General features: G+C 42.4%; 2 protein-coding genes across 3 annotated transcripts; one reads left to right on the forward strand and one right to left on the reverse strand.

The window, feature by feature from the left end:
• Positions 1 to 9,395: 9,395 nt before the first annotated feature.
• LOC110529435 (protein FAM177A1) lies at positions 9,396 to 15,491 on the reverse strand. 2 transcript variants are annotated; one of them, XM_021611606.2, is made up of 5 exons: positions 14,934 to 15,491; positions 14,411 to 14,614; positions 14,222 to 14,288; positions 14,023 to 14,120; positions 9,396 to 11,602 (listed from the first exon to the last, which is right to left on the reverse strand). In XM_021611606.2, the coding sequence occupies exons 1-5, from the start codon at positions 15,000 to 15,002 to the stop codon at positions 11,390 to 11,392; spliced, it is 651 nt and encodes a 216-aa protein (XP_021467281.2). In that variant the 5' UTR covers positions 15,003 to 15,491; the 3' UTR covers positions 9,396 to 11,389. The 2 variants fall into 2 exon arrangements, with proteins under 2 accessions (XP_021467281.2, XP_021467282.2); XM_021611607.2 differs by having other exon boundaries at positions 14,417 to 14,614; positions 14,934 to 15,490.
• A 13,869-nt stretch (positions 15,492 to 29,360) lies between these two features.
• Positions 29,361 to 72,945, forward strand: LOC110529187 (doublecortin domain-containing protein 2). The gene is made up of 10 exons (XM_021611319.1): positions 29,361 to 29,656; positions 29,845 to 29,893; positions 49,240 to 49,316; positions 49,870 to 50,001; positions 50,456 to 50,605; positions 50,780 to 50,814; positions 61,811 to 61,911; positions 62,208 to 62,327; positions 64,634 to 64,804; positions 72,889 to 72,945. Exons 1-10 carry the CDS (start codon positions 29,361 to 29,363, stop codon positions 72,943 to 72,945), a joined length of 1,188 nt encoding a protein of 395 aa, XP_021466994.1.
• The last annotated feature ends 71,234 nt before the right edge of the window (positions 72,946 to 144,179 follow it).

Genomic DNA, 144,179 nt, shown 5'->3' on the forward strand with positions numbered 1-144,179 from the left:
CAAGGCGAGACCCAGATGCATACACGGGAGGCAGATGGTTTGAGTCTTGATATTTATTAAACAATCCAAAATGGGAAGGCAAGTGAATGGTTGTGGACAGGCAAAAGGTCAAAAACCAGTTCAGAGTCTAGGAGGTACAGAGCTGCAGGCAGGCTCGAGGTCAGGGCAGGCAGAATGGTCAAGCAGGCGGGTACAGAGTCCAGAAAACAGGCAAGGGTCAAAAACCAGGAGGACTAGCCAAAGAATAGAAGCAGGCGTACTGGAAAACCGCTGGTTGACTTGAAAAGCATACAAGAAAAACTGGCATAGAGAGACAGGAAACACAGGGATATATACACCGGGGATAATAAGTGACACCTGGAGGGGGTGGAGACAATCACAAGACAGGTGAAACAGATCAGGGTGTGACACACACACACACACACACACACACACACACACACACACACACACACACACACACACTGTATACACACACTGTATAACACATACATTGCATTCAGAAATTATTCAGACCCCTTGTTTTTTTCCACATTTTCTTATGTTACAGCCTAATTCTAAAATTTATTAAATTGTTTTTCCCCCCTCATCAATCAACACACAATACCTCATAATGAAAAAGCAACAACTGTTTTTATAATTTTTGCAAATGTATAAAAAAAACTGCAATATCACATTTACATACAGTACCAGTCAAAAGTTTTGACACACATACTGAAGACATCAAAACTATGAAATAACACATATGGTTCATGTAGTAACCAGGAAAGTGTTAAACAAATCAAAATATATTGGATTTTTTCAAGTAGCCACCCTATGGCTTGATAACAGCTTTGCACAGGGCAGGGGTCTGAATACTTTCCAAATGCACTGTAGACTGTATATAAATCTAACATTGGGCATATGATTCTGACCCCTGTTAATTTCTACTGTGTTAAATTACCTAAGTTTCCACTTGGGACAAATCAAGGATCTCAATAATTACGTTGGCTTTTACTCAAAAGACAAAATTGCCCATGTGTATTCTTTTGTTTTAAAGGGAGGGAGTTTGTTCCTTTGTGAGAACAACTTATGTAATTGCTACAGTAAAACGGTAGTAAAACATCCTCTTGATCGTTCATGGGTGTGGTTGCGATAGTAGAGTAGAGGCCTAGGCCATAGTATGTGTGTGTGTGTGTGTGTGTGTGTGTGTGTGTGTGTGTGTGTGTGTGTGTGCATGTGTGTGAGTGCTGTGTTTTCTAAATACCCCAAAATAACCCAGTGTTGTTTCCTCCCATAAGGCCATGTAGTGTGGGACATACAGTGCCTTCAGAAAGTATTCGTATCCCTCGACTTATTCTACATTTTGTTGTGTTACAACATGAATTCAAAATGGAATCAAATGTTTTCTCTCTCTCACCCATCTACACACAATACCCCATAATGAGAAAGTGAAAACATGTTTTTAGAAATGTTTGCAAATTTAGTGAAAATTAAATACGGAAATATCTCATTTACATACAGTACCAGTCAAAAGTTTGGATACACCTACTCATTCAAGGGTTTTTCTTTATTTTTAAAAATTATTTTCTACATTGTAAAATAATAGTGAATACATCAAAACTATGAAATAACACATATGGAATCATGTAGTAACCAAAAAAGTGTTAAACTTAAAATATATTTTATATTTGAGATTCTTCAAAGTATCCACCCTTTGCCTTGACGACTGCATTGCACACTCTTGGCATTCTGTGAATCAGCTTCACCTGTAATGCTTTTCCATCAGTCTTAAAATAGTTCCCACATATGCTGAGCCCTTGTTGGCTGCTTTTTCTTCACTCTGCGGTCCAACTCATTCCAAACCATCTGAATTAGGCTGAGGTCGGGTGATTGTGGAGGCCAGGTCATCTGAAGCAGCACTCCATCACTCTCCCTCTTGGTAAAATAGCCCTTACACAGCCTGAAGGTGTGTTAGGTCATTGTCGTGTTGAAAATCAAATGATAGTCCCACTAAGGGCAAACCAGATGGGATGGCGTATCACTGCAGAATGCTGTGGTAGCCATGCTGGTTAAGTGTGCCTTGAATTCTAAATAAATAACCGACAGTGTCACCAGCAAAGCACCCCCACACCATCACACCTCCTCCATGCTTCATGGTGGGAACCACACATGCAGAGATCACCTACTTGGCGTCTCAACAAAGACACGGCGGTTGGAACCAAAAATCGCAAATTTTACTCATCAGACCAAAGAACAGATTTCTACCGGTCTAATGTCCATTGCTCATGTTTCTTTGCCCAAGCAAGTCTCTTATTCTTATTGGTGTCTTTCAGTAGTGGTTTCTTTGCAGCAATTTGACCATGAAGGCCGGATTCACGCAGTCTCCTCTGAACAGTTGATGTTGAGATGTGTCTGTTACTTGAACTCTGTGAAGCATTTATTTGGGCTGAAATTTCTGAGGCTGTTAACTCTAATGAACTTATCCTCTTCAGCAGAGGTAACTCTGTGTCTTCCTTTCTTGTGGCGGTCCTCATGAGAGCCAATTTCATCATAGTGCTTGATTATTTTTGTGACTGCACTTGAAGAAACTTTCAAAGTACTTGAAAGATTCCAGATTGACTGACCTTCATGTCTTAAAGTAATGATGGACTGTTGTTTCTCTTTGCTTTCAATAATATGGACTTGCTCTTTTACTAAATAGGGCTATCTTCTGTATACCACCCCTATCTTGTCACAAAATAATCGAATGGCTCAAAAGCATTAAGAAGGAAAGAAATTCCACAAATTAACAAGGCACACCTGTTAATTGAAATGCATTCCACCTCATGAAGGTGGTTGAGAGAATGCCAAGAGTATGCAAAGCTGTCATCAAGGCAAAGGGTGGCTATTTGAAGAATCTCAAATATAAAATATATTTTGATTTGTTTAACACTTTTCTGGTTACTACATGATTCCATATGTGTTATTTCATAGTGTTGATGTCTTCACTATTATTCTATGATGTAGAAAATAGTAAAAAAATAAAGAAAAACCCTTGAATTAGTAGGTGTGTCCAAACCTTTGACTGGTACTGTAAGTATTCACATGTCGAGTCGATACATGTTAGAATCACCTTTGGCAGCGATTACAGCTGTGAGTCTTTCTGGATAGGTTTCTAACATTGGGGCGGCAGGTAGCCTAGTGGTTAGAGTGTTGGACTAGTAACTGAAAGGTTGCAAGATTAAATCCCTGAGCTGACAAGGTAAAAATCTGTCATTCTGCCCCTGAACAAGGCAATTAACCCACTGTTCCTAGGCAGTCATTAAAAATAAGAATTTGTTCTTAACTGACTTGCCTAGTTAAATAAAGGTCAAATGAGAATGTTGTAGATTTGGCCTTTTGTTTTAGGTTATTTTACTGCTGAAAGGTGAATTCATCTCCCAGTGTCTGGTTGAAAGCAGACTGAACTAGGTTTTCCTTTAGAATTTTTCCTGTGCTAAGCTCCATTCTGTTTATTATTTGTATCCTGAAAAACTCCCCAGTCCTTAACAATTACAAGCATACACATAACATGATGTTATTGACTCACTATACATATACTTGGAAAGTGGTACTCAGTAATGTGTTGTATTGGATTTGCCTCAAACACAAGACAGGACAAAAAGTTAATTGCTTAGATTTTCAATTTTTTTTATTACTTTACTGCCTCATTGCAAACAGGATGCATGTTTTGGAATACTTTTATTCTGCACAGGCTTTCTTCTTTTCACTATGTCAGTTAGGTTAGTATTGTGGGGTTACTGCAATGTTGTTAATCCATCCTCAGTTTTCTCCTATCACAGCCATCATTCATCCCCCTCCTCTCCCCTGTAACTATTCCTCAGGTCGTTGCTGCAAATGAGAACGTGTTCTCAGTCAACTTACCTTGTAAAATAATGGATAAATAAAAAATAAATAAAAAATAAACCTATGTAACTGTTTAAAATTCACCATTGGTCTCATGGTGAAATCTCTGAGTGATTTCCTTCCTTTCTGGCAACTGAGTTAGGAAGAACGCCTGTGTGTTTGTAGTCTCCATGCTCAAAGGCATATTCAATGTCTGCTTTTTTATTTTTTTTACCTGTCTACCAATAGGTGACCTTCTTTGCGAGGCATTTGAAAAGCTCCCTGGTCTTTGTGTTTTAATCTGTGTTTGAAATTCACTGCTCAACTGAGGAACCTTACAGATGTGTGGGGAACAGATGAGGTAGTCATTAAAAAACAATGTTAAACACTATTATAGCATACAGAGGGAGTCCATGCAACTTATTATGTGACTTGTTAAGCAAAATCTTTACTCCTTAACTCATGTAGGTTGCCATAACAAAGGGATTTAATACTTATTGACTCATGATATTTCAGCTTTTAATTTTTTATAAAATTTTTGATAAACAGAATTCCACTTTGACATTATGGGGTATTGTGTGTAGGCCAGTGACCCCAACACATATACATTTAATACATTTTTATTCAGAATGTAACTCAACAAAATGTGGAAAAAGTCAAGGGGTGTGAGTACTTTCTGAAGGCACTGTAGCTCTCCCTCCCACCCACAACTCCCTGACCTCACCCATATGACCATGGGGTGGCAGGTAGCCTAGTAGTTAGAGCATTGGGCCGGTAACCGAAAGGTTGCTAGAGCAAATCCCCAAGCTGACAAAATCTGTCATTTTGCCCCTGAACAAGGCAGGAACAACCCACTGTTCCTAGGCCGGCATTGTAAATAATCATTTGTTCTTAACTGACTTTCCTAGTTAAATAAATAAATAATAAAAATATAGTGAGGGACATACTGTAGCTCTCCCTCCCACCCACAACCAAGGCTTGGAGTACTTCCTGGTCCAACATTTTCACAACACCCAAATCTCACCATTCCCTAACCGCAATCCAAACCACGTGTCTTCACCATGACGGTAGACCTACACTACTATGGTATCACCATGAGCCTGGCAAGGAAGGCTTCATTCACCCTAACTATTTACCTTCAATTTCTTAATTATCTTAGTTTCTTAAGTCTGGTGGCCAGGGTTTTTTCCTCAGTTGATTAGAATTATTGCAGAGATCAACAGAACACAAGACCAACAGATATAGATATATATATATAGAAGAATGTGAGGAGAGGAACACTTTTCTTTGTAGAGCCAGACCGTGTCATTGAAGTGCATTTGAGAGTTGGACAATCGGAACATCTTGTCCAGGGCAAAAGGATGGTGAAAAGGACTACAAACCTCCTGAGTGGGACAGGAGGAAATTCCCTGCTTTTGTTGTGCTTTACAACAACCCACGAAACATGGGGCGGTAAAACCATACATATTTTTAGCGCAGGTGGGTATAATTATCTGCTAGCCACACTCATTAAAGTCTAAACTGTTATTCACATTTTTTGTACTGGATTTTCATGGCGAGTTAAGGCTTTGAGTGGCTGTGTTTGTAGCTGCATGCAGCGAGGCTCTGCGGTGAGATTATTTTCATTCTTCCCTAACCAGAGTGAGGAGAGGACACGTGGTGAGGCGTAAGACCTTAGGGTATTGCACTTTATACTTCTGAGCTGAAGACAGAGCTTGTTTCTCCCTCAGATGCAGTATATTTACCTTGACTGGTGCTTTTATATCTGGCTCTTTCAACCTCCCAACACAAAGGCATTGGTCCCGCGCCTCCGTCTGTCCATCTGTTTGTCTGTCTCACTGTCTGTCTGTGAGGAAGTGAGGATAGATGCATAGAATTGGGGGAAGGATGGGGAGATGAATGATTAACGGAGGAAAGCGAGCACCTCCCTTTGTTCTGACTTCTTCAGGGAATCATTATACTAAACAACGTGTGGCGGCACAGAGAGGAATTCCCCCTGTTCAACTTCAAACTATCACAGATGTGCATCTGGTCTATTTGTACTACATACAGCTGGCCCAGAACTACCCAGAACCCCCATCCTTCTCCACGGTATAGTAGTGCTATTGGCCTCCGCTCTGCCCTGCTCTGAATCTGGAAAATCACTTTAGCTGGACATAAACAGAGCCAGTACCAGCCCTAGGCCAATCCTACTACACACAGACAGAGGCAGAGCTAGCACCAGCTCAAGCCCTACTTCTAGCCAGGCCACCAATTGCAGACTCAGAGCAATTGGCAGATGCATGGGAGTCAGTCTCAGTCTCAGTCTGTGAAGCACATTATCTGCTGCAAGCTGGTATAAAGGATGAAAGGTGGTGGAGGGAAAGTCTGGGGGATTTCAGAGAGATCTACGGTGGCCAAATCAGGAAGTAAAAGTCCTACTAGAGGTCAATGGTCATTTGGCACCTCGCTCTGTGAATTAGTGAAGTAGTGTTTCTCATTACACACTGCAGAGTGTGCATCCCAAATGGTACCCTATTCATGACACCCATAGGGCTCTGGTCAAAATTAGTGCACTATATAGGGAATAGGGCACACACTTAGAATTTCTCTGCCATGTCTGATGAGAAACAGTGTTAGCCAGGGCTTTATAATTGGTTTCTGGTTTAATGGACATTTGGCCCATGAATATGTCAGCAGCTGCAGGTCAGTATAGTTTGTGAATGCATGGTTGCATATTATGTGTCAGCTATGGTGGCACCTACTGTATGTTAGCAGCCTTGCTGCTGTGTGTAGGCTGTGCAGAAAGGAGGCCGTGCAGATCAGTGGTGTCTGGGACTTTCCAGACCAGGGTTGTGTGTGTGAAGTGCACTAGTACAGATTGTGCCATTAACGCTACTGAAGAACGCACTTAGCAAGTCTGACCAGACAAGCAACATTGACCTATTACAAAACAGCCTGATCACATTACAACAAAAAAACAGCCTATATGGTACTCATTAAGGATCTAAAATGATCCCCATTTCATTTAGCCTTTGATGCCATTAAAAATCGTTAGAAGTTATAAGAACTATTAAAGAAATACCACCATGCTGTTTAGGTTGCTACTTCATGCTGTTTTATGGAATGTGCCTCATGTTACTAAAATACCAGTATTCACCTAGCAGTATGCAAAGTATACAATTCAAAGCAATAAACTTCAGATTATGACTAGAATGTAACATGCAAAGTTGAGAAGTTAGACACAATAACACTTTGCATGAAACTGCGCAATACCAACTAACATGCATGTTGTCCCTTTCCTCCATTTGGTCTGTAGGAATGTGTTAAAATGTTCTTGAAGGGTGTTCCTCAGCTCCAAGACTTCCATGCCATGCATTCCAGGTTTGTAGTATTCTTATTCTATGTTGTTTTGCCCCAGGAGAGACAGGGAAGAAGAGGAGACCACGATTTTAGTCAGGCTGTTAGTAACCTTATAAGGAAGCATTCACACACATACACACACACAGACAGACAGACAGACATGCACACACACACACACACACACGACTGAGTGGTGTGGAAATCCCCTTCTCCTCTGACTGACAGTAGGGCCTAAATAAGAGGCTTGGCTGACCGCAGCAGAGCCCCACTGTGGAGGAGGCAGAGAGGGGGATGGCTGCTGCTATTCTCATCTCTCAACTCAGTGGGCGTCTGGCTGGGCTGGTTGGCTAAGCAGGTAGCTGTTCAACTCTGCTATGCCCTCCTATTAAAGAGTCTGCTCTAGTGATTACTGTGCCATCTGGAACTAGAGGATGTAGTTATATCAGCTATGAGAGCTAGAACCTAGACGACTGTGTGTTTCCGCTTTAGCAAAGTCGTCAGGCCTTGTCTGACAGACTTAACCAGCCAGGTACCATTCGTCTGGTCCTATACTACTCTATGTGCTGCAGCCAACTCCTTTATACTGGAGATGTCATGCCATACAGTGGGACCAGGCTAAGGTACAATGGCTGGATGAGGGAAATGTCAGCAGCATTTCGCTACACTCGCACTAACATCTGCTAACCATGTGTATGTGACAAATAAAATTTGATTTGATTTGAAATGAGGAAGATGCACGTGTTGTTCCCAGACTGAGATATATGTAAATATTTGAGATATAAAGTATAAGCAAATATTTGACGCATGCATGCAAACACACACGTACACACACAAGAAATGGCATTGTGGCGTTAATCTGGATTTTCCCTCCTTAATCACACACATTATCACACACACTGTCCCAGATGACTGCGGTGTTTATCAATGTCTGCCAAGCTCAGGCCAGGGAATAAGAGGATCTTCTCTTCTCTTCTCACACAGACTTCCAACTGCCAAAAGACTTCCAACAGGCTTAGAATATTTTATACGTATTGTTCTATGAGATAATCTTCCTCAGCTATCACTTTTTGTGAATTGTGAAGTATTTGTGTAATCAAAACAAGCACATAAAGGCTTCATAATTCATAGAGGTCATGTTAACTGACTGATATTATCCTAAACCCGTGTCAACCTCAGACCTTATTATTGGCATTTATCCCAAAACCCCATTCATTACCCCCATAGCAATGGCTGAACGAACCAGAGGTAACTCATTTCTGTTTTTTAGAACTACAAGATGGCGAGCTCTATTCTTTGTCTCACAGTAACCCCTCAGCCTCCTTTATAATTATACAATACCACCCTCTAGTGGAATATTTGTGTATTGCTAGTCTTTGGTCACTGTAGATTAGAATTTCTAGAATCTATTGGAATGACAGTGTAGCGTCTCGAGTTGGTCACCCAATAGTTACAGAGCTGTTACTCTAACATATCATCTAAACCAAAAAAATACATCATGATCCACTGCCAGTCTCAGTCTGGTGTATGAGTGCCACTCTGTCTGTCTATAGCTTATTTTGTTGCCGTAGTGAACTGTCGGTGAGTGTCACTGTGTCCGGCCGTGCTGACTGGACAGTGGGATGACTGAGGGTTTGTTTGCAGTATAAGGCTGTCCTTGTGTAGTTTGGCTGGATGCTTTCATGGCACAGACCCCCATACGCTACGCAACGCTGAACTGTCTGTCTCACCATGGTACAACCACCCAGAACTACAGTGCCATAAAGTATGAATAAGCTTAGCCTAAAACGGGTGAATTGCCAATATGGTGTATAAATTAAATATACAGTTACTTTTGGCTATTATGATCCATAGAGAAATCACTCCTATATTCTCCTATGAGACACTATATGTGAATGGAGATCAGCAGGTCACGGTGTATGGGTTTCTAGCTATCTCTTAATGTTGACAGAGAGGTCATAGCTGTAGGTCATTCTGGACTGGAGAGAGAAGCCCACACACTGACCTGACCTGGGATTGGCTGCATTGGGAGGTTAGCCAACAGAATGTCACCACAAGCAGTTCCAGAAAAGGATACAGAAGTCTTTGTTAACCAATAAAGACAATCACGTGTCACTCACTGACACAGTACCACCACATGAGCCAGAGAGAATCCACCACAGATCCTAGCTGACTGGCCAACATGACAGACAGATGAGCAAATACTGTAGTTAAAGCATAGTTAAGTATATTTATTAACAGTTTATCAAGGTGTTGTTACATAAAGTACGTTGTAAAAAAGTGCTCAGAAAATACAAAAATAATAATAAATATGTGAATATCAAAATAAAAGTTTAACATAAAGTTCCTTTACAACAAGGGCAACTGTGCATTAGGCCAATGGACTAGTAAAAACAAATATGACAGATTATACTGCCTTTACAAAATCTCAGCTACACCAACAGCCTGAAAAGACGTTCCAAATTACAAGTCACCAAGTGACCACAAGCCAGTAATGCTACACAGGGGAACAACACACCATGTTTAGGTCAGTGCTCAACAAAGTATTTCAACAAATGTTGTCTAAATTAAAACAAAGTGAGTGGCATGCTAGTAGTAGTGTATAAAGGAGGAAGGCTTCCTGTGTTCGAGTGCATTAAGGTTTAGGCTACTACTTGGCTCTGTGGTTTAGGTAAAAAAAACACAGCCCTTCAGAGGCACCAGATAGATAGACACGAGGTTGGAATGTTAGGACCAGCCTCCAGTTGGGGGTAAGGCCACTGGAGACACATAGTTAAACGACACAGTACTACTACCGTACCACACTGTGCCTGTACTATAGGACTACAGAAAGGACAGTGGCACTGCCCACTGAAGGCTAGCCCTGGTAGTCGGATCACTGAAGGCTAGCCCTGGTAGTCGGATCACTGAATGCTAGCCCTGGTAGTCGGATCACTGAAGGCTAGGCCTGGTAGTCGGATCACTGAAGGCTAGGCCTGGTAGTCGGATCACTGAAGGCTAGGCCTGGTAGTCGGATCACTGAAGGCTAGGCCTGGTAGTCGGATCACTGAAGGCTAGCCCTGGTAGTCGGATCACTGAAGGATAGCCCTGGTAGTCGGATCACTGAAGGCTAGGCCTGGTAGTCGGATCACTGAAGGCTAGGCCTGGTAGTCGGATCACTGAAGGCTAGCCCTGGTAGTCGGATCACTGAAGGCTAGCCCTGGTAGTCGGATCAGCTTCTGCTTCAACCGACTAACTTCTTTGTCACTACTCTGTCATCGTCCTTCACGGTTTGTTGTCATAATTCTTTGTAGTCTGGTATTAATGACATGACAGAGGCGTGGGCTAAAGCAGTAGCAGGTCTGACTCCCAGGTTTATAGATGGCTCCTTCATATCCACAACCAAATGGGAGCTCAGAGAGTAGTGCTGAGCGATTAGTGTTTTTTGAGGTCGGTTCTGTTTCGGTTCGATCGTTAAAAAATAATTATGGTTTTCAATTTCAGTTTCAATAATTTTTGCAAACATTAAATGCAATATGCATTATGTGGGTTGAATGCTGTACCACAGAATACAACTATTAATAAAAGTCCCATGATGGTAGTGACGGCCCATCACTTATTAACCATCATTTAATTCACGTGACTTTAATCAAATATTTCAGTTGTGTATATTACATTTGTTTTATTTGATTAATTTATATTCAATTCCAAGTCATATCTATAGAGCTGCTGCTTGACAAAATCCCTATTTAATAATGTAGTTCTTAAAATGTAAATAAGGCATACTTTTGACGGCTGAATACCAAGTGATTCCTACCAATATCAATCACTTAGATCATGTATTTTCAAGTAGATACCCCGCAAAGCAACAGCTGCTCTCTAGATCACCTCACAATCTCGCATTCTTCTCTCTTCCGTAGAAGCAGTAAAAGAAACAGACTGGACAAGTACATGCGCAATGGATTATGGGTATTATAGTTAATTACCACATTTTACACGCTAAACTATGTAGAATATTGGCCTGTTGGAAACTACAACGCCGTACTACATCGCACAGTTCAGTCTGGATCTGATTTATCTCTAGAGAAACTGTGCAATGTGCACACAAAATTTCAGTTAATCGTTCAGCACTATCAGAGAGACAGACCCCAGAGCGCCTCCGCCTCCTTGACAAATTAAAACAAAACAAACATGGAAAAAACATAATCATCTCTCCAGAAGTTAGTTAGGTTGTTGTCGTGACAATGGCTGGGACCCTGATGGCAGTAGGCGTGGCCTTGGCCTCTTTCTCAACCTGATAGGTGTCTGTGGAATGGGGGGTGGTAGCGGTTCCCTCTGGCTGATCCGTCATTGGTCCATGGATCTCCTCATCCTGATTCTCAACAAAGTATTGCTCCGCCTCCTCTGATAACCGGTTGTCCTCATCTTCCTCCTCCTTCTGCGAAGAAAAGACAAGAAGTTGTTAATGGAACGCACATAAACACAAACATGTGAACCATCAATGCCCTTTAGGCATCCATTTCAAGTGAATGTGGCTCCGTCTTAGTGATCTCATAACCGAAACCCCAGCCAGATGTGGTGTGATCAACGTGAGACTAGTAATTTCATACTGATTTAAACAACTGTATAGAGGCCTACCTCTTACCTCATCCTGTAATACTCGCAGAGCAGTGGTATTCAAACTTTTTCAGCGGGGACCCTCATTTATTTTCAAAGGAATTGTCTGTAGAGCGCCGAGACAATTGTGTCGAGGAACAGATCTGGGGAAGGTTACCAAAACATGTCTGCAGCATTGAAAGTCCCCAACAACACAGTGGCCTCCTGCATTCTTAAATGGAAGAAGTTTATAACCACCAAGACTCTTCCTATAGCTGGCCACACGGCCAAACTGAGCAATCGGGGGAGAAGGGCCTTGGTCAGGGAGGTGACCAAGAACCCGATGGTCACTCTGACAGAGCTCCAGAGTTTCTCTGTCGAGATGGGAGAACCTTCCAGAAGGACAACCATATCTGTAGCACTCCACCAATCAGGCCTTTATGGTAGAGTGGCCAGACGGAAGCCAATCCTCAGTAACAGGCACATGACAGCCCGCTTGGAGGTTGCCAAAAGGCACGTAAAGGACTCTCAGACCATGATTATCTTGTCTGATGAAACCAAGATTGAACTCTTTGGCCTCAATGCCAAGAGGAAATCTGGCACCATCCCTACGGTGAAGCATGGTGGTGGCAGCATCATCATGCAGTGGGGATGTTTTGCAGCAGCAGGTACTGGGAGACTAGTCAGGATCGAGGGAAAGATGAACAGAGCAAATTACAGAAATCCTCGATGAAAACCTGCTCCAGAGCACTCAGGACCTCAGACTGGAGTGAAGGTTCACGACCCTAAGCACCGAGCCAAGACAACGCAGGATTGGCTTTGGGACAAGTCGTTGAATGTCCTTGAGTGGCCCAGCCAGAGCCCGGACTTGAACCCGAGAGAACATCTCCGGTGAAATAGCTGTCAGCGATGCACCACATTCAACGTGATAGAGCTTGAGAGGATCTGCAGAGAAGAATGGGAGAAACTCTCCAAATACAGGTGTGCCAAGCTTGTAGCGTCATACTCAAGAAGACTTGATGTTGTAATCACTGCCAAAGGTGCTTCAACAAAGTACTGAGAAAAGGGGCTGAATACTTACGAAAATGGTATATTTCTGTTTTTTTTTGTCAATATGGGGTATTGTGTGTAGTTTGATAAGGTAAAAAAAAACAATTAAATACATTATAGAATAAGGCTATGACCAAATACTTATTTCCCACCATAATTTGCAAATAAATTCATTAAAAATCCTACAATGTGATTTTCTGGATTTTTTCCCCTAATTTTGTCTGTCATAGTTGAAGTGTACCTATGATGAAAATTACAGGCCTCTCATCTTTTTAAGTGGGAGAACTTGCACAATTGGTGGCTGACTAAATACTTTTTTGCCTCACTGTATATATATTTTTTTAACCCATTGCAATTCCCCCGGGTGGCAACACCAATTTTGAACACCACTGTCGTAGTATACTGGAGTGTTTTTGACCTGACCAAGATCTGTTTCAGTTTGAAACGTAGTCAATAAAGCAGTGAATTGGGAGCTTTAACAGTGTGAGGGCCTTCTTGTTCTATACTAGTGTTCTTTATTAGCCCAGCACCTATGTTTTTAAGGATGTGCGTATGACCACAAACTTTTCAATAGAAGTTACTGTAGTGCTCATAGAAATAATGAGACTACTGTAATTGCGCCCACCATCTGGCCCTCTCTGTCGAAATGTCTGATTTCCAAGTGCCTTGGAATGGGACTTGACTGGAAGTCTATGGCAGGATTGGAAGACACAACCGCTGGTTTTAATTGACCGAGCTCGCAGTCTATCACCATCCAGCATTACCCTTAAAAACACCCCTCTGGATTTCCAAGTGCGAGCAGTGCAAGTGATTTATGCTAAACAAGGAAGGGAGTTTGGGAAATAGTATGCATTTTAGAAATAATTTACACAAACTTTATATGCCTGAACTCAATCAATTTGGCTTCCCAAAAATAATGTGGTCGCTGTGATATAACATTTATTTTCATTGACATTTTTTTCTGCATTTTTCAAAGTCCCATCTAATACACCTGCAGCAGGCTCTCTCTCCCACCCTTTCAATTCCCACTTGTTGCACAGTGTTTCCAGGCTCTATATGCAGTAGCAATTGAGCCTGGGGATTAGGTTACTGTTACTACAACACTCTTATGCAAAGCATCTATGCCCTTCTATAATTATACACACTTTAGGCATCCCTTCCAAGACGTAAGCCCTCTTAGTGATGGCCCTCATCTGCTTGTTGTGTACATACCTCTTTCCTCATCCTGTAATACTCGTCGATGGCGTACTGGTATTTGGCCGATGTGATTCCAAAGAGCGAGGCCATCCTCTCCCCGAGGTAGTCACAAGCTGAAATACACAGCTTAGTATTCAAGGCAGTATCAAGGTAGTGTACAGCAGGAGAAGGCCATCAACCCTAGAGGTTTATAATACTCATTTCAGGCACCCACCTGAAACAGTGGAGGTAGCTGCTCTCCACATATGGAACCAGAAGTACGGGCCCCAGGTCAGCTTGTTCTGACACACAAACGTGGGTTATTACCAGGTTTTGGAACACATATTATAGGAAGTACAGACGTTAATCGCACATTTCAGTAAAATACACAAACTAAAAACACGCACACTTCTATTTAACACACCCTCACCGCATCGAAAGGGGGGGACAGTAGGTCCTTCTTCTCTGGTTCCTTGTCCTCCCCCTCCTCCTCGTCTGTACTGTATTCTTCCATGGTTTCTCCGCTAGAGAAATGGATGATCCTTCGTGGGGCTTTCTCTTCTTTCTGATCCCCCTTCTCCAGGTCTCCCAGCTCGACACTCTCAAAGTCCTTCCCTGTGCTGGGGATCTGGGACACACACACACACACACACACACACACACACACACACACACACACACACAGCTTGTTGATGACAGGCTGCTGCTTACACACAATTAGATAATCAACCATTTCTATGTTTATCAATGTCCGAATTTTACATAGGCCTACCCGTAGTATGGCCTACGTTTTAAGCGTCAGCATGAGACGATGACAGGCACGAAAACATAGATGCACTGAATTGTAGTAACGTTAACTAGCTAACGCTAGCCAGCTGGTCTGAAAACACCGAAATATAAAGGACCGATAATAAACACTTTTCATAATCTTGACCTGCCGAGCCTACCTTCTCTACGTCCATCGTTTGGCCCAAAGACACATTCACGTTGGTGAGATACAGAGATATTTCGGCCATGATGCCTCTTTCTTTGTATTCTCGGATGTTTAGTCTGCCCTACACACCCATGCTTGTGGACATTTAAGCCCTGAACGATGCCCGACAGGCAGCCCTTTCTCCTACGCTGCGTGCCGCACCCAAGAACACAGCAAATCGCATGCAAGTAACACTGTAGCTAACTCAGCTAGTCTTGTAAGCAAACGAGCTAACTAGTTAGCTATGTAGTCTTGTTAGCATACTAGCTTGTTATCTGTACTGGTTGTTAGCTTGCATAACTGATTTGTGTATAATTATAAGAGACAGTTCATATGTTGTGGATTACATTTACAGAGTAAGTGAGCTCCATTCCTGATCAGATTCAATTTCAGTCTTAGAAATTGATCAGATTCAATAGCAGCTTCAGAGGCTGATAAGTCAGGATTCTGCCTAGATACCATAGACAGCAAGACCACCTAGTTAACTAGCTAGCTCACAAGATTAGCCAAGTTAGCTGCTATGTTCCTTGAATGCGATTGGCTGTGGTCTTGGGGGCGACGCGCAGCCTGGGATACAGAGCTGCCTGTCAGGCATTGTTCAGGGCTTAAATGCGCCATCACCTTCTTCTTCAACAATATATTGCCGTTCGCACAATTGAGTGTGCATGTCGCCACCTACTGGCTAGGAACATAACAATGGCAGTGCATTTCTTGCCATCTGTAATCTTGACTTCAATTTGTTAGGTAGCTGTGTGGTCTTAGAGACCACCAGTAAGGTCCTTCTAGTGTTTTGATACTGTGTTAATTTGCAGGTTAAATGTAAGGGTTTGCTAAATGTATATTCATGCTTTGTAGTATTGTGTACACTTTGCTTGTGACTCTTTTTATACTAGTTAATTGTGCTTTCACCTGTGTGCTGTGCCATTGAGATACATTGAGAATTAAAACTGCTTGTGAAGACTGATTGTACTAGCCTCTTAGTGAAGAGCCACTGACAAGACCTGTGGATCTTTGTGGAATCCTGCCAGCCCCGTAACCCAGCCCCGTAAGAGCATGGACATCTCCAAATGGGATATTTTTGTTGAAACAGAAGTATCCTGGTCAGGGACAGAGGTTGTTTCTCTGTTGAAGCAGAGAAGTGACCATGGGAGGATATGACAGGGCTACGAGTTATGTGATCCCAGGGCACAATCCTGAGATAGAAAAAAATAGATATTCCTGCAGGTAAAAAAAAAGTTTTTTTAAAGAAAATGTATTAATCAGTGTACTGGTAAGATTTGGAAACCAGCTATAAATGTAAACCTACATGGGAAATTTGCATAACTTCCATGTGGGTATAAAATGTAAAATGACATAGAATAATAAAAAATAAAAAAATAATCTCATTTATAGCGTCAAATCACGTTATATCTACAGTAGCTTTGATTGGACTGTAAAATCATTTTTAATCCTTGTCATATGAAGAGAATTAATGATGAGAAATGATAGATAAAATGTATCGGTGCTCATCAGCCATTGGACAATAACATTACACAACAAGTTGGAAATCGCTAATTCAACAATGAGTGGTTTGGAAAGAATCAGTGACAGTGGCTAACTGCAAGCATTACAAAGCAATCACTAGCCTGCTATTCAGTGGAGTGGCTGTATGGTCCCAAATCTGGGATTGTGTCTCTTTTCCAAGTTTAAAATAATAAACGTTCAACATTGCTGTCAATGAAGCATGATATGTGCTTGACTTCAGTGAGTTCAAGACAACTGGGAATTCCGGAAAAAATGATTCGGAATTGTAAGTTGGGAACTTGGGCCTCTTTCTAGAACTATGACTTGAAGATCAATGACGTCATCATGATTCAACCATGTTTTTTTTTTTTTGAGTTTCCAGTTCTCTTGGAAACACCATAAATCCAGAGATTGCCAGACTTTTATGACAAAATTTTCCCATGAAGGACCGCCTTTCCACTTTCCTGTTCAAGTGAGCACAGCACCACAAGGTGAGTCCAAAAATGTCTTGTATGCTGCTGAAATTATGTAATATGCCAGGGAGATATATATACTGTAGCTAAGAAAGTAATACCGTGTATGTTGTGTAGTAAGCTGTTAGTAGCCCATTTGCCTCACCCTAATAATTTGGTCTATTTACCCCTCTTAATTTCACTTACTGTTGACTTGGTGGTGCACATGTAGCCAATAACCTGTTTTAGAGAAATGTAATCATCAAATTTTGTAAAGCTTTCATTGTCTGCTTATATGCCTCATTTATTTATCCTACGGTTCTGACTTGGTGTACAGGAAGAACACTGTAAGAACAGCCCATGTTCTGAATTCTGTCACTGTACATTTCAAAGGTGCTTAACAAATAGTTACATAGACTACTTCTGTCCTAGCTCGCTCATTGATGTCTTACTTGAAATTACGGATTGCCTCTTATCCTCTTGTTGTCTCATTATGCCATCATTTGTACATCGCAATTGGAAACCACATTTGTTTAAGCAAGTCAGCCATATCAGCTATGTTTTTTGAAAAGGCAGTAAATGAGGCTGAATTAACTGTTTCGCTGCCAGACAAGGCTCCACCAGATATAGCAGTGGTAAGATGTTGGGACTGCTGTTAGGACAGCTTTATGTAGGCCCTAACAGTTTGTGGGCACCTGTTAAAGTGCAATTAATGTATTGTTTAGTGTTGTGTTGTGCAGTTCTGCTGGCATGCATCACAATTATTATTATTTATTTTCCTTGCCCCACCAAGATTTACATGCTAAAATCTCCACTGGTACCACTCTGGCACAAGGTAGCAGATTCTCAATTTAAAGGCATTGAGTGAAATGTTATTAGCAGAATCTAGAAATAAGTTAGAGAAGGCCAGACATGTCAAATAGAATGGGGTAAGTGTAGAAAGTGGGAAAGGGAAGCCGAAAGACAGTCAGACAGGAAAGTTAAAGGAATATTGGTGAAAGAAAGTAAGAAAAAGAAACAGACGGAGGAAGATAAGAAAAGGAGAAACAGGGGTGATGATGATAATGACTTTCCACCCCCCGATTATACCGTTGTATCCACTGCACTAGCACCAGAGTTGGTTGTCCGACAGCAACTTGCTCAGCCTTCTCCCCAGCCGCAGCTCTACCCCCAACAAGACCTGATACAACTGGGGTACCAGCAGACCCCTAGGAGGCGGCCCATGAGCAGTGGAAATCTGTTCCGTACACCGCCCACATTGACTCTGTTTTTTTAAAATCATTGATGGGGCCAGCAGTGGCAGGCTCAGGGAGCTACTCCAAATGATGGACAGAGGGGAAGAGGAAGGGGTAGAGAAGGGGAGGGGGAGCCAGTGCGGACGGATGGGCTGGACGACAACCACTACAGGGTAGGAACTTTGCTTCTTACAATGGCGGAAAGGAGGGATGTTTCGCATGAACATGTCGAAATGAATCTACCAAACAGAGGGCAGCAGGGTGAGGTAGGAAAACCAGACCTCCACTGAAAACAACTCTCTACAACCCACATATGGACTGACGTGAGGAAGAGACAGTTGACACTCTTGGACAGCAATTAAAGATTTTTTAAACCCCCATGAGGAGCTGATGGTTCGTCTCTTTGTCAATGGGGAGTCAATCGATTTTCTAGTAGAAACTGGCGCTGCAATGTCTGTCATAAATTCTAAATCTATGTCCAAACCTTCCATGTCAAATGAATCAGTCACCGCTGTGGGAGCCTCGGGAGTGACTAAGAAAGAGTTGCTCACGATGCCCCTACCTGTTAAAGTTGATAACACATGCATAAAACGTCAAATTATTTCTTCTGCATGTTGTCCTGTAAATTGGTCAGGAAGAGATCTTCTCTGTAAATTGGGGATTACATGTGATTGGTACTATGCATAGGACATACAGGATATTGATGGGTCACATTATGACCCTATAGACACCTTTTCTCAACTGCTCGCAGTTACAGACTGGCTTACATTGCACCGCAAATGTCTCACCATTGACAAGAGATGTATAATATGAACAGAATTGGCTGACAGGGACCATATCCCAAGAGAGCTTACTGTGCAGTGACACCCCAAAGAGCTTACTGTGCAGCCCCCATGTATAGTGGGCCTCAATTTTGTGCTCTGAGTGTGAAATTGACTAAAGAACAGGCTTTGTTGTATTTATTTAGTTGAGGGTGCCACATGTTTCGGTAGCTAAGACAGATATAGAAAGAGAAGCTATTGTGCCTTGTCCAGACTCTCGTTTTGTTAAAGATCTCAGACCTGTTAACGATGCAGTTTATGCAAGGACTGCTGTTGTGCCGAACCCCATTACGATTCTATGTGCTGTGCCGACATCAGCTAAATGATTTTCAGTTGTTGATTTGGCTAATGTTCTTTAGCATTCCGCTGGCATTTATCATTCTATGTTCTGTGCCGACATCAGCTAAATGATTTTCAGTTGTTGATTTGGCTAATGTTCTTTAGCATTCCGCTGGCATTTATGGTCTGCCAAAATCCATCTCGTTCCATCTTCTCCCACTACCCGCCAGTGGGCTTCCACTCACTACATTCTGCAAATGTTCTCATCAATTTAAGATTTGATTTGAGTTTTCTGTTCCCAAAACTAGAATCAGTGATAAATAGAGTGGATAAAGTTTTGTAGACTTTCCCCTTTGGAAAAGTTTAAAAAAATAGTCACTTTTCAAATAAATTACAGTACGTTATACATTACAATTTGTACTGACAATTTGTTAGTTAAGCTATCCCTATGAACCATTTAGTATATCATTACAGCAGTATGTACTGGTAATATATGTTAGCTAGCTATCTAACGTTAGTTGGCTACTAATACATTGAACTTGCCAGTATATTAACTATATGCTATCTAACTACCCAACGGTTATTGACTTGATTATTCACATCATTCTTAGCTTAGCTAAATGGTATAGTCGTTGTGCATTCTCAATGGACATTGTTAAATCGACTGCTTTGTAAATTCGCAGAATAACTGATGAATTTACAACACCCGTTGAATATGGCCGGTATGTATGGGTATTCCAACACAGCGTGGGTATGTGAGTATGTTGATAAAATGTGTAGGTATGCTTTGATGGCAGGTTTGAAACCTGTTATCAAAATGGGTATTGTCCCTGACCTTAGAGATCCTTTTTATGTCTCTATTTTGGTTTGGTCAGGGTGTGAGTTGGGGTGGGCATTCTATGTTTTGTGTTCTATTTTTTTCTATTTCTGTGTGTTTGGCCCGGGTGTGGTTCTCAATCGTTGTCTCTGATTGAGAACCATACTTAGGTAGCCTTTTCCCACGTGTCTTTTGTGGGTAGTTGTTTTCTGTTTTTGTGTCTGCACCAGACAGAACTGTTTCGGTTTCGTTCGTTCTCTTTGTTATTTTTGTTATTTCAGTGTTCAGTTTAAATAAAATCATGAACAGGTACCACGCTGCATCTTGGTCCTCTCCTTCGAACAGCCGTTACAGAACCACCCACCACCAAAGGACCAAGCAGCGTGGAAGAGAAGACTGGACATGGGAGGACATCCTGGACGGCAAGGGATCCTACACATGGGAGGAGATCCTGGCTGGAAGGAATCTCCTCCCATGGGAACAGGTGAAGGCAGCCAGGAGAGAGGAGGCAGCAGGAAAAGGGAACCAGCGTTTTGAGGGAACACGGCTGGCAAGGAAGCCGGAGAGGCAGCCCACGGGGAGTGTGTCAGAGTCAGGTTGGAGACCTGAGCCAACTCCCCGTGCTTACCGTGGTGGGCGTTGTACTGGTCAGGCACCGTGTTATGTGGTGGAGCGCACGGTGTCTCCAGTACGCATTCTTAGCCCGGTGTGCTACATCTACCGGGCTAGGGTGAGGATCCAGCCAGGATGGATTGTGCCAGCCCTGCTCTCCAGACCTCCAGTGTGTCTCCTCGGGCCAGGATATCCTGCGGCGGCTCTAAGCACGGTTTCCCCAGTTCGCCAGGAGAACCCAGTGCGGCCTGTTCCAGCTCCCCGCACGTGCCGGGCTACACTGGGCATTCAGCCTGGACGAGTGGTGCCAAGGCTACGCACCAGATCTCCAGTACTCCCCCACAGCCCGGTCTATCCCGTTTCTCCTCCACGGACCAGGCCTCCAGCAGGTCTCCCCAGCCTGGTGAGTCCTGTGCCTGCTCCCAGAGCCAGGTCTCCTGTGTGTCTCCCCAGCCTGGTGAGTCCTGTGCCTCCGGCCTGTCCGGAGCTGCCAGAGTCGCCCTCCTGTCCGGAGCTGCCAGAGTCGCCCTCCTGTCCGGGGCCCGCTGCGAGGGTCCCCAGTCCGGGGTCGGCGGCGAGGGTCCCCGCTTCAGAGGAGCCACCTAAGTGGGCCAAGCCTAAGGTGGAGCGGGGTCCACGTCTCGCACCAGAGAGATGCCCACCCAAACCCTCCCCTATAGGTTTAGGTTTTGCGGCCGGAGTCCGCACCTTTGGGGGGGGCGTACTGTCACGCCCTGACCTTAGATATCCTTTTTATGTCTCTATTTTGGTTTGGTCAGGGCGTGAGTTGGGGTGGGCATTCTATGTTTTGTATTCTATGTTTTCTATTTCTGTGTGTTTGGCCGGGTGTGGTTCTCAATCAGAGGCAGCTGTCTATCGTTGTCTCTGATTGAGAACCATACTTAGGTAGCCTTTTCCCACCTGTGTTTTGTGGGTAGTTGTTTTCTGTTTTTGTGTCTGCACCAGACAGAATTGTTTCGTTTGTTCTCTTTGTTGTTTCAGTTGAAATAAAATCATCAACATGTACCACGCTGCATCTTTGTCCTCTCCTTCCAACAGCCGTTACAGTTATTGCGGGGGTAGTGGACCAACATTTTTCAATGTGATGAAATTGTAAAGGAGGTTTTGAGAGTGGAATCCAATTCCGCTGCCTTTGCAGCCGTGCGTGTGATTAATACGGTCACAGTGAAAGCCACCCTGTTTTAGGTGTGGGGCCGTTGGTCATTGGTCATTGGAAAAGTGGGTGTAGGGGTAATAGAGCTCGAAATTGGCTAAATGTATTACTCAGTTCCATAGTTTGGGTAGCACCAGGGATTTAAGTAAGAAGGTAATGTCATCAAAAACAATAATCTGTTTCCATTACGTGGAACTGTGTAAAGAATTGAAGTAGATCCAAGTAAATTTTTTTCAGTACCGAATATTGAACTGATAAGCCAGCACCAATCTTTTTGATGGTCCTAGCATATTTGTTCAACAATCGGTTTAATATTTTGACTAGTTTACGTCCCAGGAACAGTTTGATTACAAGAGGGGCTCTAGGATTGTTTACTTTAGCAGGTGCCTATTCAGCTTGATGAGACTGTTTCATCTTATGTGTCTGAAGTATATTTCTATATAGGACTGATGGAATGTCCTCTAACACGTTTTTTTTAAAACATGTTTAACAATGATTCTGGATCTCACTCTTTGAAATGTTTCCTGAGACTGTTGTCTTAGTGAAATTCTGCAGTTTTATAAAGTATAAAAGTATCCGGATTCTGCCGTAAAGGGAGCTCCCAAATAAGTAAGGCCTGGCCATTGGTTTCTTTGTTTTTGCCCTACATTTTAACACACACACCAGCACAACTCAACTGTTATGAATACCGTGTTCAATTTATTGTGTAGAGTCTTTTTTAATTTGGTTGTAAACTGGGTACGCAGAATGATGGAAATGTTTGCAATGTTTTAAAACGGTTTCTGAGGTACAGGGAAAGAAAAGAGAAAGAAAACACTTAATGGATTTGAATGACCTTTGTTCTGACTTCCTAGTGAAGCCTGCTCACCCTCACTAGAAATACTGGAGACATTGGGTGAGATTTAAATGGACTATGTAAACACTAATAATTAGGAAGAAGTTTATAATTTAGCAATATCCTGTGTGGGATTTGGAACACAAGAAGGCGAGAGAGCACTGTCCCTGAATGAGGGAGACCTGTCTCTAGTCTATTTTACCATTACCATATGGGATATATTTATTTCCTTTTGGAGTTATTAAGAGTTGTAATTCTAATTTGATTTGTTATTCTAATTAGTTTATTTTTGATTTAACAGGCAGTGTTGTTTTTTAATAGGGCTAGGCCCCTTTTTTTCTCAATTTCCGCCTGACTGACGTGCCCAAAGTGAACTGCCTGTTGCTCAGGCCCTGAAGCCAGGATATGCATATAATTGGTACCATTGGAAAGAAAACACTTTGAAGTTTGTAGAAATGAAAATAATGTAGGAGAATATAACACAATAGATATGGTAGGAGAAAATCCAAAGACAAACCAACCAGAATACATTTGTTTTGAGGGACCATCCTCTTACAATGGCAAGTATACGGTCATACGGAAAATGATCTCCCTGGATGCAATTCCTATGTCTTCCACGGGGTGTCAGCAGTCTATGTTCAATGTTTTAGGCTTGTAACTTCAAAAAACGAATAAGAAATAACAGTTTTAGAAGAAGGACACAGTCTTGGAAATTCTGGTTTGCGCGCGCCGTTAAGACAGGACGCACCTGCTAAAATCGGTTTGCTATTGAACACACTTCTTTCCGTAAGAAATATTATAGTTTGATTACATTTTGGGGTATCCGAGGAGTGATTAGAAACGTATTTTGACTTGTTGAAACAAATTTTAGGGGTATATTTTCGGATTCCTTTCTTTTTTTGCATGTTGAACGAGTGGATTACTCAAATCGATGGTGCCAACTAAACTGACTTTTTGGGATATAAAGAAGGATGTTATCTAACAAAACGACACTACATGTTATAGCTGGGACACGTTGGATGACAAATCAGAGGAAGATTTTCAAAAAGTAAGTGAATATTTAATTGTTATTTGTGAACATATGAAACCTGTGCTGGTGGAAAAATATTTTGATGTGGGGTGCTGGCATGTTTTCACTTTAATAGCTACTGTAAATCGGAGAGTGCAGTTAGATTAACAAGAATTTAGGCTTTCAACCAATATAAGACACTTATATGTACCTAAATGTTTAATGTCCATAATTTGTATGATTATTTAGCGGGACGCCAAGCCCTAAAAGGTTTTATATCCGGTTGCCTGGGGCCCTTTGGTAAAAATGCAAATTTGTTTTCTTCACGTCTGCCGATAAAAGGAAAAAATATATGTTGGTAATGGTTGACAGTTACTCCAAATGGGTTGAAGTTTTTCCCACCTAGAGTGATGTGTATTGTTTTTCCCACCTCTAGTTTTATATAAAGAAGTGCATTGCTGTTGTTGTGTTTTTTTGTTTGTTGTTGTCTTGCTTCCTTAACAAATCTCATCAGATTGGGTCTGCTGTATCTCCCTAAGGGTTGGCCCTCTAACTCCCTGACCCTGTAACTGCAGTGAGATTGCCAAGATGGTAGGAGAATATAAGCCAATTTCGTAAAAAATGGTTTCAACTGTGTATTCTTATTCTCTTTGACATTTGTTTTAAAAATGTGCATTAAGAATATAGCTAGATGTAATAATTTGTCATACAGTAAATAATTTGTCCAGATTCAGAAATGCCCTAAACTAAACTGTTGTTCTGGTCTGTCCTCTCTCGAGGTTATGGTGACCACAGATGGTATAGATGCATGGAAGGGCTAATTTTACCAAGAACAGTGAACCTCAACCCTCCCTAACCGGCTGAAGCAATGGCGACAATGGCGTTCAGTATGGTCCTGCACCACTTCTACCTGAGTCCGAGCCAACAACCTGTACACAGCATCCAGTCAAAGCTATCAACTGCCTTTTCTCACATGCCTTTTCTCTCAGGAGTGCGACATTAGTCCACTTGGAGTGAGTATAGAGAGAGATCCCGTCAAAGCTTCTTTGAACATGTGCCAAACAAACTGAAACACTGTCTGAAGAAGAACACGAAGAAGCGCCAGAAGGATGAATGGTGGGAGGGAGGAGGGCTGGTCAATTGTTAAAGTGTTCTTGTGCTTTTTATGGAGTTTTCTTAATGTTCTCTGAACAATTTGAGAACATTAATTTAAATGTAACCATGAAGTAACCTGCAGGAAGCGTTATGCTGAAGTATTGAAATTCCCACTGAAGAATGTTGTTTTTAACGGTCTCTGAACTATTATATTTGAGAACATTCCCAATGTAACCATGTTTGAACTTTTAGAAAACGTTCTGTTAAAGTAATGAAATACCAAGAAAATAACTTGTTTGTCAAGTTCCTTAAATGTGCTGAGAAAGTTCCAAACCCAAGAAACTATCCCACACCATTCCCAGAAAGTTGTGGGAAGGTTGTATGCAAAATAACCATAGGATAGGCACGCTCTCTGTGCTAGCTGTGTAACGCTCGTCTGTGGTGGAAGAAGAGGAGGACCAATGCGCAGCGTGGTAAGTGTTCATATAATTGAACACTGAACAAAACAAATAAAACAACAAACGAACAGTCCTGTATGGTGCTGAAAAAACGCTGGACAGAAAATAATCACCCACACCACACAGGTGGGAAAAGGCTACCTAAGTATGATTCTCAATCAGAGACAACTAACGACACCTGCCTCTGAGAACCAGGCCACCACAAAAACACCACATAGAAAAAGGAACATAGACAACCCACCCCAACTCACGCCCTGACCAACCTAAAACAAAGACATAACAAAAGAACTAAGGTCAGAACGTGACAGTACCCCCCCAAAGGTGCGGACTCCGGCCGCAAAACCTGAACCTATAGGGGAGGGTCTGGGTGGGTGTCTGTCCGCGGTGACGGCTCTGGCGCGGGATGTGGACCCCACTCCACCATAGTCTTAACCCGCCTTTGTGGCGCCTTTCGAGCAGCGACCCTCGCCGCCAACCTCGGACTGGAGACCCTAGCAGCGGGCCCCGAATGGACGGGAGATTCCGGCAGCACCGGACAGGCCATGCGTAGGGCTGGTGCAATGTAACCCGGCCCGAGGAGACGCACTGGTGACCAGATGCGCTGAGCCGGCTTCATGGCACCTGGCTCGATGCCCACTCTAGCCCGGCTGATACGAGGCGCTGCGATGTAACACACCGGGCTATGCCTGCGCACCGGGGACACCATGTGCCTCATGGCATAACACGGTGCCTGCCCGGTCCACCTCTCTCCGTGGTAAGCACTGGGAGTTGGCGCAGGTCTCCTACCTGACTTAGCCACACTCCCCGTGTTTCCCCCCCCCCCCCCCCAAATTTAGACAAAATTAGATTTTTTTTCCAGAAAATCACATTGTAGGATTTTTAATGAATTTTTTTGCAAATTATGGTGGAAAATAAGTATTTGGTCAATAACAAAAGTTTATCTCAATACTGTTATATACCCTTTGTTGGTAATGAGAGAGGTCAAACGTTTTCTGTAAGGCTTCACAAGGTTTTCACACACTGTTGCTGGTATTTTGGCCCATTCCTCCATGCAGATCTCCTCTAGAGCAGTGATGTTTTGGGGCTGTTGCTGGGCAACACGGACTTTCAACTCCCTCCAAAGATTTTCTATGGGGTTGAGATCTGGAGACTGGCTAGGCCACTCCAGAACCTTGAAATGCTTCTTACGAAGCCACTCCTTCGTTGCCCGGGTGGTGTGTTTGGGATCATTATCAAGTTGCTGAAAGACCCAGCCACATTTCATCTTCAATGCCCTTGCTGATGGAAGGAGGTTTTCACTCAAAATCTCACGATACATGGCCCCATTCATTCTTTCCTTTACACGGATCAGTCGTCCTGGTCCCTTTGCAGAAAAACAGCCCCAAAGCATGATGTTTCCACCCCCATGCTTCACAGTAGGTATGGTGTTCTTTGGATGCAACTCAGCATTCTTTGTCCTCCAAACACGACGAGTTGAGTTTTTACCAAAAAGTTATATTTTGGTTTCATCTGACCATATGACATTCTCCCAATCTTCTTCTGGATCATCCAAATGCTCTCTAGCAAACTTCAGACGGGCCTGGACATGTACTGGCTTAAGCAGGGGGACACGTCTGGCACTGCAGGATTTGAGTCCCTGACGGCGTAGTGTGTTACTGATGGTAGGCTTTGTTACTTTGGTCCCAGCTCTCTGCAGGTCATTCACTAGGTCCCCCCGTGTGGTTCTGGGATTTTTGTTCACCGTTCTTGTGATCATTTTGACCCCACGGGGTGAGATCTTGCGTGGAGCCCCAGATCGAGGGAGATTATCAGTGGTCTTGTATGTCTTCCATTTCCTAATAATTGCTCCCACAGTTAATTTCTTCAAACCAAGTTGCTTACCAATTGCAGATTCAGTCTTCCCAGCCTGGTGCAGGTCTACAATTTTGTTTCTGGTGTCCTTTGACAGCTCTTTGGTCTTGGCCATAGTGGGGTTTGGAGTGTGACTGTTTGAGGTTGTGGACAGGTGTCTTTTCTACTGATAACAAGTTCAAACAGGTGCCATTAATACAGGTAACGAGTGGAGGACAGGGGAGCCTCTTAAAGAAGAAGTTACAGGTCTGTGAGAGCCAGAAATCTTGCTTGTTTATAGGTGACCAAATATTTATTTTCCACCATAATTTGCAAATAAATTCATAAAAAATCCTACAATGTGATTTTCTGATTTTTTTTCTCAGTTTGTCTGTCATAGTTGAAGTGTACCTATGATGAAAATGACAGGCATCTTCAAATAGAGTAGTTAGGACACACACATCCCTGGTGCCCTCTTTTCACTCACACTGAACCACTGTAGTCAAATACTAGATTTTGAGTAGTCTGCCAAGTTACAATGTTACAGGCATTGGTTACATGTTATTATAATGTAACAGGTTAGGTTACACAAGCTATCACAATGGAAACATCCACAGGTCGTGGTAAACACATTGGCCCACTGTACATACGGTCTACTGAGATGTAAGTCATCCCACCAGACAGAGCTTGTGTTACTCTAACTGTATCATGATGTCAACATGATGAAGGAAACTTCCCAGACTCCTGTAAGATCGAAGCATGCTATTTGACCCGTGAGGGTGGCATCATGTGCCTGCGTCCGAAATGGCACCCTATTCCCAATATAGTGCACTACTTTTGACCATAGCCCTATAGTCAGTAAGCCCTATGGGCTATGCTCAAAAGTAGTGCATCATTTAGGGAATAGGGTGCCATTTGGAACACAGACATGTGAGTTGCAGGTGGAGCAGCAACCATGGACACAAGTGGCAGGGGCCCCTGCCCCCACAGAAAGTATGTCAACCATTTCCTTAACATTCACTCCATTTGATTCAATGCATGGACATTTTCCTCTGGAAAGTATATTATTATAAAGTCAACATCTTAATGAATTGTGTATTTAAATATCCATATTCCAGACAGATGGAGAGAAATGCAATTGTGTGTTTAAAAGCTTATTAGTTAATTAAACAATATTCAATGTGTATGTACTGTATAATGAATAAATCAGGTCTTGGCAAATGTAAGGAAGATAGATAGATATCTGTCTTATTCGAGAGGTGTTGTGCTTGACAATTATTCTCTCTCTAATGAATTGCAGCCAAGTTTCTATGAAGTGAAATGTCTGCCAAGTTTGTCCGACAAGTCGGACATTTTACCCTCCATGCACCAGTATATTCTGCCTCAGGACTAAAACGACTATTAAAACCAATGATGATATACAGTAAAGGTATATCAGCCAATCTTAGTCTTTCGATCTGTCTTCTCTCTCTGTCTCTTTCACTCTCCCTCTTTCATATTGTCTCTCTATAACAAACTATAACACATCAATTGTATGTATTTCCTTTCAGTTCTAGTTTTAGGCCCATCACATGCACTTCTAGGGGTTCGGGTGATTCGCTGGTGCTCTCCGGACCTGTAAGTCACACGAGTCTGGTCATTACCCCAGATGAAGTTATTAGATGAATGAGACTCTGAGGTCATCCAACCTCCACCTTCTCTACTAAGCAGCCAAGACACAGAACGTGATGCTTGGAAAAGAAAGATTAATCTACTAGGCCTAGTTGATGAAAAAGAGTGGAATTTGATATGTCATGTGTTATATTGAATTGAGAGGATCAAGTAATAGGCCCTAGGCTTAATTTGAAGACCATAGATTATAATTGTCGCTGGTAGGATTTAATGTATATGTATGCACTAGTAACATTCAGATAACAGATGAGCAAATTCCAAATAAAAAAATTCCATGCCCCTTGGTTGATTATGACATCATAAACACTTAGCCTCCGTTACCTGATTAGTTTCCATGACAATACACTGTATCAATCACCTTCTGTGTGTCACAAACAAAAGAGCTTTCTGCAAACCTATCTGTCCCAAGATAAACTCCATGAATACCTGATAAGATGCTGCTGCACAGTCGGTTGAACACTGTAGCCTTGATTCTAGATACCCCAGGGTATTACCTAACCACTGGCTAATTCAACTTCTTCTGACACTTGACCTCTGTGACAGGCTGAAAGGAGTTCCGCCATCTGTGCTGCCTGTCTGCTAGTTTGTAACCTGCTGAGAATATAGAACTATGTCTGCAATCCCAGGTAGAGCGACATCTCGCTCTCACCCCTCACCTATCAAAACCGTGGTGGTCTACAGGAACGGTGATGCGTTTTTCCCCGGAAGGAGGTTTGTGATCAATCCACGCCAAGTGTCATCTTTCGATAGCTTTCTGAACACCGTTACTGGAGGAGTGGAGGCACCATTCGGAGCTGTGCGGAATGTTTACACACCTAGGGAGGGACACCGGATTCAGAGTTTGGAGACTTTGCAGCATGGAGAGATATATGTTGCTGGTGGGACAGAGCGCTTCAAAAAAATAAAGTAAGCATTTTTAATGCCATATATTCCACACGGTTAAACATATTTTCCTTTCTCTATGCAATAGCCTAATGTTAATAAATTATCACTTTTGTTATGGTCAAATGAAGAAAAAAAAGCCTATAGATTTAGACCAATATTGTGTGAAAGTAAAGATGTCACTTGACTCACATCGTTTTGGTGCCCTTTAGTTACTTTCACATCACTTTGAAGAAGCCCCAAAGAAAGAAGAGTGATGTGGTAAGTAAAGTGTCATTCAGGTGCTACATATTCTCTAACTCTCAAAAACTATAGAGCCCCACATTGGAGTTGTCATAATACCCAGAAAACCTTGCGGTCATGCAGGAAAATGGTTTCAGTAGTTTTTCCACCATTCATTTTCCCCATAAGGAATTTTAGAAACCCTTAACATAAGGGCTGTGTTTAATTTAGTCTTACCCTGGCGTGACATTTTGATAACCATGTAAATCTCTCTCGGACAAGGTGAGCTTTATCAATACATTCAGCTCTATTTACTGTCCGATTCCAAAATGCTAAGTAGCATCAAAATCATTGAAATGCTAATTAGCATTAAAACATTTTTTTTTAAATCGACATCATGCCAAACTACAAATCCCTGCAAGTTCCTGCATATCATCTCTAGCTGACACCTTTGCTAACAGGTATTGTGTCATTTTAAAACTTACACAATTTATTCATTACTACATTTAGCTAACATTAGATAGTTATCCAGAAATTCTTACCTTTGCCTCGATTCGGCAGTTTTGTCCAGATCATCATTTGTAGTTCTTTATGATAGCCACATTAGCAGCTAATTAGCATTTCATTTACAGGTGAATATATTGATAAAAGTCACCTTGTCTTAGAGAGATTTACACAGTTATCAAAATGCCAGGGTAAGCCTACACAGTCCTAAAAATCCCCTATGGGAAAAATGAATGGTGGAAAAATTATTGGAACCATTTCTCTGTTTGACCACTAGGTTTTATCAGTATTACGACTCAAACTATGGTACTCTATTGGTGGCATTGCAACCTGGTCTCAGATTATTTTGTATTATTCTGTACATAAATGCGGGACACCCCATTTAGTATCATATGTTACGGTTAGTATGGTATGTATTAATTTGTGGATGTCATCATTCCTTTTGTATGATATGTTACAAATTATAATTAGTATAACATGTTATGAATTTACCAAAAGTACAACAGAAGGCTTGCAGTTGATGTACGATGCCTAGTGGCGGCCATGTTGGAAGACCACCGCATTAATTCTGCAGGACAACAACAGCCAAGTGGCTACTCCAAACTGCATGATAACAGTGCCTAAAACTAGTTGATTTTCCCCACAGTGATTATCTGTGGAGTATTTGGCTATCCTAATAAGGCAGGAAACATGGGAAAAAATGTGACCCGTTTCAGGAATCTAGGCATATGTCGCAAGTCACGACTTCACAGGAGAGCCATTTTAACCTTTTAAATAAAAATCTAAAAATCTAAATGCGTTTTTTTGGCAGAAATGCCTTCTGGAAAATGTGAACTTTCATATGCCTTAATAACAAATTTGTATGTCATCTGTAAATGCGAATCAAATTGTTAAACGACGAGCCTTGTTGTTTAAGCCACAGATAAAGGAAGCAACCTTCCCACTAGCCATGATTGGCTGAGATAATGAGTGGGCTGGACATGCCGAGAGAGGAGTTCGCATTGGTCTGCCATATAGAGGGCTTCTGTCTATTTGAGCTGGTCAGTCTGTGTTGGTAATCCTGTCTAACACGGCTTTAAAAAAAAAAATGTGTAGTGGAGCTGCATAAGTGTTGCTCTCCACATTCTGGAGGATCGAGTTTGGAAATCAGTGGAATTAGAGTATGATAGCTAAAGAGATGAAGTAAACACCTGTCTCCGGATTACATCTTCAAACCAAGGGCAACTGTAGCATGACATCCATGACAGGGAGACGCATCCATCATGCATGATGATGAGGGAGTCTAGCGTTAGCTAGCTACGTTTTCAGATATTACACATTTTATAATTTTGACAGAAAGTGGTTTAATTTCAAACTGAAATATACTGTTAGCTAGCTAGCTAACGTTAGCTGGCTGGCTTCCTAGCCAACGTTAAGAGTATGACGTTATTATTCGTATCCCAGAACCGTTTGCTTTGCTAGTTAACATTTAACCTGGTTGGTTAGCTCCCAGCAGATTCATGAAGGGTAGTCATGACATGATTTGGCACTATGTTCATTGTTGTTTAACTAGCTAACATTAGCTGGCTGGCTCGTTAGCTAACATTACGTGACGTGTGTGATCTTACACGTTGTTTACCTAGCTAGGTTCATTGTTTACCTAGCTAGCTAGCTAGCTACATGTCTTAAGCTAAAGTGTACAACACCCGTTGAATATGGCCGGTGTCAGTAAACATCGGCAAAATAAAAGTCAGCAAAAAAGTGCAATGAAATTGTTGCCAGCAGAGCTGGTTAGGCTGTTTCCACGTTATCTAGAGGTAAACAAATCATTGGCCAAAGTATTAAGTGTGCGAGATGGATGGGGCTAAAGCTTAAAAGGGTGTGAATGATGCTGAATGGGTGTTGACAAAGAAGAGCTCTTTACTAGATAGCATAACATTCAAAGGCCATTTTCTCAAAAGTTTATCAACTTTCAAAGCAGAATTACTTTCTCAGTGTTCCTCAAAAGTGTAGTGTACCATTTTGTAGCTCTGAGTCTACTTTTATCCGATGCAACAAAAAAAAAAGGCATTTTGCTACATAAGAGCGAATCCAGGTGGTGAGTCACAAATATGATTACAGATTCCCCGCAATTATGAAACACCATTGGTGATACCAATGAGATAAGACTCAAGAACTCTCAGAAAAGCGAAGAAACCTTTATGCCTGTCAAGACCTGAACCCAGACAGCTGTCATCACAGGTAAGGCAAGTCTGATCGATTTTGAGTTTAGTTTAGCTGTTATGCTAATCAGCTGTTTACAACACTACAGTACGTTTGCCAAAATTTGCCAGCTAGATTGCTTAAAGTCTAGCTATTAGCATGTGTTGCGTGAGTTACATGTTTTGAAGAAATTATTTTCACCATAAAAACTTTGCTTTATAACAAAGGATTGCATGCCTCTATCATCGCATTTACAGACTAATGTAAGCCTACTATTCCTAATGTGATGAGTAGATTGGATAGTAATAATTTAGGCTATTAATAAGAGTGTAGTGGCATAGGCTTATAGGCTATATCAGAGATGTTTCTTTCCTTTGCACGGGAAAAATATGACCTTTGATAAACATTTTATGCTACTACTACACTTTATATGACTGGAGACATTAGCATATATATATATTTTTTTATACGATCGGAGCCTAGGCCTACTCTACTGACACTGACAACAGGTCAATAAAAACGACCTTGTCTTGAATGCAGCCATGTAATATAGGCCGAAAAGGGGTCCTGGCTAAAAGGGATCCAGCTTTTGTCAAATGAACGTCAAAAGTAATTTTGGGGGATTTTAGCTAACCCTTTTCTTAACCTTATCCTAATTATCCTAACCTGCTACGCTAATCCTCCTAACCTGCAGCATACATTTTCCTAATCTGCTATGAAATGTCAAATATTACGTTAATTTGACAAAAGATGGATCCATTTCAGCCATGACCATGAAAAGGGGAGACACAAATTCTACAATATGATGCCCATATAGCCTGGAGGACATTATTGTCCAAAAAACTTCAGTGGTTACCATATATTCATATAATAACCCAATGATAATTTATTCATAAGAGGAGGGAAAATGTATGGTCATAGGACAAAGGCCTCAATGGGATAGGACAACCTGCAGTGTTGACTATAGATAGATGTAATCTTTATATGACTAAAACACCTGAATGAATTTAACACAACCAAACACTTAAGTGGCCTGATGGTATAGGTGACCTGAAGAAGTGACATTGTAACAGCAGGGGTGCGTTTCATTTGTTGATGTACTATTGTAGGTTCACCAGCGGATTTTTATCAAGACACCCATGTTGACTGGATTCCCACCTTTATCAAGACACCCATGTTGACTGGATTCCCACCTTTATCAAGACACCCATGTTGACTGGATTCCCACCTTTATCAAGACACCCATGTTGACTGGATTCCCACCTTTATCAAGACACCCATGTTGACTGGATTCCCACCTTTATCAAGACACCCATGTTGACTGGATTCCCACCTTTATCAAGACACCCATGTTGACTGGATTCCCACCTTTATCAAGACACCCATGTTGACTGGATTCCCACCTTTATCAAGACACCCATGTTGACTGGATTCCCACCTTTATCAAGACACCCATGTTGACTGGATTCCCACCTTTATCAAGACACCCATGTTGACTGGATTCCCACCTTTATCAAGACACCCATGTTGACTGGATTCCCACCTTTATCAAGACACCCATGTTGACTGGATTCCCACCTTTATCAAGACACCCATGTTGACTGGATTCCCACCTTTATCAAGACACCCATGTTGACTGGCTTCCCACCTTTATCAAGACACCCATGTTGACTGGATTCCCACCTTTATCAAGACACCCATGTTGACTGGATTCCCACCTTTATCAAGACACCCATGTTGACTGGATTCCCACCTTTATCAAGACACCCATGTTGACTGGATTCCCACCTTTATCAAGACACCCATGGTGACTCGATTCCCACCTTTATCAAGACACCCATGTTGACTGGATTCCCACCTTTATCAAGACACCCATGTTGACTGGATTCCCACCTTTATCAAGACACCCATGTTGACTGGATTCCCACCTTTATCAAGACACCCATGTTGACTGGATTCCCACCTTTATAAAGACAACCATGTTGACTGGATTCCCACCTTTATCAAGACACCCATGTTGACTGGATTCCCACCTTTATCAAGACACCCATGTTGACTGGCTTCCCACCTTTATCAAGACACCCATGTTGACTGGATTCCTACCTTTATCAAGACACCCATGTTGACTGGATTCCTACCTTTATCAAGACACCCATGTTGACTGGATTCCCACCTTTATCAAGACACCCATGTTGACTGGATTCCCACCTTTATCAAGACACCCATGTTGACTGGATTCCCACCTTTATCAAGACACCCATGTTGACTGGATTCCCACCTTTATCAAGACACCCATGTTGACTGGATTCCCACCTTTATCAAGACACCCATGTTGACTGGATTCCCACCTTTATGAAGACACCCATGTTGACTGGATTCCTACCTTTATCAAGACACCCATGTTGACTGGATTCCCACCTTTATCAAGACACCCATGTTGACTGGATTCCCACCTTTATCAAGACACCCATGTTGACTGGATTCCCACCTTTATCAAGACACCCATGTTGACTGGCTTCCCACCTTTATCAAGACACCCATGTTGACTGGATTCCCACCTTTATCAAGAAACCCATGTTGACTGGATTCCCACCTTTATCAAGACACCCATGTTGACTGGATTCCCACCTTTATCAAGACACCCATGTTGACTGGATTCCCACCTTTATCAAGACACCCATGTTGACTGGATTCCCACCTTTATCAAGACACCCATGTTGACTGGATTCCCACCTTTATCAAGACACCCATGTTGACTGGATTCCCACCTTTATCAAGACACCCATGTTGACTGGATTCCCACCTTTATCAAGACACCCATGTTGACTGGATTCCCACCTTTATCAAGACACCCATGTTGACTGGATTCCCACCTTTATCAAGACACCCATGTTGACTGGATTCCCACCTTTATCAAGACACCCATGTTGACTGGATTCCCACCTTTATCAAGACACCCATGTTGACTGGATTCCCACCTTTATGAAGACACCCATGTTGACTGGATTCCCACCTTTATCAAGACACCCATGTTGACTGGATTCCCACCTTTATCAAGACACCCATGTTGACTGGATTCCCACCTTTATCAAGACACCCATGTTGACTGGATTCCTACCTTTATCAAGACACCCATGTTGACTGGATTCCCACCTTTATCAAGACACCCATGTTGACTGGATTCCCACCTTTATCAAGGCACCCATGTTCACTGGATTCCCACCTTTATCAAGACACCCATGTTGACTTGATTCCCACCTTTATCAAGACACCCATGTTGACTGGATTCCCACCTTTATCAAGACACCCATGTTGACTGGATTCCCACCTTTATCAAGACACCCATGTTGACTGGATTCCCACCTTTATCAAGACACCCATGTTGACTGGATTCCCACCTTTATCAAGACACCCATGTTGACTGGATTCCCACCTTTATCAAGACACCCATGTTGACTGGATTCCCACCTTTATCAAGACACCCATGTTGACTGGATTCCCACCTTTATCAAGACACCCATGTTGACTGGATTCCCACCTTTATCAAGACACCCATGTTGACTGGATTCCCACCTTTATCAAGACACCCATGTCGACTGGATTCCCACCTTTATCAAGACACCCATGTTGACTGGATTCCCACCTTTATCAAGACACCCATGTTGACTGGATTCCCACCTTTATCAAGACACCCATGTTGACTGGATTCCCACCTTTATCAAGACACCCATGGTGACTGGATTCCCACCTTTATCAAGACACCCATGTTGACTGGATTCCCACCTTTATCAAGACACCCATGGTGACTGGATTCCCACCTTTATCAAGACACCCATGTTGACTGGATTCCCACCTTTATCAAGACACCCATGTTGACTGGATTCCCACCTTTATCAAGACACCCATGTTGACTGGATTCCCACCTTTATCAAGACACCCATGTTGACTGGATTCCCACCTTTATCAAGACACCCATGTTGACTGGATTCCCACCTTTATCAAGACACCCATGTCGACTGGATTCCCACCTATATCAAGACACCCATGTTGACTGGATTCCCACCTTTATCAAGACACCCATGTTGACTGGATTCCCACCTTTATCAAGACACCCATGTTGACTGGATTCCCACCTTTATCAAGACACCCATGGTGACTGGATTCCCACCTTTATCAAGACACCCATGTTGACTGGATTCCCACCTTTATCAAGACACCCATGTTGACTGGATTCCCACCTTTATCAAGACACCCATGTTGACTGGATTCCTACCTTTATCAAGACACCCATGTTGACTGGATTCCCACCTTTATCAAGACACCCATGTTGACTGGATTCCCACCTTTATCAAGACACCCATGTTGACTGGATTCCTACCTTTATCAAGACACCCATGTTGACTGGATTCCCACCTTTATCAAGACACCCATGTTGACTGGATTCCCACCTTTATCAAGACACCCATGTTGACTGGATTCCCACCTTTATCAAGACACCCATGTTGACTGGATTCCCACCTTTATCAAGACACCCATGTTGACTGGCTTCCCACCTTTATCAAGACACCCATGTTGACTGGATTCCCACCTTTATCAAGACACCCATGTTGACTGGATTCCCACCTTTATCAAGACACCCATGTTGACTGGATTCCCACTGTGAAGATCAACAATGCTGCAGCAGCATCAGTTTCTACTTTGTCCTTTTCCAGATATGAAAGGAGACATCACTCAGTTATGCAAGATGGTTGTCATATGAATGATTCTGTTGTGCCATTTGAGTAGAGAGCACCTTCGCCTTGTCTTCATGACTAAAGTGCTCCCTTAAACCGTATGAAAATATAAAATGTAATTTGGAACATGTAAAATACTATTGTTCATGATATTGTAAACATACTGTACTTTAATAATAGGCTATATTGTTGTATGTGTGAAATTAACATTATTTTGTCATCTCTGCTTTGCCCCATTGAATAAAAAAGTATTTCTTATAGCCCAACTATTTTCTTTATTTTACAATTTAAACACATTTAGAATAGACAATGTACCTGTTGTGTTAGTCTTAGGCAAACCATCTTCATTATCACAGTAGCACCTCCAAGTGCCACTCAAACCTTCTGGGAGAAAAGCATCTGGCATTGCACTTGGTGGTTGTAGTGTGTACAGTGCCTTGCGAAAGTATTCGGCCCCCTTGAACTTTGCGACCTTTTGACACATTTCAGGCTTCAAACATAAAGATATAAAACTGTATTTTTTTGTGAAGAATCAACAACAAGTGGGACACAATCATGAAGTGGAACAACATTTATTGGATATTTCAAACTTTTTTAACAAAAACTGAAAAATTGGGCGTGCAAAATTATTCAGCCCCCTTAAGTTAATACTTTGTAGCGCCACCTTTTGCTGCGATTACAGCTATAAGTCGCTTGGGGTATGTCTCTATCAGTTTTGCACATCGAGAGACTGAACATTTTTCCCATTCCTCCTTGCAAAACAACTCGAGCTCAGTGAGGTTGGATGGAGAGCATTTGTGAACAGCAGTTTTCAGTTCTTTCCACAGATTCTCGATTGGATTCAGGTCTGGACTTTGACTTGGCCATTCTAACACCTGGATATGTTTATTTTTGAACCATTCCATTGTAGATTTTGCTTTATGTTTTGGATCATTGTCTTGTTGGAAGACAAATCTCCGTCCCAGTCTCAGGTCTTTTGCAGACTCCATCAGGTTTTCTTCCAGAATGGTCCTGTATTTGGCTCCATCCATCTTCCCATCAATTTTAACCATCTTCCCTGTCCCTGCTGAAGAAAAGCAGGCCCAAACCATGATGCTGCCACCACCATGTTTGACAGTGGGGATGGTGTGTTCAGGGTGATGGGCTGTGTTGCTTTTACGCCAAACATAACGTTTTGCATTGTTGCCAAAAAGTTCAATTTTGGTTTCATCTGACCAGAGCACCTTCTTCCACATGTTTGGTGTGTCTCCCAGGTGGCTTGTGGCAAACTTTAAACGACACTTTTTATGGATATCTTTATGAAATGGCTTTCTTCTTGCCACTCTTCCATAAAGGCCACATTTGTGCAATATATGACTGATTGTTGTCCTATGGACAGAGTCTCCCACCTCAGCTGTAGATCTCTGCAGTTCATCCAGAGTGATCATGGGCCTCTTGGCTGCATCTCTGATCAGTCTTCTCCTTGTATGAGCTGAAAGTTTAGAGGGACGGCCAGGTCTTGGTAGATTTGCAGTGGTCTGATACTCCTTCCATTTCAATATTATCGCTTGCACAGTGCTCCTTGGGATGTTTAAAGCTTGGGAAATATTTTTGTATCCAAATCAGGCTTTAAACTTCTTCACAACAGTATCTCGGACCTGCCTGGTGTGTTCCTTGTTCTTCATGATGTTCTCTGCGCTTTTAACGGACCTCTGAGACTATCACAGTGCAGGTGCATTTATACGGAGACTTGATTACACACAGGTGGATTGTATTTATCATCATTAGTCATTTAGGTCAACATTGGATCATTCAGAGATCCTCACTGAACTTCTGGATAGAGTTTGCTGCACTGAAAGTAAAGGGGCTGAATAATTTTGCACGCCCAATTTTTCAGTTTTTGATTTGTTAAAAAAGTTTGAAATATCCAATAAATGTCGTTCCACTTCATGATTGTGTCCCACTTGTTGTTGATTCTTCACAAAAAAATACAGTTTTATATATTTATGTTTGAAGCCTGAAATGTGGCAAAAGGTCGCAAAGTTCAAGGGGGCCGAATACTTTTGCAAGGCACTGTATGTTTTAAGATAAGGACCCCATCATCTCCTACTTCCAGACATTTTACCACTTAGATTACAAGGGTTGGATTTGACAAAACAATTTCATGTAAGCACAAGGCATATACAAAATACAGTATAATGGTGAGCCTCATATACTGTACATTGTCCACCGGTATCATTTTTAAATTGAGAACATATAGCTGAAAAATATGTAGACAATGTGTGAGTTAAGCTATTCTCTGCTTCAGATGCACAATGTCAAGGGGTGCATTGCAAATGTTCCGTAAGGCTAATGCCATCATACTGCAGGGCAGTGGTTTCCAACTCCGGTCCTCGAGTACCCCCAACAGTACAGTTTATTGTAGCCCCGGACATACACACCCGATTCAACTTGTCAACTAATCATCAGGCCCTTCGTGTTGAAACAGATATGTTTGTACAGGGCTACAACAAAAATGTGTGCTGTTGGAAGTACTCAAGGACTGGAGTTGGGAACCACTGCTGTAGGCCTATGGCTGCATTGGCAGCCATAGGCCAGAAATTGTGACAATCAAATAAAACTAACTGGAGAGCTTATGACTGAACAGAAAAGTCATGTTCATTTGAAAATACAACGCAGAGACAGATTCCCTTCTATATTGCAGGATTGTGATCTGTGATTAATCGACATTAGTTAGTCTCGAATAATAGTTAAGTTATAATTAAAACAAGTTTAAACATTTAACTTCAAAGAATCAACACTATTTCATATAATTTCAAAGTGTACCTGTAGGCTAACTAATATGTAAAGGTCAGACATTTTATTAACAAGTAGGCTACTATTATTATAATATATTTTAAAAATAAATTTAGGGGGTGGAACATCTTTAATATTGCAAATCGATTGTGACTTCTATCAATGTGACTGTCTGTATCATTTCCAATCCCACACAGTGCCTACGGAAAGTATTCAGACCCCGACTTTTTCCACATTTTATTACGTTACAGCCTTATTCTAAAGTTGATGAAATATATTTTTTCTCGTCATCAATCTACAGACAATACCCCATAATGACAAAGCAAAAACATAAATAAAAAAAATGTTTGCTAATTTATTGAAAATAAAAAACGTAAATATACATTTAAATAAGTATTCAGACCCTTTACTCAGTAATTTGTTGAAGCACCTTAGGCAGTGATTTACAGCATCGAGTCTTCTTGGCTATGATGCTACTAGCTTGACACACCTGTATTTGGGGAGTTTCTCCCATTCTTCTCTGCAGATCCTCTCAAGCTCTGTCAGGTTGGATGGGGAGCGTTGCTGCACAGCTATTTTTAGGTCTCTCCAGGGATGTTCGATCGGGTTTAAGTGGTTGGTTGGGTCACTCAAGGTCCTTCAAAGACTTGTCCCGAAGCCACTCCTGCATTGTCTCAGCTGTGTGCTTAGGGTCATTGTCCTGTCCTGAACCTTTGGCCCAGTCTGAGTTCCTGAGCACTTTGGAGCTGGTTTTCATCAAGAATCTCTCTGTACTTTGCTCCATTCATCGTTTCCTCGATCCTGACTAGTCTCCCAGTCCTCACTGCTGAAAAACATCCCCACTGCATGATGCTACCACCACCATGCTTCACCGTAAGGATGGTGCCAGGTTTCCTCCAGACATGACGCATGGCATTCAGGCTAAAGAGTTCAATCTTGGTTTCATCAGACCAGAGAATCTTGTTTCTCATGGTCTGAGAATTTTAGGTGCCTTTTGCCTTTTACTGAGGAGTGGCTTCCGTCTGGCCACTCTACCCTAAAGGCCTGATTGGTGGAGTGGAACTCTAGAGCTCTGTCAGAGTGACCATTGGGTTCTTGGTCACCACCCTGACCAATGCCCTCCCCCGATTGTTCAGTTTAGCCGGGCGTTCAGCTCTAGGAAGTCTTGGTGTTTCCAAACTTCTTCCTGTTAAGAATGATGGAGGCCAATGTGTCCTTGGGGACCTTCAATGCAGCAGACATTTTTTGGTACTTTTCCCCAGATCTGTGCCTCAATACGGAGCTCCACGACAATTCCTTTGACCCTCATGGCTTGTTTTTTGCTCTGACATGTCCTGTCAACTGTGAAACCTTATATAGACAGGTGTGTGCCTTTCCAAATCATGTCCAATCAATTTAATTTACCACAGGTGGACTACAATCAAGTTGTAGAAACATCTCAAGGATTATCAATGGAAACAGCATGCACCTGAGCTCAATTTTGCACCTCATAGCCAACGGTCTGGAATACTTATGTAATTAAGGTATTTGGTGTTGTATTTTAAATAAATTAGCTAACATTTCTAAAAACCTGTTCTTGCTTTGTCATTATGGGTTATTGTGTGTAGAATAATGAGGGGAAAAAAGCAATTTAATCAGTTTTAGAATAAGGCTGTAACATAATTTTAAAAAAGTCAATGGGTCTGAATACTTTCCGAAGGCACTGTATATATCTTCCTTTATTATTTTCTTCTTCCCCTAATTGGAGTAAATCTAATTGACAACAACATTAGTTTAAAATGGTGCCAGAGAAGAAGGCTGATGTTTTATATGTCCCTAAACGATTGTGTTTGTTTGTTTCTTTGCGTTGTTTGTAACTCATTTTTTTACTTATTTTCTACATAATGTTGCTGCTACCGTCTCTTATGACCAAAAAGATTTCTGGACATCAGAACTGCGATTACTCACCACTAACTGGCAGAATCCTTTTTTTCCTTTAATGAGTCCATCGAGCCCGACGTGAATGACATACTACTTTCCAGGGAACAGACCCAGATCCCCATAATTTGCAGGAAGAGAAGGCAGAGAAAAAGGGGTCGGAGGACGGGCTGCCTTCTGAGAATTTGTAGGCGATCGAATAAAACCCCCACTGCCTTCCATTCTGCTAGCAAATGTGCAATCTTTGGAAAATAAAATCGATGAACTACACAGAAGATTAAACAACCATGGGACATTCAAAACTATATCTTATGCTTCACGGAGTCATGGCTGAATGACAACATTATCAACATACAGCTGGCTGATTATACGCTGTACTGGCAGGATATAACAGCGGCATCTGGTAAGACAAGGGGCGGCGGACTATGCATTTTTGTAAATAACAGCTGGTGCACGATAACTAAGGAAGTCATGCGGTTTTGCTTCCCTGAGGTAGAGTATCTTATGATAAGCTGTAGACCACACTATCTACCAAGAGAGTTTCTTCATACCACCACAGACTGAAGCTGGCACTAAGACCACACTCAATGAGCTGTATTCTGCCATAAGAAAACAGGAAAATGCTCGTCTAGAGGTGGCCAGGTTCTTTATTGCAGGGAAACTTAAATCTGTCTTCCCCTTTTTCTCTGCCTTCCCTTCATGCAAATGATGGGGATCTGGGTCTGTTCCCTGGAAAGTAGTATGTCATTCACGTAAATGTGCAACCAGGGGGAAAAACACTCTGGACCACCTTCACTCCACAAACAGAGACGCAGGCAAAGATCTCCCCCGCCCTCCATTTGGCAAATCTGACCATAATTCGATCCTCCTGATTCCCGCTTACAAGCAAAAATAAAAGCAGGAAGCACCAGTGACAAGAAAAAAAGTGGTCAGATGAAGCAGATGCTAAGCTACAGGACTGTTTTGCTAGCACAGACTGGAATATGTTCCGGGATTCCTCCGATGGCATTGAGGAGTACACCACATCAGTCATTGGCTTCATCAATAAGTGCATCGATGACGTCATCCCTACGGTGACCGTACATACCCCAACTAGAAGCCATGGATTACAGGCAACATTCGCATTCGAGTTAAAGGCTAGAGCTGCCGCTTTCAAGGAGTGGGACTCTAACCCGGAAGCTTATAAGAAATCCCTCTTGCAAGTAATTGTAATTGCAAAGTAGTTAAAAAGCAGTTGAAAAAAAGCTGATTTGAACACGCAACCTTTGGGTTGTTAGACACCTATCCATCCACCCTGACCAACCACCCTCCTTTTCTTTTTGTCTTAAGTAATCTGTCTTATGTAACCATGCCAAACATAACGTATCATACAAATTTTAGTGTCCCACGACTGCATCTGTTACGGTGCGTGAATGAGGACCCAAAAGCGAATTAACTTAAACAGAGCTTCTTTAATTACCAAACATAGGTAGGCTCAGACGGACCGGCAGATTCCGACAGGACAAGACAAGGTTACAGCAAACATGACGACAGTCTGGTTCAGGCATGAAACACAACAAACAAGAATCCGACAAGGACAGGAACAAAAACAGAGAGAGATATAGGGGACTAATCAGAGGGAAAAAGGGAACAGGTGGGAAAAGGGGTGACGAGGTGGTTAGGAGGAGACAAGGCACAGCTGGGGGAAAGAGGGGGTGGAAAGGTAACCTAACAACGACCAGCAGAGGGAGACAGGGTGAAGGGAAAGGACAGAGACAAGACACAACATGACAGTACATGACAGTACCCCCCCACTCACCGAGCGCCTCCTGGCGCACTCGAGGAGGAAACCTGGCGGCAACGGAGGAAATCCTCGATCAGTGCACGGTCCAGCACGTCCCGAGAGGGAACCCAACTCCTCTCCTCAGGACCGTACCCCTCCCAATCTACGAGGTACTGGTGACCACGGCCCCGAGGACGCATGTCCAAAATTCTACGGACCCTGTAGATGGGTGCGCCCTCGACAAGGATGGGGGGGGGGGGGGGGGGGGGAAGACGAGCGGGGGCGCGAAGGACGGGCTTGATGCAGGAGACATGGAAGACCGGGTGGACGCGACGAAGGTATCGCGGAAGAAGAAGTCGAACTGCGACAGGATTAATGACCCGAGAAATACGGAACGGACCAATGAACCGCGGGGTCAACTTGCGAGAAGCCGTCTTAAGGGGAAGGTTCTGAGTGGAGAGCCAAACTCTCTGACCGCGACAATATCTAGGACTCTTAGTTCTACGCTTATTAGCAGCCCTCACAGTCTGCGACCTATAACGGCAAAGTGCAGACCTGACCCTCTTCCAGGTGCGCTCGCAACGTTGGACAAAAGCCTGAGCGGAGGGGACGCTGGACTCGGCGAACTGAGATGAGAACAGCGGAGGCTGGTACCCGAGGCTACTCTGAAAAGGAGATAGCCCGGTCGCAGACGAAGGAAGCGAGTTGTGGGCGTATTCTGCCCAGGGGAGCTGTTCTGACCAAGACGCAGGGTTACGAAAAGAAAGACTGCGTAAGATGCGACCAATAGTCTGATTGGCCCGTTCTGCTTGACCGTTAGACTGGGGGTGAAAGCCGGAAGAGAGACTGACGGAAGCCCCAATCAAACGGCAAAACTCCCTCCAAAATTGAGACGTGAATTGCGGACCTCTGTCCGAAACGACGTCTGACGGAAGGCCATGAATTCTGAAAACATTCTCGATGATGATTTGTGCCGTCTCTTTAGCAGAAGGAAGCTTAGCAAGGGGAATGAAATGAGCCGCCTTAGAGAACCTATCGACAACCGTAAGAATAACAGTCTTCCCCGCTGACGAAGGCAGTCCGGTGACAAAATCTAAGGCGATGTGAGACCACGGTCGAGAAGGAATAGGAAGCGGCCTGAGACGGCCGGCAGGAGGAGAGTTACCGGACTTAGTCTGCGCGCAGACCGAACAAGCAGCCACGAAACGACGCGTGTCATGCTCCCGGGTGGGCCACCAAAAACGCTGGCGAATGGAAGCAAGCGTACCCCGAACGCCAGGGTGGCCGGCTAACTTGGCAGAGTGAGCCCACTGAAGAACGGCCAGACGAGTAGGAACGGGAACGAAAAGAAGGTTCCTAGGACAAGCGCGCGGCGACGGAGTGTGAGTGAGCGCTTGTTTTACCTGCCTCTCAATTCCCCAGACAGTCAACCCGACAACACGCCCCTCAGGGAGAATCCCCTCGGGGTCAGTGGAGGCTACTGAAGAACTGAAGAGACGAGACAAAGCATCAGGCTTGGTGTTCTTAGAGCCCGGACGATAAGAAATCACGAACTCGAAACGAGCGAAAAACAGCGCCCAACGCGCCTGACGCGCATTAAGTCGTTTGGCAGAACGGATGTACTCAAGGTTCCTATGGTCAGTCCAAACGACAAAAGGAACGGTCGCCCCCTCCAACCACTGTCGCCATTCGCCTAGGGCTAACCGGATGGCGAGCAATTCGCGGTTACCCACATCATAGTTACGTTCCGACGGCGACAGGCGATGAGAAAAATACGCGCATGGGTGGACCTTGTCGTCAGAGAGGGAGCGCTGAGAAAGAATGGCTCCCACGCCCACCTCTGACGCGTCAACCTCGACAACGAACTGTCTAGAGACGTCAGGTGTAACAAGGATAGGAGCGGATGTAAAACGATTCTTGAGGAGATCAAAAGCTCCCTGGGCGGAAACGGACCACTTAAAGCACGTCTTGACAGAAGTAAGGGCTGTGAGAGGAGCTGCCACCTGACCGAAATTACGGATGAAACGACGATAGAAGTTCGCGAAGCCGAGAAAGCGCTGCAGCTCGACGCGTGACTTAGGGACGGGCCAATCAATGACAGCTTGGACCTTAGCGGGATCCATCTTAATGCCTTCAGCGGAAATAACAGAACCGAGAAATGTGACGGAGGAGGCATGAAAAGTGCACTTCTCAGCCTTCACAAAAAGACAATTCTCTAAAAGGCGCTGGAGGACACGTCGAACGTGCTGAACATGAATCTGGAGTGACGGTGAAAAAATCAGGATATCGTCAAGGTAAACGAAAACAAAGATGTTCAGCATGTCTCTCAGGACATCATTGCCTGAAAGACAGCTGGAGCGTTAGCGAGGCCGAAAGGAAGAACCCGGTATTCAAAGTGCCCTAACGGAGTGTTAAACGCCGTCTTCCACTCGTCCCCCTCCCTGATGCGCACGAGATGGTAAGCGTTACGAAGGTCCAACTTAGTGAAAAACCTGGCTCCCTGCAGGATCTCGAAGGCTGAAGACATAAGAGGAAGCGGATAACGATTCTTCACTGTTATGTCATTCAGCCCTCGATAATCTATGCAGGGGCGCAGAGACCCGTCCTTCTTCTTGACAAAAAAAACCCCCGCTCCGGCGGGAGAGGAGGAGGGGACTATGGTACCGGCGTCAAGAGCTACAGACAAATAATCTTTGAGAGCCTTACGTTCGGGAGCCGACAGAGAGTATAGTCTACCCCGGGGGGGGGGGGGTTCCCGGAAGGAGATCAATACTACAATCATACGACCGGTGTGGAGGAAGAGAGGTGGCCCTGGACCGACTGAACACCGTGCGCAGATCGTGATATTCCTCCGGCACCCCTGTCAAATCACCAGGCTCCTCCTGTGAAGAAGAGACAGAGGAAACAGGAGGGATAGCAGACATTAAACATTTCACATGACAAGAGACGTTCCAGGAGAGGATAGAATTACTAGACCAATTAATGGAAGGATTATGACAAACTAGCCAGGGATGGCCCAAAACAACAGGTGTAAAAGGTGAACGAAAAATTAAAAAAGAAATGGTTTCACTATGATTACCAGAAACAGTGAGGGTTAAAGGTAGCGTCTCACGCTGAATCCTGGGGAGAGGACTACCATCCAGGGCGAACAAGGCCGTGGGCTCCTTTAACTGTCTGAGAGGAATGTCATGTTCCCGAGCCCAGGTCTCGTCCATAAAACAGCCCTCCGCCCCAGAGTCTATTAAGGCACTGCAGGAAGCTGACGAACCGGTCCAGCGTAGATGGACCGACAAGGTAGTGCAGGATCTTGAAGGAGAGACAGGAGTAGTAGCGCTCACCAGTAGCCCTCCGCTTACTGACGAGCTCTGGCCTTTTACTGGACATGAAGTGACAAAATGACCAGCGGAACCGCAATAGAGACAGAGGCGGTTGGTGATTCTCCGTTCCCTCTCCTTAGTCGAGATGCGGATACCTCCCAGCTGCATGGGCTCAGCACCCGAGCCGGCAGAGGAAGATGGTAGTGATGCGGAGAGGGGGGCGACGGAGAGCGCGAGCTCCTTTCCACGAGCTCGGTGACGAAGATCAACCCGTCGCTCAATGCGAATAGCGAGTTCAATCAAGGAATCCACGCTGGAAGGAACCTCCCGGGAGAGAATCTCATCCTTTACCTCTGCGCGGAGACCCTCCAGAAGACGAGCGAGCAAGGCCGGCTCGTTCCAGCCACTGGAGACAGCAAGAGTGCGAAACTCAATAGAGTAGTCTGTTATGGATCGATTGCCTTGACATAGGGAAGACAGGGCCCTGGAAGCCTCCTCCCCAAAAACAGATCGATCAAAAACCCGTATCATCTCCTCCTTAAAGTCCTGATACTGGTTAGTACACTCAGCCCTTGCCTCCGAGATTGCCGTGCCCCACTCACGAGCCCGTCCAATAAGGAGAGATATGACGTAGGCGACACGAGCAGTGCTCCTGGAGTAAGTGTTGGGCTGGAGAGAAAACACAATATCACACTGGGTGAGGAACGAGCGGCATTCAGTGGGCTCCCCAGAGTAACACGGCGGGTTATTGATTCTGGGCTCCGGAGATTCGAAAGCCCTGGAAGTGGCCGGTGGATCGAGGCGGAGATGGTGAACCTGTTCTGTGAGGTTGGAGACTTGGGTGGCCAGGGTCTCAACGGCATGTCGAGCAGCAGACACTTCCTGCTCGTGTCTGCCTAGCATCGCTCCCTGGATCCCGACGGCTGAGTGGAGAGGATCCGAAGTCGCTGGGTCCATTCTTGGTCGGATTCTTCTGTTACGGTGCGTGAATGAGGACCCAAAAGCGAATTAACTTAAACAGAGCTTCTTTAATTACCAAACATAGGTAGGCTCAGACGGACCGGCAGATTCCGACAGGACAAGACAAGGTTACAGCAAACATGACGACAGTCTGGTTCAGGCATGAAACACAACAAACAAGAATCCGACAAGGACAGGAACAAAAACAGAGAGAGATATAGGGGACTAATCAGAGGGAAAAAGGGAACAGGTGGGAAAAGGGGTGACGAGGTGGTTAGGAGGAGACAAGGCACAGCTGGGGGAAAGAGGGGGTGGAAAGGTAACCTAACAACGACCAGCAGAGGGAGACAGGGTGAAGGGAAAGGACAGAGACAAGACACAACATGACAGTACATGACAGCATCATTTGAATTACAAACCCGACGCTGTGTTTTAACATTTAGAAATGTCAATAATCATCGCTAGCGATACGGTTTTTGAAAACATATGGCCCCTCATCTTTCATCAGAGAGAAAGAATGCTTCAAATAAAAAATACACTGTTTCCGTATCAGTTTTGCACAGATCCGTTACAATAGGTGCCCCCAGCCGATTAAACTACACTGCCTTTACTCTTACCGAGTTACGATTACACACAGGTGTCCAGAGCATGCTAGATAGCTAATTGACATAGGTGGTCACCTCTTGTCTTCCGTCTGTTTCCATAAACAAGTGCTGTAAAATGGAGATATGGCCATGTGGGAACGCTAATCCTAACCCTATCAAGGTGTATATCAATTGAACCTGTTTTTCTGATATGAAAGATATGGTCCTTATGCTTCCAAATCCACACCGCAAGCGATGCATGTTAATGTTCCGACCGAGCATCGGGGATCTTAACCAAACTCCTCCCTACAGAAGATTACTTTGTCCAATGTGTAATGGAACTGAGAATTGTGATCATGGGCTATGTATTCTTTGGATATGTCCATTGCTGCCACTACCAGGCATACTGGAAAAGAGCATAGTATACATTCCAGCAATGAAATTATGCTGTGCAACATTGCTACAAGAAGCTAAAATATACAGCTGGTTTCCAGTGACAGTGTGTAGCTAACCTTGCACTTATGAATTTCACATTTGTACATCAGATAATTGAAATAATTTTGAATACTATGAAATACTGTGAGATGGAGCGAGGGACAGAAGTCAGAATGAATGGGGTTGTGGTTATCTCTTTTTTTATCCCTCCTTTCAGATAAAACCAGTGGTCCATAGCAGAATAATCGTGCCTGCACGGTGGAGGAAGTTTCTCCATGAGTCATGCACTATCAAGTCAGTACCGATTTCCCCTGTCGTCCCTTTACTAATGGGACTCTCCATGGTTAGCGTCCCAAACGTCACCCTATTCCCTATATAGCTAGTTCACTACCTTTGACCAGGGCCCATGGGTCTCTGGTCAAAGACACTGCACTATATAGGGAATAGGGCGTTGTTTGGGACGTGGAACACACACAGCACTCCATTACTAACAGATTCCACCCCTGAGTCAAGCTAATAGAAGACTGCACACATGCCTCATTGAACTGATTCAATTGAGATTGGATTGGAATTGCAAAGCCATTTGTATTTAACTCATGGTGTTCATCTAGTCGTGGTACAATCAGCAACGCTTGCACATCATTTAACTTTGAGAAGAAAAGCGAATGTCCTTGTAGGATGATATTGTTCTTCATGTTAATAATGGCATGGTAATGGAGACCAAAATGGACAGATAGCCCTCAACAGTTGGGTAGCTATGGTGGAAATGAAGATTACTGTAAATGTAGACAACCTTGTTGATGGATGGAGCCACTGAATGTTGTGTTGTTGTATTGTTTTGTTGTAGTGTTTTTACCAATGGAGATGTCTTGGTTCCTCCAGCTCGGATACTTATACCAAAGTATACTCTAAGGAGCTGGGAGAGAGTACTGGCCATGGTGACGGAGAAAGTGCACCTTCGCACTGGTGCTGTGCATAGGTAGGTCTACCCAGTAGACTGTATCTCTCAATGATTATCCACTGGTGCTGTGCATAGGTAGGTCTACCCAGTAGACTGTATCTCCCAATGATTATCCACTGGTGCTGTGCATAGGTAGGTCTACCCAGTAGACTGTATCTCTCAATGATTATCCACTGGTGCTGTGCATAGGTAGGTCTACCCAGTAGACTGTATCTCTCAATGATTATCCACAGGCGTTTTGTTTGGCTTTTTTTTTTTTTACAACATTTGTATGTCCCAAATGGCAACCTATTCCCCATAGAGTGCACTACTTTTGACCAGAGGTCCTGGTCAAAAGTATGACACTATATAGGGAATAGGGTGCCATTTGAATGCATGACACTAACTGTAGTAACACCGCCGCCGCCGATGGTTAAACTATATACTGTAGTCTACTTACCAACCATGTATTTTCTGTGTGTTCTCTCGTCAGATTGTACACATTAGATGGGACACCATTATCCGGCTCAGTGGAGCTAGAGAACAACCACTACTACGTAGCGACAGGAGTGGAGAGGTTCAGGCTCCTACCATACTCACACTGGGTACCCAGGAAAGGACTCATCCAAGACATCGGCCTAGGGTAAGTAATACATATCCTATGGTGCTTGGTCAAAAGAAGAGGACTAAATATAGGTTGCCATTTTGTTTACAGACAATGTTTTGCTGTGTGTCACAACACAAAAAGGGTAGATATTGAATCCATCTGAAATATATATATTTTCCCCCAGTGTCCACAGTGACTTTCTACCACCAGTGATGAGGAAGGGAAAGCAACACACAAGAGAACTGGTAAGTCCTCTGTAAGTGATAACGTTAAGAATGTTTTATTTGTAATTTTAAAAAACTAAGCATTGCTTAGGCAATAACAGTAGTTTGTGTTGAATTATTGATAAAGTAATTTATAAAACTAGAGAGGTAGCTTGAAATGTTCATCTACAGCTTCAGAATGTTATAGTAATAGTCTGAGTGAAAAGATGCTCATCAGAATTGGATAGGATACTATATGATTATAAGTTGGTTGATATAATCCTGTCTATAATAAAGTGATCTCATCAGCATATGCATGTTCCCCTTTTCACCAACCACTAGTAGTTTGACTATGTCCTCTCTGAATATGGCCTATTTTTTAAACATTTTATTTAACAAGGCAAGTCAGTTAAGAACAAATTCTTATTTACAATGACAGGGAACAGATAGAGTACTGTCAATAGAGTACTGTCAATAGAGTACTGTCAATAGAGTACTGTTATTACAGACCGTCAATAGAGTACTGTCAATAGAGTACTGTCAATAGAGTACCGTCAATAGAGTACTGTTATTACAGACCGTCAATAGAGTACTGTTATTACAGACCGCCAATAGAGTACTGTTATTACAGACCATCAATAGAGTACTGTCAATAGAGTACTGTTATTAGAGACCGCCAATAGAGTACCGCCAATAGAGTACTGTTATTACAGACCGCCAATAGAGTACTGTTATTACAGACCGTCAATAGAGTACTGTCAATAGAGTACTGTTATTACAGACCGCCAATAGAGTACTGTCAATAGAGTACTGTCAATAGAGTACTGTTATTACAGACCGTCAATAGAGTACTGTCAATAGAGTACTGTCAATAGAGTACCGAAAATAGAGTACCGCCAATAGAGTACTGTTATTACAGACTGTTAATAGAGTACCGCCAATAGAGTACCGTCAATAGAGTACCGTCAATAGAATACTGTCAATAGAGTGCCGTCAATAGAGTACTGTCAATAGACTACTGTTATTACAGACCATCAATAGAGTACCGCCAATAGAGTACCGCCAATAGACTACCACCAGTAGAGTACCGCCAATAGAGTACCGCTAATAGAGTACCGCCAATAGACTACCGCCAATAGAGTACCGCCAATAGAGTACCGCCAATAGAGTACCGCTAATAGAGTACTGTCAATAGAGTACCTCCAATAGAGTACCACCAATAGAGTACCGTCAATAGAGTACCGCGAATAGAGTACCACCAATAGAGTACCACCAATAGAGTACCGCCAATAGAGTACCACCAATAGAGTACCACCAATAGAGTACCGCCAATAGAGTACCGTCAATAGAGTACCGCCAATAGAGTACCGCCAATAGACTACCGCCAATAGAGTACCGCCAATAGAGTACCGCCAATAGAGTACCGCCAATAGAGTACCGTCAATAGAGTACCTCCAATAGAGTACCACCAATAGAGTACCATCAATAGAGTACCGCGAATAGAGTACCACCAATAGAGTACCACCAATAGAGTACCGCCAATAGAGTACCACCAATAGAGTACCGCCAATAGAGTACCGTCAATAGAGTTCCGCCAATAGAGTACCGCCAATAGAGTACCGTCAATAGAGTACCGCCAATAGAGTACCGCCAATAGAGTACCGCCAATAGAGTACCGCAAATAGAGTACCGCCAATAGAGTACCGTCAATAGAGTAGCGCCAATAGAGTAGCGCCAATAGAGTACCGCCAATAGAGTACCGCCAATAGAGTACCGCCAATAGAGTACCGCCAATAGAGTACCGTCAATAGAGTACCGCGAATAGAGTACCGCCAATAGAGTACCACCAATAGAGTACCCTGCCAATAGAGTACCACCAATAGAGTACCACCAATAGAGTACCGCCAATAGAGTACCGTCAATAGAGTACCGCGAATAGAGTACCGCCAATAGAGTACCGTCAATAGAGTACCGCGAATAGAGTACCGCCAATAGAGTACCGCGAATAGAGTACCGCCAATAGAGTACCGCCAATAGAGTACCGCTAATAGAGTACCGCCAATAGAGTACCGCCAATAGAGTACCGCCAATAGAGTACCGCCAATAGAGTACCGTCAATAGAGTACCGCCAATAGAGTACCGCCAATAGAGTACCGTCAATAGAGTACCGTGAATAGAGTCCTGCCAATAGAGTACCGTCAATAGAGTACCGCCAATAGAGTACCGCCAATAGAGTACCGCGAATAGAGTACCACCAATAGAGTACCGCCAATAGAGTACCGCCAATAGAGTACCGTCAATAGAGTACCGTCAATAGAGTAGCGCCAATAGAGTACCGCCAATAGAGTACCGCCAATAGAGTACCGCCAATAGAGTACCGCCAATAGAGTACCGCCAATAGAGTACCGTCAATAGAGTACCGTCAATAGAGTACCGCCAATAGAGTACCGTCAATAGAGTACCGCGAATAGAGTACCACCAATAGAGTACCACCAATAGAGTACCGCCAATAGAGTACCACCAATAGAGTACCGCCAATAGATTACCGCCAATAGAGTACCGTCAATAGAGTACCACGAATAGAGTACCGCCAATAGAGTACCGCCAATAGAGTACCGCCAATAGAGTACCGCCAATAGAGTACCGCCAATAGAGTACCGTCAATAGAGTACCTCCAATAGAGTACCACCAATAGAGTACCGTCAATAGAGTACCGCGAATAGAGTACCACCAATAGAGTACCACCAATAGAGTACCGCCAATAGAGTACCACCAATAGAGTACCACCAATAGAGTACCGCCAATAGAGTACCGTCAATAGAGTACCGCCAATAGAGTACCGCCAATAGAGTACCGTCAATAGAGTACCGCCAATAGAGTACCGCCAATAGAGTACCGCGAATAGAGTACCACCAATAGAGTACCGCAAATAGAGTACCGCCAATAGAGTACCGTCAATAGAGTAGCGCCAATAGAGTAGCGCCAATAGAGTACCGCCAATAGAGTACCGCCAATAGAGTACCGCCAATAGAGTACCGCCAATAGAGTACCGTCAATAGAGTACCGCGAATAGAGTACCGCCAATAGAGTACCGTCAATAGAGTACCGCCAATAGAGTACCGCCAATAGAGTACCGCGAATAGAGTACTGCCAATAGAGTACCGCCAATAGAGTACCGCCAATAGAGTACCGCCAATAGAGTACCGCCAATAGAGTACCGCCAATAGAGTACCGCCAATAGAGTACCGCCAATAGAGTACCGCCAATAGAGTACCGTCAATAGAGTACCGGGAATAGAGTCCCGCCAATAGAGTACTGTCAATAGAGTACCGCCAATAGAGTACCGCCAATAGAGTACCGCCAATAGAGTACCACCAATAGAGTACCGCCAATAGAGTACCGCCAATAGAGTACCGTCAATAGAGTAGCGCCAATAGAGTAGCGCCAATAGAGTACCGCCAATAGAGTACCGCCAATAGAGTACCGTCAATAGAGTACCGTCAATAGAGTACCGCCAATAGAGTACCGTCAATAGAGTACCGCGAATAGAGTACCACCAATAGAGTACCACCAATAGAGTACCGCCAATAGAGTACCGCCAATAGAGTACCGCCAATAGAGTACCGCCAATAGAGTACCGTCAATAGAGTACCACGAATAGAGTACCGCCAATAGAGTACCGTCAATAGAGTACCGCGAATAGAGTACCGCCAATAGAGTACCGCGAATAGAGTACCGCCAATAGAGTACCGCCAATAGAGTACCGTCAATAGAGTACCGCCAATAGAGTACCGCCAATAGAGTACTGTCAATAGAGTACCGTCAATTGAGTACTGTCAACAGAGTACTGTTATTACAGACCGTCAATAGAGTATTGTCAATAGAGTACTGTCAATAGAGTACTGTCAATAGAGTACTGTCAATAGAGTACTGTCAATAGAGTACCGTCAATTGAGTGCTGTCAATAGAGTACCGTCAATAGAGTACTGTTATTACAGACCGTCAATAGAGTACCGTCAATAGAGTACTGTTATTACAGACCGTCAATAGAGTATTGTCAATAGAGTACTGTCAATAGAGTACTGTCAATAGAGTACTGTCAATAGATTACCGTCAATTGAGTATTGTCAATAGAGTACCGTCAATAGAGTACCGTCAATAGAGTACTGTTATTACAGACCGTCAATAGAGTACCGTCAATAGAGTTCTGTTATTACAGACCGCCAATAGAGTACTGTTATTACAGACCGCCAATAGAGTACTGTTATTACAGACCGTCAATAGAGTACCGTCAATAGAGTACCGTCAATAGAGTACTGTTATTACAGACCGTCAACACAGACTGCCTATACAGACCGTTAATACAGACCATCAATACACTAAGTTCTGTTAATAGGGTGTCCTTTTAGAAAACAGCACTATTAAATGTGTGTATAATTGGGATTGAATCAGGTAATTACAGCATATATGACTCCTCCTGATACGTCCTTCTAAAACAATTCTCTGAAATGATTTGCGGCTTAAATGACTTCACATTGCAAATGAGTTAATGAAGCATGATCAAGTCATTGGAAGAGGAGAGCAACATCACTAAGGAGGAAAAGCATCTCTCTCTCTCTCTCTCTCTCTCTGTCCTTCAGATCAGATGAGTTATTGTTGGGCGCTAAGCTGTCAGTTTCCATGGTAATAAAGAGATATTTCATGTTGACCTTTTCTAAAACCAAAGAGCTGAGTCGGCACACTAGCTCACTCCCCTCAGTCATTTAAACCCTTATATCTGAGACACTTATCTTTATTCACACCGGGGTGTCCAGGAGTAGTGACTACACACAGTACACTGTGTGTGTGTGTGTGTGTGTGTGTGTGTGTGTGTGTGTGTGTGTCGTGTCCTTGCATGAGTGAGTATCATATGTTGTAATTAATCACAATAGAGATTGTTTGGCTCAAGAGGAATTAAGGATGTCGGTTGGTTGTGTTTTCACGCTAGGTCAATCTGTTGAAGGGCATCTAAAGCTGCCTGAACCATTCTGAATGAAAACCTCATCAATATTTGTTGTGGTTTGACATTAAAGCCACTTAACGTTTTTGATTGGACACATCATGCAAGGAGACACTTTTATACCACTAATTGGTTATTTCTACTACGTTACACAGATTAGGCTGGTTCCAAATGGCATCCTATTCCGTTTATAGTGCTCTACTGTTGTCCAGAGTTCACACACTGACTGAAACTATTTCAATATCTGGTTAACCAGGACTTGAGATGGCAATACTCTTCTTTTCAATAAATTGAATATAATCCAGATGGGCTCATTAGCGTTTCATCACATTACTTTTGGAGTTTTGCCAAGTCCTGAACAAAATTAATCAATCTTTGGTTTGAAAATTCTGCATTGCTTCAACTGATGTTGTCTTCTTAGTACATACCACACAGGGGCGACAGAGGATTGGCTATTGGCTCATCAGCCCTTCAGGGAGTCAACAACTCATATTCATTCTTTCATTCTTTCATTCTTTCATTCTTTCTTTCACGACTGTTTCTCTCACTGGCACTTTTTTTAACTACATCTACATCTTGTCTAAGCTTCTCGGCCGCTAGTGTCTGTTCTGTACAGTACATGATGATTGAAGTGCTGTCTGGCCCCATAGCTTTAGATCAGAGGTAGGCAACAGTTGGCCCGCTGGTCAAAACCGGCCTGCAAGTATATTTTTTTTGCTCCCCCCAAGGTTTAAAAAAGAAAAAAAAAATAGTATTTGGTAAAAAAAAAAAAAGTACAATCACCAGGAATTCAGCTTAAAATTAGTTCAATGTAGGAAATATGTTCCCAAGTATTCCCACAAATAAAAAAAAGAGATATGTGATTGTGTCTCAATGTAATCAAGGTATAAATAATTATTTTCACATGCAATGTATTTTTGGCCTTAGTTGTGGTACATTTGCAGTGTACAATTCTAATTGTGTTCCGGCCCCCTGACTATTTGCTCCAACAAAAATTGTTCCGCGGCTGAATCTAGTTGCCTACTCTTGCTTTATATGTGATGTCCATGCTGCCCCTGCTGTGTGGCGGCCCTTCATATAAAGCTGTTTGAGAAGGGAGCCTATGGCGAGGTCATTAGCCCAGTCCATCACTCTAATGCTGAGTGTTTGATCGTGCAACGCTGGCTGGGGCAGATAAATGCAAGAATTCTTCTTACTGTAGCTTATCATTCATCAGACGTTTGTATTTCTTGACTGTTGTCAAGATATGTATCAGATGTGTTCTATTTAATAGGCACCAAACATAACCCAAACAGGGATGCACTTACATGAATTTGATCATTAAAATATGCTTGTTTTCCTTTTTCGTTGCAAGTAAAGCCCCCCTGCCAAACCCTCCCCTAATTCGGACGACGCTGGGCCAATTGTTCTCAGCCCTTTTGGACTCCTGAACACGGCCAGTTGGGATACAGCCCGGGATCGAACCCGGGTCTGTAGTGACACCTCTAGCACTGCGATGCAGTGCCTTAGACCGATATGCCACTCAGGAGGCCCCAGACAGAAATATTCTGTTCGCTAGAGTTTTTCTGCAAGACATGACTACTGAACTCTTCTACTTACAGCATCTTACCAGTGATCGAGATATGTGCTTGTTTAACCTACTTTGATTGAATGCACTGATTGTCAGTCGTTACCGTAGCTATAGCAGTTGGCTGGTATTTTTACTCGATGTTCATTTCTCATTTCTGATGTATCTTGTGTGATGTCCACTTTGACTTGCTGTGTGTAGTATAGTATTGTATATACAGTGTAGCCTATATTTCTGCCCTGTTTCCATCCAATGTTAAATCCACAATGTCATGGGGATCTGGATGAATTCATAAACCCTTCAGAGTGCAAAAAAGGATTTATGAAGGTCCAAAATGGCATGTTATTGCCACAGGGAGGCTTGTTGGAAACAAAAACATGTATATATTGAACAGAATCGCAACCCCTCAAACCTAAAGCAAACAGGTGTAATAAACTGAGATGAATATAAATATCTTCGGAGGGTCAGTCATTGGCATTGAGAAATAGAGAACTGTTTGAACTTTGCTCCTAGTGTAGCCCGAGCCTCGTCAATATCTGCCTGCAGTCTGAATAACCGATGCCTGCTCTTGCTACTCACTGAGGGGCGTAGAAACAGACAGAATTCAAAGGAGTTGATCAGTGAACTTAGCCTAGCTCCCTGGGCTGCCTGTGTTTCTATAAGGTCTCCGTCCCAAATGGCACCTTATTCCCTATATAGTGCACTACATTTGACCAGAGCCTTATGGGCCCTAGCTGGTCAAAAGTAGTCCACTATGTAGGGAGTAGGGTGCCATTTGGGACACATACATGGAGTCTAGCTAATAAACATCCTCCGGTTCCCCAGACACCACATTAGCGCACTAACAAACACCAATGCCTGCAGTGCAAGGCTTCAGAAAGACACACAAAGAAGATCAGTTCTCTTCACCCCTAGATCCCCCTGCGAGGAGTCAACTAAAAGCACCATGATGGAAGAAAATAAATAAAACATACACTTTCTATTCTTCTTTTCCTCTTCCCGTTCCCCAAAGAACAGGGAATATTTCACCCACAGACGCCTTGTGTTGATAACGCATGTGACATGCAGATTGGTTACCCTCCCACCCAACAACATCCCCCTCCTCTCCCTTTACCCTTCCTCCCCCCTCTCCCTTTACCCTTCCTCCCCCCTCTCCCTTTACCCTTCCTCCCACTCCTCCCCCTCCTCTCCCTTTACCCTTCCTCCCCCTCCTCTCCCTTTACCCTTCCTCCCCCTCCTCTCCCTTTACGCTTCCTCCCCCTCCTCTCCCTTTACCCATCCTCCCCCTCCTCTCCCTTTACCCATCCCCCCTCCTCTCATTTCTTCCATTAATAACTGGCCGTGGGGCTGCCATAAAAAGACAGATATTCCCAGGAACTATTTTTTTCCCCTCTGAGCACATTTGCATTTTTCCTGTTTGATCAGGACTGCTAAATGAGACGAACGCTATTAGACATTAATGGCTGCTCCAAATCTATCAATAAATTATTAGTTTGCAGTGCACTGATTGGCTGTGCATGAGATGTATTGGAACCAGACTCATTCAATGGGCCAGTCACTGGGGAGCAGCTAAGCTAATCAGCACCACCACCTCAACAACAGAGCACTGGTAGAAACAAAGAGCCAGACATTAAAAAACACACGTTGGCTTGGCAGTCTGAATGATTTCATAACAACAGTGGGTGTAATTCATTCAATTCATCATGTTTATTTAACTCGGTGCATGGCATACAGTGTAGTTGAATATTAGTCATGGTTCTCCATGATCAGTTACTGTACCCAGTCAGTCAGTCAGTCAGTCTTTAGTCAGTCTTTAGTATGTGTGCAAGATTCTCTTATTGCCACTATCATGGGCAAGTCAATGTATCCCACGAGCCATGAAAACCAGGTCACATTCTATGTAGATTAAATTCCCCAAGTAATCAAAATGGTAACCTTTGCAATTACACTGCAATAATTACACTGCGCCTGCTTGCTTAATCTGTCATTCTGCCCCTGAGCAAGGCTGTTAACCCACTGGTCCTCGGGCACCGAAGACGTGGATGTCGATTAAGGCAGCCCTCCTCACCTCTCTGATTCACAGGGGTTGGGTTAAATGTGGAAGACACATTTCAGTTGAATACATTCAGTTGTACAACTGACTAGGTATCCCCTTTCCTTAAGTAACTTCAATACATAGATATATGTTAAGGACACTTATTTCAAAGTGGGACCAAACCATAAATAAGTGGATTCAAACGACATGCTATACAATGTTTTTATCATGTATAAGGTAACAGGTTTGAATTCCAATGAGGGACATGTAGTGAGACAGTCTGAGACAAGTCGTGCATCCCAAATGGCACCCCATTCCCTATGCAGTGAACTACTTTTGGCCAGTGCCCAGAGGGACATAGGGCTCTGGTCAAAAGTAGTGCACTATATAGGTAAGAGGAAGCACACAGGTTACTGCATTAGAACAATTAGAACATAAAGATGCATCAGAATCAGTAGATATATCTCTGTATAGGAATGTTTACTACAGAGCCCCCCAGCAGTGGTGGTAAAAGTACCCAACTGTCATACTTGAGTAAAAAGAAAGATACCTTTTAATAGAAAATGACTCAAGTAAATTTGAAAGACACCCAGTAAAATACTACTTGACTAAAAGTCTAAAAGTATCTGGTTTTAAGTATACTTAAGTATAAAGTAAAAGTCAATGCTATAAATCCTTTGAAATTCCTTATATTAAGCAAACCAGACAGCACAATTTTCTTGTTTTTTATTTATTTAAGGATAGCCATCGGTACAGTCCAACACTCAGACATCATTCACAAACAAAACATTTATGTTTAGTGAGTCCACCAGATTAGAGACAGTAGGGATGACCTGGGATGTTTTCTTGATAAGTCTGTCAGTTAAACCATTTTCCTGTCCTGTTAAACATTCAAAATGGAACGAGTACTTTTGGGTGTCAGGTAAAATGTATGGAGTAAAAAGTACATGATTTTCTTTAGGAATGTAGTGGAGTAAAAGTAAAAGTAAAAAATATGAATAGTAAAGTAAAGGACAGATACCCCCCCCAAAAATACTTAAGTAGTACTTCAGTGTTTTTACGTATTTACTTTACACCACTACCCCCCAGTAGCTTTGTTCCATGTGTAGTTTGCAGATCACAGACAACAGGCAGACTCTGTGTTCTACCCCAAGTCTGAGAGAGAGAGAGCTGCCATGAAGCAGCAGCCAGTCTCCACCACCTCAACCCCTCTCCTCCTCCTCTCATCAGGGGGTATGTGACACACGCATGCCATCACTCACCAGACACATGTCTCTCTCCCGCTTAATGCACCTCCATCTCTTTTTAGTGTGTGTTTTCATGCGTACAAATGTGTATATAGGTGTGGGGGCCCCGGTGTGAATACACTCGAGAGCCCCTCTGTTAAATCATAGCAAAGGTGTCCCGGGCGCCAGAGAGAAAGGTGGCGACGCTGCAAGGTGAATATTTTACCTCATCTCAGCCTCAAATAGGATCATAAATGAATTCACTGCTAGTCTTGTCAACCTTGCCTGATATGGCTCTCTTCTGTTCTCCTTCTCTTTTCTGTGTGTTCCATAGACTGGAGGCAGGATGCCAATCAATCATTATTTTCATCACAACTCCATCAGACAAGAGATTGTTGTGGATGGCTTTCTGCATTTTAATAATGGCTATACTGTTGTCTATTCGTTGTCTGCATTGTCGACTGAAAGACTATTCTTATTCGTGATGGGCGGAGAACCAAATTGCCCCCTATTCCCTATGGGGACTACGCCTACTGTACTTGGGAAATAGATTTCCATTTGGGACACAAATGTTCCTTCTGGTATTTATTTTATCACATAGGCTACATGTGTATTAACAGGAACATGAACATGACAATATGAACATGATTAAGCTATCATTGCACCTATCTAAGAATGGTGCTACCGTAGCTGGTGGCCGAAGTACTGCTTTCTGGTTAGCACAAAAGACATTGTCATAGACATGTATGGCATTCAAGAGCGATAGCCTAACAATTTAGCTAGCTAAAAGTTTTTGGGATTGTACAAGCATCTTAAAGAAAACAAAGACCTTACATATTTGCCTATGGCTTTCGTCAGAGCTTCTGTGGGGTAGAGACAGGAAGGAGTGCTCAAGACAACCGTTTAGGTTTGAGAACAGAGCCTGACAGTGTAAGGAAGTGGACAGGATGTTAACCCTGACTGACAGGCTCATTGATTAGGTCACAGTTAAAGGAGAAATAAGAGAGAGCAACAGAGGATGGTACCACAGACAGACGGACTTGGCTGTGACCCAAATGGTACCCTACTCCCTATAAAGTTCCCACAGGGTTCTGGTCAAAAGAAGTGCACTAATTAGGGACTAGGGTGCTCTTTGGGCCCTAGGTGGCTGACTGACTGAGTGTCATTAGAAGGACTAATGGTGATTAATGGTCTGGTTGGTCTCTCCTCAGAGGACAGTGTGTTCAAAGCCAAATCAAGGAGGAGGGAGACGGTCGGGGTGGCAGAGATACAAGAGGATGGACAACTAACAGTGGACCTGCCAATCGACCAGGTAACATGGTGTGCATCCCAAACGGCACCCTATTACCTATTTATTGCACTACTTCTGACCAGGGCACATAGAGATACGGGTGCCATTTGGAACGTGTCCATGGATGGACCCCCAGAGATATGAACATTTAAACACAGTCAATATAGGAAAGAGAAATAAACAGCTGGGTGAAATTATAGGGGCTACTTTTAAATTCCAAGCAAATAGACTAGACTTTAGAGAGACATTTGCCTACTGTAAAGTGAGTGTTCTTCTGAACATGTGAGATAGTAACATCAGAGTTTGGACCCTGGCAGGTGGTGGCCAAGGTGGTGGAGGAGCAGTGTGATGTCATCATGGCGTTGTCTCCTCAGCAAGACAGTGGTGGAGGTGAAACGTTCTGCTCTATAGTACCGAAGTCAGCCAGCTCCAAGAAGGTCAGTCTAATTGTGTGCACACACACGCACACAAACACACCACACCACACAGCCTGGTCTCATAGATTAGACGTAACATAGTAAATATAAATTCAAGACACTCAAATTAGTATGATATGTTAGGTTTGGTATGGTTACTTAAGGCAAAAAAGTGAAACGCGGGTGGTTGGTCGGGGCTAGTGTAGGTAAACTTTTGTCTTGAAGCCCAAAGGTTGCATATTCGAATCTCATCATAAACAGCTTTTGCATTTGAGCTAATTAGCAACTTTTCAACTACTTACTACTTTTAAGATACTTTGCTACTAGTTAGCATATTAGCTAACATTAAGCCTAACCTTAAAACCCTTTAACCTGTTGAGTGTAGGAGGCAGTATTTTGATGTTTGGATGAAAAAACGTACCCAAATGAAACTGCCTATTTCTCAGGCCCAGAAGCTAGAATATGCAAAGAAGTAGAATCAGATTAGGATAGAAAACACTCTAAAGTTTCCAAAACTGTCAAAATATTGTCTGTGAGTATAACAGAACTGATATTGCAGGCGAAAACCTGAGGAAAATCCAACCCGGAAGTGCCTCTTATTTTGAAAACTCCCTGTTCCATTGCATGCCTTCCCTCCATTTAAAGGGATATCAACCAGATTCCTTTCCCTATGGCTTCCACATGGTGTGAACAGTCTTTAGACATAGTTTCAGCCTTTTATTCTGAAAAATTAGCGAGAACGATCACATCGTGTCAGTGGATGGCTTGGTGTCACCAGAGTTTTGCATGCGCAACAGCTTGGAGCAGACATTTTCTCTCTCTCTCCTATTGAAAAAGCTACGGTCCGGTTGAAATATTATCGATTGTTTATTGTAAAAACAACCTGAGGATTGATTATAAAAAACGTTTGACATGTTTCTACGAACTTTACGGATACTATTTGGAATTTTTGTCTGCCCGTCATGACCTGCACGAGCCGGTGGATTACTAAACAAAACACGCCAACCAAATGGAGGTTTTTGGATGTAAAATTATCTTTATCAAACTAAAGGAACATTTATTGTGTAACTGGGAGTCTTGTGAGTGCAAACATCCGAAGATCATCAAAGGTAAGCAATTAATTGTATTGCTTTTCTGACTTTCGTGACCAATCTACTTTGCTGCTAGCTGTTTGTAATGTTTTGTCTGTTGAGAGAGATGTCCTCACATAAACGCTTTGTTTGCTTTCGCTGTAAAGATTTTTTAAAATCTGACACGCCAGGTGGATTAACAACAAGCTAAACTGTGTTTTGCTATATTGCACTTCTGATTTCATGAAAATTAAATATTTTTTGTAATTTAATTTGAATTTGGCGCTCTGCAATTCAGCGGATGTTGACGAAAATGATCCCGCTAACGGAATGGGTGCGCCAAGAAGTTAAGCTAACCCTTCCCCTAGCCCTTTAACCCAATTCCTGAACATAACCTTAACCCTAAATCCTAACGCTAACACCTAGCCTGGGTAACATTAGCAAGCTAGCTAACGTTAGCACCTAGCTACCTAGATAATGTTAGCCACAACATATTTGAATTTGTAACATATCATACATTTTGCAAACTCGTAACAACTATTGGCCACTTCGTAACAAATTGTACATTTTGGAAATTCGTAACATATCATACAAATTGTAATTTGTAACACATGATACTAAATGAAGTGTCTCGGATTTACGTACAGAATAATATGAAATGCTCTCAGACCAGGTTGCACCACACACACTCACTCCCATTGTCCCCATCGTCCCTGTCCCCTCCCCAAGGGACAGCCATGTGGTGCAGTCAGTGGCTACATCCCAAAAAGCACCCTATTCCCTATATAGTGCACTACTTTTGACCATGGCCCATACGGCTCTGGTCAATGTTGGGAATAGGATGCCATTTGGGACACGTGTTTGCTTCACAGACCCTGGCCGTTGCAATGAACTAGATGGATTTGTTAGTTCCACATAGAGGCCATCGACAGAATGCCAACCGTAGCTATTTTATCAGTGGGAAGAAACAAGAACATTTCTTTTTTTACTCAGCATCTTTATGTAGGGAGTGACTCCCTGGGCTCTGTGTCCTCCGCTGTTGAAGCTTTATGTGGAGGCATTTGTGTCCGGTTCCATTGGTATCCTATTTGTTTAAACTATTTCTATACTTTTATACTTTTAAGATTTAATTTGACTTTTTTATTTTCAAACATCACAGGACAGAAACTAAGACAATACAATATCCCAAACAACAACGTCATCTATCTTTATTAGAGCGATGTATCTTGACTGGTGATGTACTTTCTTGTACTGTAGGCCTCGGCCAGACTGACCAGTGCCTTCCCTGAGCAGCCAGCACCCCAGGCCGGGCCCCCAGAAACGGGTCGAGACACCCGAACCCTCACCCACTCCCCCGTAGGGACCAGCCCCACCACACCTACCAGAGACACAGAGCCCCTACAGACACATGGCAAGACTGAGCCACAGGTACGTGAATACTTCATTGAGTAATGGCAAGGTTAGTGATAGGGACTCAAAACACAGTGGTGTCCGCAACTCAAATGGCACAACAATATTCCCTATATAGTGCACCAGGGGTACGATTTACACTGGGGGCGGGGGACGGGGGACGGACGGACGGACTTTCAGAAATTGCATTTTTGTCCACACCAGTTTCACTTTGGCTTTTTTCCTATTTTGTTGCCTTACAACCTAGAATTAAAATAGATTTTTAGGGTGTTTGTATCATATGATTTACACAACATGCCTACCACTTTGAAGATGCAAAATATTTTTTATTTTGAAGCAATCAAGAAATAATACAAAAAAACAGAATACTTGAGCGTGCATAACTATTTACCCCAGAAAGTCAATACTTTGTAGAGCCAACTTTTGCAGCAATTACAGCTGCAAGTCTCTTAGGGTATGTCTCAATAAGCTTGGCACATGTTATTTATTTATTTTACCTTTATTTAACTAGGCAAGTCAGTTAAGAAAAAAATATTATTTTCAATGATGGCCTAGGAACAGTGGGTTAACTGCCTGTTCAGGGGCAGAACGACAGATTTGTACCTTGTCAGCTCAGGGGTTTGAACTTGCAACCTTCTGGTTACTAGTCCAAAGCTCTAACCACTAGGCTACCCTACTACCCCATCTAGCCACTGGGATTTTTGCTCCAGCTCCTTCAAGTTGGATGGGTTCCGCTGGTGTACAGCAATCTTTAAGTCATACCACAGATTCTTAATTGGATTGAGGTCTGGGCTTTGACTAGGCCATTCCAAGACAATTGAATGTTTCCCTTTAAACCACTCGAATGTTGCTTTATCAGTATGCTTAGGGTCATTGTCCTTCTGGAAGGTAAACCCCGTCCCAGTCTCAAATCTCTGGAAGACTGAAACAGGTTTCCCTCAATAATTTCCCTGTATTTAGCGCCATCCACCATTCCTTCAATTCTGACCAGTTTCCCAGTCCCTGCCGATGAAAAACATACCCACAGCATGATGCAGCCACCACCATGCTTCACTGTGGGGATGGTGTTCTCCGGGTGATGAGAGGTGTTGGGTTTGCGCCAGACATAGCGTTTTCCTTTATGGCCAAAAAGCAAAATTTTAGTCTCATCTGACCAGAGTACCTTCTTCAATATGTTTGGGGAGTCTCCCAAATGCCTTTTGGCAAACTTTTTAATAAGCAATGTCTTTTTTTCTGGCCACTCTTCTGTAATGCCCAGCTCCATGGAGTGTATGACTTAAAGTGGTCCTATGGACAGATACTCCAATCTCCGCTGTGGAGCTATGCAGCTCCTTCAGGGTTATTTTTTTCATTTCACTTCACCAATTTGGACTATTTTGTGTATGTCCATTACATAAAATCCAAATAAAAATCTATTTAAATTACAGGTCGTAATGCAACAAAAAAGGAAAAACGCCAAGGGGGATGACTATTTTTGCAAGGCACTGTATCATTGGAATGTGATACGAGGCAATGGTGTGGATATATACAAAATAAAAATGATAATATATGCCCCCCCACTTCTAAAACCAAAGTTGCGCACCTGTAGTGCACTTCAAAGTAGTGCTCTATAAAGGGAATAGGGTGCCATTTGGGATGGATAATTTGTTCAGAGCAAGAAACACATCTGTGTCAGAGAAAAACTTTTAATTCAGTAACAATGTCTTTGTGAAATAGATTTTCAGGGGAAGTGCATTGTAAGCTGAGAGGAAGTATCTTCAGCATTGTCAATAGTGATGGAAATGGCTTACTGTTATATATCCCGCTCAAATGGACATTCAACTGTAAGCTGTTTACCTACTCTACCCTCACACAGCCTTACAATCCATGAAGAGAATTTACAACAGGGAGAGCAAGGTTAACATAAAGCCCCATTTTCTCCTCATCACAATCATTTATTTAGATTTAATGGTATCGGCTGCTTTATCCATCAGTCAACAGTGCATTTCTTCTTAAGTAATAACGTGAGATATGCCAATACAGAGAGGGGATGCCGGATCAATTGTCGCTCTCTTCAGAAATTAGCAATACAAAATCAAATAGCCATCGATCCGTTCCTCATTGATTTCCATTAGTCTTTTCCACCGCAATTATCTCTCGTCCATCTCGCTGTGTTTTCTGGTTCCTATCCCGTCGGCTCAGTTTAGCCGCTCTCCAGGCTCTCTCTGAAGCTCAAGGTTAACTTTAATCAACCTCAGGCACTGTCACCGGCAGGCTGCAAGCTACAGCCCTGGAGCCTTCTGGTGTGTGTGTGTGTGTGTGTGTGTGTGTGTGTGTGTGTGTGTGTGTGTGTGTTTGTGTGTGTGTGTGTGTGTCCATCCAGCCTGCAGGCTCAGGCTCTATTCCTCTGGGTCCCTCCAACTGGATCAGAGAATTAACTCTAGTGTTCATGAAGCACTTACTCACTGAAGTCTACTACAGCACTCATTACTCACCCCCAGCTCAGGGGGTCTCTACCACAGGCCCGTACTTCATGAGCTCCCTCGCACATCATTCTCCAGCTCAGAGGGCTTCTATTGAGGATGTGGGTTCTCTGTCCCCCATCTCCCGTTGGTCCTTTTTTTTATTGTATTTTTTATTTCACCTTTATTTAACTAGGCAAGTCAGTTAAATGACTTAGTCACAATGACGACCAATCCCGGCCAAACCCGGACGACACTGGGCCAGTTGTGCGCCGCCCTATGGGACTCCCAATCACAGCCTGATGTGATATAGCCTGGATCAGGCTGTCCTCAAGGAGGCTCAGAAAAGGCCGGACGTCCACGGCCACTCACCTTCCTCCAGCCATCATCATTGGTTGTTCCATGGTGAGGCACACCTTGGTTCCTGGAGCAAAGACTCTGTGCTGCTGCTACTGTTGTGCATGTGGTATCAAATGACATCAAAAAGTGTAAATCAGGATTGTATTGTTCTGATCAACACCCTAAAAGGCTCTTGTGGCTGCAAAAGGTTCAGCAGGCTCTTAGCACTTTATATCTTGCTCAAAGACTACTGCCACTCTGTTGGCATAACTTTTATAGATAGCTTTGAAACCTGCTAAGCTTACAAAAAAGTGTGTGCCCTCAGGCCTGGAGGGAAGAAAAAGTCATACCCCTCCCCAAGAAAAGTAAAGCACCCTTTACTGGCTCAAAAAGCCGACCAATCAGTCTGTTACCAACCCTTAGTAAACATTTGGAAAAAATTGACCAGATACAATGCTATTTTACAGTAAATAAATTAACAACAGACTTTCAGCACCCTTATAGGAAAGGGCATTCAACATGAACAGCACTTACACAAACTATTGATGATTGGCTGAGAGAAATTTATAATAAAAAGATTGTGGAAGCTGTTTTGTTAGACTTCAGTGCATCTTTTGACATTATCGATCATAGTATGCTGCTGGAAAAACGTATATGTTATGGCTTTACACTTTACACTATACTGTGGTTTGAGAGTTACCTGTCTAACAGAACACAGAGGGTGTTATTTAATGGTAGCCTCTCTAACATAATCCGGCATTCCCCAGGGCAGCTGTCTAGGCCCCTTACTTTTTTCAATCTTAACTCATGACCTGACACTTGGCTCTGAGTTAAGCCTGTGAGTCTATGTATGCGAATGATTCAATACTATACTTGCCAGCTACTACAGTGAGTGAAATCACTGCAACACTTAAGAAAGAGCTGCAGTTAGTTTCAGAATGGTTGTCAAGAAATAAGTTAGTTCTAAATATAAACAATAAATAAAAGCATTGTATTTGGGACAAATCATTCACTAAACCCTAAACCTCAACTAAATATTGTAATGAATAATATGGAAATTGAGCAAGTTGAGGAGACTAAACTGCATGGAGTAACCCTGGATTGTAAACTGTTATGGTCAAAACATATTGATGCAACAGTAGCTAAGATGGGTAGAGGTCTGCCTTCTTAACAACAATATCAACAAGGTAGGTCCTACAGGTCCTAGTTTTGTTGCACCTGGACTACTGCCCAGTCATGTGGTCAGGTGCCACAAAGAACTTGGGAAAATTAGAACAGCACGGCTGGCCCTTAAATGTACATGTAGAGCTAACTGTCTGTCTGTCTGTCTGTCTGTCTGTCTAAAGCCTTTGCTTCTACTGACTGGCTGATGTTGCTGATGTTGCAATGAGAAATAACAATGTAGGGCTTCTTACTCTCATAGCCTGCGTCGTGCACTACTTTTTACCTCAGCCCATAGGGTGAGAACAGGGTGCCTTTTTACCAGGGCCCATAGGGTGAGAACAAGGTGCCTTTTTTTGTTTTACCTCGGCCCATAGGGTGAGAACAGGGTGCCTTTTTAACCAGGGCCCATAGGGTGAGAACAAGGTGCCTTTTTTTACCAGGGCCCATAGGGTGAGAATAGGGTGCCTTTTTTACCAGGGCCCATTGGGTGAGAACAAGGTGCCTTTTTTACCAGGGCCCATAGGGTGAGTACAGGGTGCCTTTTTTACCAGGGCCCATAGGGTGAGAACAGGGTGCCTTTTTTACCAGGGCCCATAGGGTGAGTACAGGGTGCCTTTTTTACCAGGGCCCATAGGGTGAGAACAGGGTGCCTTTTTTACCAGGGCCCATAGGGTGAGTACAGGGTGCCTTTTTTACCAGGGCCCATAGGGTGAGAACAGGGTGCCTTTTTTACCAGGGCCCATAGGGTGAGTACAGGGTGCCTTTTTTACCAGGGCTCATAGGGTGAGTACAGGGTGCCTTTTTTACCAGGGCCCATAGGGTGAGAACAGGGTGCCTTTTTTACCAGGGCCCATAGGGTGAGTACAGGGTGCCTTTTTTACCAGGGCCCATAGGGTGAGAACAGGGTGCCTTTTTTCCAGGGCCCATAGGGTGAGAACAGGGTGCCTTTTTTACCAGGGCCCATAGGGTGAGTACAGGGTGCCTTTTTTACCAGGGCCCATAGGGTGAGAACAGGGTGCCTTTTTTTACCAGGGCCCATAGGGTGAGTACAGGGTGCCTTTTTTTACCAGGGCCCATAGGGTGAGAACAGGGTGCCTTTTTTACCAGGGCCCACAGGGTGAGTACAGGGTGCCTTTTTTACCAGGGCCAAAAGGGTGAGTACAGGGTGCCTTTTTTACCAGGGCCCATAGGGTGAGAACAGGGTGCCTTTTTTTACCAGGGCCCATAGGGTGAGTACAGGGTGCCTTTTTTACCAGGGCCCATAGGGTGAGAACAGGGTGCCTTTTTTACCAGGGCCCATAGGGTGAGTACAGGGTGCCTTTTTTACCAGGGCCCATAGGGTGAGTACAGGGTGCCTTTTTTACCAGGGCCCATAGGGTGAGAACAGGGTGCCTTTTTTTTACCAGGGCCCATAGGGTGAGTACAGGGTGCCTTTTTTACCAGGGCCCATAGGGTGAGAACAGGGTGCCTTTTTTACCAGGGCCCATAGGGTGAGTACAGGGTGCCTTTTTTACCAGGGCCCATAGGGTGAGAACAGGGTGCCTTTTTTTACCAGGACCCATAGGGTGAGTACAGGGTGCCTTTTTTTACCAGGGCCCATAGGGTGAGTACAGGGTGCCTTTTTTACCAGGGCCCATAGGGTGAGAACAGGGTGCCTTTTTTACCAGGGCCCATAGGGTGAGTACAGGGTGCCTTTTTTACCAGGGCCCATAGGGTGAGAACAGGGTGCCTTTTTTTTACCAGGGCCCATAGGGTGAGTACAGGGTGCCTTTTTTACCAGGGCCCATAGGGTGAGAACAGGGTGCCTTTTGGGATGTAACCGTGGAGTATTCCGATGTGTGATCCTACAGAGTAATGTTGTGATGCTCTACTTGTCTGGGGAGATTTCTCAATAAGAGCATTGAGCAAGATGATAATGGCCCTGTCACTGTATGTCTTGTAATGCAATTAATAGCCACTTTAGTGAAGTGATCAGTGATCAAGGACCTATGTCTATAACAACACAGGACGAGACCCAAATGCAGACACAGGAGGCAGATGGTTAGAGTCTTTGATATTTATTAATAGAAACGGGGCAGGCAAGAGGCAGGTCGAGGACAGGCAGAAGTTTGTAAACCAGGTCAGAGTCAGATGGGTACAGGACGGCAGTTAGGCTCGAGGTCAGGGCAGGCCAGAATGGTATGGCAGGTGGGCTCGGGGTCAGGGCAGGCAGAAAAGGTCGGAATCGAGAGGACTGGAAAACAGGGACTAGAAAAATAGGAGTACGGAAAAATACGCTGGTAGGCTTGACAAGACGAACTGGCGAAAGACAAACATTTATACCACCGGTATAAATACACGGGGATAATGGGAACAAATGGGAGACACCTGGTGGGGGGTGGAGACAAGCACAAGACAGGTGGAACATCAGGGTGTGACACTTGTCACACACACAAACCACACACAGGCAACTTGATGAAAAATATGTCCTACTCTACCTTTACTGTAATATTCTGATCACAACAACAGTGGCCAGACACACACCACCCTCTCATTCACAACATTCTCAATGTACGGGTAGCTAGTCTCTTTCTCAGTGGACACAAAAACACAGCAGATCATATCATCTTTTATACCGTACACCCAATGACACTTTAACTCCGCTGGTTCCTCTCTGCTGGTCCGCGGTACTGTATTTAGCTAGCTAGTTTTAAAGGCCCCCTCTCCTTCAAAAGAGTGGCAGGAGTTAACGGGGATCCCTAATAAATATGAATACAACAAGTTAGTGGCTGCATTGTGAGCAATGAGCCAGTGATGTACAGTGACCCAGGAAGCCTGCTGCTACCAGTCATAAAGCAGAGTGGTGATTCAAGGCAAAAATGTGTGTTCAGTCATCATGGCATGTCATAATCTGCACACATGCTCTCTCTCTCTATCTCTCTCTCTCACACACACACACAGATACACACACACACACACACAGAGACTTTATGCTTACAGGTGTTAGCATTTCTGTGGTGTTAGCATTGCTGTGGTTTTAGCATTGCTGTGGTGTTAGCATTGCTCTATGTTGTCACTTGGTTCTGTGGCTCTGCGCTTGCTCTCTGATGTACAGTATATCACATGCATATGCAAGATGATGATGACGATGATGCCTTTCACACTCATTGTAATTTCCCTGTGTGTGTAAATCAAGTGTGATTTCTCTCTCTCTCTCTCCCTCTCTCTCTCTCTCTCTCTCTCTCTCTCTCTCTCTCTCTCTCTACTGAGGGTTGGTTGTGGCATCAGTTGAACTACTAAGACATATCCTGTATTGTTTTTATCTCCATCTAATAATGTTGAGTTACCAACAACCCCTGCTTGATCTGCATCTTCTTGAGAATCATTCCAAAGCATGAAATGTCACTGGGGAAAGATTTAATCAGTTACACCAAAACAACATTTTGTCACATTGGTGTTTGACCACCTAAAAAAGGCAAAGGTTTGAAGGAAAATCTGCTTATTTGGGTAGTTGTCGTTGGTTCTGAGAGAAGGGATTAGGTCCCTGTTGTGTGTGTTGAAACAGCATCTCAAATGGCACAATATTTCTATGTAGTGCACTATGCAGAGCCCTATGCAGAGCCCTATGGACCCTGGTCAAAGTAGTGCACTATACAGGGGATAGGGTCCCGTTTGGGGATGGACTGTGGAGTGTGCTAACCAGCTCCTGCTGTCGACCCTCCCTTCCTCTCCTTATAATCACATCCCACTGATAGTTTGATGCAACTCACAAACCAGATTTGAGTTACATAAATTATGACAGAAATATTAACTAAATGCACAACTTGTCAGGCTTGTCTACGAACCGGAGCTAGCTGATGTATTTTCCTCCTGGTGAAACGTCAAGATGGCCACGAGACATGCTGAGATTAAGTTCATCTATAATTTATCACAGAGTGCATCTCAGACCGCCCCTCCGCACTCAAATGTAATCTGACATTATATACCTCAAAAGCATCCACACACACACGCATATACCCCCCCACACACACACCACCCTCATCTTCAAACCACACTCCAGTATATGAACCCAGCCCCTCTATTTAGCATGCAGGTGGAGTGTCGTGTTTTAAACATGATGTTCTTAAGCCAACTGTCTCTTAATGCATCCCTTGTGTTTCTCTTTTTTTCGTCCTCTAGAATGTAAAGAAAGCCCCCAAGGTGGCGACGAGAGCAGAAGACACAAGACGTCAGTAGTCTAGCTTTACTTCAGTATAATACCCAATAAACATGTCCATCTCAGCAGCCCACTTCATTAAGATACTACTGTACATATCAATTACTGTTGTTGTGCTTGTGGTGGTTGGGGTTGTTGATGTTGTGGATGTTGTTGTTGTGGTTGTCTGAGTCAAGAGACATAAATTAACCTGAGTGCCTGTGATTACAGCATACAGGTGATTACTTTGCCCAGAGGCACGCTTTTCTCTCTCTCTCTGACTCTCTCTCTCTGACTCTCTCTCTCTCTCTGTGTGTGTTGCATTTTCTCTGCAGTATTCAGATAAATGGTTTTGTTATTTCTCCTAATGCCTAAATCAACAGCCAGAGAAAGTGTGCATGTCTGTAAACGTGTATGTGCGGGTGTGTATGTGCAAATGCGTGTGTGTGTATGTAAACCTGTTTGTGTGTAGAGACATAGCAAGGCCTTTCTTTATACAGTACCTTGTCCTGTGATGGGTGGCAGGTAGCCTATCAGTTGGAGCATTGTGCCAGTAAATGAAAGGTCACTAGTTTGTATACCTGAGCCGTGAAGGTGACACATCTGCCGATGTGCCCTTGAGCAAGGCACTTGACCCCAATTTGCTCCAGGGGCTGACCCTGTAAAACAACACATCACTGCACCTATCACAGGCTGTTGATGTGACCATACAATAGAAAAAGATGCATCAGCCGGCTGATTAAAACTGACATCATCTAATAAGCTGATGATATTTAACTGATGGGGGAAAAAACACTCTGCACACATCTATAGATATTAAAAACCATGAGGACTAATGATGCAGAAAATAAAGGTGTTGATGTTTCAACCCCCAGGCTGTATATGTAGCCAGTGATACAAATGAAAAATACAATCCTGTGTGTGTGTGTGTGTTTGTGGACCTAGTGTGAAAATGTCACCTGCTGAAGATGTGAGGTTTAGTCAGTAGTACTGTAGCTCTATTTTAACACCAGACAAACAAGTGTGTAATGTTATTCATCTTGCTATTGTTTCACTGCCGGATCCATCCCTATAAACTCTTGTACATTGTGTGTGTGTTTGTGCCTGTAAATGTGTGTGTGTGTAAATGTGCATGGCTGTGTGCGTTTCTGAAGAGGGGACACAGAAATTAGTGGTAGAGAACACTCTAGTTTAATTTCAGCTCATCACAAAATATAATTTTGGCTCTTATAGCATGTCTGTATAATATAATGCCATATGACCTCATGAACATTTTATGACCTTCTAACAGAGCTAATCAGAGTAACAGCTTGTGTTCTGGTACATTGTATAGACCCATTCTTTACTAGGGCTTCAGAGAGAGCGTGTGTGTGTGTGTGTGTGTGTGTGTGTGTGTGTGTGTGTGTGTGTGTGTGTGTGTGTGTGTGTGTGTGTGTGTGTGTGTGTGTGTGTGTGTGTGTGTGTGTTTGTGTGTGTGTGTGTGTGTGTGTGTGTGTGTGTGTGTGTGTGTGTGTGTGTGTGTGTGTGTGTTTGTGTGTGTGTGTGTGTGTGTGTGTGTGTGTGTGTGTGTGTGTGTGTGTGTGTGTGTGTGTGTGTGTGTGTGTGTGTGTGTGTGTGTGTGTGTGTGTGTGTGTGTGTGTGTGTGTGTGTGTGTGTGTGTGTGTGTGTGTGTGTGTGTGTGTGTGTGTGTGTGTGTGTGTGTGTGTGTGTGTGTGTGTGTGTGTGTGTGTGGTTTCTGTAGGATAATTAATCTATTCCCCAGGTTGTTTTCCTGGCTTCCAATATGTCTAGAATAGAACACTGTAATGTTCAGTGTTTAATTCCTCTGTTTTATCAGGGACCATGCGATCTAATGTGTGGCAAATTGCAGCCATTTCACGAGGATGACACGTAATCAAATGTGTATTCATTTGAACACTTTGCCTGATCGAACTGACTAAGGGTTAATTGTTCAAGCGCACGGGCTGCATGTGGATGAACTCAAACTCCCACTTCCCAAATGGCACCCTATTCCCTACATAGTGCACTACATTTGAGTTCTATGGGCCCTGGTCAAAAGTAGTGCACTATATAGAGAATAAGGTGCCATTTGGGATGCAGGCCCTAGTCTAGTTAGTATCAACCAGGAAAGGATGCTACTTTATATTTAACAACTTCAAACCAGATACTGTATGTAGTGGAGTACAATTCAAGCTATTGTATCTGGTTACTGCACTACATCACACAGGTCCATACCATAGAAATAGAATGAGTTCTGTTAGTTCTCATTTTAGTTCTGTGATCCACACAGAACTAGGTAAATTCGCTTTTAGTTTAAACCAGTGGCTGGAACTGGTTCAGGGAGCAGAACCGAGAACCTGGAAAATAACAAAATTTTTCGAGGAACTAAGATGGAACCTGATCCATACTGTTCCGGAATAGAACCGTTATTTTTAAAAGCATGGGAACCGGTTAATAACATTATTTTACATTCCAGACATTATTTCTAGCTCCACAAAAAAAACGCAACAAAGCGCCTATGCAAAGCCCTCACTCAGTCACTCAGAAACCTATTCCAGTGTCTGCCTGCAAACTACTTTGCCAGTGTGTGTGACTGTGTAGGCTACCTGCCCTCCCACATCCAAAGCATAGGCTACTGTACTGACGTTAAGTGTGATTCAGTGTGATTCAGAAGTGTGATTCAGAAGATGGGGATATATTTTTCTTTAGCTAGAAAGGAATGGGTTAACTTTTTCAATGCTAGTTAAGGATACTGTAGGCTAGTTATCACGTTTTCACGTTGGATTTATTAACTACAAATAGGTACAGTAAGACGTGCTTTAGATTCTCGTGCCGCTATGCACACACAAGCCTGTTAGCTAGCTAGTTCAAAAGTACATTAAAAGTTCCTCCATAGACTCCTAGGTACAATTCTGTGGACCTAATTCAGATAACTATGTCATAACGAGATGCCCAGCGGTTCAAGCCTCCTCCACAACCCTCTCTCACTCTTTCCCCACCTGCAAAATGTCTGTCGCATCTTGCGACATAGGCTACACTTGTCTATCCATCACGCATGTAAACAACTTGCTTGCCTGCACTATCCGCACTGATTGGTGAAGTAATTTAATGGGCTAACGTAAACTCACCCAATTCCGTACAAATGTGCGCAACCTCAACATTCAAACGAGGCTACAAAGAAAACTAATGGGACTGTAGCGACTGTGTTGACGTCAAAATCTGGGGTGTGAACTCGGTTTCTATTCAAGCGTTGATCTACATGGTAATGGCGGAACTTTTGGAGAAAAGTAGAAAAAACTGACTCTCCGTTACATCGTGACGTATCATGTCGTAATGTACAGCACGCATAAAGCAACTATTTCTGTCTTACAATCTCTCTCCACCAGGTGTAGCACTTCTCTCATCCTTTAAAAATAAGAACTGGACAGTGACGGGGTAAGGGGGGGATACCTAGTCATTTTTTTCGTCATCATTACATGCGATCATCATTCTCAAAGCCTCTGTTTACTTCTAAGATCACTTTAGCACCGCCCTAAAAACACGATTCAAATTCGACACAAACCTTCAAATAGGTATGTAATGACACATTATATAAACTCTTTATAGTGTTTTATTTACATTTTAGAGAAGATAAGGTGATAAGTTGGACAGATCGAGTGAAAAAAAGCAATTTTCCCACACAACATCTCTCCTTCTCACTGTCACGCATTAGTTTCGCTTCCCCACCCACCATTTTTAAAAAGACCCGACGGGGCTCATTGCCTGCTTGAATTATGCAGAAACGGGCAGCGTTAAGGTCATGTAATTGATTTTGTTGGGAAGGGGAGAAATTGTGCTTTACAATGGTATTGATATTACAGTTGATCTGGAAGTATTACGTTTTTGGGGCGCTAAAATAAGGGCAATTGTACGGACCAAGGCGATGTACGAGTTTACGTGAGTATACTTAACATTTTAAAAACTTAATTTCACAGGTTAAAAAGGAACAGAAAGGAACAATTATAAAACAGTACTTTTTGGGGGTTCGAACTGGTTCAGAACTTTATTTAGCTGGTCAGAACAGCTGAACAAAACAGAATAAATAGAGTTTCTGTTCAGAATGAAACGCTCCACATTTTTGGAATCACTTACAAAATTCATTACATTTGGATTCCCTGGTGCCACTAGGGCAGATTAAAACCCTGATGATAAATGAGTTCACCGAGGTGTGCAATTGTTTTGATTGACTTTAATTATGATGCTTGTGATGTTTGTGAAGTTCTAATGTAATGTAGTTGTTATTGTATCTTTTATTTTATTTGATGTCCTCAGGGCGCCATTGAAATTGAGACCCTGGTCTCAATTGGTCTCCCCTGATTAAATAAAAGTAAATAAAAACTACTTTGCTACATCAGTACTAACCCTAATCTCTCGTGGAAAGATTCTGCGCGCAAACCGAGAGAATCTGTCAATGACTGAATAGTATGTGAATGACAACAGCAGCAGTAGTTCTGGTGGTTGGATTTTTCGTCACCAGCAGTGATTTTCGCATGTAAATGTTGGTGGGGCAAACTTAACCAATTTTTTTTAGATACATGCTAGCGAAGCCAATACACAACACAACACTAAACAATACATTTATTGCACTATACCGGTGACAATCGGTGACCACAAACTGTTAGGACCTATATAAAGCTGTCCCAACAGCAGAGCTTTCTTTTCAGCACCATGGAGTGAATCCTTACCACTGCTACACCTGGATATCAGCAGAGCCTTGTCTGGCAGCGAAACAGTTCATTCAGCCTCATTTAATGCTTAAAAAAAAAAGCTGATATGGCTGAGTTGCTTACATATTTATGTTTTCAAATGACTCCTTGTGGATTTGTCTAACTCGATAAGAACCACATTCTCCTTCAATAATAATGAATGCCGACGTGAGATTTGTCTTTTGAACAATACACAAACATTTTTACATTTATGTTCAGTAAATTCATAGTGATTGTTCTTATCATTAACACTTAGCTCTAAATATAACAAGAGCAAGCAAATGAGCTGTGAACAGCTAGGCCTATACATTCAGCTCTTCTGAAATGGCCACCGACAGAAATTCAGATAGATGTTAGTTCAGATAAATTCAGCAAGATGGGAGAGAGGTGTTAGCTTACCATTTGAAGTATTTTATTATGGGGTCTAAAAAGGAAGGATCCCCTTTTTTCACGAGGATCCCCTTTTATAGACAATATACTGAGGCACAGACAGCGCATTGCACAAACAAAACAATCCTCCTCACGGTTACAGACCCAACAACATTATATAGTATCTCCTCACGGTTACAGACCCAACAACATTATATTGTATCTCCTCACGGTTACAGAGACAACAACATTATATAGTATCTCCTCCTCATGGTTACAGAGACGACAACATTATCAAGTATCTCCTCACAGTTACAGAGACAACAACATTATATGGTATCTCCTCATGGTTACAGACCCAACAACATTATAAAGTATATCCACACAGTTACAGAGACAACAACATTATATAGTATCTCCTCACGGTTACAGACCCAACATCATTATATAGTATCTCCTCATGGTTACAGACCCAACATCATTATATAGTATCTCCTCATGGTTACAGACCCAACAACATTATATAGTATCTCCTCACGGTTACAGACCCAACATCATTATATAGTATCTCCTCACGGTTACAGACCCAACATCATTATATAGTATCTCCTCATGGTTACAGACCCAACAACATTATATAGTATCTCCTCACGGTTACAGACCCAACATCATTATATAGTATCTCCTCACGGTTACAGACCCAACATCATTATATAGTATCTCCTCATGGTTACAGACCCAACAACATTATATAGTATCTCCTCACGGTTACAGACCCAACATCATTATATAGTATCTCCTCATGGTTACAGACCCAACAACATTATATAGTATCTCCTCCTCATGGTTGCAGACCCAACAACATTATATAGTATCCCCTCCTCATGGTTGCAGACCCAACAACATCATAAAGTATCTCCTCACGGTTACAGACCCAACAACATTATAAAGTATCTCCTCACGGTTAATGACCCAACAGCATTATATAGTATCTCCTCCTCACGGTTAATGACCCAACAACATTATATAGTATCTCCTCCTCACGGTTACAGACCCAACAACATTATATAGTATCTCCTCTTCACGGTTACAGACCCAACAGCATTATATAGTATCTCCTCCTCATGGTTACAGACCCAACATCATTATATAGTATCTCCTTCTCATGGTTACAGACCCAACATCATTATATAGTATCTCCTTCTCATGGTTACAGACCCAACATCATTATATAGTATCTCCTCACGGTTACAGACCCAACATCATTATATAGTATCTCCTCCTCATGGTTACAGACCCAACATCATTATATAGTATCTCCTTCTCATGGTTACAGACCCAACAACATTATATAGTATCTCCTCTTCACGGTTACAGACCCAACAACATTATGTAGTATCTCCTCACGGTTACAGACCCAACAACATTATATAGTATCCCCTCCTCACAGTTACAGAGACAACAACATTATATAGTATCTCCTCACAGTTACAGACCCAACAACATTATATAGTATCTCCTCACGGTTACAGACCCAACAACATTATATAGTATCTCCTCCTCACGGTTACAGACCCAACAACATTATATAGTATCTCCTCCTCACGGTTCCAGACCCAACAACATTATATAGTATCTCCTCACGGTTACAGACCCAACAACATTATATAGTATCTCCTCCTCACGGTTAATGACCCAACAACATTATATAGTATCTCCTCACGGTTACAGACCCAACAACATTATATAGTATCTCCTCACGGTTAATGACCAAACAACATTATATAGTATCTCCTCACGGTTACAGACCCAACAACATTATATAGTATCTCCTCACGGTTACAGAGACAACAACATTATATAGTATCTCCTCACGGTTACAGACCCAACAACATTATATAGTATCTCCTCACGGTTACAGACCCAACAACATTATATAGTATCTCCTCCTCACGGTTACAGAGACAACAACATTATATAGTATCTTCTCATGGTTACAGACCCAACAACATTATATAGTATCTCCTCACGGTTACAGAGACAACAACATTATATAGTATCTCCTCACGGTTACAGACCCAACAACATTATATAGTATCTCCTCCTCATGGTTACAGAGACAACAACATTATATAGTATCCCCTCCTCATGGTTGCAGACCCAACAACATTATATAGTATCTCCTCCTCACGGTTACAGACCCAACAACATTATATAGTATCTCCTCCTCACGGTTACAGACCCAACAACATTATATAGTATCTCCTCCTCACGGTTACAGACCCAACAACATTATATAGTATCTCCTCCTCATGGTTACAGACCCAACAACATTATATAGTATCTCCTCCTCACGGTTACAGAGACAACAACATTATATAGTATCTCCTCACGGTTACAGACCCAACAACATTATATAGTATCTCCTCACGGTTACAGACCCAACAACATTATATAGTATCTCCTCCTCATGGTTACAGACCCAACAACATTATATAGTATCTCCTCCTCATGGTTACAGACCCAACAACATTATATAGTATCTCCTCATGGTTACAGAGACAACAACATTATATAGTATCTCCTCACGGTTACAGACCCAACAACATTATATAGTATCTCCTCACGGTTACAGACCCAACAACATTATATAGTATCTCCTCACGGTTACAGACCCAACAACATTATATAGTATCTCCTCACGGTTACAGACCCAACAACATTATATAGTATCTCCTCACGGTTACAGACCCAACAACATTATATAGTATCTCCTCACGGTTACAGACCCAACAACATTATATAGCATCTCCTCACGGTTACAGACCCAACAACATTATATAGTATCTCCTCACGGTTACAGACCCAACAACATTATATAGTATCTCCTCACGGTTACAGACCCAACAACATTATATAGTATCTCCTCACGGTTACAGACCCAACAACATTATATAGCATCTCCTCACGGTTAAAGACCCAACAACATTATATAGTATCTCCTCACGGTTACAGACCCAACAACATTATATAGTATCTCCTCCTCATGGTTACAGACCCAACAACATTATATAGTATCTCCTCCTCACGGTTACAGACCCAACAACATTATATAGTATCTCCTCCTCATGGTTACAGACCCAACATCATTATATAGTATCTCCTCCTCATGGTTCCAGACCCAACAACATTATATAGTATCTCCTCACGGTTACAGACCCAACAACATTATATAGTATCTCCTCACGGTTACAGACCCAACAACATTATATAGTATCTCCTCCTCACGGTTACAGACCCAACAACATTATATAGTATCTCCTCCTCACGGTTAAAGACCCAACAACATTATATAGTATCTCCTCCTCACGGTTACAGAGACAACAACATTATATAGTATCTCCTCACGGTTACAGAGACAACAACATTATATAGTGTCTCCTCACGGTTACAGACCCAACAACATTATATAGTATCTCCTCACGGTTACAGACCCAACAACATTATATAGTATCTCCTCACGGTTACAGACCCAACAACATTATATAGTATCTCCTCACGGTTACAGACCCAACAACATTATATAGTGTCTCCTCACGGTTACAGACCCAACAACATTATATAGTATCTCCTCACGGTTACAGAGACAACAACATTATATAGTGTCTCCTCACGGTTACAGACCCAACAACATTATATAGTATCTCCTCACGGTTACAGACCCAACAACATTATATAGTATCTCCTCATGGTTACAGACCCAACAACATTATATAGTATCTCCTCCTCATGGTTACAGACCCAACAACATTATATAGTATCTCCTCCTCACGGTTACAGACCCAACAACATTATATAGTATCTCCTCCTCATGGTTACAGACCCAACAACATTATATAGTATCTCCTCCTCACGGTTAATGACCCAACAACATTATATAGTATCTCCTCACGGTTACAGACCCAACAACATTATATAGTATCTCCTCACGGTTACAGACCCAACAACATTATATAGTATCTCCTCACGGTTACAGACCCAACAACATTATATAGTATCTCCTCCTCACGGTTACAGAGACAACAACATTATATAGTATCTTCTCATGGTTACAGACCCAACAACATTATATAGTATCTCCTCACGGTTACAGAGACAACAACATTATATAGTATCTCCTCACGGTTACAGACCCAACAACATTATATAGTATCTCCTCCTCATGGTTACAGAGACAACAACATTATATAGTATCCCCTCCTCATGGTTGCAGACCCAACAACATTATATAGTATCTCCTCCTCACGGTTACAGACCCAACAACATTATATAGTATCTCCTCCTCACGGTTACAGACCCAACAACATTATATAGTATCTCCTCCTCACGGTTACAGACCCAACAACATTATATAGTATCTCCTCCTCATGGTTACAGACCCAACAACATTATATAGTATCTCCTCCTCACGGTTAAAGAGACAACAACATTATATAGTATCTCCTCACGGTTACAGACCCAACAACATTATATAGTATCTCCTCACGGTTACAGACCCAACAACATTATATAGTATCTCCTCCTCATGGTTACAGACCCAACAACATTATATAGTATCTCCTCCTCATGGTTACAGACCCAACAACATTATATAGTATCTCCTCATGGTTACAGAGACAACAACATTATATAGTATCTCCTCACGGTTACAGACCCAACAACATTATATAGTATCTCCTCACGGTTACAGACCCAACAACATTATATAGTATCTCCTCACGGTTACAGACCCAACAACATTATATAGTATCTCCTCACGGTTACAGACCCAACAACATTATATAGTATCTCCTCACGGTTACAGACCCAACAACATTATATAGTATCTCCTCACGGTTACAGACCCAACAACATTATATAGCATCTCCTCACGGTTACAGACCCAACAACATTATATAGTATCTCCTCACGGTTACAGACCCAACAACATTATATAGTATCTCCTCACGGTTACAGACCCAACAACATTATATAGTATCTCCTCACGGTTACAGACCCAACAACATTATATAGCATCTCCTCACGGTTAAAGACCCAACAACATTATATAGTATCTCCTCACGGTTACAGACCCAACAACATTATATAGTATCTCCTCCTCATGGTTACAGACCCAACAACATTATATAGTATCTCCTCCTCACGGTTACAGACCCAACAACATTATATAGTATCTCCTCCTCATGGTTACAGACCCAACATCATTATATAGTATCTCCTCCTCATGGTTCCAGACCCAACAACATTATATAGTATCTCCTCACGGTTACAGACCCAACAACATTATATAGTATCTCCTCACGGTTACAGACCCAACAACATTATATAGTATCTCCTCCTCACGGTTACAGACCCAACAACATTATATAGTATCTCCTCCTCACGGTTAAAGACCCAACAACATTATATAGTATCTCCTCCTCACGGTTACAGAGACAACAACATTATATAGTATCTCCTCACGGTTACAGAGACAACAACATTATATAGTGTCTCCTCACGGTTACAGACCCAACAACATTATATAGTATCTCCTCACGGTTACAGACCCAACAACATTATATAGTATCTCCTCACGGTTACAGACCCAACAACATTATATAGTATCTCCTCACGGTTACAGACCCAACAACATTATATAGTGTCTCCTCACGGTTACAGACCCAACAACATTATATAGTATCTCCTCACGGTTACAGAGACAACAACATTATATAGTGTCTCCTCACGGTTACAGACCCAACAACATTATATAGTATCTCCTCACGGTTACAGACCCAACAACATTATATAGTATCTCCTCATGGTTACAGACCCAACAACATTATATAGTATCTCCTCCTCACGGTTACAGACCCAACAACATTATATAGTATCTCCTCCTCATGGTTACAGACCCAACAACATTATATAGTATCTCCTCCTCACGGTTAATGACCCAACAACATTATATAGTATCTCCTCACGGTTACAGACCCAACAACATTATATAGTATCTCCTCACGGTTACAGACCCAACAACATTATATAGTATCTCCTCACGGTTAATGACCAAACAACATTATATAGTATCTCCTCACGGTTACAGACCCAACAACATTATATAGTATCTCCTCACGGTTACAGAGACAACAACATTATATAGTATCTCCTCACGGTTACAGACCCAACAACATTATATAGTATCTCCTCACGGTTACAGACCCAACAACATTATATAGTATCTCCTCCTCACGGTTACAGAGACAACAACATTATATAGTATCTTCTCATGGTTACAGACCAAACAACATTATATAGTATCTCCTCACGGTTACAGAGACAACAACATTATATAGTATCTCCTCACGGTTACAGACCCAACAACATTATATAGTATCTCCTCCTCATGGTTACAGAGACAACAACATTATATAGTATCCCCTCCTCATGGTTGCAGACCCAACAACATTATATAGTATCTCCTCCTCACGGTTACAGACCCAACAACATTATATAGTATCTCCTCCTCACGGTTACAGACCCAACAACATTATATAGTATCTCCTCCTCATGGTTACAGACCCAACAACATTATCTAGTATCTCCTCCTCACGGTTACAGAGACAACAACATTATATAGTATCTCCTCACGGTTACAGACCAAACAACATTATATAGTATCTCCTCACGGTTACAGACCCAACAACATTATATAGTATCTCCTCCTCATGGTTACAGACCCAACAACATTATATAGTATCTCCTCCTCATGGTTACAGACCCAACAACATTATATAGTATCTCCTCATGGTTACAGAGACAACAACATTATATAGTATCTCCTCACGGTTACAGACCCAACAACATTATATAGTATCTCCTCACGGTTACAGACCCAACAACATTATATAGTATCTCCTCACGGTTACAGACCCAACAACATTATATAGTATCTCCTCACGGTTACAGACCCAACAACATTATATAGTATCTCCTCACGGTTACAGACCCAACAACATTATATAGTATCTCCTCACGGTTACAGACCCAACAACATTATATAGCATCTCCTCACGGTTACAGACCCAACAACATTATATAGTATCTCCTCACGGTTACAGACCCAACAACATTATATAGTATCTCCTCACGGTTACAGACCCAACAACATTATATAGTATCTCCTCACGGTTACAGACCCAACAACATTATATAGCATCTCCTCACGGTTAAAGACCCAACAACATTATATAGTATCTCCTCACGGTTACAGACCCAACAACATTATATAGTATCTCCTCCTCATGGTTACAGACCCAACAACATTATATAGTATCTCCTCCTCACGGTTACAGACCCAACAACATTATATAGTATCTCCTCCTCATGGTTACAGACCCAACATCATTATATAGTATCTCCTCCTCATGGTTCCAGACCCAACAACATTATATAGTATCTCCTCACGGTTACAGACCCAACAACATTATATAGTATCTCCTCACGGTTACAGACCCAACAACATTATATAGTATCTCCTCCTCACGGTTACAGACCCAACAACATTATATAGTATCTCCTCCTCACGGTTAAAGACCCAACAACATTATATAGTATCTCCTCCTCACGGTTACAGAGACAACAACATTATATAGTATCTCCTCACGGTTACAGAGACAACAACATTATATAGTGTCTCCTCACGGTTACAGACCCAACAACATTATATAGTATCTCCTCACGGTTACAGACCCAACAACATTATATAGTATCTCCTCACGGTTACAGACAAAACAACATTATATAGTATCTCCTCACGGTTACAGACCCAACAACATTATATAGTGTCTCCTCACGGTTACAGACCCAACAACATTATATAGTATCTCCTCACGGTTACAGAGACAACAACATTATATAGTGTCTCCTCACGGTTACAGACCCAACAACATTATATAGTATCTCCTCACGGTTACAGACCCAACAACATTATATAGTATCTCCTCATGGTTACAGACCCAACAACATTATATAGTATCTCCTCCTCATGGTTACAGACCCAACAACATTATATAGTATCTCCTCCTCACGGTTACAGACCCAACAACATTATATAGTATCTCCTCCTCATGGTTACAGACCCAACATCATTATATAGTATCTCCTCCTCATGGTTCCAGACCCAACAACATTATATAGTATCTCCTCACGGTTACAGACCCAACAGCATTATATAGTATCTCCTCCTCACGGTTACAGACCCAACAACATTATATAGTATCTCCTCATGGTTACAGACCCAACAACATTATATAGTATCTCCTCCTCATGGTTACAGACCCAACAACATTATATAGTATCTCCTCATGGTTACAGACCCAACAACATTATATAGTATCTCCTCATGGTTACAGACCCAACAACATTATATAGTATCTCCTCACGGTTACAGACCCAACAACATTATATAGTATCTCCTCCTCATGGTTACAGACCCAACAACATTATATAGTATCTCCTCATGGTTACAGACCCAACAACATTATATAGTATCTCCTCACGGTTACAGACCCAACAACATTATATAGTATCTCCTCCTCACGGTTCCAGACCCAACAACATTATATAGTATCTCCTCCTCACGGTTCCAGACCCAACAACATTATATAGTATCTCCTCCTCACGGTTACAGACCCAACAACATTATATAGTATCTCCTCCTCACGGTTCCAGACCCAACAACATTATATAGTATCTCCTCCTCACGGTTACAGACCCAACAACATTATATAGTATCCCCTCCTCATGGTTACAGACCCAACAACATTATATAGTATCTCCTCACGGTTACAGACACAACAACATTATATAGTATCTCCTCCTCATGGTTACAGAGACAACAACATTATATAGTATCTCCTCCTCACGGTTACAGACCCAACAACATTATGTAGTATCTCCTCATGGTTACAGACCCAACAACATTATGTAGTATCTCCTCATGGTTACAGACCCAACAACATTATGTAGTATCTCCTCATGGTTACAGACCCAACAACATTATGTAGTATCTCCTCATGGTTACAGACCCAACAACATTATGTAGTATCTCCTCATGGTTACAGACCCAACAACATTATGTAGTATCTCCTCATGGTTACAGACCCAACAACATTATGTAGTATCTCCTCATGGTTACAGACCCAACAACATTATGTAGTATCTCCTCATGGTTACAGACCCAACAACATTATGTAGTATCTCCTCATGGTTACAGACCCAACAACATTATGTAGTATCTCCTCATGGTTACAGACCCAACAACATTATGTAGTATCTCCTCATGGTTACAGACCCAACAACATTATATAGTATCTCCTCCTCACGGTTACAGACCCAACAACATTATATAGTATCTCCTCCTCACGGTTACAGACCCAACAACATTATATAGTATCTCCTCCTCACGGTTAATGACCCAACAACATTATATAGTATCTCCTCCTCACGGTTACAGACCCAACAACATTATGTAGTATCTCCTCATGGTTACAGACCCAACAACATTATATAGTATCTCCTCTTCACGGTTACAGACCCAACAACATTATATAGTATCTCCTCCTCACGGTTACAGACACAACAACATTATATAGTATCTCCTCCTCATGGTTACAGACCCAACAACATTATATAGTATCTCCTCGCGGTTACAGACCCAACAACATTATATAGTATCTCCTCACGGTTACAGACCCAACAACATTATATAGTATCTCCTCCTCACGGTTACAGACCCAACAACATTATATAGTATCTCCTCCTCACGGTTCCAGACCCAACAACATTATATAGTATCTCCTCACGGTTACAGACACAACAACATTATATAGTATCTCCTCCTCATGGTTACAGACCCAACAACATTATATAGTATCTCCTCCTCATGGTTACAGACCCAACAACATTATATAGTATCTCCTCACGGTTACAGATCCAACAACATTATATAGTATCTCCTCGCGGTTACAGAGACAACAACATTATATAGCATCTCCTCCTCATGGTTACAGACCCAACAACATTATATAGTATCTCCTCACGGTTAATGACCAAACAACATTATATAGTATCCCCTCCTCACGGTTCCAGACCCAACAACATTATATAGTATCCCCTCCTCACGGTTCCAGACCCAACAACATTATATAGTATCCCCTCCTCATGGTTGCTGACCCAACAACATTATATAGTATCTCCTCTTCACGGTTACAGACCCAACAACATTATAAAGCATCTCCTCACGGTTACAGAGACAACAACATTATATAGTATCTCCTCACGGTTACAGAGACAACAACATTATATAGTGTCTCCTCCTCACGGTTACAGACCCAACAACATTATATAGTATCTCCTCCTCATGGTTACAGACCCAACAACATTATATAGTATCTCCTCACGGTTACAGACCCAACAACATTATATTGTATCTCCTCATGGTTACAGAGACAACAACATTATATAGTATCTCCTCCTCATGGTTACAGACCCAACAACATTATATAGTATCCCCTCATGGTTACAGACCCAATAACATTATATAGTATCTCCTCACGGTTACAGACCCAACAGCATTATATAGTATCTCCTCCTCATGGTTACAGACCCAACAGCATTATATAGTATCTCCTCACGGTTACAGACCCAACAACATTATATAGTATCTCCTCGCGGTTACAGACCCAACAACATTATATAGTATCTCCTCCTCACGGTTACAGAGACAACAACATTATATAGTATCTCCTCACGGTTACAGACCCAACAACATTATATAGTATCTCCTCACTGTTACAGACCCAACAACATTATATAGTATCTCCTCGCGGTTACAGACCCAACAACATTATATAGTATCTCCTCGCGGTTACAGACCCAACAACATTATATAGTATCTCCTCGCGGTTACAGACCCAACAACATTCTATAGTATCTCCTCGCGGTTACAGACCCAACAACATTATATAGTATCTCCTCCTCACGGTTACAGACCCAACAACATTATATAGTATCTCCTCCTCATGGTTACAGACCCAACAACATTATATAGTATCTCCTCCTCACGGTTCCAGACCCAACAACATTATATAGTATCCCCTCCTCACGGTTACAGACCCAACAACATTATATAGTATCTCCTCCTCACGGTTCCAGACCCAACAACATTATATAGTATCTCCTCCTCACGGTTACAGACCCAATAACATTATATAGTATCTCCTCCTCACTGTTCCAGACCCAACAGCATTATATAGTATCTCCTCCTCATGGTTACAGACCCAACAGCATTATATAGTATCTCCTCACGGTTACAGACCCAACAACATTATATAGTATCTCCTCACAGTTACAGACCCAACAACATTATATAGTATCTCCTCCTCACGGTTACAGACCCAACATCATTATATAGTATCTCCTCGCGGTTACAGACCCAACAACATTATATAGTATCTCCTCCTCATGGTTACAGACCCAACAACATTATATAGTATCTCCTCCTCACGGTTACAGACCCAACAACATTATATAGAATCTCCTCCTCACGGTTACAGACCCAACAACATTATATAGTATCTCCTCCTCACGGTTCCAGACCCAACAACATTATATAGTATCTCCTCCTCACGGTTACAGACCCAACAACATTATATAGTATCTCCTCGCGGTTACAGACCCAACAACATTCTATAGTATCTCCTCGCGGTTACAGACCCAACAACATTATATAGTATCTCCTCCTCACGGTTACAGACCCAACAACATTATATAGTATCTCCTCCTCATGGTTACAGACCCAACAACATTATATAGTATCTCCTCCTCACGGTTCCAGACCCAACAACATTATATAGTATCCCCTCCTCACGGTTACAGACCCAACAACATTATATAGTATCTCCTCCTCACGGTTCCAGACCCAACAACATTATATAGTATCTCCTCCTCACGGTTACAGACCCAATAACATTATATAGTATCTCCTCCTCACGGTTCCAGACCCAACAGCATTATATAGTATCTCCTCCTCATGGTTACAGACCCAACAGCATTATATAGTATCTCCTCACGGTTACAGACCCAACAACATTATATAGTATCTCCTCACAGTTACAGACCCAACAACATTATATAGTATCTCCTCCTCACGGTTACAGACCCAACATCATTATATAGTATCTCCTCGCGGTTACAGACCCAACAACATTATATAGTATCTCCTCCTCATGGTTACAGACCCAACAACATTATATAGTATCTCCTCCTCACGGTTACAGACCCAACAACATTATATAGAATCTCCTCCTCACGGTTACAGACCCAACAACATTATATAGTATCTCCTCCTCACGGTTCCAGACCCAACAACATTATATAGTATCTCCTCCTCACGGTTACAGACCCAACAACATTATATAGTATCTCCTCGCGGTTACAGAGACAACAACATTATATAGCATCTCCTCCTCACGGTTACAGACCCAACAACATTATATAGTATCTCCTCACGGTTACAGACCCAACAACATTATATAGTATCCCCTCCTCACGGTTCCAGACCCAACAACATTATATAGTATCCCCTCCTCATGGTTGCAGACCCAACAACATTATATAGTATCCCCTCCTCACGGTTACAGACCCAACAACATTATATAGTATCTCCTCTTCACGGTTACAGACCCAACAACATTATATAGTATCTCCTCCTCATGGTTACAGAGACAACAACATTATAAAGTATCTCCTCACGGTTACAGACCCAACAACATTATATAGTATCTCCTCACGGTTAATGACCAAACAACATTATATAGTATCCCCTCCTCATGGTTGCAGACCCAATAACATTATATAGTATCTCCTCCTCACGGTTACAGACCCAACAAGATTATATAGTATCTCCTCCTCACGGTTACAGACCCAACAACATTATATAGTATCTCCTCCTCACGGTTACAGACCCAACAACATTATATAGTATCTCCTCCTCACGGTTACAGACCCAATAACATTATATAGTATCTCCTCCTCACGGTTACAGACCCAACAACATTATATAGTATCTCCTCCTCACGGTTACAGACCCAACAACATTATATAGTATCTCCTCCTCATGGTTACAGACCCAACATCATTATATAGTATCTCCTCACGGTTACAGACCTAACAACATTATATAGTATCTCCTCACGGTTACAGACCCAACAACATTATATAGTATCTCCTCCTCACGGTTACAGACCCAACAACATTATGTAGTATCTCCTCCTCACGGTTACAGACCCAACAACATTATATAGTATCCCCTCCTCACGGTTACAGACCCAACAACATTATATAGTATCTCCTCCTCATGGTTACAGACCCAACATCATTATATAGTATCTCCTCACGGTTACAGACCTAACAACATTATATAGTATCTCCTCACGGTTACAGACCCAACAACATTATATAGTATCTCCTCCTCACGGTTACAGACCCAACAACATTATATAGTATCCCCTCCTCACGGTTACAGACCCAACATCATTATATAGTATCTCCTCACGGTTACAGACCCAAAAACATTATATAGTATCTCCTCACGGTTACAGACCCAACAACATTATATAGTATCCCCTCCTCACGGTTACAGACCCAACAACATTATATAGTATCTCCTCCTCACGGTTACAGACCCAACATCATTATATAGTATCTCCTCACGGTTACAGACCTAACAACATTATATAGTATCTCCTCACGGTTACAGACCCAACAACATTATATAGTATCTCCTCCTCACGGTTACAGACCCAACAACATTATATAGTATCTCCTCACGGTTACAGACCCAACAACATTATAAAGTATCTCCTCACGGTTACAGACCCAACAACATTATATAGTATCTCCTCCTCACGGTTACAGACCCAACAACATTATATAGTATCCCCTCCTCACGGTTACAGACCCAACAACATTATATAGTATCTCCTCCTCACGGTTACAGACCCAACAACATTATATAGTATCCCCTCCTCACGGTTACAGACCCAACATCATTATATAGTATCTCCTCACGGTTACAGACCCAACAACATCATATAGTATCTCCTCCTCATGGTTACAGAGACAACAACATTATAAAGTATCTCCTCACGGTTACAGACCCAACAACATTATATAGTATCTCCTCACGGTTAATGACCAAACAACATTATATAGTATCCCCTCCTCATGGTTGCAGACCCAATAACATTATATAGTATCTCCTCCTCACGGTTACAGACCCAACAACATTATATAGTATCTCCTCCTCACGGTTACAGACCCAACAACATTATATAGTATCTCCTCACGGTTACAGACCCAACAACATTATATAGTATCTCCTCCTCATGGTTACAGACCCAACATCATTATATAGTATCTCCTCACGGTTACAGACCCAAAAACATTATATAGTATCTCCTCACGGTTACAGACCCAACAACATTATATAGTATCTCCTCATGGTTACAGACCCAACAACATTATATAGTATCTCCTCCTCACGGTTACAGACCCAACAACATTATATAGTATCTCCTCACGGTTAATGACCAAACAACATTATATAGTATCCCCTCCTCATGGTTGCAGACCCAATAACATTATATAGTATCTCCTCCTCACGGTTACAGACCCAACAACATTATATAGTATCTCCTCCTCACGGTTACAGACCCAACAACATTATATAGTATCTCCTCACGGTTACAGACCCAACAACATTATATAGTATCTCCTCCTCATGGTTACAGACCCAACATCATTATATAGTATCTCCTCACGGTTACAGACCCAACAACATTATATAGTATCTCCTCACGGTTACAGACCCAACAAAATTATATAGTATCTCCTCATGGTTACAGACCCAACAACATTATATAGTATCTCCTCCTCACGGTTACAGACCCAACAGCATTATATAGTATCTCCTCACGGTTACAGACCCAACAACATTATATAGTATCTCCTCCTCATGGTTACAGAGACAACAACATTATAAAGTATCTCCTCACGGTTACAGACCCAACAACATTATATAGTATCTCCTCACGGTTAATGACCAAACAACATTATATAGTATCCCCCCCTCATGGTTGCAGACCCAATAACATTATATAGTATCTCCTCCTCACGGTTACAGACCCAACAACATTATATAGTATCTCCTCCTCACGGTTACAGACCCAACAACATTATATAGTATCTCCTCACGGTTACAGACCCAACAACATTATATAGTATCTCCTCCTCATGGTTACAGACCCAACAACATTATATAGTATCTCCTCATGGTTACAGACCCAACAACATTATATAGTATCTCCTCCTCACGGTTACAGACCCAACAACATTATATAGTATCTCCTCACGGTTAATGACCAAACAACATTATATAGTATCCCCTCCTCATGGTTGCAGACCCAATAACATTATATAGTATCTCCTCCTCACGGTTACAGACCCAACAACATTATATAGTATCTCCTCCTCACGGTTACAGACCCAACAACATTATATAGTATCTCCTCACGGTTACAGACCCAACAACATTATATAGTATCTCCTCCTCATGGTTACAGACCCAACATCATTATATAGTATCTCCTCACGGTTACAGACCCAACAACATTATATAGTATCTCCTCACGGTTACAGACCCAACAAAATTATATAGTATCTCCTCATGGTTACAGACCCAACAACATTATATAGTATCTCCTCCTCACGGTTACAGACCCAACAGCATTATATAGTATCTCCTCACGGTTACAGACCCAACAACATTATATAGTATCTCCTCACGGTTACAGACCCAACAACATTATATAGTATCTCCTCCTCATGGTTACAGACCCAACATCATTATATAGTATCTCCTCACGGTTACAGACCTAACAACATTATAAAGTATCTCCTCACGGTTACAGACCCAACAACATTATATAGTATCTCCTCCTCACGGTTACAGACCCAACAACATTATGTAGTATCTCCTCACGGTTACAGAGACAACAACATTATATAGTATCTCCTCACGGTTACAGACCCAACAACATTATATAGTATCTCCTCCTCACGGTTACAGACCCAACAACATTATATAGTATCTCCTCCTCACAGTTACAGACCCAACAACATTATATAGTATCCCCTCCTCACGGTTACAGACCCAACAACATTATATAGTATCTCCTCCTCATGGTTACAGACCCAACATCATTATATAGTATCTCCTCACGGTTACAGACCCAACAACATTATATAGTATCTCCTCACGGTTACAGACCCAACAACATCATATAGTATCTCCTCACGGTTACAGAGCCAACAACATTATATAGTATCTCCTCCTCATGGTTACAGACCCAACATCATTATATAGTATCTCCTCACGGTTACAGACCCAAAAACATTATATAGTATCTCCTCACGGTTACAGACCCAACAACATTATATAGTATCTCCTCATGGTTACAGACCCAACAACATTATATAGTATCTCCTCCTCACGGTTACAGACCCAACAACATTATATAGTATCTCCTCACGGTTAATGACCAAACAACATTATATAGTATCCCCTCCTCATGGTTGCAGACCCAATAACATTATATAGTATCTCCTCCTCACGGTTAAAGACCCAACAACATTATATAGTATCTCCTCCTCACGGTTACAGACCCAACAACATTATATAGTATCTCCTCACGGTTACAGACCCAACATCATTATATAGTATCTCCTCCTCACGGTTAAAGACCCAACAACATTATATAGTATCTCCTCCTCACGGTTACAGACCCAACAACATTATATAGTATCTCCTCACGGTTACAGACCCAACAACATTATATAGTATCTCCTCCTCACGGTTACAGACCCAACAACATTATATAGTATCTCCTCCTCACGGTTACAGACCCAACAGCATTATATAGTATCTCCTCCTCACGGTTACACACCCAACAACATTATATAGTATCTCCTCCTCACGGTTACAGACCCAACAACATTATATAGTATCTCCTCTTCACGGTTACAGACCCAACAACATTATATAGTATCTCCTCCTCACGGTTACAGACCCAACAACATTATATAGTATCTCCTCCTCATGGTTACAGACCCAACAACATTATATAGTATCCCCTCATGGTTACAGACCCAACAACATTATATAGTATCTCCTCCTCATGGTTACAGACCCAACAGCATTATATAGTATCTCCTCCTCATGGTTACAGACCCAACATCATTATATAGTATCTCCTCACGGTTACAGACCCAACAACATTATATAGTATCTCCTCACGGTTACAGACCCAACAACATTATATAGTATCTCCTCCTCACGGTTACAGACCCAACAACATTATATAGTATCTCCTCCTCATGGTTACAGACCCAACAACATTATATAGTATCTCCTCCTCATGGTTACAGACCCAACATCATTATATAGTATCTCCTCACGGTTACAGACCCAACAACATCATATAGTATCTCCTCCTCATGGTTACAGACCCAACAACATTATATAGTATCTCCTCCTCATGGTTCCAGACCCAACAACATTATATAGTATCTCCTCTTCACGGTTACAGACCCAACAACATTATATAGTATCTCCTCCTCACGGTTACAGACACAACAACATTATATAGTATCTCCTCCTCATGGTTACAGACCCAACAACATTATATAGTATCTCCTCACGGTTACAGACCCAACAACATTATATAGTATCTCCTCACGGTTACAGACCCAACAAAATTATATAGTATCTCCTCATGGTTACAGACCCAACAACATTATATAGTATCTCCTCACGGTTACAGACCCAACAACATTATATAGTATCTCCTCATGGTTACAGACCCAACAACATTATATAGTATCTCCTCACGGTTACAGACCCAACAACATTATATAGTATCTCCTCATGGTTACAGACCCAACAACATTATATAGTATCTCCTCACGGTTACAGACCCAACAACATTTTATAGTATCTCCTCCTCACGGTTACAGACCCAACAACATTATATAGTATCTCCTCCTCATGGTTACAGACCCAACATCATTATATAGTATCTCCTCACGGTTACAGACCCAACAACATTATATAGTATCTCCTCACGGTTACAGACCCAACAAAATTATATAGTATCTCCTCATGGTTACAGACCCAACAACATTATATAGTATCTCCTCCTCACGGTTACAGACCCAACAGCATTATATAGTATCTCCTCACGGTTACAGACCCAACAACATTATATAGTATCTCCTCACGGTTACAGACCCAACAACATTATATAGTATCTCCTCCTCATGGTTACAGACCCAACATCATTATATAGTATCTCCTCACGGTTACAGACCTAACAACATTATATAGTATCTCCTCACGGTTACAGACCCAACAACATTATATAGTATCTCCTCCTCATGGTTACAGACCCAACATCATTATATAGTATCTCCTCACGGTTACAGACCTAACAACATTATATAGTATCTCCTCCTCACGGTTACAGACCCAACAACATTATATAGTATCTCCTCCTCACGGTTACAGACCCAACAACATTATATAGTATCTCCTCACGGTTACAGAGACAACAACATTATATAGTATCTCCTCCTCACGGTTACAGACCCAACAACATTATATAGTATCCCCTCCTCACGGTTACAGACCCAACAACATTATATAGTATCTCCTCCTCATGGTTACAGACCCAACAACATTATATAGTATCTCCTCCTCATGGTTACAGACCCAACATCATTATATAGTATCTCCTCATGGTTACAGACCCAACAACATCATATAGTATCTCCTCCTCATGGTTACAGAGACAACAACATTATAAAGTATCTCCTCACGGTTACAGACCCAACAACATTATATAGTATCTCCTCACGGTTAATGACCAAACAACATTATATAGTATCCCCTCCTCATGGTTGCAGACCCAATAACATTATATAGTATCTCCTCCTCACGGTTACAGACCCAACAACATTATATAGTATCTCCTCCTCACGGTTACAGACCCAACAACATTATATAGTATCTCCTCACGGTTACAGACCCAACAACATTATATAGTATCTCCTCCTCATGGTTACAGACCCAACATCATTATATAGTATCTCCTCACGGTTACAGACCCAAAAACATTATATAGTATCTCCTCACGGTTACAGACCCAACAACATTATATAGTATCTCCTCATGGTTACAGACCCAACAACATTATATAGTATCTCCTCCTCATGGTTACAGACCCAACATCATTATATAGTATCTCCTCACGGTTACAGACCTAACAACATTATATAGTATCTCCTCATGGTTACAGACCCAACAACATTATATAGTATCTCCTCCTCACGGTTACAGACCCAACAGCATTATATAGTATCTCCTCACGGTTACAGACCCAACAACATTATATAGTATCTCCTCATGGTTACAGACCCAACAACATTATATAGTATCTCCTCCTCATGGTTACAGACCCAACATCATTATATAGTATCTCCTCACGGTTACAGACCTAACAACATTATATAGTATCTCCTCCTCACGGTTACAGACCCAACAACATTATGTAATATCTCCTCACGGTTACAGAGACAACAACATTATATAGTATCTCCTCACGGTTACAGACCCAACAACATTATATAGTATCTCCTCCTCACGGTTACAGACCCAACATCATTATATAGTATCTCCTCACGGTTACAGACCCAACAACATTATATAGTATCTCCTCACGGTTACAGACCCAACAACATTATATAGTATCTCCTCCTCACGGTTACAGACCCAACAACATTATATAGTATCTCCTCCTCACGGTTACAGACCCAACATCATTATATAGTATCTCCTCACGGTTACAGACCCAACAACATTATATAGTATCCCCTCCTCATGGTTACAGACCAAACAACATTATATAGTATCTCCTCCTCACGGTTACAGACCCAACAACATTATAAAGTATCTCCTCCTCACGGTTACAGACCCAACAACATTATATAGTATCCCCTCCTCACGGTTACAGACCCAACAACATTATATAGTATCCCCTCCTCACGGTTACAGACCCAACAACATTATATAGTATCCCCTCCTCACGGTTACAGACCCAACATCATTATATAGTATCTCCTCATGGTTACAGACCCAACAACATTATATAGTATCTCCTCCTCACGGTTACAGACCCAACAACATTATATAGTATCTCCTCCTCACGGTTACAGATACAACAACATTATATAGTATCTCCTCCTCACGGTTACAGACACAACAACATTATATAGTATCTCCTCATGGTTACAGACCCAACAACATTATATAGTATCTCCTCCTCACGGTTCCAGACCCAACAACATTATATAGTATCTCCTCCTCACGGTTACCGACACAACAACATTATATAGTATCTCCTCATGGTTACAGACCCAACAACATTATATAGTATCTCCTCCTCACGGTTACAGACCCAACAACATTATATAGTATCCCCTCCTCACGGTTCCAGACCCAACAACATTATATAGTATCCCCTCCTCACGGTTCCAGACCCAACAACATTATATAGTATCCCCTCCTCACGGTTCCAGACCCAACAACATTATATAGTATCTCCTCATGGTTACAGACACAACAACATTATATAGTATCTCCTCATGGTTACAGACACAACAACATTATATAGTATCTCCTCACGGTTACAGAGACAACAACATTATATAGTATCTCCTCACGGTTACAGACCCAACAACATTATATAGTATCCCCTCCTCACGGTTACAGAGACAACAACATTATATAGTATCTCCTCCTCACGGTTACAGACACAACAACATTATATAGTATCTCCTCATGGTTACAGACCCAACAACATTATATAGTATCTCCTCCTCACGGTTACAGACCCAACAACATTATATAGTATCTCCTCCTCATGGTTCCAGACCCAACAACATTATATAGTATCCCCTCCTCACGGTTACAGAGACAACAACATTATATAGTATCCCCTCCTCACGGTTCCAGACCCAACAACATTATATAGTATCCCCTCCTCACGGTTACAGACCCAACAACATTATATAGTATCTCCTCATGGTTACAGACACAACAACATTATATAGTATCTCCTCATGGTTACAGACCCAACAACATTATATAGTATCCCCTCCTCACGGTTACAGAGACAACAACATTATATAGTATCTCCTCATGGTTACAGACCCAACAACATTATATAGTATCTCCTCCTCACGGTTCCAGACCCAACAACATTATATAGTATCCCCTCCTCATGGTTGCAGACCCAACAACATTATATAGTATCCCCTCCTCACGGTTACAGACCCAACAACATTATATAGTATCTCCTCTTCACGGTTACAGACCCAACAACATTATATAGTATCTCCTCCTCACGGTTATAGACCCAACAACATTATATAGTATCTCCTCACGGTTACAGAGACAACAACATTATAAAGTATCTCCTCACGGTTAATGACCAAACAACATTATATAGTATCTCCTCACGGTTACAGACCCAACAACATTATATAGTATCTCCTCCTCACGGTTACAGACCCAACAACATTATATAGTATCTCCTCCTCACGGTTACAGACCCAACAACATTATATAGTATCTCCTCCTCATGGTTACAGACCCAACATCATTATATAGTATCTCCTTCTCATGGTTACAGACCCAACATCATTATATAGTATCTCCTCCTCACGGTTACAGACCCAACAACATTATATAGTATCTCCTCCTCACGGTTACAGACACAACAACATTATATAGTATCTCCTCCTCATGGTTACAGACCCAACATCATTATATAGTATCTCCTCCTCACGGTTACAGACACAACATCATTATATAGTATCTCCTCCTCATGGTTACAGACCCAACATCATTATATAGTATCTCCTCCTCATGGTTACAGACCCAACATCATTATGTAGTATCTCCTCCTCACGGTTACAGACCCAACAACATTATATAGTATCTCCTTCTCATGGTTACAGACCCAACATCATTATATAGTATCTCCTCCTCACGGTTACAGACACAACAACATTATATAGTATCTCCTCCTCATGGTTACAGACCCAACATCATTATATAGTATCTCCTCACGGTTACAGACCCAACAACATTATATAGTATCTCCTCACGGTTACAGACCCAACAACATTATATAGTATCTCCTCCTCACGGTTACAGACCCAACAACATTATATAGTATCTCCTCCTCACGGTTACAGACCCAACAACATTATATAGTATCTCCTCACGGTTACAGACCCAACAACATTATATAGTATCTCCTCATGGTTACAGACCCAACAACATTATATAGTATCTCCTCATGGTTACAGACCCAACAACATTATATAGTATCTCCTCCTCACGGTTACAGACCCAACAACATTATATTGTATCCCCTCCTCATGGTTGCAGACCCAACAACATTATATAGTATCTCCTCACGGTTAATGACCAAACAACATTATATAGTATCCCCTCCTCATGGTTGCAGACCCAATAACATTATATAGTATCTCCTCACGGTTAATGACCAAACAACATTATATAGTATCTCCTCCTCACGGTTACAGACCCAACAACATTATATAGTATCTCCTCACGGTTACAGACCCAACAACATTATATAGTATCTCCTCATGGTTACAGACCCAACAACATTATATAGTATCTCCTCCTCACGGTTACAGACCCAACAGCATTATATAGTATCTCCTCACGGTTACAGAGACAACAACATTATATAGTATCTCCTCCTCATGGTTACAGACCCAACAACATTATATAGTATCTCCTCACGGTTACAGACCCAACATCATTATATAGTATCTCCTCACGGTTACAGACCCAACAACATTATATAGTATCTCCTCACGGTTACAGACCCAACAACATTATATAGTATCTCCTCCTCATGGTTACAGACCCAACATCATTATATAGTATCTCCTCCTCATGGTTACAGACCCAACAACATTATATAGTATCTCCTCACGGTTACAGACCCAACAACATTATATAGTATCTCCTCACGGTTACAGACCCAACAACATTATATAGTATCTCCTCTTTACGGTTACAGAGACAACAACATTATATAGTATCTCCTCACGGTTACAGACCCAACAACATTATATAGTATCTCCTCACGGTTACAGACCCAACAACATTATATAGTATCTCCTCACGGTTACAGACCCAACAACATTATATAGTATCTCCTCCTCACGGTTACAGAGACAACAACATTATATAGTATCTCCTCACGGTTACAGACCCAACAACATTATATAGTATCTCCTCATGGTTACAGACCCAACAACATTATATAGTATCTCCTCCTCACGGTTACAGACCCAACAGCATTATATAGTATCTCCTCACGGTTACAGACCCAACATCATTATATAGTATCTCCTCACGGTTACAGACCCAACAGCATTATATAGTATCTCCTCACGGTTACAGACCCAACAACATTATATAGTATCTCCTCCTCACGGTTACAGACCCAACAACATTATGTAATATCTCCTCATGGTTACAGAGACAACAACATTATATAGTACCTCCTCCTCACGGTTACAGACCCAACAACATTATATAGTATCCCCTCCTCACGGTTACAGACCCAACAACATTATATAGTATCTCCTCCTCATGGTTACAGACCCAACAACATTATATAGCATCTCCTCCTCACGGTTACAGACCCAACAACATTATATAGTATCTCCTCCTCATGGTTACAGACCCAACAACATTATATAGTATCTCCTCATGGTTACAGACCCAACAACATTATATAGTATCTCCTCATGGTTACAGACCCAACAACATTATATAGTATCTCCTCATGGTTACAGAGACAACAACATTATATAGTATCTCCTCATGGTTACAGACCCAACAACATTATATAGTATCTCCTCACGGTTACAGACCCAACAACATTATATAGTATCTCCTCACGGTTACAGACCCAACAACATTATATAGTATCTCCTCCTCACGGTTCCAGACCCAACAACATTATATAGTATCTCCTCCTCACGGTTACAGACCCAACAGCATTATATAGTATCTCCTCACGGTTACAGACCCAACAACATTATATAGTATCTCCTCCTCACGGTTACAGACCCAACAACATTATATAGTATCTCCTCACGGTTACAGACCCAACAACATTATATAGTATCTCCTCACAGTTACAGACCTAACAACATGATATACATTATTTATCCTCGTGGAGAAAGGCCCATGGGCTAATTGTAATACACAAAGTCAGCAAAACAATGAAATGCATAATTGTAACATTGCCTAAAATGATGACTATGATAATGAGATAGACCTATATAAGCATAATAACAATTGAGATGGATAAACTAACCATGGTGTAAGGGAACGAGGAGCGGATAAGAGAGAAGCCGTAATGTAGATTAAGACATGAGCGAACTGAGATGGGCGTAGCCTATATGCCTCTATGTTCTGCACTTTTGAAATGGACAGCGACAGAATTCAGAACATGGGCTGTTCTTACAGTATTCTCCTGTACACCAAATCAGAACCGTAGGCTAATTAACGGCGGCGCATAAGTAGACCATGAAAGCATTTACAATATTCAATGATGACATTTCTCTATAACAGGCTATAGGCTACATGTGCAGTACCAAGTCAATCTCTGAATTTCTAAATCGGAATCTCTGAAGTCAGAATGGTAGGCTAAGTTCTGTGGGAGAGAGGGACCAAATTTTTAGGGTGAAACACATAGGCTACTAACAGTTTACTACACAACAGCTACAGTATACAGTGGGGCAAAAAAGTATTTAGTCAGCCACCAATTGCGCAAGTTCTCCCACTTAAAAAGATGAGAGAGGCCTGTAATTTTCATCATAGGTACACTTCAACTATGACAGACAAAGTGATTAAAAAAAATCCTGAAAATCACATTGTAGGATTTTTTATGAATTTATTTGCAAATTATGGTGGAAAATAAGTACTGTTGTGCTGTTCTCACTTGAACAGGGCGCCCACGCTCTGTGCTTTTGCTGCCCCCCCCCCCCATCGCCACAGAAACGGCTGTATTCTGGAGCTGCCTTACTCAAAGAAGGACACAATGTTTGTATGCTGCTCTATTGACTCAAGGATATATTTTTGACATTGTTTGCTAAACTGACATGTGACACGAATTAATGCCAGAATTACATGCATAACAGGCCAATTAATATATGCTTACTGGTGGGGCTATGGCCTGAATGAAGGGTCGCCACTGTTCGTCACTGGTTATTTGGACAAATCACGATCCCCCCCCCCAAAAAAAATGTAACCAGGCAAGTCAGTTAAGAACATATTTTTATTGACAATGACGGCCTACCACAGCGACGCTGGGCCAATTGTGTACCGGCCTATGGGACTCTCAAATCATAGCCGGATTTGATACAGCCTGGATTTGAACCAGGGATTATATTGACCCCTCTTACACTGAGATGCAGTGCCTTAGACCCCTGTGCCACTCAAGAGCCTTATGTTGCTCATTCTAGCATTTCTACATCTCATAATTATTTTGAGCAGCTGACCAATTACGTGAGACTTTAGTTCTGGGTTAACCGAGATTATGCTAAACCTAACACACTGAATGGCATCCACATGACAGAACCCATTTTGTCAGATTCATGGAGAGACTGCTGCCCTACTATCTCAGCTCAACACTTGCATATCGCTTATTTTCAGGCTCGTCTTCCCCCTGATACAACAGATTCACAGGCTGGATCTACCTGCTAGCTGTCAGTAAATCAGAGTATGATCTGGACATGAGGACAATGCAGGCATACCTTCCTGAAGATTATGCTGCTGTCTTCAGAACACCTCCTCAGATACCAGGAAAGGGATTTGTTAGAGGAAGGCTGTGAAGAGGAAGAAGCTAGCAGACAGCAGCTGATTCTCTGGTGGATCTACAGAATTGCCAAATCTAAACAGACATGGTGAAAAGCCTGCAACCGGTCTAACGCTGTAGTCACTACAGTATAGTGTTAGGTAACGCTGATGTTGGCATACATTAGGCTACATTTGTACCTTAGAAACCTTAGACATACATACCTTAGACATTTGTACCTTACCTGCCTTTGTCTGTGATGGGGAAAGGTTTGTGTTTTTGTGGTTACTCTTGATAGCCCTAACCCACATGGTTTAATTGATAGCCCTAACCCACATGGTTTAATTGATAGCCCTAACCCACATGGTTTAATTGATAGCCTTAACCCACATGGTTTAATTGATAGCCCTAACCAACATGGTTTAATTGATAGAACTAACCCACATGGCTTAATTGATATCCCTAACCCACATGGTTTAATTGATAGCCCTAACCCACATGGTTTAATTGATAGCCCTAACCCACATGGTTTAATTGATAGCCCTAACCAACATGGTTTAATTGATAGAACTAACCCACATGGCTTAATTGATATCCCTAACCCACATGGCTTAATTGATAGCCCTAACCCACATGGTTTAATTGATAGCCCTAACCCACATGGTTTAATTGATAGCCCTAACCCACATGGCTTAATTGATATCCCTAACCCACATGGTTTAATTGATAGCCCTAACCCACATGGTTTAATTGATAGCCCTAACCCACATGGTTTAATTGATGGCCCTAACCCACATGGCTTAATTGATATCCCTAACCCACATGGTTTAATTGTTATCCCTAACCTACATGGTTTAATTGATAGCCCTAACCCACATGGCTTAATTGATAGCCCTAACCCACATGGTTTAATTGATAGCCCTAACCCACATGGTTTAATTGTTATCCCTAACCTACATGGTTTAATTGTTATCCCTAACCTACATGGTTTAATTGATAGCCCTAACCCACATGGCTTAATTGATAGCCCTAACCCACATGGTTTAATTGTTATCCCTAACCTACATGGTTTAATTGATAGCCCTAACCCACATGGCTTAATTGATAGCCCTAACCCACATGGTTTAATTGATAGCCCTAACCCACATGATTTAATTGTTATCCCTAACCCACATGGTTTAATTGATAGCCCTAACCCACATGGTTTAATTGATAGCACTATCCCACATCAAAAAATACTACAGTGTACTATAGAATTTTACAGTACTTACTATAGAATTCTATAGTAAACTATAGTATACTGTAGAATAATATACTGCACACTGTAGGATCCCTCGATCATGTTTAGTACTTCCTATAGAATTTTGTAGAATTATCCACAAAAAAACACTGAGGTAAATACTACAGTAATGTCTGCAAAAACACTACAATCTGCAAAAACACTACACTTTTTTAACTATAGTAAAACCGACAGTATTTCATTTGCATATATTCTGCCCATTCTCATCCCCCATGTTGCAAATTGTGCACCCCTATGTGAGAAACCTACATACCAAGTATAGCCCATACAGTGCCTTAAGAAAATATTCACACCCCTTGATTTATTCCACATTTTTTCTTACAGCCTGATTTCAAATGTATTAAATATATTTTTCTTCTCACCCATCTACACACAATACCCCATAATGACAAAGTGAAAACATGTTTTTAGACAATTTTGCAACATCATAGAAAATTAAATTCAGAAATATCTCATTTACACCCCTGCATCAATATATGTTAGAATCACCTTTGGCAGCAATTACAGCTGTGAGTCTTTCTGGGTAAGTCTCTAAGATCTTTCCACAGCTCGATTGTACAGTATTTGCACATTACTATTTATAAGCTCTGTCAAGTTGGTTGTTGAATATTTCAATGTCGTCTAGGTAAGCAACTCCAGTGTATATTTGTCCTTGTGTTTTAGGTTATTGTCCTACTGAAAGATGAATTTGTCTCCCAGTGTCTGTTGGAAAGCAGACTGAACCAGGTTTTCCTATAGGATTTTGCATTAGCTCTATTTCAAATCAAATCAAATGTTATTAGTTATTAGCCCGAATACAACAGGTGTAAACCTTTCAGTGAAATGCTTACTTACAAGCCACTAACCAACAATGCAGTTTAAAAAATATGAATAAGAATAAGAAGTAACACGTAGTTAAAGAGCAGCAGTAAATTAACAATAGCAAGACTACAAACAGTTTGGCACTGGTACAGAGTCAATGAACGGGGGCACCGGTTAGTCGAGGTATTTGAGGTAATGTGTACATGTAGGTAGAGTTATTAAAGTGACTATGCATAGATAATAACAGAGAGTAACAGCGGCGTAAAAGAGGGGGGGCAATGCAAATAGTCTGGGTGACCATTTGATTAGATGTTCAGGAGTCTTATGGCTTGGGGATAGAAGCTGTTTAGAAGCGTCTTGGACCTGGACTTGGCATTCCAGTACCGCTTGCAGTGCGGTAGCAGAGAGAACAGTCTATGACTAGGGTGGCTGGAGTCTTTGACAATTTTCAGGGCCTTTCTCCGACATCGCCTGGTATAGAGGTCCTGGATGGCAGGAAGCTTGGCCCCAGTGATGTACTGGGCCGTATGCACTACCCTCTGTAGTGCCTTGCGGTAGGAGGCTGAGCAGTTTCCATACCAGGCAGTGACGCTCTCGATGGTGCAGCTGTAGAACCTTTTGAGGATCTGAGGATCCATGCCAAATCTTTTCAGTCTCCTGAGGGGGAATAGGTAGACTGTCTTGGTGTGCTTGGACCATGTTAGTTTGTTGGTGATGTGGACACCAAGGAACTTGAAGCTCTCACCCTGCTCCACTACAGCCCTGTCAATGAGAATGGGGGTGTGGTCAGTCCTCCTTTTCCTGTAGTCCACAATCATCGCCTTTGTCTTGATCACGTTGAGGGAGAGGTTGTTGTCCTGGCACCACACAGCCAGGACTCTGACCTCCTCCCTATAGGCTGTCTCGTTGTTGTCGTGATCACTGTTTTGTCATCGGCAAACTTAATGATGGTGTTGGAGTCGTGCCTGGCCGTGTAGTCATGAGTGAACAGGGAGTACAGGAGGGGACTGAGCACGCATCCCTGAGGGGCCCCTGTGTTGAGGATCAGTGTGGCGGATGTGTTGTTACCTACTCTTACCACCTGGGGGCAGCCCGCCATGAAGTCCAGGATCCAGTTGCAGAGGGAGGTGTTTAGTCCCAAGGTCCTTAGCTTATTGATGAGCTTTGAGGTCACTATGGTGTTGAACGCTGAGCTGTAGTTGAGGAATAGCATTCTCACATAGGTGTTCCTTTTGTCCAGGTGTGAAAGGGCATCATCATTGCATCATCTGTGGATCTGTTAGAGCATTATATAATTTGGAGTGGGTCTAAGGTTTCTGGGAAGATGGTGTTGATGTGAGCCATTACCAGCCTTTCAAAGCACTTCATGGCTAGAGATGTGAGTGCTACAGGTTGGTAGTCATCTAGGCAAGTTACCTTAGTGTTCTTGGGCACAGGGACTATGGTGGTCTGCTTAAAATAGGTTGGTATTACAGTCTCAGACAGGGAGAGGTTGAAAATGTCAGGGAAGACATTTGCCAGTTAGTCAGCGCATGCTCACAGTACACGTCCTGGTAATACGTCTGTCCCTACTGCCTTGTGAATGTTGACTTGTTTAAAGGTGTTTAAAGGTGTAGTGCGATTCGATCTTAGTCTTGTATTGACACTTTACCTGTTTGATGGTTTGTCATAGTGCATAGAGGGATTTCTTATACTGTAAGCTTCTGGGTTAGAGTCCTGCTCCTTGGAAGTGGCAGCTTTAGATCAGTGCGATATTGCCTGAAAACCATTGCTTCTGTTTGATTGATGTACATTCTGTCACTGTGGGGACGACATCATCGATGAACTTATTGTTGAAGCCAATGACTGATGTGGTGTACTCCTCAGTGCCATAGGAAGAATTCCGGGAACACATTCCAGTCTGTGCTAGCAAAACAGTCCTGTAGTTTAGCATCTGCTTCATCTGCCCACTGCTGCCCTCTGCACTGAAGACAGGAAACACTGTCACCACAAATAAATCTACATTAATCAATAATTTCAATAAGCATTTTTCTACGGCTGGCCATGCTTTCCACCTGGCTACCCCTACGCTGACCAACATCTCAGCACCCCCTGCAGCAACTTGCCCAAACCCCCCTCCGTTTCACCCAAATCCAGACAGCTGATGTTCTGAAAGAGCTGCAAAATCTGGATCCCTCAAATCAGCTGGGCTAGACAGTCTAGACCCCCTCTTTCTGAAATTATCAGCCGAAATTGTTGCAACCCCTATTACTAGCCTATTCAACCTCTCTTTCTCATCGTCTGAGATCCCGAAAGATTGGAAAGCCGCCGCGGTCACCCCCCTCTTCAAATGGGGAGACACTCTAGAGCCAAACTGTTATAGACCTATATCCATGCAGCCCTGCCTTTAAAATCTTTGAAAGTCAAGTTAATAAACAGATCACCGACCATTTCGAATCTCACCGTACCTTCTCCACTATGCAATCTGGTTTCAGAGCTGGTCATGGGTGCACCTCAGCCACACACTAAACAATTTCATAACCGCCATTGATAAAAGACAGTACTGTGCAGCCGTCTTCATCGGCCTGGCCAAGGCTTTTGACTCCATCAATCACGGCATTCTTATCGACAGACTCCATACCCTTGTCTTCTCAAATGACTGCGTCGCCTGGTTCACCAACTACTTCTCAGATAGAGTTCAGTGTGTCAAATCGGAGGGCCTGTTGTCCGGACCTCTGGCAGTCTCTATGGGGGTGCCACAGGGTTCAATTCTCGGGCCGACTCTTTGTATATATCAATGATATCGCTCTTGCTGCTTGTGATTCTCTGATCCACCTCTACGCAGACAACATCATTCTGTGTACATCTGGCCCTTCTTTGGACACTGTTCTAACAAACCTCCAAACGAGCATCAGCACCATACAACACTCCTTCCGTGGCCTCCAACTGCTTTTAAATGCTAGTTTAACGAAGTGCATGCACTCCAACCGATTGCTGCCTGCACCCACTTGCCCGACTAGCATCACTACTCTGGATGTTTCTGACCTAGAATATGTGGAGAGCTACAAATACCTAGGTGTCTGGTTAGACTGTAAACTCTCTTTCCAGACTCACATTAAGCATCTCCAATCCAAAATTAAATCTAGAATCGGCTTCCTATTTCGCAACAAAGCTTCCTTCACTCATGCTGCCAAACACACCCTTGTAAATCTGACTATCCTACCGATCTTTGACTTCGGCGATGTCATTTACAAAATAGCCCCCACCACTCTACTCAGAAAACTGGATGTAGTCTATCACAGTGCCATTTGTTTAGTCACCAAAGCCCCATATACCACCCACCACTGCGACCTGTATACTCTTGTTGGCTGGCCCTCATATCCATCGCAAACCCACTGGCTCCATGTCATCTTTAAGTCTTTGCTAGGTAAAGCCCCGCCTTATCTCAGCTCACTGGTCCCCTTAGTAACACCCACCCGTAGCACACTCTCCAGCATATACAGTATATTGCACTGGTCATAATCAAAGCCAACACTTCCTTTGGCCGCCTTTCCTTCCAGTTCTCTGCTGCCAATGACTGGAACGATTTGCAAAAATCTCTGAAGCTGGAGTCTTAATATCTCCCTCTCTAACTTTTAAAGTAAATTGCACACCCAACTACCTCATCCCCGTATTATTACTTACCCTCTTGCCCTTTTGCACCCCAGTATCTGTCCTTGCACATCATCATCTGCACATCTATCACTTCAGTATTAATGCTAAGTTGTAATTATTTAGCCTCTAAGGTCTATTTTTTGCCTACCTCCCTAGTCTTCTACATTTGCTCACGTTGAAAATATATTTTTCAATTTTTCAATTTTTCTTTTGTGTTATTAACTGTACATTTGTTTATGTGTAACTCTGTGTTGTTGTTTTTGTTGCACTGCTTGGCTTTATCTTGGCCAGGTCGCAGTTGTAAATGAGAATTTGTTCTCAACTGGCTTACCTGGTTAAATAAAGGTGAAACAAAATAAATAACTAAAATCTGACCACTTTTTCACTGCTTTAATTTTTGCTTGTAAGCAGGAATTAGGAAGATACTTCTATTCCGTTTCTTTTTATTCAAAAAAACTCCATAATCCTTGCCGATGACAAACATATTCATAACATGATGCAGCCAACACCATGCTTGAAAATATGAAGAGTGGTACTCAATGATGTGTTGTGTTGGATTTGCCCCAAACATAACACTTTGTATTCAGGACATGAAGTTCATTTCTTTGCGAATTTATTTTGCGGTTTATTTTATTGCCTTATTGCAAACCGGATGCATGTTTTGGAATATTTATTATGTACAGGCTTCCTTCTTTTCACTCTGTCATTTAGGTTAGTATTGTGGAATAACTACAATGTTGTTGATACATCCTCAGTTTTCTCCTATCACAGGCATTAAACTCTGTGACTATTTTCAAGTCACCTTTGACCTCATGGTGAAATCCCTGAGTGATTTCCTTCCTCTCCGGCAAGCGGGTTAGGATGGACGCCTCTATGTTTCGGGGCTCCCGGGTGGTGCTGCAGTCTAAGGCACTGCATCTCTGTGCTAGATGTGTCACTACATACCCTGGTGCAATTCCAGGCTGTATCACAGCTGGCCGTGATTGGGAGTCCCATGGGGTGGCGCACAATTGGCCCAGCGCAATCTGGCTAAGGGTTTGGCCGGGGTAGGCCGTCATTGTAAATAAGAATTTGTTCTCAACTGTCTTGCCTGGTAAAATAAAAAAATATTTGTGGTGACTGAGTGTATTAATAAACCATCCAAAGTGCAATTAATAGCTTCACCATACTCAAAGGGATATTCAATGTACTATATGCATTCTTTTCTATTTTTATCTACCAATAGATTACCTTCTTTGCGAGGACTTGGAAAACCTCCCTGGTCTTTGTGGTTGAATATGTGTTTGAAGTTCCCTGCTCGACTGAGGAACCCTACAGATAATTGTATGTGTGGAGTACAGAGATGAGGAAGTCATTCAAATATCATGTTAAATAGTATTTTTGCACATAGAGTGAGTCCATTCATCGTATGTGACTTGTTAAGCACATTTTTACTCTTGAACTTATTTAGGCTTGCAATAACAAAGGGGTTGAATACTTATTGACTCATGATATTTTCAGCTTTTAATTTTTTATTAACTTGTACATTTTTTTTTTTTTAATCCACTATGACTTTATGGGGTATTGTGCCAGTGACACAACATCTTTAATCCACATCAAAATGTGGAAAAAGTCAAAGGGTGTGAATACTTTATGAAGACACTGTACCCTACAGGTTACGGAAAAGAGCAGAGGCTCTGAACAATCCATTCAGACCCCAGTCTTACCTTCATGTTACGGAAAAGAGCAGATTCTCTGAACAATCCATTCAGACCCCAGTCTTACCTACAGGTTACAGAAAAGAGCAGAGGCTCTGAACAATCCATTCAGACCCCAGTCTTACCTACAGGTTACGGAAAAGAGCAGAGGCTCTGAACAATCCATTCAGACCCCAGTCTTACCTACAGGTTACGGAAAAGAGCAGAGGCTCTGAACAATCCATTGAGACCCCAGTCTTACCTACAGGTTACGGAAAAGAGCAGAGGCTCTGAACAATCCATTCAGACCCCAGTCTTACCTACAGGTTACAGAAAAGAGCAGAGGCTCTGAACAATCCATTCAGACCCCAGTCTTACCTACAGGTTACGGAAAAGAGCAGAGGCTCTGAACAATCCATTCAGACCCCAGTCTTACCTACAGGTTACAGAAAAGAGCAGAGGCTCTGAACAATCCATTCAGACCCCAGTCTTACCTACAGGTTACAGAAAAGAGCAGAGGCTCTGAACAATCCATTCAGACCCCAGTCTTACCTACAGGTTATGAAAAATGTGCGCTTTTATTATTTCTGTAGTAGGTTTCCTCAATGAGAAAGCCTCCACTTCTACGTCAAAGATAATACAACTAAAACACTATAGTAAATACTACGGGAATGTCTGCAAAAACACTACAATAAATACTACAGTATACTACAGTGGGCAACTTACTGAAACATTATCTAATCACAGTTGTTAGCCCAGAGATGGAGAGCAGGTGACTTGAGGGTCTAAAATAGCATTTACTGTAAGAGCAGACTGTACAATCAGAGGGGACCATTGGTGGGAGGGTAGACTGGTAGGTAGTGCTGCCTGCTGACATCTTGGACTTGAAGGAAGTGTCTATGGATGAGTTCCAAATGGCACCCTATTCCCTAAACAGTGCACTACTTTGGACCTTTTGGGGGCATGTAGGGCAACAACAGGAGACACTGCATGTATTCTCTGTCCTGGCTCTTTATCACAGGACTTCATTTTTATACACTTTCCCCCCTCATTTCGTACCTCGGTGTTACTATTTTTGAAGTAGTACTATCAAATAAATTAACAGACTTTACTTCAGTTGCATCCCCATTCTTCACCCTTTTCCCAAAGTGTACACTTGCACACTTTCTCACATTGTTGGAAACTCCCTCTAGCCAATGCTTACACCACTCCTATGCTTTAAAATCCATGACAGGATTTAGTGGAGAATTGGGATCTATGATTTGTTTTTGGTCCCTATCTCTCTCTCTCTCTCTCTCTCTCTCCCACAATCCCTGCTTCCTCTTAACCCCTCACAGTATCACTACTTTAGAAATGTCACTCTTCTTTTGCTGACGTGATGCTCTTTAGAGTAGATTGGTTTTGCTCTCCACTCCAGAGCAGATGGCCTATATAGATATACATCTCTTAATGCAACTCCAGCCCAGTCACTCAGCCAGTGAGTCGGTCTCACACTTGAGCCAGCTGTGTGGGTGGTCAGTCACAATAGCACTTTCTCTCTCTCACTGCTGCTAGTCTCCAAATGCAAACAGGTGTCAAAACACAGAAGGGGAATTGAGACCCCACCTCAGGCACTCCAACTACTTTCACAGGACAGAGGGGAGGCTACTATGGAGGCCATTCAGACCAGGGCCAGCTATTGTTGCTATGTCAATGGCTCCCTTTAAGACCCTCTTATATGTTCAAAGTGAACCTTGTTTAGCATTCGTTATTGGCATTTCATTAGAATATAGCCTAGCTATGACCACTACAGAGGTTGGATCTTAATTTGACCCCTTTTGATGCAGGAGGGAAATAATCCTACAACAGGAGGATTTGAGCAGTGGGCCGCTAGAAGCGGTGTTTGTAGGCTATACAATAACTTAGACTGCAGGTCCGCTGGGCGTCAGTTCAAGTAGCTTACAGTATGTAGGCTACGTGTGGGCTACAGTGGGTCTTGTGTGAATTTTATGTGATCTCTTATAAATAACTTTCGGCTCTGACTTTGGTACTTTAGCTTTCCTTGTTCTGGCCACAGTGTTATGGCCACTACATCTAATGGTAACTGATATTGTTTTGGAGCAGAGCTCTACAGCAGTGGTGAAGATATGATCAATACAAGTGGATCCAACACTATTGGTCGACACTCTAGTTGGTTGAGTGACCTGGGTCATGTTACAGGCATTAGTCAAAGTAAGAAGCTTCCCCTTAAGAGGACAACTAGATGATAATCCGTCAATGTTCAGGTCACCAAGAAAATGCATCAGAGACCTTGTCTAACACCACACACATATTATCCAGGTACTGACAGTTTGCATGTTTAATTCCATGCTGAAATGTGTAATTTGCATACTAGTAACATGATTGATAGGGAAATGTCGATATTGATTGTTTGAGTATTGCAACACTTACCTGATCCTCCTTGATATTTCATTCTGAGTTCAAAATTAAACATCACACTTGGTGTAAATATTTTTAGCACGCATTCACCATCACCAGAAATTATATTGTGAAATAAATGTTCATGAATGCTATTGAAATTGTTAAATTATTCCAGTGTCTTGAGTACCATTTAACTTTTTTTATGAAATTGAACCACATTGATAGATATTAAGTCAACTTTGAATAAGACCGTAATTGAAACCATACAGTCTATGGACTTCGTTTGATGTCAGTCTCATTTGCGTTTTCCGTTTGGAGTAAACGTTTTCTGTTGCAAAACGTTTCGCAACAGAATCTGCGTAATGATTACACCCCTGTGCTGGACTGGAGGACATCTGCAAGATTTTGCTGGCAAGATTAAATAATAGATTAATATCAAATCAATTGCAAGTTGTTTAACCTTTTGTTTTTTGTCACAGTTTACCATAAGGTGTAAAAAATTACCTAAAAATATACTACATTTGTAGCTAGTTTTCTGACTGGATACATTTTTTACTGTTACTTGAGTAGTTTCTTAAGACGGCTGCTTTTACTTTTACTTGAGAAAATGACAATCTAAGTAACAGTACTTTTACTTACAGTATGCACAGATTTTCAGTATTCTACCCACCTCTGCAAATTATACATAGCCTAACTACTGTATACAACTAGAGGGAAGTGTAGTGCTCAACAGTAGGCCTTCATTTGTCAGTCAAGTGATGGCCCAAATCAGCTCATCAACTCAGCCAGGGAAACACAAACAGTAGGCTAGCCTACTGTCGGTTTCAACACCTTTCATTATGTGACAATGGATAGGCTAACGGTTAGCCTACAGAATGTAGCCTATTGGAATATAATCAAATAACAACCATCGATGAAACTAAGATTATCGCCAGCTGATGTCTTAAACGATCAATATGTGCTATTATTCACCCACACAGCTGACCTCAACCATTATTGGTCATAATCATTACCGCTCCATAAAAGATGTGGTTGGTGTAACCTTAGTCAGAGATCTGATGCTCATGTCTCCGCCCTAACAATGGGAATCGTTGTCCCCAAGGCAGGAAGGCAGGCGACAAGCTTAGGTCTGCATATTAAGCCCATAGAAACGCATGGGCTTATTCTGGACAGACTTTGTGGAGTGAGGCCTCTCGCTTCGCCTATTCCTCTGCCTTAGACCTGCTTGCAACCAAAGTCTTTCAAGATATGTTTGCCCTTTGTTTGGTGTTGTCATTGGAAAAACGTAGTCCTTTTTTTTATTTTGTCCTTACTGAGGGCGTTCCGTACAATAGAAATAAAGTATTTAATAGTTTTATGAATGAAAACTTGGTATGAATGGAAACTAATGTTGGTGTAGCCTACTGTTATTATTTTACTATTTATGTTATCCACCAGTGTCTGGTATGGTCATATCTTATCAAGATCTGGGGTCAAATATCCCTGGACTGTCCATATTTGAAGTGTGTAACTAAATCAAGTCAATCGGGGGGATTGAGTTATTTGTGCCAAAAGTACATGGGCTGGAATCAGACCCAGGCTGACGCTGTAGGTTTACATTACCTGTTGAAGGTAGTAGCCATAACCACAAAAACAGTTCAGACCACGACTGAACTACATTTTGACAGTTCATTCATAACCTTTGGATACACTTCACACATGTATGTCGCAGCCTAGTGGAGACTAATATCTACAGTGCATTTGGAAAGTATTCAGACCCCTTGACTTTTTTCACATTTTGTTATGTTACAGCCTTATTCTAAAATGAATTAAATTGTTTGTTTTTTGTTGCCCTCATCCAACTACACACAATATCCCATAATGACAAAGCAAAAACGTTTTTGAGAAAATTTTGCTAATTTATACAAAATTTAAAAAACGGAAATATTACATTTACATAAGCATTCAGACCCTTTACTCGGTACTTTGTTGAAACACCTTTGGCAGCGATTACATCCTCGAGTCTTGGGTGTGACTCTACAAGCTTGGCACACCTGTATTTGGGGAGTTTCTCCCATTCTTCTCTGGAGATCCTCTCAAGCTCTGTCAGGTTGGATGGGGAGCATCGCTGCACAGCTATTTTCAGGTCTCTTTACCAGCAGCATACCACCCTGCATACCACTGCTGGCTTGCTTCTGAAGCTAAGCTGGGTTGGTCCTGGTCAGTTCCTGGATGGGAGACCAGATGGTGCTGGAAGTGGTGTTGGAGGGCCAGTAGGAGGCACTCTTTCCTCTGGTCTAAAAAAATATCCCAATGCCCCAGGGCAGTGATTGGGGACACTGCCCTGTGTAGGGTGCCGTCTTTCGGATGGGACGTTAAACGGGTGTCCTGACTCTCTGAGGTCATTAAAGATCCCATGGCACTTATTGTAAGAGTAGGGGTGATAACCCCGGTGTCCTGGCTAAATTCCCAATCTGGCCCTCAAACCATCACGGTCACCTAATAATCCCCAGTTTACAATTGGCTCACTCATTCCCCTGTAACTATTCCCCAGGTTGTTGCTGCAAATGAGAATGTGTTCTCAGTCAACTTACCTGGTAAAATAACAGATAAATAAAGAAAAGATGTCAGATTGGGTTCAAGTCTGTGCTCTGGCTGGGCCGCTCAAGGACATTCAGAGACTTGTCCCAAAGCCACTCCTGCGTTGTCTTGGCTGTGTGTTTAGGGTCATTGTCCTGTTGAAAGGTGAACCTTGGCCCCAGTCAGAGGTCCTGAATGCTCTAGAGCAGGTTTTCAGCAAGGATCTTTTATCCGTTTATCTTTCCCTCGATCCTGACTAGTCTCCCAGTCCCTGCCGCTGAAAAACATACCCACAGTATGATGCTGCCACCACCATGCTTCACCGTAGGGATGGGGCCAGGTTTCCTCCAGATTTGATGCTTGGTATTCAGGCCAAAGAGTTCAATCTTGGTTTCATCAGACCAGAGAATCTTGTTTCTCATTGTCTGAGAACCCTTTAGGTGCTTTTGGAAAACTCCAAGCGGGCTCTCATGTGCCTTTTACTGAGGAGTGGCTTCCGTCTGGCCACTTTACCATAAAGGCCTGATTGGTGGAGTGCTGCAGAGACGTTGGTCATTCTGGAAGGTTTTCTCATCTCCCTGACCAAGGCCCTTTTCCCCCAATTGCTCAGTCTTGGTGGTTCCAAACTTCTTCCATTTAAGTGCACCTGAGCTCAATTTCGAGTCTCATAGCAAATACACTTATATAATAAGGTATTTCGTTTTTAAATTTTTTTTTTTTTAATACATTTGCAAAATATTCCAAAAATCAGTTTTCACTTTGTCATTATGGGGTATTGTGTGTAGATTACTGAGGAATTTTTTTATTTATTTAATTCAATTTAGAATAAGGTGGTATGAGGTCTGAATACTTTCCCGAATGCATTGTATATTGTGTTATTAAGCTGTATTTCAGATATATTTTTGTATATTTGAATGTTGCATGTTGAATGTTGGACCTAGGCCTAGCGTAGGTCCTATTACTGCAACTTGAGAGCGAGAGATAATATTATTTTGATATCAAGCCTGATCCTAATGACTAGACTGCCCCTGTATGTAGAGAAAGAGAACTGCACATTTTCAAGGAATCACAAGTATCATTTGAATTTCCTGATGCAGCAGGAACACTTTCCACAACAAAAGAGTGATCAAGTTAAGATTCAACATCTGTACACTGGTTCCTTCTTTCAATGAATGCAAACTGTGTCTGTTTCCCAGACATAAATTAAGCCTGGACTAAAATCTGCTTTCAATGGCTATTCTCTATGGAGCATGGTGTAGTCCCTATAGAAGCTACTGTCTGTGTTATATTGTAAACTCCTTTACTCATAATCTCTCTGAGCACTGCAGTTTTTCTTCTTCCTAAAGAATCCACAACCTTGAGCAACTAATTAAAAGAAAAGCACAGAGTAACCTTTGTCACAGGACCGGTGAAGTGAGTACTAGATAGAACACTAGAAAGATAGACGACTGAGAGAACACTGATACAATGAGGTCAAAGAAACCCTCCGAGCGGCTTCCCAAGGCAAGGACGTATCTCTCTGTGGTACTTCATCATTATTTCTCTCTATAGGAGAGAGAGAGAGACAGACTCTACAGCCTACCCGGTCTCTACCCCAATCCATTAATACAAGTACAGAGGAAATCTCAACTAAACCTGGGCTGTTTCTTACAAGTGAGGCAGTTTGGAAAAGCCCTGGTGAACTAGTTGTTACCTCAGAATAGGAAAACGATCTAACTTTTCAAGCCAGTCAAGTAACAGAGAAAGTGAAAAACCGAACTTGTCACACAGAGTGCAACTGCCTCTCTTTGCCCAGTTGAAATTAAAGCCACACAAAATGCCCCGATAATGTGAATTTGCACACACAGCAACAGTAACCTTACGAAGAAAGAGATGTTTCATGTATTATTAGAAGCTTAGCAGTCTGGATGCTTCAGTCTCAACCACTAACACATACCCAGTGTGAGTCCCAAATGGAACCCTATTCCACTATATAGAGCACTACTTTTGACCAGGGCCCATAGGGCTTTGGTCAAAAGTAGTGCACTATATATGGAATAGGGTGCCATTTGGGACAACCCCTCAGTCCCAGTCAGACAGCTGTGCAAGCTCAGGCCTCCATGGGCCAGCCCAGCCAGCAACTCACAACGCTGCTCTTGGACCTGACCCTTGACCTGTAATACAAGCACCTGCACTGCATCAGGTTTGGGGCTGACATGTCTGTCAGGTAGTTGGGCATTACTCCTGGGCAGCTAAATTACAGCTATTACCCTCCCTGCTTGTGTGGCCCGGCCTGTTTGCCCAGCTACATACTCCGTGTCTGTATATTTATAAAACTTTATTTGGACTGATGTCCGTGAATAAACGCTGTGTTGTGGGACTGTGACACTGGCCTAGCTAGAGTGACTGTTGCTCTATCCAGTGTAAAGTGTGTTAAGAGAACACTGCCCCTTTGGAGATTATTTTCTGATGTTGTGTATGAGACTTTATATGATGCAAGTCAATATCTGTGTCCCAAATGTATTTGTGTGTGTGTGTGTGTGTGTGTGTGTGTGTGTGCGTGTGTATTTGTGAGTGTGTGTGTATGTGTGTGCGTGTGCATGTGTATTTGTGAGTGTGTGTGTGTGTGTGTGTGTGTGTATTTGTGAGTGTGTGTGTGTGTGTGTGAGTGTGTATTTCTGAGTGTGTGTGTGTGTGTGTGTGTGTGTGTGTGTGTGCGTGTGTATTTGTGTGTGTGTGTGTGCGTGTGCGTGTGTATTTGTGAGTGTGTGTGTGTGTGTGTGTGTGTGTGTGTGTGTGCGTGTGTATTTGTGAGTGTGTGTTTTGAGAATCGTTACCTCCATACCTCCATGTCTACATCCTCATGGCAGATGAATAAAGAGGAAGGTATTTTTAAGCTGCCGGCCGGGTGTGTGTGTGTGTGCGTGTGCGTGTGTATTTGTGAGTGTGTGTGTGTGTGTGTGTGTGCGTGTGTATTTGTGAGTGTGTGTTTTGGGAATCGTTACCTCCATACCTCCATGTCTACATCCTCATGGCAGATGAATAAAGAGGAAGGTATTTTTAAGCTGCCGGCCGGGTGTGTGTGTGTGTGCGTGTGCGTGTGTATTTGTGAGTGTGTGTGTGTGTGTGTGTGTGCGTGTGTATTTGTGAGTGTGTGTTTTGGGAATCGTTACCTCCATACCTCCATGTCTACATCCTCATGGCAGATGAATAAAGAGGAAGGTCTTTTTAAGCTGCCGGCCGGGAGATATTTATAAATACTTTAAGAAGTCCTTATGCACTGTGCTTCATCAGTGGGGACAGAGGAGAGGTAGAGACCCATCAGTGTCTACACCCCAAATAGCACCCTATTCCCTACACAGCGCACTACTTTTTTAGTGCGCTATTTAGGGAATAGGGTGCCATTTGGTTCGTTGTTAGTGTGTGGGTAGCCTGATCTGGTGGGTGACAGCATGTACCATTCCACCCATTAACACTCTGTTTATACTTGATCTGCTCTGACTTTATAAGCATGTAGGGAGATGGAAGGTGTAATGAGGTCTGTATGAGGACAAACCAGTCAGAACAGAATGATGATCCAAGTGTTTTTATATCTCAATAACGCAGTGACAACGGCTTGACTGCTTCTTGACTCTCTATGGAAGAGGAATGGCGTGTTAGAATGGATCTCTCACTGAATATGATTACATTAGTAGTTCAGTGTTGGCGGTTCGTTGCCACTTTGCATTGAATTTTAACTGACTTCACACGGACCTCGAAGTACAGTGATGCCTGTTAGTGATGATAATTTGTGACCCTGTTATTACATTTGTGTGTGAAATTCATGCTTTGAATACCTATTCCTTTCCCCGCAACACCTGCAAAATGAATATGAGGCCATCAATTGAGATGACAACTACAAATTAACCAGATTTAAAGGTGAAAGATGTACCGGCAACACACTGTACAACTCATTGAAAAACAGGTAGCTAGCGCTACTTCTGAAGGATTATTTCATACAGGCATTTCTTCTTCTGCCTCCAAACCTACATGAAGGTGTGTCCCAAACGGCACATTATTCCCTATGTGGTGCAGACAACTTTACCCAAAAGTAGTGCACTAAATAGGGAATAGGGGTACATTTGGGACAAAGCCAGAGGCTATTTTCTCTTTTAACATTGTTTTTAAGACTAGTCATTGATCTTAATGACATTCCTAGACTACTGTAGGCTGTAATGCAGTAAGGCATGTTTTAATGTAACGTTTAGCTGTCTTGAGAAAAAATGATATCCACCTGTTATTTTTAGCCTTCTGTTTATAAAGAAATGTGCTTAAACACTTCATTTTACAGGCCTATTTCAGCTGGTATTTATTGTATATTAACTATGAAATCATGTGGTAACATTGGGCACTTTTGATGTTTTTATTCACCTCTTCGAAATGGTAGTCTACGTAGTCAGCTTGTTTCAAATAATCAATGAACCCTTCCCAAAAAACAAAATCCTTGATTATCATTAGAAAAATGTTAATATCAAGACATTAAAAATAGATAAAGCCTAACCTAATTTGCCGCCTGTGTTGAATCCTCCACCCTCCATTTTCTCCACTACCATAATTCCCTGGCCTAGGCTTGATGTTTGTCATTGGGGTTGGTTGGCCGTTGCACAGCCAGTGATCGAAGCCCTAATGCAATTGACTACCTGCTGTTGGCTGACATTAATAAAGATGGAACACGTAGAGGAAATTAAAGGCTTACTTTCCTATTTGTAATGAGATCTTATCCATCACACTCTGCTCTTTAACCCCTGCACAGTGTTCCATCGGAACATTCCAATTAGAGCTAAATCAGCCCCTATGCCGGGCTGGGCTTGGCTGGGCTCTCTCTCTCTCCTCCCTATCTTTCTCTCTTCCCTCTCTCACTCTCTCTCACTCTCTCTTGCATGCTCTCTCTCTCTCTCTCTCTCTCTCTCTCTCTCTCTCTCTCTCTCTCTCTCTCTCTCTCTCTCTCTCTCTCTCTCTCTCTCTCTCTCTCTACCCTCACTCCTCTGTCTCTCTCTTTCTCCACCCTCACTCCTCTCAGTCTCTCTCTTTCTCCACCCTCACTCCTCTCTCTCTTTCTCTACCATCACTTCTCTCAGTCTCTCTTTTTCTCCATCCTCACTCCTCTCTGTCTCTCTCTTTCTCTACCCTCACTCCTCTCCGTCTCTCTCTTTCTCCACCCTCACTCCTCTCTCTCTTTCTCTACCATCACTTCTCTCTGTCTCTCTCTCTCTCTCTCTACCATCACTTCTCTCAGTCTCTCTCTTTCTCCACCCTCACTCCTCTCAGTCTCTCTCTTTCTCCACCCTCACTCCTCTCTCTCTTTCTCTACCATCACTTCTCTCAGTCTCTCTCTTTCTCCATCCTCACTCCTCTCTGTCTCTCTCTTTCTCTACCCTCACTCCTCTGTCTCCCTCTTTCTCTACCTTCACTCCTCTGTCTCTCTCTCTCTCTCTCTCTCTACCCTCATTCCTCTGTCTCTCTCTTTCTCCACCCTCACTCCTCTCTCTCTTTCTCTACCCTCACTCATCTCGGTCTCTCTCTCTCTCTACCCTCACTCCTCTCAGTCTCTCTCTTTCTTCACCCTCACTCCTCTCAGTCTCCCTCTTTCTCTACCTTCACTCCTCTGTCTCTCTCTCTCTCTCTACCCTCATTCCTCTCAGTCTCTCTCTTTCTCCACCCTCACTCCTCTCTCTCTTTCTCTACCCTCACTCATCTCGGTCTCTCTCTCTCTCTACCCTCACTCCTCTGTCTCTCTCTTTCTCCACCCTCACTCCTCCCACTCTCTCTTTCTCCACCCTCACTCCTCTCTGTATCTCTCTTTCTCCACCCTCACTCCTCTCTCTCTTTCTCTACCCTCACTCATCTCTGTCTCTCTCTCTCTCTCTACCCTCACTCCTCTCAGTCTCTCTCTTTCTCCAACCTCACTCCTCTCTGTCTCTCTTTCTCTACCCTCACTCCTCTCAGCCCCTCTCTTTCTCCACCCTCACTCCTCTCTGTCTCTCTCTTTCTCTACCCTCACTCCTCTCTGTCTCTCTCCTTCTCCACCCTCACTCCTCAACTCTCTCTCTCTCCCCCTCCCCCTCGCCCTCTGCCCTCCTGTACACTCTCTATTCCCTTTCTAGTTCCCTCTTCCACTCCCTTTCTTCCCATTTCTCATCCCATTTCTCATCCCATACCTCATCCCATACCTCATCCCCTACCTCATCCCTACCTCATCCCCTTGTTGCTATCTCTATTACTCAACCTGTTTTTTGTCAGGTCCTCTCTCTACCAAAACAATGGTTAAAACCGTGTGTGTGTGTGTGGGGGGTCATGGGCAGAATGAGCTGCCGTGGTGTAGTGCGGTGAAGCAGCACTTCGCTGTTCTCAGTAAAGGTGTGTTTTAAACCCCCACGGTAGAGTGGTTCCAGTTGAGGCATTCCTGGAACCTGTTATGATGGGTCGTGTCCCAAGTGGCACCCTATTCCCTATTACATAGTGCACTAATTTTGACCAGAGCCTTAGGCCCTGTTCAAAAGTAGTGCACTAAATAGGGAATGTGGTGCCATTCTGGACACAGACATGGTATTATCTATTATTAATGAATGTGGTTCCTCACACTGATGTGACAGATCAGCTCTCCTCCTGTAGTCTGTGATGCTCTCCTCTCTGCCTGCCTGTTCACCAAGCTTCCATGCCTTTAGGGCTCTGTGGTCCAGGAGAACAACCTCCAGGACCATGTCTTCATCCAAAATGGCACCCTACTGCCTATATAGTGCACTACTTTTGACCAGGGCCCACAGAGCCCAAAGTAGTGCACTAAACATTTGGGATGCTGCCCATGACTGACTTGGATTTAGGTTCCAGGAACACAGGCGTGTCTATCTATCTATGCTGCAGTGCTATGATGATACAAACGTTACACAAGTAGTAAATAGCACTCATTCTCAGAATATGTTTGCATCCCAAATGGCACCTTATTCACTTCATAGTGCCCTACATTTGACCAGGGCCCATAGGGTTCTGTTCAAATGTAGTGCAATAAATATAGGGAATAGGCTGGCATTTGGGATGCGTTTGGGTGTGGTGCTATGACTTCCAATAGTGTCCACAAGGGGGCAGTGGCTGTACAGTAGACTTGGTGGTGCATGAAGGACGGTAACTGGCTCGCTTCCATCTAGGTTGGATAGGGTTAAAACTTCATGTGTAGAAAAAGTCTATGGGACATTATATCAATTTGCATTACACTCTATGGCACGGCAAGGCAGTGCTGTACGGTCTTCTCCTGATGGAGTTTTCAGTGCTTTGTTCCTCTAGCCTATCATCTAAACTAGGATTGATACTGCAGAAGACCAAGCAGTGGAGATGAGGAAAGGGAGAAGTGCCTTATAATGAAAAAGGGTTTTAAACTTAATACATGTCGGAATTTTCAAGGAAAGAAGTCTCCAGATGGGTTTTGACATTGCTTGTATGTAGAGAGGAGAGACATTTTATTGAATTCTAATGCTCTCTCTGGTCTATAGGATACTTTGGTATGGCAGTTTCTACATACTGCTCTCTCTCTCTCTCTCTCTCTCTCTCTTTATCCATTTTTGGAGGCCGGCTGGATTGTCAATCTGGCATCTCTAAAGCCTTGTTCACACTGCAGACCTTTTTCAGTTTGGTATTTCAAATCCGTTTTGGAATACTGACTGTCCAAACAGCAAGTTGCAAGTGACCAAATCGGATTTGTGCATGTTCAGACATCAGTCATTTACTAACATGGCTATGCTAGTTGTCATAGTAACGACGGGTGTGTGCTCAGTGGTGTACGCTGATTGGTCGTGGTGCACATGCTTCCTATCACTCAGAAGATATGTAGCAAGCTAAGGTGACAAAAATGCCTGTCATGGACATTTCCCAGTTGCTCTGTTCAAAATCATAGTGTAAGAAGAACACTTAAAGCCTCAAAGGACAAGATGATCCAACTTTCTAAACAAGTCCTTTTTGTCTAGCCACAGCAGTCAACTAGTTAGCTAGGTAGCTGTTTAGCTTCCTAGAGCATTAACTAATCTGCTTGTAAACAGTTGACAAGCAAGTTAGCAACTACATGTTCTTGTCAAACTGTCAACAGAGTAGCTAGCAAGCAACAAGATATACCAAATAACAGTCTAAAAACCACTTGAGGCCAAATCAATCAGATTTGACATGAGCTGCATGGCCAGGAATCAGATTTGGATCTGATTTCAAACCACTTACGAAGGCTTGAATTATCCGATTCCATGTGCTTTGTGGCTGTTCAGACAGCAGGAAAAATAAAGGTTTTGAATCGGATATGCAAAAAAATAGGACTGCATCTCCATATGATAATGGAGAATTGACTATTTACTGTCCATGGAACATCTCCCTCCGCTTGCCAGACATGGCCACTGTGGCACATGGAGTCAGTGTGTGTCGAGTCTAAACTCTTAGAAAAAGGGTTCCAGAGGGTTTCTTCGGCTGTCCCCATAGTACAGGATGGGCAACTTTGATAGGGGTAGGGCGCACAATTTGTTTTAACTCATCATGAGGAGCCACAGTGGCTCGTGGGTCTGTGTACCCACATCCACATTTTGAAATTGCACCTTGTGTATTCTATTATTCTACCTCTCAACAGTAAGTTGAGACCCCAACTGAGTTCCTAAAAAAAATATATATATATATAATAATGAATGTATAATTTTTTGGGGGGATTTGAAATTAGTCCATGAGTCTACAAAAGATGGGCCGGCCCACGGGCCGCCATTTGCCCATCCCTGCCATAGGAGAACCCTTTTTGGTTCCATGTAAAACCCTCTGTGGAAAGGTGGATGGAACCCAAAAGGGTTTTAGCTGGAACCAAAAGGGTTCTACCCGGAACCATAAAAGATTTTTCAAAGTGTTCTTCTATGGGGACAGCCGAAGAACCGGTTTAGGTTCAAGATAGCCCCTTTTTTTCTACGACTGTATGTCAATGACCTGATAAAAGACAGAAGGCTTGTCCCTTTTCTCCCTGTGTGTCTGTCTGCAGCTCCTTCTGCTCTGCTCTGAATCACCATGGATGAGTCCCAAATGGCACTCTATTCCCTATATAGTGCACAACTCATACAGGCCCTGGTCAAAAGTAGTGCACTATATAGGGAACAAGGTGCCATTTGGGACTCAACCTCTGACATCCCGAAGGCTGAGACGACCTCCTATCTCTCTCTCTCTCTCCTCCTCCTCTTCCTCCTCCTCCTCCTCCTCCTCCTCCTCCTCCTCCTCCTCATGGGTCTGCAGTAGATTATTGCTCTGCCTAAAAGGCTGAGGATATTGCTTTGCCTGACGGGCAAATTCTCTCTCTCTCTCCCTCTCTCTCTCTCCCCCTTTCTCTCTCCCACTCTCTCTCTCACCCTCTCTCACTCCCCCCCCCCCCTCTCTCTCTCTCTCTCCCCCTCCCCCAGTAGCACGGTAGTAACCTCCACTTGGGGCCAGCCCTGCCTTCTGCCTCTGCCGCTACCACCGTTATTTCCCCGGGGACTTTTTGGAATCAAATTTCCAAAGACCCTCATAGGAGATATTTGGTAAAATGTCACAGGGCCCAACACCCCGGGGTTGGATGGGAGGGGCTCATCGGCATAACACTGAGCAAACCAAAACACATTAGCAGGCTGGGATAGCTGAGGCCTGGATAGCTTCGTTAAAACAGCAGCCCTCCCAGTTTTACAAGTACTAAACTCGACCCCAGGCTCTACAGCCCCATGCAACCCCCATGTTCCAATCATACACCTCTCTCCGTGTGAGATTACTATCCCCTTGAGTTAAACTACTTCTATGCTCGCTTCGAAGCAAATAACATTGAAACATGCATGAGAGCACCAGCTGTTCCAGACAACTGTGTGATTATGCTCTCCGCAGCCAATGTGAGTAAGACCTTTAAACAGGCCAACATTTACAAGGCCGCAGGGCCAGACGGATTACCAGGACGTGTACTGCGAGCATGCGCAGTGTCTTCACTGACATTTTCAATTTCTTCCTGTCCGAATCTGCAATGCCAACATATTTTAAGCAGACCACCATAGTCTCTGTGCCCAAGAACACAAAGGCAACCTGCCTAGATGACTACCAACCTGTAGCACTCTCATCTGTAGTCATGAAGTGCTTTGAAAGGCTGGTCATGGCTCACGACCCTAGACCCACTTTAATAGACCTGCATATCGCCCTAACAGATCCACAGATGATGCAATCTCTATTGTACTCCACACTGCCCTTTCCCACCTGGACAAAAGGAACATCTATGTGAGAATGCTATTCATCGACTACAGCTCAGCGTTCAACACCATAGTGCCCTCAAAGCACATCAATTAGCTAAGGACTCTGGGACTTAAAATCTCCCTCTGCAACTGGATCTTGGACTTCCTGACCGGCCGCCCCCCAGGTGGAAAGGGTAGGTAACAACACATCCTCCAAGCTGATCTTCAACACAGGGGCCACTCAGGGGTGCATGCTCAGCCCCCTCCTGTACTCCCTGTTCACTCACTGCATGGCCAGGCACGACTCCAACACCATCATTAAGTTTGCCGATGACACAACAGTGGTAGGCCTGATCACTGACAGCGACTGTGAATTCTATTAGCATGTCGAATGCGCGACACGAGCTGGTAGCATTCTGGATCATTGCTACTCAATGACTGCACTCACTTCTGTCATCATGAAGTGCTTTGAGAGACTAGTCAAGGATCATATCACCTCCACCCTACCTGATACCCTAGACCCACTCCAATTTGCTTACCGCCCCAATAGGTCCACTGACGATGCAATTGCCATCACATTACCTATGTAAGAATGTTGTTCATTGACTTCAGCTCAGCATTTAACACTATAGTACCCTCCAAACTCATCACTAAGCTCGAGACCCTGGGTCTGTGTAACTGGCTCCTGGACTTTCTGACGGGTCGCTCCCAGGTGGTGAAGGTAGGAAACAACTTCTCCACCCCGCTAATCCTCAACACTGGGGCCCCACAAGGGTGCGTTCTCAGCCATCTCCTGTACTCCCTGTTCACCCATGACTGCGTGTCCATGCACGCTTCCAACTCAATCATCAAGTTTGCAGACAACACTACAGTGGTAGGCTTGACTATCAACAACAATGAAACCTACAGCCTACAGGGAGGAAGTGAGGAAAATAACCTCTCACTCTACATCAACAAAACAAAGGAGATGATCGTGGACTTCAGGAAACAGCCGGGGGAGCACCCCTATCCACATCGATGGGACAGTAGTGGAGAAGGTGGAAAGTTTTAAGTTCCTCGGCGTACACGTCACGGACAAACTGAAATGGTCCACCCACACAGACAGCGGGGTGAAGAAGGCGCAACAGCGCGTCTTCAACCTCAGGAGGCTGAAGAAATTTCACAGATGCACAATCGAAAGCATCCTGTCAGGCTGTATCACCGACCTGATACGGCAACTGCACCTCCCTCAACCGCAAGGCTCTCCAGAGGGTGGTGCGGTCTGTACAACACATCACAGGGGGCAAACTTCCTGCCCTCCAGAACACCTACAGCACCCAATGTCACAGGAAGGCCAAAAAGATCACCAAGAACAACAACCACCCGAGCCACTGCCTGTTCACCCCGCAATCATCCAGAAGGAGAGGTCAGTACAGGTGCATCAAAACTGGGACTGAGAGATTGAAAAACAGCTTCTATCTCAAGGCCATCAGATTGTTAAACAGCCATCACTAACACAGAGAGGCTGCTGCCAACATACAGACTCAGATCTCTGGCCACTTAAATAAATGGACTTAAATTAATAAAGGTATCACTAGTCACTTTGAATAAATCAACTTTAATAATGTTTACATATCCTACATTACTCATCTCATATGTATATACAGTACTGTATTCTATACCATCTACTGCATCTTGCTCATCCATATATGTACATATTCTTATTCATCCCTTTACATTAGTGTGTATAAGGTAGTTGTTGTGAATTTGTTAGATTACTTGTTAGATATTACTGCATGGTCGGAACTAGAAACACAAGCATTTCGCTACACTCGCATTAACATCTGCTAACCATGTGTATGTGACCAATAAAATTTGATTTGATTTGATTTGATTTACTTCTTTTGAACTATTTCTTATTCATATTTTTTAAACTTCATTGTTGGATAGGGGTTTGTAAGTAAACATTTCACTGTAAGGTTGTATTCGGCGCATGTGACTAATACAATTTGATTTGATATGATTTGATTTGAAGGGACTAATGAAGGTGATGATGAGAAGGAGGGATGGAGGGATATGAGATGGAGGGATATGGGATGGAGGGATATGGAATGAAGGTTTATGGGAAGGCGAGATTTAGGTATTTGGGATGGAGGGATATGGTATGGAGGGATGGAGGGATGTGGGATGGAGGGATGGAGGGATGTGGAATGGATGTTTATGGGAAGGCGGGATTTAGGTATTTGGGATGGAGGGATATGGTATGGAGGGATGGAGGGATGGAGGGATATGGTATGGAGGGATGGAGGGATATGGTATGGAGGGATAGAGGGATATGGTATGGAGGGATGGAGGGATGGAGGGATATGGTATGGAGGGATGGAGGGATATGGTATGGAGGGATGTAGGGATATGGTATGGAGGGATGGAGGGATGTGGAATGGATGTTGATGGGAAGGCGGGATTTAGGTATTTGGGATGGAGGGATATGGTATGGAGGGATGGAGGGATATGGTATGGAGGGATGGAGGGATGGAGGGATATGGTATGGAGGGATGGAGGCATATGGTATGGAGGGATGTAGGGATATGGTATGGAGGGATGGAGGGATGGAGGGATATGGTATGGAGGGATGGAGGGATATGGTATGGAGGGATGGAGGGATGGAGGGATATGGTATGGAGGGATGGAGGGATATGGTATGGAGGGATGGAGGGATATGGTATTTTAGGGATGGAGGGATATGGTATAGAGGGATGGAGGGATGTGGGACGGAGCTGGGTGTGTAAGAACCCCTTGTTAGTCTGGACATGTTCCATGTTGAAACCTATGGATCTGGCTGTCAACCCTCCAACCCTTAACCTCTCAGCACCTTGCCTATTCTATATGCGTTCATTGAAACGCCTGGCTAGTTTGGAATTACAGCACGGCCGCTGTCAGTCTTCCAGTGCAGACAGGTGATGGGTTCCTATCTCAGATACACATTATATACTCTCACTACTAGATTGATAGCCGCATGGGACCAGGCGATATGTGTATTATATACTGTCCCGTTCAATGAAGGGGCTGAATGCACCTGATGCCATGCATTGTCATCATTTGTCAAATAGAATCCTGATGGAATAGAATTCATCAGTCATTTCTTTCTAGAATAAGAATATAGAATGGTACCAGAGCTCCTCTATACAGTACAGTCAACTCTCTACTGCAGAAATACAAATGTACTTAGTGGCCTGTGTTTTACTTAACAATATGATGCAGATGTTTAACATGAAGAACACTTGTGACGTTTTGTAATGAAAGGAATCACATAGGCTGCTTCCCAAATGGAACCATATTCCCATGTAGTGCACTACTTCTGACCAGGATCCATGGGGCTCTAGTCAAAATCAGTGCACTTTGTAGGGAATGTGGTGCCATTTGGGACGCTCATTATGTGAGTCCTTTCATTACAATCAGTGAATGCTGATTTTATAATAAATGCAATGGACAGAACAATGCAGCCAGAATATATTTGGAAAACACCACAAGTGTTCTTCAGTTTCAATATCTGTATCATATTGTTAATATCTGCATCATTCTCGCTTGCTCTCGTTCTCGTTCTTGTTCTCGTTCTCCTTCTGCCCTGTGGGTCAGCCTCAGTTTAATTGTATTGTGTGAAATATTCATGGGGATCAGGGACAGATAAGTGAATTTATGGGAATAAATGAGGGTCTGATGAGCTTCATAAATCATAGTGAGATTCACAATAGGTCTTGTGTCAGTGGGCTGACCGGGGGAACAATTTACAGAGTGATTTGAGAATGTAACGGCAATTAACATGGTAAGTACTGTACGTTAGACTACATGGCTGGGCTGGGTTGTGTTAAATTGTCTAATTGTTTTGTGAATAAGACAAAAGTGATACTTGAGGCATAGTATAGGCCTACAACTTCAAGGAACAGTATGTACTTGATTTGATTTGGGAAGCAAATGCTTTACTCTAATTCATGTTATTATTACCTCTGCTTTTGGAGGGTTCCAAAACAGTGGTTGAGTTAGTTGAGCATAGCTATTTGAAGTTTTACAGTAATTATTTTATATTGTCAACTATTGGCCATGCTCTATGCATCACAAAATGGCACCCTTTTTCCTACGGATAGGGAATAGGCTGCCATTTGGGACACACTGGCTGTCTTCCACCCACCGCATGTATAAAGAAAGCGTGACCGAAACTTGGGCAGTAAAAATTATTCCTATAATCCCTTAGCTTTTTATTTTTATAGTCTACAGGCCTGAGGGAAGGACTCTGCTGATCTTGGCTTTATTTTGTTATTTCAATCATGGCACCCATGATGCATGGCATCCCTCATGGGTGCTGTTCCACAGTCCACAGCAAATGGACTTGCTTTTCATTTACAGAGGAGAGAGATAGAGAGAGAATAAGGAAAGTAGTGTGGAAACCTACCAAAAAACAATTAGGCAACAACAGATTCAATCCATTTTATACATCTTCCTGGACAAAATGTTTCACTGTAAGGTGTGGACTTGGCAGTAGAAAACCTAAACATTATTTGACCTCTCAGCTTCCAAATCAAATGTAAAATTTTCAAGCAGACAACCTAAGAAAATTTACAACAATGACAAATGGTTTGACGAAGAATGCAAAAATGTAAGAAAGAAATTAAGAAACCTATCCAACCAAAAACATAGAGACCCAGAAAACCTGAGCCTACACCTTCACTATGGTGAATCACTAAAACAATACAGAAATACACTATGGAAAAAGAAGGAACAGCACGTCAGAAATCAGCTCAATGTAATTGAAGAATCCATAGAATCTAACCACTTCTGGGGAAATTGGAAAACACTAAACACACAACAACACGAAGAGTTATCTATCCAATACAGAGATGTATGGATAAATCTCTTCTCAAATCTTTTTGGCCCTAGCACAAAGTACAAAGTACAAACAGCAAAAAAAAATACATGATCAAATACAAGTCTTAGATGTCACACCCTGACCATAGTTTACTTTGTATATTTCTATGTTTTGGTTGGTCAGGGTGTGATCTGAGTGGGCATTCTATGTTACATGTCTAGTTTGTCCAGTTCTATGTTCGGCCTGATATGGTTCTCAATCAGAGGCAGGTGTTCGTCATTGTCTCTGATTGGGAACCATATTTAGGTAGCCTGGGTTTCACTGTGTGTTTGTGGGTGATTGTTCCTGTCTATGTGTTTTCACCAGATAGGGCTGTTTAGGTTTTCGTTACGGTCATTATGTTTTTATTTTGTAGTGTTTGTATTGATTCGTGTTTTACGTTTGTTTATTAAAACATGGATCGCAATCTACACGCTGCATTTTGGTCCGACTCTCCTTCTCATACAGAAAACCGTTACATTAGAACCCACTGGATTCTCCAATTACATTGAAATACCCAACCCAAAAAGGCCTGTGGTGTTGATGGTATCCCAAAATGAAATTATAAAATATATAGACCACCAATTTCAATTGGCTATATTTAAACTCTTTAACATCATCCTTAGTGCTGGCATCTTCCCCAATATTTGGAGCCAAGGTATGATCAACCCAATCCACAAAAGTGGAGACAAATTTGACCCCAATAACTACCGCGGGATATGCATCAACAGCAACCTTGGGAAAACCCTCTGCGTTTTCATTAACAGCGGACTCGTACATTTCCTCAGTGAAAACAATGTACTGAACAAATGTCAAATTGGCTTTTTACCAAATTACCGTATGACAGTCCACGTATTCACCATGCATACCTTAATTGACAAACAAGCAAACCAAAACAAAGGCAAAGTCTTCTCATGCTTTGTTGATTTAAAAAATGCTTTTGACTCAATTTGGCATGAGGGTCTGCTATACAAATGGATGGAAAGTGGTATTGGGGGAAAAACATACGACATTATAAAATCCATGTACGCAAACAACAAGTGTGCGGTTAAAATTGGCAAAAAAAAATAAATATTTCCACAGTGCCGTGGAGTGAGACAGGGATAAAGATTAAGCCCCACCCTCTTCAACATATATATCACGAATTGGCGAGGGCACTAGAACAGTCTTCAGCACCCTGCCTCACCCTACTAGAATCTGAAGTCAAATGTCTACTGTTTGCTGATGATCTGGTGCTTCTGTCCCCAACCAAGGAGGGCCTACAGCAGCACCTAGATCTTCTGTACAGATTCTGTCTGACCTGGGCCCTGAAATTAAATGTCAGTAAGACAAAAAATAATGGTGTTCCAAAAAATGTCCAGTTGCCAGCACCACAAATACAAATTCCATCTAGACACCATTGCCATAGAGCACACAAAAAAACTATACATACTTTGGTCTAAACATCAGTGCCACAGGTAACTTCCAGAAAGCTATGAACAATCTGACAAGGCAAGAAGGGCCTTCTATGCCATCCAAAGGAACATCACATTTGACAAACCAATTAGGATCTGGCTAAAAATACTTTAATCAGTTATAGAATCCATTGCCCTTCATGGTTATGAGGTCTGGGGTCTGCTCACCAACCAATAATTCACTAAATGGGACAAACATCAAATTGAGACTGCATGCAGAATAGGTGCAGAAATATATTCTGTGTACAACGTAGAACACCAAATAATGCATGCAGAGCAGAATTAGGCCGATACCCGCTAATTATCAAAATCCAGAAAAGAGACTTTAAATTCTACAACCACCTAAAAGGAAGAGATTCCCAAACCTTCCACAACAAAGCCATCATCTACAGAGAGATGAACCTGGAGAAAAGCACCCTAAGCTAGCTGGTCCTGGGCCTCTGTTCACAAACACAAACAGACACCACAGAGCCCCAGGACAGCAACACAATTAGAACCAACCAAATCATGAGAAAACAGAAATATAATTACTTGACACATTGGAAAGAATCTAGAATGCTATTTGTCCCTAAACAGAAAGTACACAGTGGCAGAATACCTGACCACTGTGACTGACCCAAACTTAAGGAAACTTTGATAGACTTAGCATAGACTTGCTATTGAGAAAAGCCGCCGTAGGCAGACCTGGCTCTCAAGAGAAGACAGTATATATGCTCACTGCTCACAAAATGAGGTGGAAACTGAGCTGCACTTCCTAACCTCCTGACAAATGTATGACCATATTAGAGAAACATATTTCCCTCAGATTACACAGACCCACAAAGAATTTTAAAACAAATCCAATTCTGAAATAAAAGTGTGCCATCACAGCAGCAAGATTTGTTACCTGTTGCCACAAGAAAAGGTCAACCAGTGAAGAACAAAACACCATTGTAAATCCAAACCATATTTATGTTTATTTATTTTCCCATTTGTACTTTAACTATTTGCCCATCGTTACAACATTGTATATAGACATAATATGACGCTTGAAATGTCTTTATTCTTTTGGAACTTTTGTGAGTCTAATGTATACTGTTAATTTGTTTACTGTTTATTTCAATTTTGTTTATTATCTATTTCACTTGCTCTGGCAATGTTAACATATGTTTCCAATGCCAATAAAGCCCTTAAATTGAATTGAGAGAGAGAGGTAACTACAGCGCAGAGAAAAAGTAATAGAGAGAGGGAGAGAGAGTAAGGGAGAACGTTTGAGAGAAGGAGAGAGAAAGGGTGAGAGGGAGAGAGAGAGGCAGCTACAGCACTCTAACCTGCTGAGTTGTTGTTCATCATATCTCTCAGTAAAATGCTGGGCACCTGGGTCAAATATGGAGGAGCAGAAAGCTCCTGCGCAATACAAACTGTGGTGGAAGAAATGCTCGAAATTAGCTTGAATGAGTAGAGCCTGGTCTCATAGACTAGATGTAACATAGTAAAAGTACACCTGGGACACTCAAAATAGTATGATACATTGCGTTTTGTATGGTTACATAAGACAGAAGTTTACTTAAGGCATAAACAGGGGGTTGGTCAGGGTGGATGGTTGGGTGTATGATGCGAACATCTAGCAACCCAAAGGTTGCGTGCTCGAATCTCATCACAGACAACTTATCATGTTAGCTAATTAGCAACTTTACAACTACTTACTACTTTTTAGCTACTTTGCATCTACTTAGCATGCTAGCTAACCCTTCCACTAACCCTAACCTTAACCCTTTAGCCTAACTCCTAACGTAACATTAACCCTAACCTCTAACCCTAACTCCTAGCCTAGCTAGCCTTAGCCACCTACTGTAGCTAACCTTAGCGTTAGCCACCAAGCCACCTAGCTAACATTAGTCACAACAAATTGGAATTCGTAACATATCATATGTTTTGCAAATTTGTAACATATTGTATGAACTGCAATTTGTAACATATTGTATGAATTGCAATTCGCAACATATACCAATTGCTATTCATAACATTTTATACTAAATCAATGGACATCAACAAATTACAGTTTTTTTTTATCGTTTTGGTACTATTTTCACAAGTATGTGGTAAAATTTCACATCTCTTAGTACAAAACTCAAAACAGATAATCAAAAAGGCTGCTTTTTCAAAACTTGAAGCACATTCTTTGACTATATACAACACACAGAATCACACAGTAAGTTTCATCTATAAATGCCTTCCTTTCACATAAAGTAATTGGTGTTCACAGTACAATGGTCACAATACTTTTCAGATGATTCTCTTCTCATTTGTTTAAATAGATTTGACCATCACATAATCCCACTGTGCTTAACGGTTAATCACTTACCAGTTTGGTAAACCTAAAGATTACAAACTGGTTTATCTTCTATATACACTGTTCAAAAAAATAAAGGGAACACTTAAACAACACAATGTAACTCCAAGTCAATCACACTTCTGTGAAATCAAACTGTCCACTTAGGAAGCAACACTGATTGACAATACATTTCACATGCTGTTGTGCAAATGGAACAGACAACAGGTGGAAATTATAGGCATTTAGCAAGACACCCACAATAAAGGAGTGGTTCTGCAGGTGGGGACCACAGACCACTTCTCAGTTCCTATGCTTCCAGGCTGATGTTTTGGTCACTTTTGAATGCTGGCGGTGCTTTCACTCTAGTGGTAGCATGAGACGGAGTCTACAACCAACACAAGTGGCTCAGGTAGTGCAGCTCACCCAGGATGGCACATCAATGCGAGATGTGGCAAGAAGGTTTGCTGTGTCTGTCAGCGTAGTGTCCAGAGCATGGAGGCGCTACCAGGAGACAGGCCAGTACATCAGGAGACGTGGAGGAGGCCATAGGAGGGCAACAACCCAGCAGCAGGACCGCTACCTCCACCTTTGTGCAAGGAGGAGCACTGCCAGAGCCCTGCAAAATGACCTCCAGCAGGCCACAAATGTGCATGTGTCTGCTCAAACGGTCAAAAACAGACTCCAAGAGGGTAGTATGAGGGCCCGACGTCCACAGGTGGGGGTTGTGCTTACAGCCCAACACCGTGCAGGATGTTTGGCATTTGCCAGAGAACACCAAGATTGGCAAATTTGACACTGGCGCCCTGTGCTCTTCACAGATGAAAGCAGGTTCACACTGAGCACATGTGACAGACGTGACAGTCTGGAGACTCCGTGGAGAACGTTCTGCTGCCTGCAACATCCTCCAGCATGACCGGTTTCGTGGTGGGTCAGTCATGGTGTGGGGTGGCATTTCTTTGGGGGGCCGCATAGCCCTCCATGTGCTCGCCAGAGGTATTCTGACTGCCATTAGGTACCAAGATGAGATCCTCAGACCCCTTGTGAGACCATATGCTGGTGCGGTTGGCTCTGGGTTCCTCCTAATGCAAGACAATGCTAGACCTCATGTGGCTGGAGTGTGTCAGCAGTTCCTGCAAGAGGAAGGCATTGATGCTATGGACTGGCCCGCCCGTTCCCCAGACCTGAATCCAATTGAGCACATCTGGGACATCATGTCTCGCTCCATCCACCAACGCCACGTTGCACCACAGACTGTCCAGGAGTTGGCGGATGCTTTAGTCCAGGTCTGGGAGGAGATCCCTCAGGAAACCATCCGCCACCTCATCAGGAGCATGCCCAGGTGTTGTAGGGAGGTCATACAGGCACGTGGAGGCCACACACACTACTGAGCCTCATTTTGACTTGTTTTAAGGACATTACATCAAAGTTGGATCAGCCTGTAGTGTGGTTTTCCACTTTAATTTTGAGTGTGACTCCAAATCCAGACCTCCATGGGTTGATAAATTTGATTTCCATTGATAATTTTTATGTGATTTTGTTGTCAGCACATTCAACTATGTAAAGAAAAAATTATTGAATAAGAATATTTCATTCATTCAGATCTAGCATGTGTTATTTTAGTGTTCCCTTTATTTTTTTGAGCAGTGTATATCAAGGCACAAGGTGAGACCCAAATGCAGACACAGGAGGCAGATGGTTGGAGTCTTACAATGTTTATTACTCCAAAGGGGTAGGTAAGAGAATGGTCGTGGACAGGCAAAAAGGTCAAAACCAGATCAGAGTCCAGGAGGTACAGAGTGGCAGACAGGCTCATGGTCAAGGCATGCAGAATGGTCAGGCAGGCGGGTACAGAGTCCAGAAACAGGCAACGGTCAAAACCGGGAGGACAAAAAAAGGGAGAATGCAAAAAGCAGAAGAACGGGGAAACCACTGGTTGACTTGGAAACATACAAGACAAACTTGCACAGAGAGACAGGAAACACCGGGATAAATACACTGGGGAAAGCAAGAAACACCCGGAGGGGGTGGAGACAATAAAAAGGACAGGTGAACCTGATCAGGGTGTGACAATATACGGATTTTGAGAACTACAGAAATAAAATGTGTATTTGTAAAGTATAAACATTTAAATTACATGGATGATAATGTACATGACAACCATACATAATGACTACTAGCTATTGCTAATTGAGTTCACATAGTGGTAACCACAATTGGTCACCATATAAAAGGGTGTGTGTGAACACTTGCAATTTCTTTCAACATGGAGCAGGATAGACATCAAGGGGGAGGAAGAAATGTAAGAGCTTGTGGACAAGGGCCCCGTCAGAGAGGTGGGCATGGACCCCATCAAGGTGGGCATGTGCCCCATCAAAGAGATGGACATCAGAGGGAGGCAGGGAACTGTTGTGTCTAATGAAGTCTGGGCCATCGATGTTGACCATGTGGTAACCCGAGGCCTTACCATGAGAGGCTGCCATGTTAGTTCACCCCAATTTGAAAAGATCAACTGCCAATTCGATCATGAGAACATTCCACCAAGAAAAGCAGTAAGTCTGCAGGATAAGCGCTATGCGCTACCATTACATTTACAAGAAATTACATATTGTAATGCATGTCAATTCACAAAACATGCTACAGTATTCTTACAGTATGATCTATTGACAGTATACTCCATTCTACTCTCAGAATTGACAGAAGACCTCATGGTGGTGGCTGTGTGCTGACCAACCAGCAGGAGTGGGCAGTGGTGGAAATGGTGAGTGCCAGGAATGACATGCGGCTGTCCGAAATAAAGCAGGCCATTGAGAAGAACAATGACACCTTTGCCAATGTGGCATCCTTCAGCCTACCAACAATCACCTGCCTTTTGAAGAGGCACCAGGTATTTCTGAACTACATTTACCTGGTGCCATTTGAGAGAAACGACCGGGTGAAATAACTGCGGGCAGAAGATGTTCAGGTACAGGACTATGTCATGACGTTGGCCTCTTTGGGTATAGCAAGCCCATCCCCATCTCCCTGCCTCCCCCTTTCCTCCTTCAACTAGGTTGCTGTGGTCAGAGAGACGTCGTAAATTCCTGAGAATATCCTCATGGACACATAGCAGAGAGAGAGTACATTTTCATAGAGGACAAAGGAAATCCTTCCACCTCACAGAACTTGAGGTACGAACAAATTTCATGTTCCGGGGAAAGTATAAAAGATCGGTGAAGAACCCAGCTACGAACTGGTCCGTTTGTCACAACTTGGGGAAGCTCATGGGAGACGGTGCGGCCACATTACCATAACGCTGTTTATGTGATAGCCTCAGATATGAGGTTTACATCTAATTGTTGTATAAGATGAATGAGTAAGTATGATACTGTTTGTATAATTGTGTAATATGATTTTGGACTGTTGAATGAAGAAAAATACAATTCCGTTTTGATTTGAACTAAATCAGAGGACCGCCCCTGAGCCCAGTTAGGGTCAGACATCCTGGGACAGCCCTCTTCAGCCCTTCCGAATAAAACCGCCACTCGGGTTTTCGATCAGCAGACCGAGCTTACCTCAATTACGAGATGGCTAAAGGTTGCAGACCATGTTTTTCTCCATTAGGAGGGGAACAAAGGTTGTAGACCATTGCTGAATCTTTTAACCATACCACGTGGTTAAACTCTTAGACTATTGATACTGACAGAATAAGAACAAGTCTTTGATATTAATTACTAGTCTGCAGCTAGGAATTCGACATCATTGAATGCAAAGAACGACAACCGCCGAAACATCCATTCTATAACGAATGTCACTCTGAACAATCCCCTCTAACTACAACCGAGAGAGAGAGGGAGAGAGACGGACAATTCTACAAAATAAATGAACTTTTCACCAACGATCAAGACGACACACTGAGCGTAAATATATATATTGATTGCAATTGTTCTCGAATGAGTGAGCGTTCATGTGCAAAGGATTAACATTTCAATTATTATAATTATCACTTTGTAGTGACTTCTTAGTCGACCCCCACTTCCCCTTCTGTCTAACAAGCCGCCATGCCGTTTTAGCCCACTAGGGCACATTTTCCTATAATTTCATGTAACCACATTTACCTTGTTTATTTGTTTGTTTATGCATTTCTGTGAATTACTTAGTTAGTAACAAATACATGATTTAAGACAATTGATGTATGGATGACTCATAGTGAAGACTGGGTTCGTGCAGATAACCAACAATTTACGACGTTTGGAATGAGACTAACGTGAGGTAAAGTAAATAATTCATTAATTCGAAGACTAATTGATCAGATAAAATATCTGAAAAGATATTTTAGGAAATTATAACTTTGTAATATTTTTCCTTGGTGCCCCGACTTCCTAGTTAATTAGTTACGTGATTAATCAGTTGATCGCGTAATAACTAATTACAGAGAATCTTTGATAAAAACTATCAGTCTTCAGTTAATGATAGTAAAGACACAACATTTATATACTGTGTTACTATTTGAGGCACATGCTATTTCACAATATCATATTGGAACTATACTGTAAAAAATAACTAACCAAAATATATATTTTAAAGGGTGATGGTGCTTGATGCTACAAAGTATATCTTTATTGATGAAGTGGGCTTCAACCTGGCCAAAACACGGTGCCGTGGGCGGAAACTCATCGTCCAACTGGCGACCGTCCAAGTGCCTGGACAACGTGGGGGAAACATCCTCATGCACACAGCTATCTCTGAAGATGGTGTGGTAGGACGTAGGCCATTACTTAGATCCTGCAATGCTGCACACCTCATTGTGTTTCTCAATGAAATTGAGCAGGCCTGTCAAGGTGAAGGGGTCACCTATGTCATTGTGTGGGACGATGTCAGGTTCCACCATGCAGAGGTGGTTCAGGCATGGTTTCGGGCTCATCCCCTATTCGTGACCCTACACCTGCCCCAATACTCTCCTTTCCTCAACCCTATTGAGGGTTTTTTTTCAGCGTGGAGGTGGAAAGCATACGATCGCCATCCCCATGAGCGTGCCACCCTCCTTCTGGCCATGAATGAGGCATGTGATGACATCAATGCAGACCAATGTCAAGCTTGGATTCACCATGCCAAAAGGTTTTTTCCCGCGGTGCATGAACAATGAGGATATTTACTATGATATGGATGAGAATTTATGGCCAAATGCTCAAGACAGGCTTGATGCAAATTAATGCATGCTAAACGTTATGTTTTATTTTCATTCATTTAATTTGTTTCAGACAGTACACCCATGTTTAGGTGTAGTGTCTGATTACACCTATGTGTTTAGGTGTACTGTCTGATTAGACAGTGCATCTATGTTGCAATTATATCTGAGGATGTCTTCATTGATCACACCTTTGATTACACATTGGATAGATATTATGGAAATGATAGATTTTCTGTCAATTTTGTTTGGTACTGTAAGTGTATTGCCTAATGTGAAAACTGTGTAATGTACTGTAATTTACACTACTGTAGCATATTACTTTCAGCACTTCTAAGAGAGATTTGAAACACGTTTCTTGCATTGTTTGCTATTGGATTAACTGGTAGTTAAAACGACTCGAATGAAAATATATTGTGGTGTTTTAGTGGTTAAACCGATGTTCTCATTACATTTCACAATAAACATGTAATTCAATCAATGGTTGTGTGGTGTGTGCGATTGTGTGTTTCTGTGTGAATATGTTACCTCTTCTATTACAGTTAACAGTCTGTTGACCACGTTGTCAGCTCTAATAAACAATGTTTGGGTGAAGTATGCCCTCCTGCTATTAGTAAATTGCATGTTGATGACATCATCAGGCACTAGCAGCTAAAATGATCACCTCTGCCTTAGGGCCATATTGAACAAGCAGACACTAAAACTCCACCTTGACCTGAACCTGGTAAGTGCCTGGCAACCACCCAAACATGTCCATAAACTACAGATACAATTTTGTATAATCTCAGATTATTAGAACCCAGAAAATAATTAATCTGTAGTGGTCAGTTTATGAAGGATGTTGACTGCATCCCAAAAGGCACTCTATTCCCCATATAGTGCACTACTTTTGACCAGGGCCCATAGGACTGCACTGCTTTTGACCAGAACCCATAGGGCTTTGGTTAAAAGTACTATATACTACTCAATTGTTAGTATCTGGTGAGTGGAACCTAACATGTACCTCTCAGGGATTTTCAGTAATGAACTACCCCTAATAGGTGATAAGCTTTCTGGGTAAGGACTGTTTGGGTGCACACAGCCACGAATTATGGAAGTTTTCATTCCAGGTGATGTATGAGTCAACAAAATATTAATTTCACCTCAAAAGTTAATTAATATGGTGGTGACCGCTTCGTAATTTAAAATCAAACAATTGGCACTCATTCCACCTGGATCTGTGGTTATGGAACATAAAGGGTGAAGATATCAGATCTGTGCCTTATTGTAGATTACACTGTGGTGTCCTAGCTCAGATCCAGTGGTGGAAAAAGTACCCAATTGTCATACTTGAGTGAAAGTATACTGTAGATACCTTTAATAGAAAGTTTCTCAAATAAAAGTGAAAGTCATCCAGCAAAATACTACTTGAGTAATTGTCTAAAAGTATTTGCTTCTAAATGTACTTAATAAGTATCAAAAGTAAAAGTATAAATCATTTCAAATTCCTTAGATGATGAATTTGTGTTTAGTGAGTCCGCCAGATCAGAGGCAGTAGGGATGACCTGGGATGTTCTGTTGATAAGTGTGTGAATTTGACCATTTTCCTGTCCTGCTAAGTATTCAAAATGTAACGAGTACTTTCGGGTGTCAGGTAAAATGTATGGAGTAAATAAGTAAATTACTTTCATTAGGAATGTATTGAAGTAAAAGTTATAGTAAAGTACAGATACGGCAAAAAACGACTTAAGTAGTACTTTAAAGTATTTTTACTTAAGTGCTTTAAACTACTGCTCAGATCCAGTCAGAGGCCAGCGAAGAAACACTTGTGGAGCCTGTTATCAGTTAAATAAGTCCAACGGTACACTGCGGACTGTGAAGATAAAGTTCCATGCATGCCCTTCCTTCTCTCCATGTTTTCCCCCACTGTGTGCTCATTGGCTGGGCTCTGGAGTCCCACGGGAGGTTCTGGGTCTGTCTGGGTGAGAGACAGGAGCAGTTCGACCAACAACAACACCGAGACAAGAACCACTAAAAAAACAGACCCAAATGGAACCCCATTCCATTTATGGTGCACTACTTGTGACCATAGCCCCACTATAAACGGGATCAGTACCTTTACTGTTCGTTACCTTTACTGTTCTGTACCTTTACTGTTCAGAACATTTACTTTTCGGTACCTTTACTGTTCTGTACCTTTACTGTTCTGTACCTTTACTGTTCGGTACCTTTACTGTTCGGTACCTTTACTGTACAGTACCTTTACTGTACAGTACCTTTACTGTTCTGTATCTTTACTGTTCGGTACCTTTACTGTTCGGTACCTTTACTGTTCGGTACCTTTACTGTTCGGTACCTTTACTGTTCTGTACCTTTACTGTTTGGTACCTTTACTGTTCGGTACCTTTACTGTTCTGTACCTTTACTGTTCGGTACCTTTAATGTTTGGTACCTTTACTGTTCTGTACCTTTACTGTTCGGTAACTTTACTGTTCTGTACCTTTACTGTTCGGTAACTTTACTGTACAGTACCTTTACTGTTCTGTACCTTTACTGTTTATTGGTACCTTTACTGTTTGTTGGTTATTTTACTGTTCTGTACCTTTTCAGTTCTTCGATACCTTTACTGTTGGGAACCATTACTGTTCGGTACCTTTGCTGTTCTACGGTACCTTTACTGTTCGGTACCTTTACTGTATGGTAGCTTTACTGTTCTGTACCTTTACTGTTTGTTACTTTTACTGTTCTTTGGTACCTTTATTGTTCTTCTGCACTGTTACTGTTCGGTAGCTTTACTGTTCTGTGCCTTTAATGTTCGGTACCTTTACTGTTCTTCAGTACCTTTACTGTTTTTTGGTACCTTTACTGTTTGGTACCTTTACTGTTCTTTAGTACCTTTGCTGTTTTATTGGTACCTTTGCTGTTCAGTACCTTTACTGTTTTTTGGTACCTTTGCTGTTCAGTACCTTTACTGTTTTTTGGTACCTTTGCTGTTCAGTACCTTTATTGTTCAGCACCATTATTGTTCGGTACCTTTACTGTTCAGTACCTTTACTTTTCAGTACCTTTACTATTCAGAACCTTTACTGTTCAGTACCTTTACTGTTCAATACCTTCACTGTTCGGTACCTTTACTGTTCAGTACCTTTACTGTTCTTTGGTACCTTTACTGTTCAGCTAATTTACTGTCCGGTACCTTTACTATTTGGTGCCTTTACTGTTCGGTAACTTTACTGTTCGGTACCTTTACTGTTCTTACTGTTCTTTGGAACCTTTAATGTTTGGTACCTTTACTGTTCGGTACCTTTACTGTTCTTACTGTTCTTTGGAACCTTTAATGTTTGGTACCTTTACTGTTCGGTACCTTTACTTTTCGGCACCTTTACTTTTCGGGACCTTTACAATTCGGTACCTTTACTGTTCAGTACCCTTACTATTAAGTACCTTTCCTATTCGGTACCTTTACTTTTTGGTACCTTTCCTGTTTGGTACCTTTAATGTTCAGTACTTTTACTGGTCAGTACCTTTACCTTTTGGTACCTTTACTGTTCGGTACCTTTATTATTCCGTACCTTTACTGTTCAGTTCCTTTACTGTTTGGTACCTTTACTGTTCAGTTCCTTTACTGTTCTTTGGTACATCTGCTGTTCGGTATA

Source organism: Oncorhynchus mykiss, chromosome 8 (genome assembly GCF_013265735.2).
Source record: "Oncorhynchus mykiss isolate Arlee chromosome 8, USDA_OmykA_1.1, whole genome shotgun sequence".
NCBI lineage: Eukaryota > Metazoa > Chordata > Actinopteri > Salmoniformes > Salmonidae > Oncorhynchus > Oncorhynchus mykiss.

Coding starts and splice junctions, on each gene's coding strand:
- LOC110529435 (XM_021611606.2), bottom strand. CDS start 15,002: ATGGCCGAAATATCTCTGTATCTCACCAACGTGAATGTGTCTTTGGGC. Junction 14,121..14,221: donor AGCTACCTCCACTGTTTCAG/GTGGGTGCCTGA, acceptor TGTGTATTTCAG/CTTGTGACTACCTCGGGGAG. Junction 11,603..14,022: donor ATTACAGGATGAGGAAAGAG/GTATGTACACAA, acceptor TTTTCTTCGCAG/AAGGAGGAGGAAGATGAGGA.
- LOC110529187 (XM_021611319.1), top strand. CDS start 29,361: ATGTCTGCAATCCCAGGTAGAGCGACATCTCGCTCTCACCCCTCACCT. Junction 49,317..49,869: donor CATGAGTCATGCACTATCAA/GTCAGTACCGAT, acceptor GTTTTGTTGTAG/TGTTTTTACCAATGGAGATG. Junction 50,815..61,810: donor AGCAACACACAAGAGAACTG/GTAAGTCCTCTG, acceptor GTCTCTCCTCAG/AGGACAGTGTGTTCAAAGCC.